Below are 124,438 nucleotides of genomic sequence, written 5' to 3'. Positions count from 1 at the left end.
CAACGGCGTTTTACCCAGACACTCTGTCCTACTGTATGTTCCTTTTAAAATTTATCTTTTCATACTAAATGTATTTGATAGTGGACATGTTGGGTATTGTATACAGAAAAAAAATTTATTATTTATGTTTAAAAACCTTTGATCAGAACTATCTGTGGAAGTGGAAGTCGCCCCTCTAATCCTACGTTTCTATACTAGTGTCTCCTTGCTTTAGATTTCTGGTGAATCCTGTGGTTATAAATACTTGTGTGTGACTTAAAAAAAAAGATACATTTTACACATTTCATCAAATTGTTGTTCACACTGGAATATTATATATAAATACATATATATATATATACATATATATATATTTGAGGCCCAAGGCCTGAAAAATATTAGTATACAACTTGGTATCTTAGACTTACTATGTACTTTTTGAAAGTATTCCTTACAGGAGAAAGAATTTAAAATACCCATTTTATTCATGCCTTTCTTTTTAAAAAAAATTCCCTATCCAGTTATACTGTGTAGTCTTTTTATTGCTGATTTTTTATTCCTGAATTTTTGCTGCTCATGACCAATTTTAATACCACTGTGTTTTCCTTCTCTTAAACCAGAAGAAGTAAAAAGTATAATTGGCAACTCTCAAGCAGGCACCTTTTACCCTTGGTGCTCCAAATCCCATCTAAGAAAGAAATTTTTTCAAGTAGCAAATAAAACATTATTCACACATTCCCTAAAACCATTTACCAACACTATCTGGAACATCAGGATGGAAATGTGAATTTGTCTTAGGTAAATGCAATTCACTTTTGCTCCTTAACACCCAGTAAAGTGTGAGAGGTGAGACCTTAACGAATGGTTTGGAGAAATTAGCAGTCAGTGCCCTGAGAGGCACCTTCCCCATCCTGTCGCTTTCGACCACTGTCTGTCCAGTGGACACATCTCAAAACTACTACCAAATAGCTTACCTGCAGGTATAACGGTGAGAGGTCTGGTCCCCATCTAAAGCTGCTATGGTCTTCAAAGAGGTGAAGGCATTCATAAGAGAACAATTTTAAGAAAGTTGAGAGCCAAGGGTAGGAGAGTTGCCCAAAAGACTTCCCCTTCTCTAGGGTACAGATAACTCAAAGGATCAGCTACAGCTTTATCTAAGTTCTTACTCAATGTTACCTGAGGTGTCCCTGCCCAGCTCCCTGGCACAAGTCCTGTGTGGAGAGTTACCTCTTCTTCCAGGGACTGTGCTGTTAGGAGCTTTGGGCAAGTCACTTACCTCTTCGTGCCTCAATTTCTGTATAATATTTCTAACCTACCTCACTGAGGTGGTGTGAAGATTCACTAATGTATGTAGCGTGTTTGTCAATCCTCCAGTGGAAAGCACTATCTAGATCACATTAGCCAAATGCAGAAAAATGGCCAAATCAGATGTGTGCTGAAGACAATCAGTCACTGGGTCTATATTAAACAGCAACTAGAGAAACAAATGGCAAACAATACCTATTTTTAAGTTTCTTTGCATATTTTTTGGTGCAAAACGATTCATTTATAAACTTTTTTTTCTAACACTAGTGTCTACAGCAGCATTTAAAAATTAATTACCTTTTCCATATTAGGACTTAAAGTCTATTTCTTATTGTATACCTGATTGAAGCTGTTCTTGGAGATGAATGTTTGAAATGTCTATATCCAAAAATAAACATTTTGATGTAACTATGGACTGTTGGGTCTTTTATTTTCAATCTTCTACTTAGAATAGGTTTTTATTCTAAGTGGCTCCATGCACTCTGCGAATAAGCAGCCCCCATACATAGTAAGTAAACTTAGTTTAACGTTACATGAAGTAAGGGATGCTCGATGACAATCCTGTCCTCTGCTATCAACTTGCACTTCTGGCTGAAGACTTCTGGGTAACGAACATTCCACTTAGTATGGCAGACTCGAGCTTTGCCCTGGTGATATGAAATTATACCAGCAGAAGTCCTCTAAAAGATGTTACATAAGAAAGCCTCCCCAGAGTGCACAGTGAAAACTAAAAGATGGCATACTGAGGGACAAAGCTGAAGAGCAACAATCCTTCTAGAGGGACCTTCCTGGGCTCAAGTTATACAATCAATAGCCTCTTTTTAAATAGCCACTGGATTGATACATCCACTGATTACAGTTCAACAAAGCCCCAAACAGTAACATCTAAACTGCTATACATATAAAAATTGAAAAATTAAACACAAAACAGTACACTTTGGTACAAAAATATTTATTAAGCTCTATAATAAATTATGTATACACAGGTTTTAGAAAAGGTGATCTTTTGCAATTAACATATATATTCAGATACCTTAAAAAATTTTAATGGTCTTTTAAGTTATCTTTTCCCCCCCAAAGTAGAGGTTTATAACTTTTATAAAGTAAACCAGAGATGTTTACTGACCCTGTTGTTGTCAAGCATCTCAAATATAAGGAAAAAAGAATTCAAAATGGGCATGTTACAGGTAAAATGACAAATTCAACAAAGTAAGAATAATTTAAAAACTTGATCCCTAGGTTAATTAGTTCCTCTTATTTTTATATTCTCAAAGGATTATATATATATATATATATATATATATACATACATACATACATATATGACAAATATCTTTGAGACTTTTGCTTATTATTGGTAAAATCCTAGAATCTGGACACTCATTCAATGCAGCATGTACTGAAGGTACCTTTAGTTGAGGCATATTCAAGTATTTTGGCAAACAGTAATAACGTATGTATCAATGCCACATTATGTTAAAACGTCACACTTTATTGAGTCTCTTATTTCACCCCTTTTTATCTATCTGCCTTTTATCCAGGAACATCAATCCCCAGGAGATCCAAGTTCCTCTAGTTGTTTTCTTTGTGTTGTTTCTAGTTCTTCTAGTCTTTTACGAAGTAGAGAGAGTTCCCTTTGATGCTGTTCCTCCTTAAAAAATGATGTAGGAAAGCACAGCAGAAGAAACTGTTAGAAAAACTAGGAAAGTCGCTCACTGCTAGGTAGCAGCGTCTGCCTGCCTCTCACACAGGCTTGCAATACCCTGGCCGGGAACGATGTCCATTTTAGCCATCTAAGAAGAGCAGCACAGCAAAACTACTAACTACTGCTTCTCCCGCCCCAGGCCCTAGCCTTCAGCAACACCCACAGTCTGTTCTCTAGGTGTAAATTCACGAGGGAATAAATTAGAAAACAGTAAGGCAGTGTCCAGGTTTATGACAACTTTCAAACAAGACAAGTTGAATAGCAGTTTATTATAAACAAAGCACTTGGTCTGAGATTCACTCAGCAACTAAAATCGTCTACGTTTACAAGACATAATTACTTATTAATTGTCATCTTCCAATCAATTTGATTTCTCCAATATCTTGGGAGCCTGATACAGTAGAAGGAGTCCAAATTTTAGAATTGGAGTAGATTTAAAACTTTTTCTTACCCAGGTTTGGGAGCACACACTTGTAATTTAAGGACTTGGGAGGCTGAGAGGATTGCAGGTTCAAGGCCAGCCTCAGCAACTTAGGCAAGGCCCTCAGCAACTCAGTGAGACGCAGTTTCAAAACAAATAATAAAATAGAGCTGGAGGTATAGCTCAGAGGTAGAACACCCCTGGTTTCAGTTCTTAGAGTCACAGAAACTAAACAAAACCTCCATCATATTAAGCTACAACTCAGGCAAGTCACTTCACCTCTATGACCCAATTTATTCGCCTATAAATTGGAAATAATAAAACCTGTCCTCAAGGCATTTTTTCATTAGTATTAAAATTTTGTATCAAAGATGTATACATTGCATTAGTAAATGCTCAGAGCTGCATGTGAACAAACTACGAACTCTAGATCACTCAAAGGCTCATTCACTAACCGAGTTTCTTATCTACTGGACCACAGAAGATTATACTTCGAGTACTATCAACTAAAGGATAGAATAAATTCAAATCTACTTTACTTTTCAGCAAATTTCTATGGTAAATAAAAGGAAAGAAGTTAAAATTGACTTTAAGTGGGTATGCCATCTTTGTGGCTAAGATCACACTAACAATTTGAGTTTTAGCTCTTATTTTAAACAGTAAAAACTCACAGGCATGTTTGACTTTTTCCCCCTCAAATAAGTTCTCATACCTGCATATGAGGAGGAAATGATAGGTCAATGCCTGGGACCATGACTGATGACTGAAGGCTAACAGGATTGATAGATGCTGCTGGAGGCACGTTAGGGACCAAAATTAGACTTCGAAATTCATTATGTCTTCTCTGTATATCCTTTAGTCTTTTCTGAAGCCTTGTATATTCTTCAAATGGAACATTTTGTCTTACAAAGAGAAAAAGGAAAGTTGTTTCTGTTAATAGTTATACCGCATGGAAGAACAATATGATTCACAATATAATTTTTTTTAGAAGATGATTTCTAAGTTATAAGATTTACCTCTATATAAAAGTCTATTTACCTAGAAAGATGAGAAACATGACATTATATCTTAATCATATGTGATAATTAGCAGTGGAGACTATCAACTCATGTTTTATTTGCCAATTAATCAATTAAAAATCTTTTGATACTTTTACTTTCATTTCCAGTCCCCTCAACCCATGAATCCTAAAATTAAAAGAGCCTCTTTTATGCTTTTATTGATGCATTTTAGTCTCACAGCATAATGTAAATCATGTTGACAGTGACATATATGCACACAGCACTTGGTGCCCCCCCAACTCCCCATTTCCCTCCCTTACAATACCAAGTACCCAGACTGACAATAGTATATTCACATGTACACACATAGTCGATGGTAGTGGTTTCATTAATGAACCTTAGTCTTCCTCCTCCCTTACCCTTCCTCCCTGATTCCACTGAGGTTTCTCCTCCTCTGGTATTCCAAAGACTCCCTTGCTTGTGCATATTAAAGAAAACATATGACTCTTCACTTTCTGTGACTGGCTAATCTCACTAAACATGAATTGAATAGATACTTCACAAAAGAAGAGATCCAATAGATACATGAAAAAATGTTCACCATCATTAGCAACCAGGGAGATACAAATTACACTGAGACACTGAGCTTTCATCTAACCCCAATCAGAATGGCAGTCATAAAGAAGTCAAACAACAATAAAATGTTGGCGAGGATGCAAACTAGTTCAGCTGCTATGGAGATCAGTGCAGAGATTCCTGAGAAAACTAGGAATGGATCCAGCATATGATCCAGCTATACCACTCCTGGGTATCTTTCCAAAGGGGTTGAAACCAGAGAGCTAGAGTAACATATGCACACCCATGTTCATAGCATCACAACTGGCAATCGCCAAAATATGGAACCAACCTAGGTGTCCATCAACAGATGAATGTATTACAAAATTATGGAAATACACACAATGGAATTCTACTTAGCAATAAAGAACAAAAGAAGATGGAAGGACCAGGAGAAAAGGAACCTCTTTAAACAACAAAAGTAGTGCTGTAATCCCAGTACTTGAGTGGCTAAGACAAAAGGATCACATTTTTCAGGCCAGCCTCAGCAGCTCAGCAAGACCCTGAGCAACTTAGGCCTTGTTTCAAACTAAAAAGAGCTGGGGTGTAGCTAGGATGTCCCTGGGTTCAATTTCCAGTACCGAAAACAGCAACAAACAAAAAAACCAACGAACGTGCCTGATCTTATGGAAGACTCAAATAAAAATAGAGAAAAATGCTGAGTTGAACTTTTTAATTTCTAATTTTCAAGGTGAAATATGGTAAAGTAGATTGAATTTCATAGAGTTCAATGTAACTTTTGAAACATAGGTGTGATTCTTCTGTGATAGAACAAACATGCGTATTTAATGTCTGCCCCTGGTTCCTGGCACACAGCTTCTTAAAACCCTTGGGATCCTGGAAGTGAAGAGTTTTTGTATGATAATAAATGACCAGTAGCTAGTGGACCCAGAAAGCTTCAGAATAGAGGTGGGTCATCAGGAAGACCAAGACATAATCAGAAGGCTAGAACTTTCAGCCCCACCTCATCTCCACCTCTGGGAAGGAAAAGGACCTGAAAGCCAAGGTAATCACTAGCAACCAAAATCATAATCAATCACACCTGAATGAAACTGCCACAACCCAAAAAGACAGGGCCTGTGGAGCTACTGAGTTGCTGAACGTGGGGGTCCCTTGGGGGTGGTGCACCCACACAGGCATGGAAGCTCTGTGCCCCCCCCATGCCCCTTCCTTTGCATCTCTCCTATGCTGTTCATTTGTTATCTTTTGTCATATCCTTTATAAGTAAAGCATTTCGAAATCCTGTGAACTGCTTTATCAAATTAATCAAACCCAAGGAGAGAATCATGGGAGCCCCAATCCTCCGTCTGTTAGTCAGAAGCAGAGGTCACAACCTGGGACTTGTGACTGGCGTCTCAAGGGGAGGCAGTGCTGTGGGACTGAGTGCTCGGCCTGTGTTAAATAATGTCAGAATTGAACTTCAGGACGCTCATCTGGTGTGCACTAGAGAACTGATGGTTTGGTGTATGGAAAAAACCTCCACACATCTGATGTCTGCATAAGAATAGGAAAAACACTTCATAAAAACCCATCATATCAGAAGGTAATGACAAAGGTGAAGTCACCTAACTTTAAGAAAAAAAAAAAAATGACAAGGAGAAAAAAAAATCTAACTTTCCAGGTCTTAATAGATCATATTTTGGAAGTAACTTCTGGTCATCAATCAGCAGTAACCAAATATAGTTTCAAAGCCATGCAATGTCCCAGGTAATCTGTACCACAACTACCCAGCTGTGAACTGCTACTATTTCAATATTAATAGTTATGGGAGAAGTTGAATTTGTTTTGGTGGCTTCTTAACGTTGCATGAATTTCACCATCTAAAAGCCTAAGAAAACCTTTTGAATCGTTTTTGTTGTTGTTTTGGTGGTAGAGATTGAACCCAGGGGCTTTCTGCCTGACCTACACCCTGCCCTTTTTATTTTGAAACACATTCTAAGTTGCTAAGGACCTCACTAAATTACCGAGGCTGGCCTCAAACCTGCAATTCTTCTGTCTCAGCCTCTCAAGTGTTGGGATTACAGGTGTGCATCCCCATGCCTGGCTTTGAGTGGTCTTCAAAAAAATACAAGTTCACATTTTGTTAAGAATTACGACCAAAAATATCAGTGCATATCATTATATCATCACTACATGATATTATAGGCAATCTCCATTTCAGAAAAGTCTAACATTTGGTTAAAATTCTGAAGGTACTACTAGTTAGCTGAATTGATAAATAATTTTTATCTTGAATCAAAAGGGCCTGACACGCCACTATCATCAACCTATATGGTGATCTCTGCTCAAAAAATGCTAGTGATCTTGATAATTAGCTATGCTTCAATGTGACTACAAAACCAGAAGCTACAGCTCAGTAATGTTTTCCATACCAACAAATTAGAAACTGACTTTTAATTAAAGGCTGTAGCCACAATTTTCAGAATTATCAAACAGCCACAATGGTTTGTTTCTGTAGCATCAAGAACTCACTCCTAGATACCAAGCCAGTTACTCTGCTAAACCCAGAGACTAGTGTTTTGTCAATCCTAACTATAGCAACCACCTGACACATGACAGGTTTGAAGGAAAAGTCAGTTAGAAAGAAAAATAAAATATAACACACTAATAGCTATTAAACAGCTTTAGAAATATTTTAAAAGAAAACATATATAGCCAAGCATGGTATATGCCTGTAATCTCAATACTTGAGATGCTGAGACAGGACTGTAGGTTAGAGGTTAGCCTCAGCAATTTATCGAGCCCTGCAGCAACTTTGTGAAACCTTTTTTGCAAAATAAAAAATAAAAAAGGCTAGAGTTTAACTCCCATACAAGGAAGGAAGAACGGAGGGCGAAGGGAGGGTGAAAGTAAGTATAAAGTACATTATTATATGCAGAGGCGAAGTTCAAGGACCATAACAACCACGTATGTTATAAACACATTACCTGTTTAGCACCTGGTTTTCTGTTTCCAATTCTTCTTTCTTTGCCTCCAAGACTTCTACTTTTTCCTGTAATCGCTTTAATTTGTTTTCATGAAGAGATTTTCTCTAGGAAAAGAAAAATATTAATATGAATAAGTATGTTAATAAGTACTATTTGAACAAAATGTTATGGGGAATATTTTACATACCCCAATTGTTTTTATTTAGACCCCATGTTTTCAGTTAATATACTAGAAACAAAGATTAGTAGATACGGCTCCTACTGAAAACTGCAAGTTATAAACCACACATCTACCTCATATCCTCAGTGTGACAAATAGGATTAAGAATGCCAAGCCAGAAACTGAAATCAACAACTAAACTGGTAAAAATAAAAATCTAAATAGAAAAGGAGTCAAATTTTACTAAAGAGCCTGCAAAGAGATGAGGTCTTCACTGTCCGAGATGTGGTTAAAGTAACTGAAACAAGATGGAAAACTAAAAACATGTTTGCAATTGGCAAATTATTACCAAAGCAAAAAATTAAAGGATCAGAAAGCTAAGACAGTAAGAGTGCATCTCATTTAACTTTACAACACAAAGGAAATTTTAACTTTACAACACAAAGTGAAAAGTTTCTAAAAGTTAAGACTGTATGATTTCATTAAATATAGAAAAGTCCAAGTATAATGCAAAAAGGAATACATGAACAAAGTAATTTTTTTCAGTTTTTATAAACATTTTTTAGAACAGAAATTTACCTATATAATGCTGGAACTCACTTAGTAGCTGCAAAACTTTAAAATATTTGCTTTCTAACTTTTTTAATTGAAGTACAACAGGTTTATAAAAAACACACATAATGTAAACATAACGCTCAATGAAAAACCACAAAGTAAATGCCGGTGTGCTCACCACAAGGTCAGGAGCAAGGCTGTGACAAAAAGTGCCCCTACCTTAGGCCTTCTAGTCAGCAGCCCTCACCCTATGAAAAGGGAATCAGCTCCTGTACTTCCAAAGCCACAGTTTAACACTGTTTTGCCTGCATTTGAACTTCACAATGGAGTAGAGTCGTGGAATCCAGTCTCCTTCTGATGGCTTTTTTCCTCCATCAACGTCGTCTGTGAGATGTCCTCATGCTATTACTTACAGGCACAGCTCACTCACTGCCACATACGCTGCACTCCACCACATGTGAAAAGTACACAGCCAGGTGTTCACCCAGTCCACCACACTATGGGACGTCTGGGTTATTTCCAGCTGGGATTTTTTAAGTGACACTGCTGTGGGTATTCCTTCTCATTCTTCCCATTGCTTACATCCGCCAGCACCCCAAAAGGCCACCTCATGCTCCTCACATCTTCCCTCGCAAAGAAACCACTCTTTTGATCTTTCACACAAGTGTTTACATGGGTAAGGTTTCCATCGGCATAGAAAAAACAATATGGCATAAATTCTTTCACACCTGCATTTTTTCTCATCATTTAATCTCCATGAATAAGCCATGTTATTGCATGCCACAGCAGCTCTTTGTCATTGTTATGTTGTTAGCCATTATACAAATGCCTTACATTTTATCCATTGTCCTACTGATGAAAATTTGAACGAACGGTTGGGGATATTACAGATAAAGTTTTTATGAACATTCCTGAACATTTTCTTATAATAAATGTACTTGGTTTGAACCTCATAAAATAAGTGGGGAAGCCAGGCATGGTGGCGCACGCTTGTAATCCCAGCATTCGAGAGGCTGAGACAGGAGGATCGCAGTTCGCAGCAGCCTCAGCTACTTAGTAGTGAGGCCCTCTGCAACTCAGTGAGACCCTGTTTCAAAATAAAGAATAAAAAATAAGGCAGAGGGTGTAGCTTGGAGGTTGAATGCCCCCTGGGTTCCATCCGCAGACCCCCCTAAACACACACACACACACACACACACACACAAAAAAAAAATGAGGGTGTTTACCCTACTTTTCTATTATCTAGAAAAGTTTGTGTTAAAAAATTGGTATTATTTCTTCCTTAAGTATCTGGAAGAATTTACCAACAAGGCCAAATGAGGCATATTCTTTGTGGGAGGTTTTTAATTAAGGATTCCATTTCTTTAATAGATGCATATAAGACTCCTTAGATTTCCTAATTCTTCTTGTAATTTTGTTAAGATGTTCTTTAGGGAATGTATTCATCTCATGTAATCTGCATAATTAGCACAACTTTTTATACTTGTACTTTCATGACACATAACATCTCCCTTTTTATTAAAGATACAGTCCATTTGTAATCTTTCTAAACTTTCACTTGTATTTATCTATCTTATGTGTTATTTAAAGAGAATCATTTCTGCTGAGGCTTTATCAATTTCATCAATCTCAAAACCCAACCAGTGGCATTTTCAATTTTTTGCATTTAGTGTCTGACTCAGTGGTTTCTGCTCATATTTGAAGATGCTAATGATGGCAGCTGTTAAATCTGTCCATTGAGGTAATGATTCAGTTACGTGCTTTTAAGTTCTAAACTTGCCCTTGTAACTGTTTTCTAAATTTTCTGGTACAATTCTCAAGTTTTTATTCCTGAGCAAATGGGACATGGTTAAGATCTGTATCTGAATACATCCGTGCCTGCATCTCCTATGGGGGGTGGAGGTCTGTTTATAATGGTTATTTCTCTTGGTTTTATATGCTATTTCCTCATGTGTCTGTCTTTTTATTATTTTTAAAGTTAGTAGACTTTATATCTTTGTTTTTGCAGGTCTGGGGATGAAACTCAGGGGCATTCGACCTCTGAGCTACACCTGCTGCCCTATTTTTTTATTCTTTATTTTGAAGCATGGTCTCACTAAGTTGTAGAGAGCCTCACTAAGTAGCTGAGGCTGTCTGTGAACAGCGATGCTCCGGTCTCAGCCTCCCAAATGCTGGGATTACAAGCGTGCGCCACCACGCCCGGCTTAGACTTTCTTAGGTCAGTTACTGGCTTAAAAGAAAAACAGAAGAGAAAGTAGGAGATTCGCATATATTGCCTCCCCACATAATCTGCACTATTCTTAACACTTTGTGGTACACTTGTTAAAATGATAAACCAATACTGATACATCATTATCATTATCATTATTAACCAAAGTCTATAGTTTGCATTAAAGTTCACTCTTTGTGTTGTACAGTTCTATGGGTTTTGCCAAATGCATGTCATATGTCCAATATTACAGTATCATACAGAATAGTTTCATTGCCCTAAAAATTTCTTGTATTCTACCTATTCATTTTTCCCTCCACTTCCAATCTTTTAATTATCTACATGATTTTGCCATATCCTAAATGTCATATAGTTGAAACTGCAGTATGTATTCTTTTTAGATTAGCCTCTTTTTACTGAATGCATACTGCATAGCCATTTAAGGTGCTGGCATAGAGCTGCTATAGATATTTGTCTGGTGGCCATAACATATAAAAATTGAGGAATAACTTTCCCCTTAAAGACATTTATATTTGTCTCTGGCAGGGCACTAGGGATACTAACAATATGGGTAAACTAAATCTAGTGATAGGAATGAGATTATCTGAAGCTGTGCTTCAGTACTTGTAAGGGCCAGGCTACCTTTAGTCCACCCCTAGTACGGAGGTGACTCCCTCAAGATTCCAACCCAAAGCTCAAATGAATGTACCTGAGTCCTGCTCCGTGGTAGATTTTGAACTGCAGTTTTAATTTCCCAAGCCCTGTGGGCTGCCGCACTCAATTGCCTAGGCTTCTTCTGCCTCAGGATCTTGGCCTCCTGATGCTTCGCTGGCTTGTTACCTCGCTCAGGCTCTTTTGGAGGTATTTAAAAACAAAACAAGCTGGATGTGGCGGTACACGCTTGTAAACCCAGGACGTGGGAGGCTGAGATAACAGGGGTGGGCCAGCCTCAACTACTTAGTGAGGCTCTCCATAACTTAGTGAGACCCTGCTTTAAAATAAAGAATAAAAAAATAGGGCTGGAAGGAGGCAGAATTCTGTCCCTGTCTCTCATGGTTTGGAGTTGGTTCAAGATCAACGTGCTACTGGTGTCTTTTTTTTTTTGAGGGAGCAGCATTGGGGATGAAACCCAAGGGCATTCTACCTTCAAGCCACACTCCCAGCCCTATTTTTTTATTCTTTATTTTGAAATAGGGTCTCACTGAGTTGCAAAAGGCGTAAGTAGTTGAGGCTGTCTGTGAACTGCGATCCTCCAGTCTCAGCCTCCCAAATGCTGGAATTACAAGCGAGCACCATCACACCCGGCTGCTACTGGTGTCTTAATGAGGTTCTGCTGCTTCTTCACATATGCCTTCGTACTGAGTCCTCCGTGGTAAAAGAGCGAGGCAGCTCTCGGGGGCAGTGTGTGTGGTGTGCGTGGGTGTGTTTGAACTCAGGGTGTTCTACCTCTGAACTACATCCCCAGCCCTATTTTTTGTTGTTGTTAAATAGGGCCTCAGTAAGTTGCTGAGGTAGGGTCTCTTTTACTCTTGTATAAGGTCATTACGCCCATTCACATTTTTTCAAACACCCTTATTCCTTGACCCAATCTAATTCTTCAAACTTGCATGAAAAATCAAATCCAGGTAAAACCCAACTTTCCTAAATACTGCACGCTGTACCCATGCAACTGGAGAGAACTGGTAAACACACACATGTACGTACACACACACACACACACACACACACACACACACACACACTGCTGCTGGGATGTCTCTCCTTAAATTAACAGCCACCAATATCAAAAGGTCCTTGGCAATCCTACTAAATTTCCCTAACGGGACCACTCTCCCAAAAAACTCCTGTTATGCTTTAATATCTTCTGTCTCTCTTCAAATAACACCTGAGATAATGACCTTCTTTTGTGCACTAAGAAAATAATATAGCAATAGATTAATTTCCTCACATCTCCACATAACTATCAATTTATCAGAAAGGTATAATCATGTATCGTGTCTTTTTTCCAGGTACAATATGTATAATATTACTTATCTGCTATGGTTTGATTATCTGTATCCCTACAAAATCCACGTTAAAGTCCTAATCCCTATCTGGGCATGGTGGTACACACCTGTAATTCCAGTACTTGGGAGACTGAGACAGGACAAGAGCAGGTTCCAGACCAGCCTTGACAACTTAGCAAGATTCTCAGCAGCCTAGTGGTCACCAGGGATAAGGAGTAATGATGACTTTTATACCACCCTCTCTCCCCCTAGTGTGCAGCACAATGCTGGAACACACATATTCAGTAAGCTCTTCGGCAGCTGGACCCAGTGGCCCATCACTGTGAACTCAAGTATTTGCAAGGCAGAGATGGGAGGATGGCAGAGTTGAAGCATGCCTTAGCAACTTAGCAAAACCCTGTTTCCAAATACTAATTAAAATAGAGCTGGAGGTGTAGCTTAGAGGTAAAATGCTCCTGGGTTCAAGTCCTAACACACACACACACACACACACACACACACACACACACACACTCCTGGGTTTAAGTCATAACACACACACACACACACACTCACTCCTGGGTTCAAGTCCTAACACACACACACACACACACACACACACACACACACACACACACACACTTTTTTGCAACTTCAATTCCTTTTTTAAAACATTCACAACAGTATCCAACCAAGGATTATTTCAAAAAGATATACTTTTTTTTGTGTGGTACTGGGGATGGAACCCAGGGGCATTCCACCTTCAAGCTACACTCCCAGACCCATTTTTTATTCTTTATTTTGAAACAGGGTCTCACTGAGTTGCAAAGAACCTCACTAAGTAGCTGAGGCTGTCCGCCAACCACAATGCTCCAGTCTCAGCCTCCCGAATGCTGGGATTACAAGCGTGCGCCACTATGCCTGGCTCAAAAAGATAGATCTTAAAATAAAAAAGTCATTAATCAAAGAAGAACATTCAGACCCATGATCCCTCCACAAGTTTTCCAAATAAATAAACACAGCAAAGTATCATTTATACCCAAAGATACTACCTAAAAACACTTACCAGAAATGACTGAAGCCTTGTGTTTAGGAGCCTGGAATTCTAAATAAATACATTCAGATGGCATGATCTTATCTACCTGGGGGGGAAATAAAGTTGCTACTTGCAAATTATAAGAACTATTCATAGGAAAGAAGTTCTAGAGGATTATGATTTCTGCTCTAGAGTTCTATTTTGTGATTTAAGTCTTACTGCAAAACAAAACTATGATTTTTAGCATTTAAATAAAACAACCTAAAAATTGTTGCATTGTCATAAGTTATATTTATATAATCTTATACAAAACTGTCAGACAGAGCATTATCTTCAACAAGTAGAAAAACAGTATGAGTTAAATTAATTTGCAGTAATTACTCTGACACAAGGAAGGAACATGGGCCACAGCTATAATAATGAGAAAAGCAGAAGGTGGAAAGTCCAGGAGCAGCAGTGCAGTGAAGGGCGCACTGGAGTGGGAGTAGGCTCTGATCTTACTAACAGGTGATCTTGGGTACCTACAACCTCCATTACTATTTTGTAAAAGCTATATGAAGCTAAGGTCACTTCTAGTCCTAAAAATACATATATTTACCTAGCTCTTAAAAGTATTTCTATGTCACATATAATACTTTCCACTTTAACTGATGTAAAATTGTAAACCCCTAAGGCAGTGTCCCACATGGTATATGATAGTTCTAGGTCACTATTATTCACTAAATTGAACAATTTCTTATGATTTAAATCATAATCCACAGATCATATTTTATTTTATTTTTTTAATTAATTAATTATTTATTTTTATTGGTGCACTGTATTCATACATCATAGTAGGATACATACTTTTGTAGACATACATGCACACTTTTCCCAGTCAGCCCCCACCCAATCCCCACCCCATTCTCTCCCTATCCCTCCCTCCCATGCTTGGCTTAGTAGTTGACATCTAGTATTATGGCAATTTATCTAAAATTAAAAATGATAATCTCACATAACAGTTTCATTTGTCTGATACCAAGCTTTTGATGACTTAAAGAAAACATTTCAATATTTCTTTTTGCTTTCTTTCTTACCAGAGAATATTTTTTTTCTATTTTTTTTAGGTGAAACTATCATATTTATATATTTATTTTTCAGAAAAAAATCTATCCTAATATGGAATATGGACTCTAGGTACCCAAAACGATCTTGAATAAGAACAAAGCTAGAAGATATATATTTTCTGATTTCAAACCATATAAAGCTACAATAATTGAAACAGTGTAGTACTATTCTAACGGCAGATATATAAACCATTGGAGTTAAATAAAAGCCTAGAGCTAAATTCTTCCCTATATTGTCTAGTTATTTTTGACAAGGTTTCCACGAACATTTGGTGGTGGAAATATTAATCTTTTAACTAAATATTGTTAAAAAATAATAATTACATGGAAAAGAATAAAATTGGACCCTTACCTAATCCCATATACAAATATTAACTCAAAATAGATAATAGACCTAAATATAAATCTTAAGACTATAAACTTTTAGGAGAAAATATGGGTCATTAAACCTCACAACATTGAAATTGGCAGTGATTTCTTGGTTATGATTTCAATGGCACAGGCAACAGAGGAGTATACAGACTCCCTAAAAAATAAAAAAAAAATTGTATATCCAAAGACAATGTAAACAGAGTTAACAGTTACTAATAGAATGGGATAAAATATTTCCAAATGCTATATCTGAAGGTATATTAATATTCCAACTAGAAATCCTAGAAATTAACAACAATAAAGGCAAACAATACCCTTTAGAGATAGGTAAAAGACTAACATAAATAATGAATCTCCACAGATAACTAATCTTAGTTGTCTGTTGGATGGAAAATCTTGTTTTCTGGAGTGTGTTACCTATTTCTTCTTTGTAGTTAATCTCTTTAAGTATTTTCTCTAGTGCTGGTTTTGAAGACATAAATTCCTTCAGTTTCTGTTTGTCATGGAAGCTTCTTATTTCTCCATCTAATTTGATAGAAAGTTTTGCTGGGTAGGAAATTTTTGGCAGGAAGTTGTTTTCTTTCAGAGTTTGGAATATGTTACTCCAAGCCCTTCTGGCTCTCATAACTTGGTTTGGGAAGTCTGGAGTGATTCTCATTGGTTTGCCTCTGAATGTCACTTGGCCCTTTGTTTTTGTTGCCTTTAAGATTCTCTGCTTGGCTTCCACATTGGTCATTTTGACAATTATGTGGCGTGGGGATCCTCTTCTCCGATCCTGTCTAAAGGGAGTTCTATAAGTTTCCTGGACCTGTGTATCGACCTCTTGCTCTATGTCTGGAAATTTTCTGCTATTACTTCCTTGAAGAGATTGTTGATCCCTTTGGTATCACTTTCTTTTCCCTCCTCTATTCCAATTATTCTTAGGTTAGCTCTCTTAAAATGGGCCCATATTTCTTCAGTATCAGATTCCTGCTGTCGGATATTTTTTTCTAGATTAGAAACTATGCATTCATTTTTGGATTGCTCATCTTCTAAGAGCGAGATTCTGTTCTCCATGTGTTCTAATCGGTTGTTTGTGCTTTGAATTGAGGCCTTTACTTCATTAATTGCATCCTTTATCTCTTTTTGGCTCTCTCTGAGTTCTTTTCGAAGCACCTCTATTATTTCTACAGTTATTTTCCTGATTTGATCTTCTAGAAATCTCTGATTTTCTGTTTTATCGGGTTCTGATGTTGTGGGGTTGTGGGCATTTATTGCTCCAGTATTATTCCTCTTTCCCATGATTTCGGAAGTTTGTGCCTTCTCTGGGTTCTTCCCTTGGGTCACTATGACTTCCCTTAAGGTGTTCTGGATCTCGAGTCAGTAGTATCTCAGACCCCACTACTCCTTTACTGGGTTTTATCACAGAGTCTCCGACCCAGAGAGTCGATAGAGGCTGCTTTAGACTGTGGGGGGTGCCAGGTTGCACGTTCTCCTATGGTGTGATATCTCTGCCACCGCCCCTCCCCCACTGGGTCAAGTCCCAGGGAGTACAGTACTGGGATTTCTCCTCTGTGGCCCGCAATTTGACTCACTGTTCTTGAGTACGCAGATGTAGCTGTACTGGATTCGGTGAATTCTCTGCTGCTGCCGCCGGTGGCAATATGGCCCTGCTGCTACGCCCTCGGCTGTGGGGCTGTTTTTCTTCTTGGTTTTGATTTCCACTCTGAATCCCTGCAGCGTGTGCTGAGCTCGGCCACTGGGAGCTTTAGATGCTCTCTGCGCGGAGAAATCCCGCCTGGCTGTTCAGCTTGCTGTAGCCGTTCCATGAATTCGCCGGTTCCGCCGGCAGTATGGCGCTGCTGCCGCCTCTGCCGCGTCCTCAGGCGTGAGGCTGGTTATCTCCTCTGTGGCTCTGTTCTCAGTCCACTTTCTCTCTGGAGCGTGGTGATTTTTTGTTTCACTGATGATGGTGTTTTCTGGCTATGAAAGGCGCTGATTTTGTGGTAATGGAGATTGGTTGTTAGCGGTGCTCTTAAGCCCCGCTTTTCTCGGTCGCCATCTTCCCGGAAGTCCCCCAGCTACTCACAGATCATATTTTAAAAAGTGAAACAAATATTTTTTGTGTTCTCACTTATTGTTTGGTAAGCATTTCAGTAGAAAAATAAATCATCTCAAGTCATAATATTGATGAAATGTTACTTTTTTGGTTTTAAATATCTCCTCATGCTGGGTGTGGTGGCGCACGCTTGTAATCCCAGCATTTGGGAGGCTGAGACAGGAGGATCGCAGTTCACGGTCAGCCTCAGCTACTTAGTGAGGCCTTCACAACTCAGTGAGACCCTGTTTCAAAATAATGAATAAAAAATAGGGCTGGGGGTGTAGCTTGGAGGTAGAATGCCCCTGGGTTCCATCCCCAGTACCACACAAAAAAACCCTCCTCCTTCCCTCTTTCTAGTATACCTATGATCTATCTCACTACTGGATGTCACTTTTGCTACAAAAGAAGTCAATCCAAAATAACCTCAGTAATTAGGATCCGACCCTAAGACACACTTACCACTAAAACGTCAACATAAAATGTATCTGCAAAAGGTAAAATCATCTCATCATTCCCAGTGACTTTCAGCTGACCTGGCTTTGGGTGCTCCTAGGCCTCACCATACAAAAAGGCCTAAGTAGGATTTCTGAGGTCATTACAAGTTTTAAAAAATTCAATAAAATCCATATAATACCCATTCACTTTTCAGTACTTACATGGAAAATGGATAAAAAGGATAAAAAGTGATATATTATATTGGAGAAAACAACCATTTGGTTAAATTTGTACATAAAGCCCTGTCAATTCCATGTTATAAACATTCTTTCTCATCTCAATATTATATTATTTTTAGCATTATAAAGAGTATTTCTCAGAAGCTGGGAGAGTGGAGAAACAATGACTTTTAGACTACTCTTAACTTTCAGTCACATGTGGCAATTATATCCAGTAACAACTGATGGCTAGGAAAACAGTGTTCCTGTTTTCAAATTCAGAATATGTATATGATTGAGAATTAATTTCTCTTATGCAAACATGATCAATTAACCTTTTGTGTGTGTGTGTGGTACTAGGAATTAAACCCAGGGAACTTCTACTTCCAGGATACACCCCTAAACCTATTTTTTTATGTTTTATTTGGAAACAGGGTCTCACTAAGTTGCTAAAAGCCTCACTGAGCTGCTGAAGCTGGCCGTGAACCTATGATCCTCATGTCTCAGTCTCTCAAGTACTGGGATTACAAGCATGTGACACCACGCCCAGCTAACAATTAACATTTCTAAAAAGCATACAGGTATTATAATATTGGTGACTGTCTAGGAACATCTTACTCTCATCTCAGTTCTCTCCTCCTCACAACTAATGTCACTAAAAAGGGAACGTATCATAGAGACACATCACACACACACACACACACACACACACACACACACACACACACACACACCATTCTGTTGAGAAGAACTGCTGAATCACTGCCACAGTAAGTCACTGTCATTGATGAGAATTGCTATATTCCTTGGGTTTATAGAAATAGAAAAACACAGTGAAGCACTGACTTAGATGAATCATCTGCCTACAAAATTTCCATGATGCCCTGGATTGTTTCCAAGAAAACAAAGCTTTGAGGTTCTAGAAAAAAGTATTGCCTCTAGAGGTAAAATCTTAAAAGGATCAAGATGGGAACCATTGTGGCTGTTTCAGAAGCCAAGGACAGTCACAGGTCCTACTGTTGAGGCTATGGAGATGCTCCTAATTACTGAGTTAGAAACAAAAAAGGCTTCTAATCATAAAAGCAATATTACAGATATTAAGCATAGTTAAAGTAGGCCTAATCACATCGTGACTTAAGTGAAGAAGAAGTTACACAAAACTTGTACAGGTTGGCCTGGAAACTTTTTATCACTTTGAAAAATACCACTTCTGCTGGGAAATATGCATCAGCTCTAAAAGAAATTTAGTAGTAAACTCATTGTATAGTCTGTATTTTCCCAATTTATCCCTACAAAGTTGACGGCTAAATGTAATTTTAAATATCAAATTAAACATGTCACTAAAAACCCCAGTTTCACTTGCACGTTTTATTCTACTAAAATAGCTAATAGTGTTTCACTCTATGGAAATCATTCAACTAAGAACCACTTGCCTTTTTCTGGGCAATTGCAGCTCGCTGTAGTTTCTCTTTCGCTTGATTGTACTTTTCTTCTCTATCTGTGATACGCTCATGAAGCTTGTGTTTTTCTTCCAACCACTGTATCCGTTTTTCTTCCAATGTCCTGTCAGAGAATATATGCAAAACATGAAGTTAATAAATGCTTAGGATTAAATAGATATTATCACAAGGTTAAGCAAACTACCTAATTGCCCATCTTTTCTAACTCTTATAAGCACAACTGCATGGTCACTACCAATAAGGAGCACTTCTTATGAACCAGGCACTATACTTAGAATAGCATGTGTATTACAATGTCACAAAAGTCCTGATTTAGGTAGTTCTGTCATGTTTTGTTTTTTTGATACTGAGGATTGCATTTTACTTCTGAGCTACACCCCCAGCCCTATTTTACTTTGAAAAAAGGTCTAACCTGCAGAGGGCCTAAGATACTGAGGCTAGCCATGAATCTGCAATCCTCCTGTCTCAGTCACCCAAGTACTAGGATTACAAGCGTGCACCACCATGTGCACACTTGTCATGTCTTTTTTAGGCTTAGAATAGTTAATTGGCATAAGAACACATATCTAGTTGGTGACAGGACAAGACCTTGTTTCAAAAAATAAAATAGGGCTGGGGATGTAGTCGAGAGGTAGAATGCCCTTGGGTTCAATCCCAGTACCACACACAAAAAAAAGTTTTCTTCAAGAGTATTTTAAAAACTGTGCTCAGGCAGAAATTTAGAAGGTCTTTTTTTCTGCATGTCTAATTTTTTTTTAAACAACTCACGGGTTTATAGGCCTCATTTTTAGAGAAATGGAAAGCAAATTACCTAAGGCCACTGTACACCATCACAAGTACATTCAATATTGGAACCATCCTTGAAATAACTATACACTGTACATCAGAAAGAAAACAATAGCTTGTACATAAAACAGAACAAACTCTACTTTTCAACTTCTAGCTGCACTTTTTCAGCTTGGCTTCTTAAATTCCGGCATTCTTGTTTCAATCTCTCCACCATCTCCTTCAGCATTTGGTTAGAATTCAGCAAGTCGTTCTCTGACTGTGTCAGTGAAGTCACCTGGATCTGCAAATTACTGATTTGCTTAAAAGAAAAAGAGAGAAACATGGCTACTAAGCAAATGCATTCAGGTGTGAGAGCAGTAGAGGACACTAAGCACCTCGCCTCACAAACACCCCTCCTGCCGTGAGCCTCCAGGACACCCCTTCAATGAAGTCTCAGCAGCAGCCGCCAGGATCACGTCTTACTATAACCAGACACTACCACTATTCCTCAGTCACGGAATCTCTCCTTTGCTTCCTAAAATAAGCACTGCAGAAGAGGTATTGGGAGTGGGGAGAAGGGCTATCAGGAGGAAATGAAAGAAAGGAATGCAACAACTAGTGAGTCTCCCAGCACTCGAGCCTTCCCCTAGCCTTCTAGGAAGGAACCGATTTTAAAAAACCGATTTTAAAAACAAGTATATAAGCAGAGCAGCTGAAGAAACTTGCTCTATCCTGCACATACCTGATGAATCAGCTACCTTTCTAGGTCTGCTCTACGAGCAAACAGGAATTGTTGAGTATAAATACAGGGAGGGCCGGGCGTGGTGGCGCACGCTTGTAATCCCCACACTTGGGAGGCAGAGACAGGAGGATCGCGCAGGTTCGAAGCCAGCCGCGTGCGCTGGCTTAGGAGACCCTGTTTCCAAATAAAAAAGTATAAAAATAGTTCTGGGAGTGTAGCCCAGAAGTAGAACGGTTTCCAGGAACCCCAATACCACCAAAAAATTAAAAATAAAAAAAAAAATAAAAAAATACAGGGAGGGTCACTCTCACCTTGTGTGTAAAGGGTTTCCAAACCTTCTACATGCCCAGTGTTGGGCAGAAGAAAGGTGCTCCAAGAAATCTAATGAATGCAGGGATTCCTCAGCCTCTAGAGACATATATAAAACCATAATGTCACTCTAGGCCTTGACTCCATTCCTGTTTACCTTCATCTGGGAGTATTTCTAAGTTATATCTAAATAGTCTTTGTATGAGACAGTTATGCCTACCCACAAACCATTTTAACAATTAATGAACAGTAAAAGTTCTCAGCCAGGCATGGTGGCACATGCCTGTAATTTCAGTACTTAGGAGGCTGAGACAGGAGGATCACAGGTTTAACGACAGCCTCAGCAACATAGTAAGACTCTTAGCAACTTACTGAGACCCTACTTTCAAACAAAAAATAAAAAGGGCTGGGGGTGAGCTCACAGGTAGAATGCCCCTGGGTCAATCCCCAGTGCCACAAAAACAGGTTCTCTTTTTTCTTTCTTTTCCATTTATCTCACTCAGCCATTCTCTGAAAGACATGTTGGAACAAAGAGTCAAGAGTGAGGAATAAGAAGAACCATGAGAAACTAAAGTAAGATTCTTTATGCAATAAACTAAATGAAGAATAATCAATTATTTCCTAAAGGCAGCAAAGTCAAATAAGATAGGACTCTGTATGTCCACAGATCAGTGGTTAGCAGAATAAAGTAAAATGGCATGTCTAAGATTTTATTTTTGTGGTTCTGGGGACTGAACCAGGGACCTTCTACCTCTGAGCTACATCTCTAGCCCTTCCTTTTTATTTTTGAAATGGAGTCTTACAAGTTGCCAAGGCTGGTCTCAAACCTTCAAATCTCCTGTTTCGGCCTCCTGGTACTGGGATTACAAGTATATATCACCACACCTGGCTCAGATTTGCATTTTAGAATGAATTTCTTCATGTAGAACTGCTCACTCTATTTTTTAACTGTCGTGGCAGATATTAAACCTATATTATAGTTGCCCGAATAAGCAACCTTCCAAGAGCTCTATACCTCTCTATATCCATGACAGAAACTCAGTGCCAGTGATACTAGATAGCTTCTCTTTCAGATAATCAAACATTATGTCCTCCCTATTAAGACACAGAAAATATAACTGCATATGCAACACAATACCAGCTAACTTGCAAGCATAAATTCTAAAAGTGGAATCCTTACTACTTCAAGATCTACAGAGGGGAAAAAAAAAACAGGATTTAAACAAGGAAGAAGATGGAATTTAGAAAAGACTTTCATATTTTGCTAAACATTATATACATTCTTCCTAAACCCAAATAACTAACTAAAAACACCTATTTCTACTGGGTGTGGTACCACACACCTCTAATCCCAGTACTTGGGAATTTGAGACAGAAGGATCACAGGTTCGAGGACAGCCTCAGCAATGTAGTGAGACTCTCAGCAACCTAACCAGACCCTGTTTCAAAATAGGGAAAAAGGGGGGGGGGGACAGGAGGTATAACCTGCCCCAGTACAAAACAATGTGTGTGTGTGTGTGTGTGTGTGTGTGTGTATATATATATATATATGTATATGTATATGTATATATACTATACATATATAATTTATACACACACATACATATATGCACACATACATTTCTACCCATAAACCACTCCTATCAACTGCTATGATTAGATGTAGAATGCCCCATGAAGAGCTCATATCCGGTCAGGGTTGATGTGATTAAGTCATGAGGGTTGTAATCCCATCACATGTAAACCCACTGTGATGGGTTCACCAGGCAATCAGCAACGGTTGTGGCTGGAGAAGGCGGGCCCCTGGGGGTGCGGCCTTGGGGCCCTGGCTGCTCGCCCTTGCGTCCGACCTCCCTGGCATGAGAACACAGCCTTGCTCCCCACTCTTTCTGCTTCCCACCTCTGTACCCTGAGCTCCCAGCATGGCATGGACTAAAATTCCAAGACCTCCAAAAACTGTGAGCAAATAAACCTTCCTTCCTCTAAAGTGTGTGGTCAGCCACTTGGATTATAGAAGTGAGAATGTGGACTGAGACAACAAAGCAAGAAATGCATCATGTAATATATATAAAGTTACAAGCCAATCACTTAAAACCTGAATAATGCTTCTAATCAATTCTTAGAATTCAGAATTATCAAAATGGTGTCCTTTTAACTATAATTTTGTAAAGTTATTATGAACCAAATATACATATTAAGAAAAATGGTAGCTAGCAAAAGCTTACTAAATTGAAAAGCAAAGCCCAAACATTTTATCTTTCCATATCAACATAAATAAGTTCAGTTATCATAATAATGATATGTTAAATTCCAGTAACTATGGAAAACACAAATTTAAAGAAGCACTTTGCTGGACGTGGTGGCACACGCTTATACTCCAAAGCATTCAGGAAGCTAAAACGAGGATCAAGGTTCTTGGCCAGCTATGAACTCAGCTACTTAATGAGGCCCTTCGCAACTCAGTGAGACCCTGTTTCAACATAAAGAATAAAAAATAAAGCTGGGGGTGTAGCTCAGAGGTAGAATGCCCCTGGGTTCCATCCCCAGTACCACAAAAGATAAAAAGGAAGCACTTTAAAATAAAAGTGAATCATACCTGTTTCAGATCAGAATTTTCATTTTTTTCTTTCTCTGCATTTTCAATATTCATAATTTGTTGTTGAAGTTTTAATCTAAAAACCACAACCAAACAAAAGACATTACAAATCTATAGTTATTTCATTGAATTAGATGATCATTCTATGAAATGCCTGCTTAACACCATGCTAGGCAAAGTGGCAGATCCAATCATTAACATTTAGATTTAAAGCAGCTAAGCTGTGGTTCACATATAAATAAAATATACTACAAATTACTCCTTTTGCAAAAGGAAGCAGTGAACACTGAGAGGATGAGATATCAAGTCTGTCCAGGACTACCAGAGAATATCATGTAAACAAAAACCTTGTACATAAGACTTTAATAAACATAGGAAACGGGCTAAACTACTGGCTTTGCATAAACAGTACTGAGGATGTTACAGCAACAGAAAGTAACTCAGTTTGGAAGCCACGTCACACCCATACAGCTTACAAATTTGTCATTTATTAAATGCTATCAAAGCACACTGAGACTCTCACTCTATAAGGCTACAGATCTACCCCAAGACACTATGCTGTATTCTGTGAAATATCTCTTGAGTTTCTCATCTGAAACAAATGAACATTGAAGAGCACACAGTTTACATTCTCTTCTAAATGAATGATAGGTGTTAAGCCATAAGCTTAAAATGCAGAGTATCTCTGACGCCCAACGCACTAATCTCACAGCGAAGACTCCATGGTAACTGGGTTTGCCAGGACCATCAACCTTCTTTTAAAAGAATTATTCACTTATTTAAAATGTAATTCAGCTGGGCGTGGTGGCGCACACTTGTAATCCCCAGGCTTGGGAGGCTGAGACAGGATGATCCCACAGGTTCGAAGCCAGCCTCTGCTACTGAGTGAGGCTCTCAGCAACTTAGTGAGACCCTGTTTCCAAATAAAATATAAAATAGGTCTGGGAGTATAGCCCAGAAGTAGAAAGCCTCTGGGTTCCACCCCCAATACCACCAAAAAATTAAATAAATAAAGTAAATAAAATGTAATTCATTTGGTGCTTATTTGTAACATGGTATTATCAGCATATCTTATCTGCTCAATCAGGATGTGCTTGTCGGGCCACAACACTTGAAGAAGCCTAAGGCGGCCTGGCTTAAGTGAGGAATACCTGTAATCCCAGTACTTGGGAGGCTAACACAGGAGGATACTAAGTTTGAGGCCAGCCTCAGGAACTTAGTGACACCCTATTTTTTTTGTGTGTGTGTGGTACTGGGGTTCCTGGAAACTCTTCTACCACTGGGCTACACTCCCACACACCTAGTTTTTATATTTTTATTTAGAAACAGGGTCTCTTAAACCAGCAAGGCTGGCTTCCAACCTGCGCGATCCTCCTGCCTTTATCTCCCAAGCAAGGGGATTAGAAGCGTGTGCCACCACACCTGGCAGTGAGACCCTATTTTAAAATAAAAAAGAAAAGCCGGGTGTGGTGGCGTGCGCTTGTAATCCCAGTACTTGGGAGGCTGAGACAGGAGGATTGCACAGTTTTGAAGGCAGCCTCAGCTACTTAGTGAGGCTCTCTGCAACTTAATGAGACCCTGTTTCTAAATAAAATATAAAATATGCCTGGAAGTGTAGCTTAGAGGTAGAAGGCCCCTGGGTTCCATCCCCAGTACCAATAAGTAAGTAAGTAAATAAATAAATAAATAAATAAGGCTGGATATATATAGTTCAGAGGAAGAATACACATGGATTCAATCTCCAGTACCAAAAAACTTCATTTTAAAAATTCTAAGAAATATATAATACAATATATAAATATAATAAAAAGGTGTAGGGTATAGCTCAGAAATAGCGTGGCCCTGGGTTCAATTCCCAGCAACATGAAAATAAATAAACAGAAAACTGGGTGTCTTGGTTCACAACTGTAATCCCAGTACTTGAGAGGCTAAAACAGGAGGATCAGAGGTTCAAAGCCAACCTTGGAAATTTAGTGAGACCTTGTTTCAAAATAAGAAAATCATGTTGGGGTATAACTTAAAGATAGGATGCCTTTGGGTTCCACCTCCAGTACCCAAAAAATAAAATAAATAAATACATAAATACACAGGGTTGGAGATGTAGCTCAGTGGGGTTAAGTGTCCCTGGGTTCAATCCCCAGTACTGCCACCCAAAGGGGGAGGATCACTTTAGTAAGCAAAGGATTGGTATATAATTAATATTTAAAGCAACTGCCAAAACAACAATTAATATCTACTTAACCTAGATATTCTTGCTTGTGAGTACCCTCTTCTTTACATGATTTATACTTTTCATTTCCACACCAACACCATTTTTTCCACATGATAGTCTCTAATCAATCACAAACTCTGAATAAGAAAAGCTACAATTATGATTACTTTACTAAATGATAAAAGTAGACCTGGTTGATAGAGCTGGATATACAATAAGTAACTCAGAACTACCATGGAAAAAACATCACCACAACTGTAGAATATTTTTAAAAATCATACAAATCTTGTGAATTACTCCTTTTGCTAAATTTTATATTGGTTACCATGTCTCTAGTTTAAAATAAGTTGGGGGTCAGAGGCACATTATAAATGATCTGGAGAAAATGAAATGAAATTTAAGAGAAATTATCAAAGTGATTAACTGGGTAGAAAATTATTTAGAGAAAAACTAAAAAAATGAAAGCTGTTTTATACACATTTACATTGAGGAGGTGGCAATGCTGGGGGCTGAACTCAGGGCCCTGCACACTCGACCACATTCCTAGCCTTCATTTTGAGACAGTGGTCTTGCCCAGGCTGGTCTTGAACTTGCAATCCTGTCTCGGCCTTTTGAGAAGCTGGGTTTATAGTCATGTGCCACCAAGCTACTATTCTTTTAATAAAAGCCCCCCACCAAAAAAAAAAAAAAAAAAAGGATCACGTTCATTGTTGTCTTCAAGTAATGATATAATGCTGATTTTTTTTTATCACTATGGCAGCAGAAACCCTAAATAGAAGGAAAAAAAAAAAAAGAATATAACTGGCCAAATTATGGGACCATGATGGGATAAAAGTTTAGAGTAGGGTTCCTGGGGAGGGCAAAGTTTAAAAAAAACTACCTGCCCTGAATAGTGCAATAAAATAGCCACCTAAAAGCAAATGGATGGACAAGACTGAATCACAAAATCCATTACAGATTTATGAATCTAGAATTGTAGCCACTAACAATGTAAATTAATAGTCCATAAAACCCGGCATAAGTAATAAATATCTCTGCTTAAAGTAGTTCTTTTCTAAGTAATGTGGATCAAAAGCTTTATCTCAAAATATAACCTTCAACTTAATGAATCTGATTTTTAAAAGCCACTCAACTTTGATCTACGTAATTAGCAAAGTAACCAAGATTTTAGAATGTGAAAAGCAGATACAGAGAGCTTACAAGTGCTTAACACAAAGTCAAATACTCTATATCCCTGTATTATCTACATATTCTGCAAAAGTAATTCAGAAAAGCAAGGAGAACAAATTTACACAGAACCACACCTTTAGCATAAATGTAAACCGAGAAAAGTCCAAATCTTAAAACAACCAAAAGTGAAAAAAGGAAAAACCCTCAAAATCCTACCAAATGGTCTCTCATATTCTTGTCTGTGGCTGCATGTACATGTACATGTAACTCAACCATTTTGCTTAAAAACCAAGACCAGATTATGAGTAATACAGAAAACACACTTAAGACTGGGCGTGGTGACGCACACTAGTAATCCCAGCATTCACAAGGCTGAGACAGGAGGATCGGGGTTCACAGACAGCTCAGCTACTTAGTGAGGTAGAATCCCCCTGGGTTCCATCCTCAGTACTGCAGAAAGAAAGAAAAAGAAAGAAAGAAAGGGAGGGAGGGAGGGAGGGAGGAGAGAGAGAAAGAGAGAAAGAAAGAGAGGAAGGAAGGAAGGAAGGAAGGAAGGAAGGAAGGAAGAAAGAAAGAAAGAAAGAAAGAAAGAAAGAAAGAAAGAAAGAAAGAAAGAAAGAAAGAAAGAAGAAAAAAACACATTTAAAAATCAAAATAGCCGGGCGTGGTGGCACACGCTTGTAATCCCCGCGCTTGGGAGGCAGAGACAGGAGGATCACGCAGGTTCGAAGCCAGCCGTGCTGGCGTAGGAGACCCTGTTTCCAAAAAAAAAAAAAGTATAAAAATAGGTCTGGGAGTGGAGCCCGGAGGTTGAAGGGTTTCTAGGAACCCCAGTAGCACCAGAAATCAAAAATAATTATTCCATACAGATGGAAAAAGAAAGCAGAACTACTAAAAGAACAGATAACATAGAATTTGAGTAAATTCAATTACATGACAAAAACTTTAATACTGAAAGCCAGTTTACAATCAAAATACAAGTGTTATGACTTTACATATATATGTACATCCCAAATGACACAGAAATTATCTTTATGAAGCAAAAACTATAATAAAAACCATATATAAAAACATGCTAATAAGGAACTTTAATGCTATTAATTCTTTGTACAGAGAGATCAAGTGGACAAAAAAGTGCATAGAAAACCAAAACATTGTAGTTAATAAGATAGATCTTATGGATGAATACACACACAAGCACGCGCGCGCACGCGCACACACACACACACACACACACACACACACACACAGAATTTTACAGATTGTCTCATTAATGGTTTGACTTAGAATATTTCAACTCTACAATGGTGTGAATGCTGTATGCATTCAGTCTCTTCCCAGACTATTGATTATTTAAAGTGATACCAAATTAGCCATGGGATCATTAGGGCAAATAAGAAATAGCCTACAGTGTTATTAAGCTATGAGGATGAGGAGGTTAGCTGTATTAAATGCACTTTCAACTTTGAGGAAGGTAATTGTCAGGATATAACTCTACGCTGTACTATTATACTTGAATACTTTCTTTCTACATGCTATACAACATTCATAAAAATTGATGACAGGATACAGCTCTGAGGCTGGGGCAGGGAAAATAAAGTGCCCAGAGTGCAACATCTGAGACACTTACTCTAAGGTTGTTGTTTCGTGGTGCTGGGGGTTGAATCCTGGGCATTCTCCCTCCTAGCCCTATTTTATTTTTTTAATTTGAAAATGATCTCACTAAATTGCTGAGATTTGAACCTGTAATTCGCCCAAGTACTGGGATAACAGGCATTACCACCACTCCTGGCACTCTGAGGTTGTAAGCCAGATTCCTAGGTCAGAGGCCCAAGTCCAGTGGTCCAAATAAGTCTGGCCACTTTTCCCCCAAACCAAATGAAAAATATAAAGTGAATGCAGGAAAAGAGTTTTAATTAGTGTAACTGCAATGGGAAGACATGGAGACCTGGGTCATTATCCGTTATTTATTATGGGATTATTCTTATTATCCTATTATCTGAGATGATGAGCTGACATGAGCTTCTAGGTTATATATACAAGGGTGACCAGAAATGTGCATAGTTAAGCAGCTGTGGTCAAACTATCGTCTTGTTGATCAGTATTTCAGGATTGAGTCTCAAGGGGGCCCTGTCTGAGATAAGAAACAGCAAGCCTGAGGGGGCAGTCACAAGATGGTTCTGGATCAGACTTCCACTTCCTTTAATCCAGACCAAAGAGACAAATGCAACTTGGAGGCAGGGAGGCCAAGGTTTTGTCCTTTTAGTTAGCCATGTACATTTGAAGGCCCAAGTGAAGTCATGTCTAAGTCTTTGTTCAAAAGTTCCTCCAAGTTCAGCACTGGCACAGAGGAGCAAGCACCTCCTTAAATTTTACACCCTTGATTCTTCATTGGCCTTACCACGACTCTGGCATGGACACAGTAGATCATAAAGAAAACTGCAGAGTGTTCCATACAATGGAACCAATATCAACAACTCTCTGATCACGACGCAATGAAATTAAAAATCAATAAAAAATTTTAAAAAGGCTCTTTTCTACCTGGAAATCCAGACATTAAAGCCTAGAACATTCCAAAGCAGCTACCATGTGAAGAAAATTAGAAAGAGGCTGTGCGTATCTAAGGAAAGGAAAAAGTTCAGAGAACATCTGAGGAGACCCTCAGATTCTACCTCCAGCTTATCCTGGACACAAAGGTTGCCTATTCTAAATTCAAAAGTACAGTTTTCAATTAAAAAAATGAGTCATACAAAGAAAAAGTAAAAAGTATGGCCTATTTAAAGGAAAAAATAAATAGAAATTCTCAAAAGAAGAACCATTGGCAGCTCTACTAGACAAAGACATTAAAACAACTTTTGAAAGATGCTCAAAGGACCAAAAGATGTAGACAACAAGAAAATGATATGAAAAAATGAAAATACAAATAAGAAAAAACAAAGCCTAAAAAAAAAAATCAAAAGAATTTCTGGAGCTGAAAAATATAACAATTAAAACAAAAATTTTACCAGACGGATTCAAAAGCTACTTCGAGCACGCGGAAAGAGGAATAAAATAAAAAGGGTTAAGGATGTATCTTAGTGGTAGAGTGCTTGCCTGGCATGCATGAGGCCCCAGGTTTGATCCCCACAATGGCAAAAATAAAAACAAAATTTTAAAGTCTAGAAGGCAGTTTAAGACATATTTGAAATACAAAACAAAAATTTCAACTCCAAAAGCAGTGTGTGGAAAAATGACTCCTTGAAAGTAAATGATAAAATATTGCAGATAAACAAAAGCTGAGAGAGCTTGTACCAACCAGACCTACAGGACAAGATGTTCAAGGGTATCCTATCCAACAGGGTAAAATGAAAGCCATTAGCAGTAACTCAAATACTTACGAAAAATGCAGAGCTCAATAAAGTAGATATGTGAGCAATTATAAAAGCTGATATTAGCCTGGAATGGTGGTACACGCTTATCATCCCAGCATTTGGGAGGCTGAGAGAGGAGGGTTGTGGTTCAAGGACAGCATCAGCTACTTAGGCCCTTTGCAACTTAGTAGGACACTGTTTCAAAATAAAGAATAAAAAATAGGGCTGGGGGTAAGCTCAGAGGTAGAACACCCCTGGATTCCATCCCCAGTACCTTTAAAAACAAAAAAAAAGCTGATACTATTGTATTGTATGATATGAATATATTAAAAATAATTAGACTGCAAACTTGTATTATTGTAATTTTAGAACTTCACATTTTGTTATATATAACTGAAGAAACTAAGGCATTGAAAAAATGATTTTATATTTTGGGACATACAGTGCATAAAGATGTAATTTTGTGACATCAACAGCAGAAAGGGGTGGAGAAAACAGTGAAAAGTAGTTTTTGTGTGTCTTTCAAATTAACCTGATATAAATTCAAATTAGAGTGTATAATTTCAGGATGTTAAATGCAATCTCCTTGGTAACCACAAGGAAAATAGCTATAAAATATACACAAAAAAATAAGAAAGGAATTTAAGTGTTTCCCTATTTGAAATATATCTATATCTATTTAAAAATTAAACACATAAAAGGCAATAATGAAGAAAACAAGAGATAAAAACTATGTAAACACATAGAAAACAAATAGCAAATGACACAAGTCTCTTCTCATCAGTAATTAAAAATGTATTAAACTGGCAAAAAAAAAAAACAAAAAAAAAAAACAGACTGGCAGAATGGATAAAGAAGCATATGGTCCAACTAGATACTATCTACAAAATACTCACTTTAAATTCAAAGACACAAATAAAAGATGGAAAAAGCCAGGCGTGGTGGCACACACTTAGGAGGATGAGACAGGAGGATCACAGTTTCAAAGCCAGCCCCGGCAACTTAGCAAGGCTCTCAGCAATCTAGTGAGATCCCGTTATCAAATAGGGGGTGGGGGGCTCAAAGTGTAGCTCGGAGGTAAAATGCTCCTGGATCTGATCCCTAGTACCAACAAACAACAACAACAAAAGAAAGATGGAAAAAGATACCCTACACATAGGTTAAGTAATTAAAGGAGAACAGAGGCAGATATACTAATATCAGATAAATAGAATAAACAAGAAAAGGTTATAAGAGACAAGGAAGGACAGATTCCGTAATAATAGCAAGTTCAATACAGCAAGAAGATACTACAAACATTTTCAACAATAGGAGAATACACACCTGTTTACGATTACTAAAGTACTGGTTGTATCACAAAATATTAGAAACTAAATACACAAAGGAGAGTAAATAAACACTGGTACGTACACATAATGGAGTACTATGCAGCTGTAAAAGAATGGGGATAATCTCTATCAATTACCATGAAGTAACTTCCAGGATATGTTGCTAAGAAGAAGCAAAATAAGCTGGGCGTGGCGGCGCATGCTTGTAACCCCAGTACTTGGAAGGCTGAGACAGGAGGGTTCACAGCCAGCCTCAGCTACTTAGTGAGGCCCTCCACAACTCACTGAATACATATACACACACAAACACAAGTATCTATAGAAAAATAAAAATGAATACATATAAATGTGTGTTGTCTGTGTATACAGAAATTTACCTCCTTGCTCTATTCACCGAGAGGGTCTAGCAGCAATGTTTCCTAGTCCCAGTGAGCACTCCGAGAGTGGTGAGGTATTTTTCTATATCATTCCCCAATAAATAAGAACAAAAGCACCTTAGAGAAAGAGCCAATTAATTATAAGGCTGGGGCAAGGAAGGCAAAAGGGACTCCTAGAACATCCTGAAATGCCAGAAAATAAAGACAATCTCAAAAATGGGAATACACCAAAAGGATGTTGGACTCGACTTGAAAGAGCTTCCAATGGCCACACCTGAGATACTGAGAGGAGCAAATTGTAATATTACAACCCAAACAGGAAACTAAGAACCTGTTAGTCCATACAATTATAAATATAGTATTTGGAGAAGGGAAAGCTCTTCCTTACTGAATTTCAGCTAATGTCAGAAGAATGATTAAAATAACTAGGAAGATCATGATCCAGCAAGCATACGAGTAACAACTGTTGTAATGAAGAACTAGCAATGGAGACAAAATGAGTGGAAGAATGTTTGATGAGAATATTTAAATACCCTCAAAGTGTCATACGGGGAGCCTTAAAGATGATATATCACAGAAGGAATGACAGTGAATTTTATAGTGGAAAAAACTGGCAGACACCATGTTAACCAAGTGACGAAGGTTGGTTAGCATAACCAGTTGAGGGAACAATCACGAACTTGAACACTGAGAATACAACACTTTGGGGCTGTTTTTGCTTATAAATGCATAAACTGAATTTATTCATAAAATGTATTATAAACCCAAATCGAGAAATATTCTACAAAATAATTAACCAGCATTCTATCAGTGTTAATATGTTCCACATGAAAGGTCACTATATCACGGCAATGTGTGGACTGGATCTTGGACCAGAAAAAGAATGTAAGTGAAGCAATTGTTAAGTATTGAATGCCAGGCGTTCTGGCGCACGCTTGTAATCCCTGCGCTTGGGAGGCTAAGACAGGAGGACTTCACAGGTTCGAAGCCAGCCTCAGCTACTTAGTGAGGCTCTCAGCAACTTAGTGACAACCTGATTCCAAATAAAGAAAATAGGTCTGGGAGTATAGCCTGGAGGTAAAAAAGTCCCTGGGTTCCACCCACAGTACCACCAAAAAGAAAAAAGAATAAAGTCAGTAGGTTTGATAATATTAATGTTTGATTCATGGATTATACTGTTTCTTAGTCTTGACTATGGTGATACGGGCATAGAAAATGTTAATAGCTGGGGAAGCTGAGTGAAGAAATGGGAATTCTTTGTACTACTTTTATGTCATTTTGTTACTTCTGAAACAATCTCAAAATTAAAAGCATATGTTAATAACTGACCTAGCGCTCTGCAGCTCCCTCCGGGCCGACTCCTCCGAGGCCTGGGCGGCCCGCACCCTCTCTTCACACTGATCCCTTTCAGTCTGCCTCCAGACATCGTGCTCCATTTTCGTTTTCTCTAAATCTGCTAATCTGTTCTCAAGTTCTAACCTAAAACAACAGATGATAATTATGTTACAAGAGCTACAATAAAGATGATTCCACATTAAAATGTTTTCATGTATAAGGAAATTTAATGCAAACTAAGGTAATTAAGTACTTACTTTTCATCTTGTAATACCACAAGTTTCTGATAACCTTCTTCCTTGGCAGCTTGTATTTTACGTATTAATTCACGATCCTTTTCTACTAAGAGCACTTTGTGATGTTCAACAGCCGATTTGAGAATTTCATTGTCTGACTGTAATCCTAGGGTTTTTAAATGGAGAAAAATTTACTATATTCGATATTATTAAGATGAAAACATGACAACAGCAAGCATTCATAAGCAAGTAAGACAATGAAAAGGATGCAGAAAGCTGGATGCAGTGGTGCACACCTGCAATACCAGCACTTGAGAAGCTGAGGCAGGAGGACTGCAGGTTTGAGGCCTGTCTCAGAAACTTAGCAAGACCCCATTACAAAAGTAAAAAACAAAAAGGGCAGGAAGTGTAGCTCAAAGGTAGAATGCCCCTGGGTTCAATACCCAGTATCACAAAAACAATCAAATTTAAGATGTAAAAAGTCTTTCTGGCCGGGCATGGTGGTGCACGCTTATAATCCCAGCGCTTGGGAGGTAGAGACAGGAGGATCGCACAGGTTCGAAGCCACCCTCATTGGCTTAAGAGACCCTGTTTCCAAATAAAATATAAAATAGGTCTGGGAATGTAGCCTGGAGGTAGAAGGGTTCCATCCTCAGTACCACCAAAAAAAAAAAAAAAAAAAAGTCTTTCATGACATATATTCTCAAAGATCCTTAAATCACTGATAAACTTTCTTAAAATAAGAATAAAACAGATTAAAATTCAGAGTTAATTTTTCTGTCATTATTTTATATTTGGCATGTACATACACAAAAGCTTTTAAGAGTTTTTACACATCTACTTATTTTAATCTTGAGAACTGGAAAGATCAACCTATATTATATCCAAAGAGGCCAACTTACTTCACCTCTAAAGAATTCTGCAAACTGAGCCCAAGACAGCAGCATAACAAAACTGCCTGGTACAGAGTGCACAAAACCACCAAATCCTTCAAAACCCAAGATTATAATAGAACCCCTAGGATTCTAGCAGAAATCTAAACAACAAGGAAACTTATAGTTTGTCCAATGAATTCCCAAGTCCTCCTTGTGATGAGATGACAAGTACTTTCCAGATGGAGTAACTAAAGTAAATTCCTATCTAATGCAAAATAAAAACAGAATGCAGCAATAGATCTCAAACTCTATAAAATTTATAAAATTTCTAACAAATTTTACTCCGTAAATCCATAGAAATCCACGAGTCAATATAAGGTAGAAATTAATAATAAAAACAATTACTCAACCTAAGCTCTAACTGAAACTACAAAGGTCAATTGAACTACAGTTCAAGCAGTTACAGCCCAAGGATAGCTTATTTAAGAACTTATCCTTCTTAAAGTTTTTAGGACTTACAATATCCTAGGACTACATAATCTAAAAAGATTTAAATTATTAACCCAAGAGAGGTGAAATTCCACTTTCAAAGTTTCATTTATGTATTAATTTAAAAACAGTTCCATAAACATAAGATTGATATTTTAGACAAACTTAAAACATAGAAAGAACATTCAACATATATGCAAAAAACATTCTATATGTATTCCAAGATTAAAATTCAATTATGCTGACAACTGGAAAATAAAAATTCAGGTTGCTCTACTTTAATAATTTGAGTTTATGAATAAAAAGTATGAGAAATCATGTTACCATCCAGTTCACTTTGAATCTTATTTCTTTCTCTTTCTAGCTCACTCTTAGCTCTTGCTGCCTCCAGTTTGATGTCCGTTATTTCTATTTTGTTTGAATGCTTAAGTTCTTTTACCTGTTGATAATTAGAAATTGAAATTATTTTTGATCATTTTATTACCATTCAGTACTTATCAAAAATATAGGCGGAATTGAGAAAACATTTTGGGTCTATGCCATACCACCCTGAACGCACCCAATCTCATCTGATCTCAGAAGCCGAGCAGGTTCAGGCCTGGTTAGTACTCGGATGGGAGAAAACATTTCGGTAGCAGAGTATAGAGTGTAAATGCCTTCCAGAATAGTATCTGTCATGAGGAGACACCCCATCATTGTCTTCCCTAGTAAAACTAAGACATTCTTTACAAATATCTGGTAGGGTCACCTGAACTTAATTATGCCTTAAAAGATTTAACTACATGCATCTAATATCCAATAGTCAATGAATGGATCATTAGGAAACAAGACGAAACCTTTCTTTTCAAAAAAAGTGTTAGGGACAAAGAGGGTATCTAGGTAGAAGGAACAGCATATAGAATGCTAAACAGAAATGTGCATCACAGGGTCTACTCTTTTTCAAGTTATGCCTTGCAAGAGCAGAATGAGGCATGAAAACGGTAGAGGGGTGCAGATAAACTTTATATGCCGTACAAAAAGGCTGTCTACCCTGTCAGCAATTGATGGTAGAATTAACTTTCTGAAGCAATGTTAAATATGATAAGTGCAAACATGTTGGGTTAAGGAACTAAAGGTAGGCTGGGTGTGTGGCACGCACTCGCAATCCCAGCACTTGGGAGGCTGCAACAGAGGACTGCAGGTTTGCAGCCAGCCTCACCTACTTAGTGAGGCCCTGTTTCAAAATAAAGAATAAAAACTAGGGCTGGGGGTGTAGCTCAGAGACAGAATGCCCCTGGGTTCCATCCTCAGTACTTATTGCAAACAAAAACCAACAAACAAAAAAACCCAAAAAACTGAAGGTAAAGAAACAAGAGGCAATGAATTAATAAAGGGTGTTAAGAACTAAATTTGGTGATTAAATAGCATACACATGTGAGGTAGAGGAACAAGTATCAATCATATAAATCCATTTTTAATGTCAAAGCTTTTTTTTTTTTTTTGGATAGTAGTGAGGTGGGAACCCAGGGGCATTCTACCTCCAAGCTATGCCCTATTTTTTATTCTTTATTTTGAATCAAGGTCTCACTGAGTTGTATAGGGCCTCACTAAGTAGCTGAGGCTGTCCGCAAACAAAGATCCTGTCTCAGCCTCCCAAGTACTGGGATTATAAGCGTGCGCCACCAGGCTGGGCTCAAAGAGTTTTTTTTTTCTTCTTCTTTTTTTTTTTTTGTACGGGGGATTGAACCCAGGGCTCAAGTAATGCTAAGATAGTGCTCTATCTTGCCTAAGGGGATATCCCCACAGGCTATCCATAGCCCCCCAAAACGAATTTTTCTAAAGTCCCATGTAAACATAAATAATTGTCAATCCAACACATTTCAGTTTTCAGTCTTCGCTGAGGTATTCCTTTGGAGATAATTCTTTCATAAGTTGCCTCCTTGCCTTCCCTCTTTCCTTCCTTCCTTCAGTATTTATTGAGTATCTATTACATGTCAGGCATGATTTTAAGTACTGAGGACATAACAGAAAACAAACTTTTGTCTCTCCAATCATTTGCACTAATAACACTTTCTGTATCCTTTACCTTTGGTATGGTACTTCTAAAACTAGGTATAGGCCGGGCGTGGTGGCGCACGATTGTAATCTCTGCACTTGGGAGGCTGAGACAGGAGGATAACACAAGTTCAAAGCCAGCCTCAGCTACTGAGTGAGGCTCTCTGCAACTTAGAGAGACCCTGTTTCCAAATAAAGTATAAAATAGGTCTGGGAGTATAAATAATCCAGAGGTAGAAAAGCCCCTGGGTTCCACCCCCAGTACCACACACACTAAATAAATAAATAAATAAATAAATAAATAAATAAATAATAAAATTAGGTGTAGTAGTAAAGAATGTAACAAATACAGGTAGAAAAATTAGCTAAACTTGTTTCTATCATACTAATGTAAAAACTATGAAATCAAGATAAAATGACAAATACATAAAAATCAAATATATAAAATGTGACTGCCAGGCGTGGTGGTGCACACTTGTAATCCCCATGATTGGGAGGTGGAGACAGGAGGATCGTGCAGGTTCGAAGCCAGCTGTGCTGGCTTAAGAGACCCTGTTTCCAAATAAAATATAAAATAGGTCTGGGAGTGTAGCCTGGAGGTAGAAGGGTTCCATCCCCAGTATCACCAAATAAACAAATAAATAAATAAATAAATAAATAAAAAAAATGTGAGATATTAGGGGAAAAAGGTTAAGAAGAATTTTCTTAAAAGTCCAATAAAACTGTATAACAACTGGAGTTGGGAGTTAAGACAAAAAATCATGGAAAGGTTCTACAGCCAAAGAAGGCAGGATGAAAACCAGAAACATCTTATTAGAAGAAACTCCATTTTAGAGATCCTAAAAATACCACAAGAAACAGGCTTCATGTAAAATCCACACCTAAAAAAGTAAACAAAATACAAGTATTATAGTGCCTTTACACTGCTAATCATAATGACGCGTCCTTTCAAATTAACGTGTACACTTTTAAATGGCACTACATAAAATAGCTACCTTCGCATTTTTAAATCTCCTTTCTGAAGTTTGACAACCACATGAATATAGTAAAGAAGTTCTATTTATTTACGTAGTTAAACCTTATTAAATTAAGTTTTGCCACATTATAATTTCCATGGACTATTTTAATTACAAGTGCTGTAAAAATTAGAAAAAATACAACTACAATGAATATACAACCGGTATGACAAATGTGACTATAATAGGTTAAGAACGACACAGCAATTCATTACAAACCACACTGCAGCTGCCTTTAGTATAAGGTAGAAATTAGAGCCAGCCTATTTCATAGAACACTGATTCGTTTCATAACTTCAAAAAGAACTATAAAACAAAAACTTATTTCTTATAGATTTCACTGTGAGATTTACTCAAGTAAAAAAACCATTATCAACTGATAATACAGTTATTGAAACTGGAAAAAAAAAAAAACCACTGGGCAGAATGTCAAGCAACAGTCTAAGCCCTCTGCACTCAAAATTATATATTTACGGATGTCTCTTTAGTGACGTATTTCTATAGAACTGAAATAATGAATGTACAAACAGAATTGTTAATTTCTAAAATATACAACAGCAATTGTTTATTAAAAATAAATAAACTAAAATCTGTGTGTGGTGGTGCATGCTTGTAATCCCAGTACTTGGGAGGCTGAGGCAGGAGGATCACAGGTTTGTGGCCAGCATCAGCTAGTCAGTGAAGCCCTCTGCAACTTAGTGAGACTGTTTCAAAATAAAGAATACAAAACAGTGCTATAGCTCAGAGATAGAATGCCCTGGGTTCAATCCTCAGTACCATAATAAATAAGTAATTGAGTAAGGAAGGAAGGAAGGAAGGAAATAAATAAATAAATAAGTAAGTAAATAACTTGAGCCGGGAGTGGTGGCACATGTTTGTAATCCCAGTACTTGGGAGGCTGTGACAGGAAAATCGCAGGTTCACAGCCTCAGCTACTTAGTAGGGCTCTCCGCAACTTAGTGAGACCCTGTTTCAAAATAAAGAATAAAAAATAGGGCTGAGGGTGTAGCTTGGAGGTAGAATGCCTGTGGAGTCAATCCCCAGCACTGCAAAATACATAAACAAACAAAAAAACAAACAAATAAAACAACATATAAATAACTCTTGGCCAGGCATGGTAGCACACACTAATAATCCCAGTACTTAGGAGGCTGAGACAGGAGTATAGTGGACTTGAAGCCAGCCTCAAAAACTGTGCAAGACTCAGCAATTTAGCAAGATCCTTTTTCAAAACAAAAAAGGAAAATAGAATAAATCTGGGGGCATAGCTCAGAGGCAGAATGTCTCTGTATTCAACTCCAAGCACCAAGGAATGAATGAATGAAGGAAGGAAGGAAGGAAGGAAGGAAGGAAGGAATGAATATTACCCAGGAATAACAAACTGTAGCTCCTTTTTACTAGTAATCTGAATTAAATCCCACATAACCATTAATAAACTTCCTTTCTGCTTCTAGATCCTTGGTTCTAAATCTTCGTTGTGATTAGGCTCCCCAAATCCTAGAAAAGTAGGAATCTTCTCCTAAATAAAATGCACATGTTAAAATGTTGTATAAAACTTTAAGAGACTGTCTTCTGAAACTCTGCTGCACCAAACCACCCAGCGTTCCAGAGAATGTTTTCCACATAGAGTTTAGTCTTTACATTATAAATGTGTTTTATTATGCTTTTGACACAACAAAAACAACTACTCAGGCATTACTACTGATAAAACATTAATAAATATCAAAAATAGCAACACGAGGTATTTTATAGAGATCTAGATCTGTTGACGTATGCATGCCTACAAAAACAATTAAAAATCTAAGAAAAGAAAATATAGTTGAAAAACCAAAGGCATTATCAAAGAAGTGCTAGATGTACATTCCAAAGAGATGGTTCTTTAAAAAGTTCTGATTTTTTTTTTCAAAGTTCTGAGATAGTATAACTCGTGAACTTGGCTAATAAGCAGGACTCTGTGGGATGGCTTCCTTACAACTGTCTTATTGGAGTTCTAAAGATCAAAAAATCTAATGAGGTTTTGCAAGGCCTCAGAAACTTAGCGAGACCCTGTTTCAAAATAAAAAATGGAGCTGGGCATGGTGGAGCACACTTATAATCCCAGCATTTAGGAGGCTGAGACAGCAGGTTCACAGACAGCCTCAGCTACTTAGTGAGGCCCTTTGCAACTCAGTGAGACCCTGTTTCAAAAGAAGGAATCAAAAATAGGGCTGGAGTGTAGCTCAGAGGTAGAATACCCCTGGGTTCCATCCCCAGTACCGCAAAAAAAAAAAAAGAAAAGAAAAGAAAGAAAGAAAGAAAGAAAGAAAGAAAGAAAGAAAGAAAGAAAGAAGGAGAGAGAGAGAGAGAGAGAGAGAGAGAGAGAGAGAGAGCGAGCGCACGAGAGCGCGCGAGAGCGCGTGCATGCTGAAAGGAGGATTAGGGGTATATAGCTCAAAATGTCCTTGGGGTTCAATCTCCAGTACAACAAGAAGAAAAATTCTAATGAGATAACTAGAAAAATTTAACTTCTTGAATGAAAACTGTCTTTAAGGTCATCATTTTCAGGCTATCTATGATAACACCTTTTAATCTAAAACACTGACACTAACATAACTTTGTTCTGAAACCTAACAAACATGTGCAAATTTGAATAACTTAGACAAACACACTCCAGGTGTTCCTTTGCATTGCAAACAACCATTTGCTAAAAGTGCAAAATGTTGATGAAAATTTCAAGTTGCAAAGAAAACTGTGACAGTCATGTTTGAAATATTATTTTAAAATTTATCCTTCCATGGAATCTTTTTACATATAAAATTTCAAATGAGAGTTGCTACGTGTAAAGTTGAAGGATGTATTTAATATTCCATTTATATGCAAAATAATGCAAGTGTGCCTTTAAAAACAGGCAACTCCTAGCAATATGTGCTAATAAACAAGCATGGAGAAACGAATGCTACTACTATACTAAATTGCCGTTCTTCCTTTGACGCAGAGAAAATGCCTATGTTTAACTTGAAAAAGAAAGAGTAACAGAGAAGAGTATAAGGAAAGAGAAGAGAAGTCAGGGTCAGCACACAAGTGAGCAAAAGAACTTGGGTAAAATGTGCTGCAGGAAAAAATGAGCCCAAAGAGAGCTATTAGAAGCTGCTGCAAAAGCCCAGTGCATACAATGTCCTGTTGTTATATCTGTAGCTTCAGTTATTCCAGCAGTCCAATCTGGCTACTTAGGCCCAAAACAATGTGTTATAAATATGGAGTACTCAATTATAATTTTATAAAATAAAAACAGTTTATATAGGAATTGGAAGAAAAGCTTGAGAGAATTCCTTGTATCCTAAGTTATACTCTGTTTTATTTCATGTGTGTGGCGCCAGGCATGGTGGCACAAGCTTGTAATCCCAGCATTTGGGAGGCTGAGACAGGAGGATCGCGGTTGGCGGACAGCCTGAGCTACTTATGCAACTTCGTGCGACCCTGTTTCCAAATAAAGAATAAAAATACAGCTGGGGGTGTAGCTCAGAGGTAGAATGCCCCTGGGTAACTAAATACACACACACACACACACACACACACACACACACACACACACACACACACATTTCATGTGTGTGTACACTCTATCACTATAGGCGTTCACTTTGTATCTGCTGAATGTATGAGTTGTTACTTAATCAGGAAACAATCAAGTTATCAGCTTATTTCCTAATACACTCTACATTGACACAATCATAGTTGGCTGGAATGATTCTTATGGATCGGCAGACTTCCCCTATGAGGAAAACAGATCCCAACAGTATCAATGGGATCCCAATGATATCAAGTGACTTGCCCAGAGTTACACAAAACATTAGTTATTGGTCAATACATGAGGTAAAAACTTTGTATTCTTTATGTTATTTTCTTATTTAAAAATATCAATAGTATATAATCATTACTGTTATCATTTTAATCACCACTTACATTCATAAAAATCCATAAAAAATAGGTATTATTATCCCCATTCAAAAGTTAAGAAAAAGCCATGTGACACATGCCTGTAATCCCCGTACTTGGGAGGCTGAGACAGGAGAATCACAGGTTCAAGGCTAATCAACTTAGTTTCAAAAATAAAAAATAAAAAGGGCTAGAGCAGAGGTACTCTAAAGTACAAGTTCTTAGAAATGTACCGAGACTGAATAATAGCAGTGACTACTTTAGTAATCATTTGCTAGACCTTATGCTAAGTACTTTGTTTTATCTCATTATTATTTATTATATTATTATTATTATTATTATTATTATTATTTTGGCAGTACTGAGGATTGAACCCAGGGCATTCTACCTCCAAGCTACACCTCCACCCCTATTTTTTCTTCTTTAGTTTGAAACAGATTCTCCTACATAGTGGAGATCCTCACCAAGTAAACAGGGCTGGCTGAAAACTTGACATCTTCCTCTCTCAGCCTCCCACATATTGAGATTACATGCATGCACCACCATGTCCAGATATATCTCCTTTAATTTTGCCACAGAGACTATCTCCTTTAATCTCTGATAGTAGTATCCCATTTTATAAAAAGTGACAGTAATGTTTCAGAGAAAAAAAATCAAATATATCAGGTGGTATTAAGAGCTATAAAGAGACAAAAGGCAGGTTAGGAAGATACAGAAAGCAGAGCAAGAGGGAAGATGTAATTCTTACAAGTAAAGATAAGAAAGGCCTCTCAAATTAGATGATATCTTAAAAAGGCAAGGGGCAAGCTACGCTGATGTGAGGAAAGACCATGCCGGGCACAGGCACAGGGCCTGGCAGTCGGAGTAAGCCTCCTCAACAGGGAGGAGACCAGTGAGGCAGGAAACGGTGAAGAGGAAGATGGATGCTGATGGCTATGCCGAGAGTCCAGACACCAGTCATACGGAGCCCTGAATGGGCAGGACAGAAAGACCACTAGGAAGGTATCAAACATTCAGCCTAGAGAGACCATGGCTTGAACTAGAGTGATCACAGGGAGGAGATAAGGACTGGTCCGATTCTTCATGAATTTGAAAGGTAAAATATGGAATAAAAAAGATTTTAACAAAGCCAGGCGTGGTGGCGCACGCTTGTAATCCCCGTGCTTGGGAGGCGGAGACAGGAGGAGCGTGCAGGTTCGAAATCATCCACGCTGGCTTGAGACCCTGTTTCCAAATAAAAAAAAAATATATATATATATATAAAATAGGTTTGGGAGCACAGCCCGAAGGGAGAAGGGCTTCCAGGAACCCAGTACCACCAAAAAAAAAAAAAAAAAAAAAAAGATTTCAACATGAAAAACTATTACATTTCTCTGCCATTGTGTAGTATTAAGAAAAATAATGTGTATCTTATGTCAATGCATTTGTTTCTTGGAAGGTAGAATGATAATAGAATAAGATTTCAAGCCCAGCATGGTGATTGCAAGCCTATAATCCCAGTATTTAAGAGGCTAAGACAGGAGGATCGCAGGTTCAAGGACAGTCTCAGCAACTCACTGAGATGCTCAGCAACTCAGTAAGACCCTGTTTCAAAATAAAAAAATATAAGAGTCTGGGAGGGGTGGTGCATGCCTGTATCCCAGTACTTCGGAGGCTGAGACATGAGAATTGCAGATTCAAGAGCAGCTACAGCAACTCAGTGAGACACTCACCAAACCAGCAAAGTTCTGCTTCAAAACAAAACATAAAAAGGATTGAGGTTGTAGCTCAGAGGTAGAATCCCTCTCAGTTGAATTCCCAGTACCATAAATGAATGAATAAATGAACATGTAAAGAAATAGGACTGTGGGTGCAGCTCCGAGGTAGAATGCACCCCGGGGGGTTCAATCTCCACTTACCACCCCCCCCAAAAAAAAAAGATTTCAATGTGGAGAACTAAACCATTAAAATTTCTAGCAAGTGGTATAACTATGACTCCAGCTACTTGGAAGGCTGAAGTGAAAAGAATTGCAAATTTAAGAGGAGCCTGAGCAACTTAGTAAGATCCTGTCTCAAAACACACAAGCAAAATGGTCTAGCCAGGCATGGTTGCCACACCTGTATGTAGTATTTGGGAGGTTGAGACAGGAGAATCACAGGTTTGTGGCCAGCCTCAGCAACTCAGTGAGATCCTGTTTCAAAATAAAAAATAAAATAGGGCTGAGGACGTAGCTCAGAGGTAGGATGCCCGAGTTCAATCCTCAGTAACACACACAAGAAAACAAACAAAAAACAAGACCGAGCTGGGCACATAACTCCGCAATGGAGCACGTGCCTGGCATGCACAAGGCCCAGGTTCAACCCCTAGTACCAGGGAAAAAATGAACATTTACAGTATCTGGTATCATCAAGACTGAAACAGAAGGAAAAGACTTACTTTACTGGTCAGTGTATTTACTTCTCGGTCAGCTTTATGCAATTTACTGATCAACACAGTGTTTTGCTCATTGCTTGACTGCAGCTCCTTTTCCAAGCGCTCAGCCTGAAGCTTAGCCGACTGTTTCTCAGCCTTTCATTAAAACAAAATACTTTAAAGTTTGTCCAGAATTTTTATATCATATCAAAGTAAAATAAGTATTAAAAGTCATGTCAACAATACAGAAAAATCATCCAAATCCTAAACAACATTAACATGTGCCAAAGTAACATGAGTTTTTGGAAACAAATTGGCAGATTTCACTTAAAATACATTTACCACAGGAAATATACAACAAAGGTAATCTAGACAAAAGATATATTAACAGCCACTAACAAAATGAAGCTTATATATTTTTTCATTTGATACCTATTTATTTTGAATGCTCACATAATTAAAACAAACATTTTTTTGCAGGGGAGTCCACAGCAGTTATAAAAAAAAGCATAAGAAGATATGAGAGAGCTCACTGACAGGGATAAGACGTGGAAAAAAAAATTAAAACATGGAAGAGAGAGGGTCAAGAATTAAAAATCCTCAGCTAATTTGCACCTTTTGAAGTATGGGCAAAAAAGTTCTTGACCTCATCATATAATTAAGATTCTTAATGAAGTCTGTAAGTTGTCAAAACATTTTTGGTTTGTAATACTCAAAGTACTCTTCCATTACAGAGGAAAAACTAAAATCCTTTTTAAATATTTATATTCAAAATAATTAAAAACATTCTGGCATTTAAAGCATAAATGAGTTTTATAACATCTCATGTCCTATGTATGCTAAATATGATAAGGATTGTTGTAGTCAATAAATAATTCAGAAAAATTATTCAAATACAAGACCATTGGGCGTGGTGATGCACGCTTGTAATCCCAGCACTTGGGAGGCTGAGACAGGAGGATCGCACAGGTTCAAAGCCAGCCTCAGCTACTAAGTGAGGCTCTCTGCAACTTAGCGAGACCCTGTTTCCAAATAAAGTATAAAATAGGTCTGAGAGTATAGCCTGGAGGAAGAAAAACCTCTGGGTTCCAACCCCAGTACCACAACAAACAAACAAACAAACACAAAACAATCCTAGCTGGGCATGACGGCTCATGCTTGAGGAAGATTGCAGGTTCTCGGCCAGCCACAGGCTTTCCATAGCTTAGCAAGATCAACAATGAAAAACAGGGATGGAAGCAGAATGCCTCTAGAGTCAATCTCCAGTAACCCTCCCCCACCCCCCAAGAAAGAAGGCTTAAGAATTTTTTTTTTTTTTTGGGGGTACTGGGGATGGAACCCAGGGGCATTCTATCTCCGAGCTACACCCCCAGCCCTATTTTTATTCTTTAGTTTGAAACAGGGTGTTACTGACTTCATAGGGTTTCACTAAGTAGCTGAGACTGTCTGTGAATCTCGATCCTCCCGTCTCAGCCTCCCAAATGCTGAGATTACAAGCGTGCGCCACCACGCCCGGCTGAGAATTGCAAATTTAAGAGGACAAAATAAATCGAGACATTAAAAAACCTGGTTTACTTGCTGTATGTTAGGCACCTAATACTAGGAGGAGTAAGCATGCCTGAATAAAATGGAAACCAAGTTTTCATAAGGCAACACCTACAAAAGCACTAGCTTGGTTCTGCTAACGCTCTGCTCTAATGAACCTAATGGACTAAGAAAAAATGATTCAGTACAAACTTGTGTTAGTAGACAAGTTAAATTCTATCACTCTGGCAAAAGGCTGTCGTAAGATATATAAGTATGGTATTTCTGTTCCAATAGGACTTAGGATTTTGCAATTTTAAATCCCACTCGAAGGACTTCATGAGCTCAGAAGAAATTATTCTTTCTGACTGGAGATGATGTTTAGTCTTGAGAAACTCAAATAAATTTGGAAAAGTTTCGCATATGCTATTCTGTGGCATCAGAAGGGTTAACTCATTTCAGATAGGTGTCTTTGTCCCCCAGAGAATAAATGTTCCTTTGTAAATGAGGTAGCATAGCTATTGCTTATGAATCAATAGCTTTCTTCTTTACAGAAATACATACTCCTGGGACTCTACAAATGCGTCAGCATTAGATCGGTGAACATACATTTATGCTGTAAAAATCAAAGGCCCGTCAATTGTATTTTTTAAAACTATGCCGGAGTCTACCGGGAAGCAATTAAAACCTTACCTCCAGGGATCTGAGCGTAGCCTGCATCTCAGCCAACTGTCGCACCTGTATTCTTTGGACGTTTTCTACCTGAGCACCAGAATTCTCTTTTTCAGCCCTTAATTCTGCTACTTCAGCCTCTAAGCCTTTTAATTTTTGAGACAAATAGACTTTTTCTCGAGCAAGTTGATCCACTTGTTTGTTGTCTCTGGTGAGACCGACACTAAGCAGCTGGTTATGCAGCTCTTCTTTATCTTTCTGCAGCCTTTCAATCTAATGATAATTTGAAAGAAAGCATGCAAGCTTAAATTATTGAATTTTCAGTCATGAACATGCTTTACAAGTCAGTAAATTAAAATTAAAAACTGCACAATATGAAAGCTCAGGTGGCGAAATGAAGTAAAAAGGAAAAAACTCTAATATGTCACGTTCTTCCTTCTGTTCTCAGCACCACTCAAATTTGAGGGCAAGGCTTTGTCCTATTTTCCTTCTGTCCCCATGGCGTAGAGAACAGGGCTTAATCAACCACTGCCTAAAATTCAAAATTATAAATAATACTATAACAATAATTACTGAAAAATACATCAAGCAGGTTAAAACTCACTGGAAAATAAATGATAGGGGCTTGTGTAAGACCAATATACTGGCTACCCTTAAGATTTTCCTCACATGATTCTAATTCTTGGGCTACATCTATACTAGTAAAATGATTTCAAAGCTACTAATTCACACAAAATCTACTTTCCATGTAAATACTTACAAATATGGTTAAAGTTTTGTAATGATAGCTGAATATTTATATTAAAATCTGAATTGTAATGATGGCCTAATTCACATTCCCAAAGTGGGTGATACTGCCCCTTCCTGGAGAGTGCTGAAACGAAATATAGACACAAAGGAAAGGAAAGTCTGTTTATCTGTTTAAAGGAGGTAGATTTTGGTTTTTATTTTTTTAGTTTCTGAAGTGCGGCCGTGTATGTTTGGGAACCTCTGGTGATTTTCAGTTCTATTAGTCCAGGCTATGTGTTGGAGTCATAGAGAACTTGTAGAGCAGACTCTTGTGGGCCCCAGAATAATTTGGCTTTCAAAGGGCTTCCCAATATCAGGCATTTCAGAGACTCCTCCTTCCTAGGGAGGAGACCAAGCAATCAGGATAGGACAAGAACTTTCCATTTTACTTTTATCTCTCCTGCTATCTGTACCCAACCACCACCAACTCCACCTCTGTTGTTAACCATAAGCTTTTTCGCACCGTTCAAGAATGAACCCAGAGCCTTGCACATACCTTTGCACACTACCTCTGAGCCGTACCGCCAGCCCCATCAGCTTCTCATGTTAAGTTTCTTTTTATATATTGAGTTACCTCATATGAATCAACAGAAGCGGAGAATGCAGCTGTTTAAAAGGGAAATTGGAGGCGGGTGTGGTGGCATACACTTGTAATCCCAGTACTTGGGAGGCTGAGATAGAAGGATGACATCCCCATCAATGTAGTGAGACTCTTGGCAACCTAATGAAACTATGTTTCAAGTTAAAAAATAAAATAGGGCTAGAGGTGTGGCTCAGAGGTAGAACTCCCCTAGGTTTAATCCTAGGACCACAGTCAATCAACAGAAAATTGGAAATGACTGATCTAAGCAAGACCAGGGACTCGTAGCCAGGATGTACTTTGGAGGCTTGCTCTAACCCAAAAGAACACAGAAGAAAAGTGCTTTGAGATTAGAGCAAAAATTGCTCAAGAGAAGTGACTGCTCAGAGATATCAGTAAGTCTAGGAAGTACAAGACGTCCATCTCAAGGAGAGGGTATGTTTCCCTCATCTGCAAAATGAGAGGTTCAACTAAGAACATTTTCAATTTTTACCATGTAGTGACTCCAAGTTTAGTTTAGGACACAGTGAACTAAAAGACATCAAGGGGAACACTCTAGAGATAGCCAACATGCAATTCCCCTCATCCCCCCAGAACAAAACTTATCCGTGAAGGTACCCATAAACACTTGGCGGTAAGCCCTCAAAAGCTCAACTAACAAGTCTTATTTCTCCTCCCATTCCTCACATACAGCCATTATCCTCAAGGGGTTTGATCCTTTACCTTTTCTCCTCCATTTTTTTTTTTCCTTCAGCTCCCTGCGTAACTTTGTACAAGTTACATTTTCACCCTAGCCTCAGTATAAATGAAGAGCTTGGGGTAAATGATCATTACTTTCACATAAGGTAACTGAAACACACATTGTTTTGCTCTGTTGGTACCAGGAATTGATCCCAAGGGTGCTGTACCTCCAAGGTACATCCCCAGCCCTTTTAATTTTTATTTTGAAACAGGGTCTCCCCTGAGGCTGTAACTGAGGCTGGTCTCAAACCTGCAATGCTCCTATCTCAGCCTCCCAGGTACTGGATTATAGATGTGTGCCACCATGCTCAGCATACACAGGGCTTTTGCTGTTGTTGTTTGGGAATTCCAGGGGTTGAGCCCATAGCTTTTGTGCATATTTGGTGAACACTACCACTAAGCTATACCCAGGCCCCCAAATACTGTTCAATACTTCTATCACTAGAAGTGTAGTAATTCATCTAAGGTTAGCAGTCAATGTGTAACTCAGGTGCAGGCAATACTGCTCCCTCAAGTGAATACACCAAGCTAAGTGCTCAACATGTAAAACCAACAGTAACACTAACTTCTCTTGCAGTACGCTTTTTACATACAGGGTCACACAGCTAATGTTCTCAACTAGCATGCTTCCTGTATTACTGCTTTCTCCAGAAGTTTTGAGAGGTATCTGTGAGATACTGAAGAGCTGCAGCTCTAAGACTGGGTGATAACTTGGTCACTGCCTTCTAAATTCTGTGTATGTATTCAGCCACAAAATAAATATTTGTGGGCTACTTGCTATGCAGCTAGCATGGTTTTAGGAAGTAGGGATACAACCCAACAGACAGGCAAACACAAGCCCTCAGCAGTCAAGGAGCCTCTTCTATTAGTCACCGCAGTGCCACCATGGGTCTCATTCGTCTGGGCACAGATCCGAGGCACACCCTTTGCTCTTTCCTCACCCCCACTCTTAATGGGACCCACAAGCCATTTTGCTTGATGTCCTTTATTTGTTTTGCTCTCAGTTTTTTTCTATATTTCTAAAGGGCTTGCTTTTTCTGAACTTATCTTCTATGGCATTTAACCATATCTGCCTGTATTGCAGGTATCTACATTTCCTTTACACTCTTCTACAATAAAAACTTGCTCGACTGGGTAATACAATATATTAACCAATTTTACTTTTCTAAAAGTTGAAGTACAGAAAAGGGACAGAAACAGATCATGGATTAGAAAGAATAGATGATTTCCTTCTCAGAGGTAGATAACACCACTCTAGTTCCCAAAGGCCTACAAAGAGAAGTAGTTCATCTGATTACTGCACCCACCTTTGTTTTTGACTCTTATGACACAGCAGAGGGAAATTAGTGAACATCTGAAATCAAACTGCCTAGCATTTTTTTCTTTTAGTATTTTAAAGATACTACTAAAGTTGTATTTTCTTCTGGCTTGCATTATTTCCAAAAAGAAGTATGTTGTCAATGTTATCTTTGTTCTTCTGCACAAACCACACTCCCATTGCTTTTTTCAAATTGGAATTTGTATTTTCAGATAATAGGTTCACAAAGAATTACTGTAAGGAATAAGAGATCCTGTGTTCAACTGACACTGTCTACCCAGTGGTAACATCTGTCTTTGTAGATTTGATCTTGAATGTCCTTTCAACACTTAGTAGACTTATCTAATAAAGTCATCCTTACTGGGAATTTTGTTTTTTAGACCCTGGGAGTTGAACCCAGGGCCTGGCGCATGCTAGGTAGTTGTGATAGTTTGTGCCTTTTGAGGAACTGATCCAGTTAAACTGCACTGCCAAATTTATACTAGTAGAGTTGTTCACAGGATTTTTTTTAACCCTTTTAATGTCAGCAAGGTCATGAGAGATGTACTGTTTCATTCCTAATTTGTGTCTCTTGTCTTTTTGTTTTATCTTCCTAGAGAATTGTCATTTTATTAATCTTTTTAAAGAATTAGCTTTGTTTCATTGACTTGCTCAGTTGTTTTCGCTTTCAGTTTGACTTTGACCTTATTGTTATTAATTTCTTCTGCTTTGCTTTAGTTTTATTCTGATAGACTTTTTCTTGGTTCTTAAGAACAGATCTTAAATTGACTTAGTGGTTCCCTTTTCTAAGGTAATCATTTAGCTCTATAAATTTCCCTCTCAGCATTGCTTTAGCTGTGTTGAAAAACTATTTATGTTCATTTTAATGTATTTTTGAAATGCATTATCATGAAAAGTTCTGCAGTGAAATTTTCCTTTTGAACTCAAATTATTTAAATGTTAAAAATTTCCCTCTTGCCGGCGTGGTGGCGCACGCTTGTAATCCCCGCGCTTGGGAGGCGGAGACAGGAGGATCGCGCAGGTTCGAAGCCAGCCACGCGTGCTGGCTTAGGAGACCCTGTTTCCAAATAAAAATGTAAAAATAGGTCTGGGAGTGTAGTCCGGAGGTAGAAGGGCTTCCAGAACTCACCCTATATGATTTCAAGTTTTACAAGTTTGCCGAGGTACATTAGAGCCCAGAATATTGTCCATCTTGAGTATATTCAGTGGGCACTTTTAAGAGAACGTGTCTGGGTTAGATTAATTAGATTGCATTGGGTCAGAGCACTGTCAAGTTTTTCTATATCCTTGCTGATTTTCTAGTCGTCCTATAATGTGCTGAGACAGGGTGTGAAGTTACCGACTCTAGTTGTGAAGCTGTCTCTTTTCATAAGTTCTTTCATCTTTGCTTCTCATATTTTGATGCTCTTTTGGTGCATACACATTCCTTTGTCTTGGTCAAGTTTTGTCATTATATATTATTACATAGCAGGAATGAAGAATTCCACAGTAAACTGGATTTACTCTGATATGACTGATATCATAGCTTGAATGAAATGTAGAAATTGTAGATTTAGCTCTTTTTGCTTTTTTTTTTTTTTTTTTGCGGTACTGGAGATGGAACCCAGAGGCATTCTACCTCTGAGAAACACCCCTAGCCCTATTTTTTATTCTTTATTTTGAAACAGAGTCTCACTGAGTTGCAAAGGACCTCACTAAGTAGCTGAGGCTGTCTGCAAACCTCGATCCTCCTGTCTCAGCTCCCAAATGCTGGGATTATAAGCGTGCGTCACCACACCCAGCTTGCCCTTTCTTGATTAGCAAATATAATGACAAATATATTTTCTTTGCTCTGAAATCTACTCTATTCACATAGTTAACTCCTGCTTTCTTTTAATTGATGGCTATTTATATTTGAGGTTTCCTGTAGACAGCATACAGTGGGGCTTTTTTAAAGCTACTCTGTAAATTTCAACTTAGAATTTCTGTACTTAAGCCATTTACATGTACTATAACAATATAAATCAATTTTTCTTTTCTTCTCTGCTTTCTTTTTCTTGCCTTCCTGTTGGTTGCTTAAATATTTTAAAATTTTTATCTAATTAATTACTTATTTGGTACTGGAGATTGAACCCAGGGCATTCTGCCTCCAAGCTACATCCCTAGCCCTATTCTACTTATTTAATTTTGAAACTAAACTCCTGAGGGCCTTGCTAAATTTTTTAAGCTGACCTAGAATCCACAATCCTCCTGTTTATCCCAGCCTCTCAAGTACTGGGATTACAGGTGTGTACCACTGTACCCAGCCTTACTTTATGTTTTGAATGTATCTTCTTATTGATAGCTTGCTTTCTTTCTTTTTTTCTTTCTTTCTTTCTTTCTTTTTCTTTTTTTTTTTTTTTTTTTTTTTTTTTGGTGGTACTAGGGATGGAACCCAGGGGCATTCTACCTCCGAGCTACACCTCCACCCTATTTTTTATTTTTTATTTTGAAAATGGGTCTGAGTTGCAAAGGGCCTCACTAAGTAGCTGAGGCTGTCTTTGAACCCCAATCCTCTGGTCTTAGCCTCTCAAATGCTGGGATTACAAGCGTGCGCCATATATGTATAGATACATACAACTTCTTAGTTATATAGGGACCACTTCATCAATGGAAATGTTATGGGTTTAAAAAAAAGAACACTGCTTTCTATATTTTGTTTCAGTTTTAGTTGGAGCCTTAAAGTAAATCCAGTCCCTATTACTCCAAGCATGGCCAGACTTCTTAGATTTAAACCCTGGGTCTAACATTTGCTAGCTGTGTGGCCTTGGGCTAAAATAAAATGGTAAGGATGATTATCTAAATCCCACAGTTGCTAACAGGATTCAAAGAAGTATATTTTGTTAATCAGCACTATTATTACTGCAGTCGGGCACTAATGGTTGGAATACATTAATGAGTATATACCATGCATCACGAATTATGGCAAACATTTTGCAAATGAAGTTTCAAGTTCTCAATTTTTAGTCTTAAAATCACTAGATTAAGAGCCAGGCGTGGTGGCGCACACTTGTAATCCCCGCGCTTGGGAGGCTGAGACAGGAGGATCGCGCAGGTTCGAAGCCAGCCTCAGCTGCTTAGTGAGGCTCTCAGCAACTTAGTGAGACCCTGTTTCCAAATAAAATATAAAATAGGTCTGAGAGCATAGCCTGGAGGTAAAAAGCCTCTGGGTTTCATGCCCCCCCCCCATACCACAAAAAAAAAAAAAAAAGAAAAGAAAAAGAAAGAAAGGTATGGTGGAGCACACCTGTAATTCCAGTAGTTGGGAGGCTAACACAAGGAGGATCACAGATTTGAGGACAGTCTCAGCAGGCAGTAACACTCTTATCAACCTAGTGAAACCATGTTTACAAATAAAAACATAAAACAGGGCTTGGGATGTGTAGTTCAAAGGGAGAATGCCCCTGGGTTCAATTCCCAGTAACACACACACACACACACACACACACACACACACACACACACACACACCAATAAATCAACTTTTTATATTTCTCCAAAAACAATAACATCAATACTATGATAATGTTCTTCCATTTACCTTTATGCACTATAATTGATTCTTCCTAAATTAATGGTGTGGTATGTTTTATATAAAAATATCTATCATTAATACTGAGATGGTATCATTTAAATTATATAATCAAAGTCCATATTTTAATTTATTTGGGAATAAATAAGTTAACAGTTATTTCTGTCTATTCCTTGGCTTTTCTTAGACATGTATACTTGGGGGAGGGCAGTTCTTAGAGCTGCATACTCGCCCTCAGAATAGTTATAGAAAGATCAAGGGATGACATTATAAAAAACGGTTGGGAATGAGGTGACATTCAGTGTTTTAAAGAATTCTAATCAGATTGAGAAAAATAATGATAATAAGATAAATACCTTACTCAGGCAATAAGAGTTACCCTTGCTAGTAGAGGTAATAAAAGAAAAATAATGGCAACTAATTTAAAAAAGAAAAGGCGGGCCGGGCGTGGTGGCGCACGCTTGTAATCCCTGCGCTTGGGAGGCTGAGACAGGAGGATCGCACAGGGTAAAAGCCAGCCTCAGCTACTTAGCGAGGTTCTCAGCAACTTAGTGAGACCGTGTTTCAAAAAAAAAAAAAAAAGTATAAAACAGGTCTGGGAATATAGCCCAGAGGTAGAAAAGCCCCTGGGTTCCACCCCCAGTACCACAAAAAAAAAAAAAAAAAAAAAAGGGAGAGAAGGAATAAGAGAGGAAAAAAAGAAGGAAAGGAAGGAAGGGTAGAGGGAGGGAGGGAGGGAGGGGAGAAGAGAGCCAGGAAAAGAGAATCAGAAAACGAAGCAATGAAGCAGTGTGAATGGTAGGAGCTAGATGGAGATGGGGCAGGCATGGCCGCATGCCCTGTGGAGACCAGCCCGTCTTTGCTAAGCACTCATCTGAGCACTTTTTAATTTTAATTTGCTAAATCCTCATACCTCTATGAGGTCGGTACTTTTACTGACACCATTTAATAGAAGAGATGGTGCATATGGAAGTCTAGTCAGTTCCCAAGGTTATACTAACTGAATATTTAAAACATTTGAAATTTTTACATGTAAAAAGATTGGGCTTTGAGATCTTCTCAACTTTCTTGCATAAAAATCGTTGAAGAGTAAATTTTCACAAAGCCTTCTAAAAGACTGCCAAAACCAATCCTAGAGAATTCCTACTGTTAGGTAATTTCATTTTAATTTGAGAGACTTCTGTCTAGTTTGATGTGAATCCACAGCAATCTGAGAAATCAGAAAACTTGGGATATTTTAGACAAAGGACCATCTGGTACTAAAGCAGGACTGACAATTAGAACTTCAGAAGCCAGGAGGACAAAATGAAAGTATTTTAACATAATTCATGATGTCTACTGATGTATATATCAGGATAAAGACCAGAACCAGAGCAAATTATCAATTTTGTGCAACCAGTGCTACAAGAAAAAGGAAGGAAGGGAGGAAGAAAAGGAGGTAAACTGGCATCCTCGGGGACCCAGGAAAATTTTTTTTTTTTGCCACAGGAATGCTGGCTTCTCACCTGAGCCATAAGAGTCAAGGAAGATCTCAGTCAATTTTAAAAGCATTATAGAGCCGGATACTGTGGCGCACACCTATAATCAAGTACTTGGGAGGCTGAGACAGGAGGATCACAGGTTCACAGCCAGCCTCGGCAACTTAGTGAGGCCCTCCTCAACTTAGTGAGAGCATTTCCAAATAAAAAATAAAGTTGGTCTGGTGGTGTAGCTTGGAGGTAGAATGGCCCTGGGTTCAATCCCCAGTATCACCATATAAAAATAGCATGATGGAAGAATCTCAGCTCAGCACCTTGTTACAATGCACTGTCACTTTACTGGATTTTCATGCAAAGCAGGGCTCCTACTCCTCTATCTCCTGAGAATTTAATATTTTCCCACTGAATTATTCTTGGTTCTTCAACTCAAACCAGTTTACCAGTTCCTGTACCAACAACTCTGCGTTGCCTTCATTACCACTTTTAGAATAATACTAGAATCCTAATAACGTAACAAACACACACCAGTCTTGAGGCAGTCGTGGACACCACAGGGACAAAGAACAAATGCTCTTCTGGACCTGAAATCATGGCTTGGTAGCTATTCAAAGCACTGTGTGTGCATTTCCCTGTTCTCCCACCTATATCATTAGCTGTTAAGAGCGTGATACTTACCTTTCCCTACCCCCCCACTCACTAATTCTCCAACAGTCTTACTAGTCTCAAAAGCCCAGGTGTATCATTAAGGCCAGGACACCTCGCCATAGCTCTCCCAGGACAAACAACATCAAGGAAAAAACTAGTGAGGAGTCATCAGGACAGCACATTCCCAGGGACTTTACCTTACTGCCTGGCGTGACTTGCATTTTCTTCCACTCCCCACCTATGTATTCTTCTAATAGCTACAGCAATTCATCCTTATCGCAAGACAGAGATGTTTATATAGGAAGCAACAAGGACTGGGGATGTGTAATATTTGGCACCAGGATGATTGGCCAGCTAAAAATGTCTTTGAAATGTACCTTTAGCCAGTTAACATTCCTAAACTCTAGTCTACCCCTACCATCCTTCTTTGTCCTGGGAGCCAGCAGGACGCTCTCTGGTCAGGGCTGTATCTCCTTTCTGCCGAAGCCAAAAAGTTTCAACAGTCTTGTTGCCATCTCAGCTGTGCCTCTGTCCAGTTCTTTCGGCGGAAGGCGCAAGCTGACTCACTTTAGAATAATGATTACACGCAACTTCAGCACCTCATCTGTATGAAGTCTCAACCTTAACACGTTCTTAGAGCCAAATGCATCAAGAAAGCATACTGCTATCTTTTTCATAAAATGAAGATATCTTCTTTCACACCATTAGTTCATGAATTCTTTTTAGTTTAGGATATCATGAGTGACAGGTTTATCTCTGAAATCCTTCTCGAAAAAAATAACTTTAAAAATTTTCTAGAGACCCCTGGAGAAACCAGGCCCAGTAAGACGCTGGGTTCTGGGCGGGGCCGAGCACAGGGCACGCCAGCTGGGGCCCGGGTCGCGGGACTCTGGGCCCCGGCCGAACTGCGCGTAGCACGCCAGACCCCTGGAGAAACCGGACCCAGTAAGACGCTGGGATCTGGGCGGGGGTCGCGGGCTGGGCACGCCAGATGGGGTCCGGGTCGCGGGACTCTGGGCCCCAGGCCGAACTGCGAGTAGCACGCCAGACCCCTGGAGAAACCAGTCCCAGTAAGACGCTGGGTTCTGGGCGGGGGCCCGAGCACAGGGCACGCCAGCAGGGGCCCGGGTCGCGGGACTCTGGGTCCCGGCCGAACTGCGCGTAGCACGCCAGACCCCTGGAGAAACCAGGCCCAGTAAGATGCTGGGTTCTGGGCAGGGGTCGCGCGTGGGTCACGCCAGCTGGGGCCCGGGTCGCAGGACTCTGTGCCCCGGGCCGAACTGCGAGTAGCACGCCAGACCCCTGGAGAAACCGGGCCCAGAACAGAAAAAGATAAAGAAAAATATCTGAGAGGTGGTAAGAAAGCCGTTATGGATGCCAGGACACTGGAGATGCAGACAAAACTTATCTAAATGCACTGGAACTTATGGAAAAATTCGCCGTGAAAGAGGACTGCTATTTCTCTATATTGGTAAGAATCTCAGACATCACATATAAGGAGAGAGTTTAGCGGAGACCAAGGAGAAATGCGGTGTTGAAAGAGTTCTCTGCGATGGTGGTGGAGACTTGTATTCAGGAGAAGCAGAAACCGGATCTTACCAACTTTATTTTTTTGGAGAAATTACACCAAATGTCGAATGCTACCATCACGCATGCTTAGGAACACTGGACAACATTCAGAGTGGAAAAAGAGCCTGGGAAGGATTTGAAACGGTGGAGGCAGTGGCAATGCCAGTGGTCAATATTCGGGGGAGGCAGAGATCTGATACATTACAACTGGAACCTTTGAAATAATAACCACAGAGACAGTGATCGGAACCTGCTGAGGGGTCAGGCGGGCGCCGGGGCCAGTGGCCGACATCGGAGCTTGCTGTGAGGCAAGGCCACTACTGAGGCCTCCGTGGCCAGGATTGGAACCTGCAGAGGGGTTAGACCGATGCTGGGGCCAGCGAGGCCGGCATTGGAGCCTGCCATGATACAAGGCTTGTGCTAGGGCCTCCGAGGTCGGGTCCGGAACTTGCTGAGGGGTTAGGCCGGTGCTGGGGTCAGCGAGGCTGGCATCGGAGCCTGCCGTGAGGCAAGGCCAGTGTTGGGGCCCCCGAGGATGGGACCGGAGCCTGCTGAGGGGTTAGACCGGTGCTGGGGCCAGCGAGGCCGGCATCAGAGCCTGCCATGAGGCAAGGCCGGTACTTGGGCCTCCGAGGCCAGGATAAGAGCCTGCCGAGGGGTTAGGCCGGTGCTGGGGCTGGTGAGGCCGGCATCGGAGCCTGCCTTGAGTCATGACCAGTGCTGGGGCCTCCGAGGCCGGGATCGGAGCCTGCCGAGGGCTTAGGCTAGTGCTGGGGCCAGTGAGGCCGGCATCGGAGCCTGCCGTGAGGCAAGGCCGGTACTGGGGCCTCCGAGGCCAGGATAAGAGCCTGCCGAGGGGTTAGGACGGTGCTGGGGCCAGCGAGGCCGGCATCGGAGCCTGCCTTGAGGCATGACCAGTGCTGGGGCCTCTGAGGCCGGGATCGGAGCCTGCTGAGGGGTTAGGCCTGTGCTGGGGCCAGTGAGGCCGGCATCGGAGCCTGCCGTGAGGCAAGGCCGGTACTGGGGCCTCCGAGGCCAGAATAAGAGCCTGCCGAGGGGTTAGGCCGGTGCTGGGGCCAACGAGGCCGGCATCGGAGCCTGCCTTGAGGCATGACCAGTGCTGGGGCCTCCGAGTCCGGGATTGGAGCCTGCCGAGGGGTTAGGCCGGTGCTGGGGCCAGCGAGGCCGGCATCGGAGCCTGCCGTGAGGCAAGGCCAGTACTGGGGCCTCCGAGGCCAGGACAAGAGCCTGCCGAGGGGTTAGGCCGGTGCTGGGGCCAGCGAGGCCGGCATCGGAGCCTGCCGTGAGGCAAGGCCGGTACTGGGGCCTCCGAGGCCAGGATAAGAGCCTGCCGAGGGGTTAGGCCGGTGCTGGGGTCAGCGAGGCCTGCATCGGAGCCTGCCTTGAGGCAAGGCCGGTACTGGGGCCTCGAGGCCAGGATAAGAGCCTGCCGAGGGGTTAGGCCGGTGCTGGGGCCACAAGGCCGGCATCGGAGCCTGCCGTGAGGCATGACCAGTGCTGCGGCCTCCGAGGCCAGGATCGGAGCCTGCCGAGGGCTTAGGGGGGTGCTGGGGCCAGCGAGGCCGGCATCGGAGCCTGCCGTGAGGCAAGGCCGGTACTGGGGCCTCCGAGGCCAGGACAAGAGCCTGCCGAGGGGTTAGGCCGGTGCTGGGGCCAGCGAGGCCGGCATCGGAGTCTGCCTGAGGCAAGGCCGGTACTGGGGCCTCCGAGGCCAGGATAAGAGCCTGCTGAGGGGTTAGGCCGGTGCTGGGGCCAGCGAGGCCGGCATCGGAGCCTGCCTTGAGGCAAGGTCGGTACTGGGGCCTCTGAGGCCGGGATCGGAGCCTGCTGAGGGGTTAGGCCGCTGCTGGGGCCAGTGAGGCCGGCATCGGAGCCTGCCATGAGGCAAGGCCGGTACTGGGGCCTCCGAGGCCAGGATAAGAGCCTGCCGAGGGGTTAGGCCGGTGCTGGGGCCAGCGAGGCCGGCATCGGAGCCTGCCGTGAGGCAAGGCCGGTACTGGGGCCTCCGAGGCCAGGATAAGAGCCTGCCGAGGGGTTAGGCCGGTGCTGGGGCCAGCGAGGCCAGCATCAGAGCCTGCCTTGAGGCATGACCAGTGCTGGGGCCTCCGAGGCCGGGATCGAGCCTGCCGAGGAGTTAGGCTGGTGCTGGGGCCAGTGAGGCCGGCATCGGAGCCTGCCTTGAGGCAAGGCCGGTACTGGGGCCTCCAAATCCGTGATCGGAGCCTGCCAAGGGGTTAGGCCGGTGCTGGGGCCAGCGAGGCCGGCATCGGAGCCTGCCTGAGGCAAGGCCGGTACTGGGGCCTCCGAGGCCAAGATAAGAGCCTGCTGAGGGGTTAGGCCGGTGCTGGGGCCAGCGAGGCCGGCATCGGAGCCTGCCTTGATGCATGACCAGTGCTGGGGCCTCCAAATCCGGGATCGGATTCTGTCAAGGGGTTAGGCCGGTGCTGGGGCCAGTGAGGCCGGCATCGGAGCCTGCCTTGAGGCAAGGCCGGTACTGGGGCCTCTGAGGCCGGGATCGGAGCCTGCTGAGGGGTTAGGCCGCTGCTGGGGCCAGTGAGGCCGGCATCGGAGCCTGCCGTGAGGCAAGGCCGGTACTGGGGCCTCCAAGGCCAGGATAAGAGCCTGCCGAGGGGTTAGGCCGGTGCTGGGGCCAGCGAGGCCGGCATCGGAGCCTGCCATGAGGCAAGGCCGGTACTGGGGTCTCGAGGCCAGGATAAGAGCCTGCCAAGGGGTTAGGCCGGTGCTGGGGCCAGCGAGGCCGGCATCGGAGCCTGCCGTGAGGCAAGGCCGGTACTGGGGCCTCCGAGGCCAGGATAAGAGCCTGCCGAGGGGTTAGGCCGGTGCTGGGGCCAACGAGGCCGGCATCGGAGCCTGCCTTGAGGCATGACCAGTGCTGGGGCCTCCGAGGCCGGGATCGGAGCATGCCGAGGGGTTAGGCCGGTGCTGGGGCCAGCGAGGCCGGCATCGGAGCCTGCCGTGAGGCAAGGCCGGTACTGGGGCCTCCGAGGCCAGGATAAGAGCCTGCCGAGGGGTTAGGCCGGTGCTGGGGCCAGCGAGGCCAGCATCAGAGCCTGCCTTGAGGCATGACCAGTGCTGGGGCCTCCGAGGCCGGGATCGAGCCTGCCGAGGAGTTAGGCTGGTGCTGGGGCCAGTGAGGCCGGCATCGGAGCCTGCCTTGAGGCAAGGCCGGTACTGGGGCCTCCAAATCCGTGATCGGAGCCTGCCAAGGGGTTAGGCCGGTGCTGGGGCCAGCGAGGCCGGCATCGGAGCCTGTCGTGAGGCAAGGCCGGTACTGGGGCTCTGAGGCCAGGATAAGAGCCTGCTGAGGGGTTAGGCCGGTGCTGGGGCCAGCGAGGCCGGCATCGGAGCCTGCCTTGAGGCATGACCAGTGCTGGGGCCTCCGAGGCCGGGATCGGAGCCTGCCGAGGGGTTAGGCTGGTGCTGGGGCCAAGAGGCCGGCATTGGAGCCTGCCATGAGGCTAGGCCGGTGCTGGGGCCTCCGAGGCCGGGATTGGAATCCTGCCAAGGGGTTAGACCGGTGCAGGGGCCAATGGCCAGCATCGGAGTCTGGCGTGAGGCAAGTTCACTCCTGCGGCCTCCAAGGTCGGGACCAAAGCCAGCTTAGGGGTTAGACCGGTTCAGGGGCCAGCGAGACCAGAACTGGGGCCTCCCATGAGGCAAGGCCGCTGCTTGAGCCAGCGAGATCTGGATCAGTCCACTGAGTAGCCAGGCCACTACTGGGACCATCAAGAGTGGGATTGGTACTTGCAACGCAGCATGCACAGAGAAATATCGCAGAAAATATAAATCAGACTCTTCTCTTAATCAGCAATAACTAGGAGGAAAAGGGCAACAGGAAGAGGTTGAGCTATAGAAAGGGCCCTATAGTGAAGCAACTAATGTGACCAGAGGGTATGTAATACTGGAGGATGGAGCCTCTTTAAAACGCAGGAGGTACATAAACAAATGTATCAAAGTAAATCACCAAAGAAGTGTGGGATGGAGGGAGGGGGAGGGAATGGGATGGGGGCTGGAGGAGGGCTAATTGGATGATGTGTGCTTGTATATCCTCTCAAGTCTTGTACTCCAATGTGATTGATATATGACTACAATGCACCAATTTAAAAAATAAATTAATTAAAAATAAAAAATAAAAAATAAAAAAAAAAAAATTTTCTAGAGGGAAGATTCAAAATGGCGACAGAGGGACACAGCACTTCTCAGTAGTTGAAATAAATAGAGTTCAACTAACAAGAAAGCAGTGTCTCAACCAACAAAATAAATATAGCTCAGAAACCAAAACTGACCCAGGAACCTCGCTGAAAGAAAACCAGGAACCTTGAACTGCAGGAGGGGAAGGAAAAAAAAAAAAAAAAGCCCGCATTTTTGGATCAGCTGCAGCTATAGCTGGGCTGCCGGCAGGCTGCCGATACGCAGGCTACCAGCCCAAACCATAGCCCCGGGACCTGACTTACACCAAGGTGGCAACAAAATCTGAAAGCTCGTCCGGAGACCCAGGAATCACAGAGACCCAGGAGTCACCTCTGCGCCAGACCTACAGCCGCCGGTAAGCTGCCCTGGGGTCCTGAGGCTCGGGCTCTGCTCCTTCCAGAGCCCCCTGGGCTGCTACCATCTCCGGCCCCAGCCCAGCCCAAGCCCAGCCCCAGCCCAGCCAGGGCCCTGCACCAGCCAGCAGCTTCTCAGAGGCTGCAGCACCAGGCTCTAGCACAACCCCCACCCAGCACCAGCAGAGCTCCAGCCCAAACCGCAGCCCCGGGACCTGACTTACACCAACGTGGCAACAAAATCCAAAAGCTCCTTCAGAGACCTAGGAAGCACCGAGACCTAGGAGTCACCTCTGCGTCGGACCTACAGCCTACGGAGAACCAGATATGGAAGAACTACCAGCCCGTCAGAGCTTCTGATTGGGCTGCCAGCTACTCCACCATCAACCAATCCGTACCACTTCAATGGGAAGACAACAGAAGAACAGGCCTGAGAACAGTGAAAATAAGAGAACCAGGAATAGTGGAGAAACGACAGAAGTCACGAATACTGACCTTCTAGAAATGCAAGAAGGGGAGTTCCGAATCTTGATCTACAATATAATGAAAGGATTTAAAACAAGTCTAGTGGAAATGAAAGATGAGATAGAAACACTAAGAAAGAATCAGAAAGAGGTCTGGAATGAAATGAAAGAGTCAATAAGTGAAATGAAGACAGCAATAGAAAGAAATTCTGGAAGATTAGATGAAATGGAAAACAGAATATCACTGTTAGAAGACAGTACATCCAAAACCGAAAACACGGTCAGCGATATACAGAAATCTTTACAGCAACAAAACCTAAACATCCAGCAAATATGGGATAATATGAAGCGCCCTAACTTACGGATAATAGGCATTGAAGAAGGGATAGAGGTACAGACCAAGGGCATCCATAATCTCTTCAAAGAAATAATCTCAGAGAATTTTCCAAGCATGGAAAGAGACTTGGATCTTCATGTCCAGGAGGCATACAGAACTCCATTGAGACAGGACCAAAGAAGGACCACTCCACACCACATAATAACCAAAATGACCAACATAGAGACCAAGGAAGGAATCTTAAAAGCAGTGAGAACAAAAGGACGGGTGACATATAGAGGCAAAACAATAAAAATCACCCCAGACTATACAACCCAGGTCATGAATGCTAGTAGAGATTGGTACGACGTGATTCAGACCCTGGAAGAAAATAACTTCCAACTGAAGATTATTTATCCAGCAAAACTACTATTCAAAATCAATGGGGAAGCCGGGCGTGGTGGCGCACGCTTGTAATCCCCGCGCCTGGGAGGCAGAGACAGGAGGATCACGCAGGTTCGAAGCCAGCCACGCGCGCTGGCTTAGGAGACCCTGTTTCCAAATAAAAATGTAAAAATAGGTCTGGGAGTGTAGCCCAGAGGTAGAAGGGCTTCCAGGAACCCCAGTACCACCAAAAAAAAAAAAAAAAAAAAAATTCAATGGGGAAAAAAAAGTGCTTCAGGATAAATAGAATCTTAAAAAAATTTCATGAATTCAAAGCCTACACTAGAGAAAATTCTTAAAGAAATAAACCATAAAGAAGAAAAAAGAAGCAGACTCCAGAACCAGATAAGAGAGGAAATCAATAAGTGGGCCATTTAAGTAAAGAAGAAAGACCAATCCATCCAATAGTAGACAGAACATAAAATGGCTGAAAACAAAAATCATATTTCAATAAATCTCTTAACGTCAAAGGACTTAACTCACCAATCAAAAGACATAGACTGGCAATGTGGATCAAGAAACATAATCCAAATATATGTTGTCTGCAAGAAACTCACCTTACAGCCAAAGACATTCACAGACTGAAAGTGAAAGGATGGAAAAAGATATATCATGCTACTGGAGACCAAAAAAGAGCAAGGGTAGCAACCCTGATATCCAACAAAACAGACTTTAAACTAAAACACATCAGAAGAGACAAATCAGGGCACCTCCTTTTACTAAAAGGAACAATAAACCAAGAAGATATAATGATAGTAAATATTTAAGCCCCAAACGTGGGTGGGTACAAGCACATTTGTAAAACAAACCCTTCTGAACATCAAATCCCAAATAGACCCAAATACAATAATTCTGGGAGACTTTAATACGCCTCTCACACCACTAGATCGATCTTCAAGGCAAAAGATGAGTAAAGACTCTTTAGAAGTAAAGAAAACCATAAACCAAATGAACCTAATAGACATTTACAGAATATTTCAGCCAGGAATTACAGAATACACATTTTTCTCAGCAGCCCATGAAACCTTCTCCAAAATAGACCACATACTGGGACACAAAGAAAGTGCCAGCAAATTCAAAAGATATAATATAATTCCTTGCATCTTTTCAGACCATAATGGAATAAAAGTAGAAATCAACAACAGGAAACTCAAAAGAAATTATTCAAATACATGGAGATTGAATGATACACTATTGAATGATGAATGGGTAAGAGCAGAAATTAGGGAAGAAATAAAAAAATTTATGGAAACAAATGAAAACAGAGACACAACCTACCAAAATCTATGGGACACTATGACGGCAGTATTAAGAGGAAAGTTTATTGCACTGAGTGCCCACATAAGAAGGACAGAGAACCACCAAGTAAAGAACCTAATGACACAACTCAAGGACCTAGAAAGTCTGCAACAGTCTACTCCCAAAGCCAGCAGAAGGAAAGAAATTATTAAAATTAGAGCAGAAATAAATGAAATAGAGAATAAAAAAACAATTCAAAGAATCAATAAAACAAAAAGTTGGTTCTTTGAGAAGATCAATAGAATTGATAACCCCCTGGCCAACCTAACAAAAGAAAAAGAGAATCAACTCAAATTATCAAAATTAGAAATGAAAAAGGAAATATCACCACAGATAGTGAAGAAATTCAAAAGATTATCAGAAACTACTTTAAAAATTTATACTCCAATAGACTTGAAAACATGGAAGAAACTGATAGATTTCTAAGCACAGTTAACCTACCTACACTCAGCCAAGAGGACATAGCAAGCCTAAACCAACCAATAGCAACTAAAGAAATAGAAACAGCAATAAAAATTCTTTCACCAAAGAAAAGCCCAGGCCCAGATGGGTTTACAGCTGAATTCTACAAAACCTTCAGTGAACAACTAATACCAATACTTCATAACTTGTTCTGGGAAATTGAAAGAGATGGAACTCTCCCAAATTCCTTCTATGAGGCCAGTATCACATTAATCCCCAAACCAAATAAAGATACTTCAAGAAAGGAAAATTACAGACCAATATCCTTAATGAACATTGATGCAAAAATTCTAAACAAAATACTAACTATACACATTCAAAACTACATCAAGAGAATAATGCATCATGACCAAGTTGGGTTCATCACAGAAAAACAAGGCTGGTTCAACATATGCAAATCAATACATGTTATCCACCACATACATAGAACCAAGAACAAAAACCACATCATCATAGCAATAGATGCTGAAAAAGCATTCGACAAAATACAACACCCATTTATGTTAAAAACACTGCAGAAAATTGGGATAGAAGGAAGGTACTTCAACATCATTAAGGCAATATACTGTAAACCCAAAGCCAACATTATATTGAATGGGGAAAAACTGCAAGAATTTCCTCTAAAGTCAGGAACAAGACAAGGATGCCCACTATCACCACTCCTTTTCAATATAGTCCTTGAGACTCTTGCTGCAGCAATAAGACAAGAGAAGGAAATAAAAGGAATTCACATAGGAAGATAAGAATTAAAATTATCCTTACTAGCAGATGACATGATCCTTTATCTGGAAGACCCAAAGAACTCAACCAACAGACTTCTTCTGGAGCTGATTGACAAATTCAGCAGTCTCAGGATACAAAATCAACCTAAAGAAATCAATGGCTTTTCTTTATGCCAACAATGACTCCACAATGAAAGAAACAAAGAAAACAATTCCATTCACTATAACCTCAAAACCAATAAAATATCTAGGAATAAACCTAACCCAAGATGTAAAAGACCTCTACAACAAAAACTATAAAACATTAAAGAAAGAAATTGAAGAAGACCTTGAAAGATGGAAAGACCTCCTGTGCTCATGGATAGGCAGAATAAATATCATCAAAATGGCCATTCTATCAAAACTGATCTATAGATTCAATGCAATTCCCATTAAAATACCAGCGACATTCTTCAGAGACCTAGAAAAATCAATCATGAACTTTATATGGAGAAAGAAAAGATCCAGAATAGCCAAAGCAATTCTCAGCAATAAGAAACATGCAGGAGGCATCACAATCCCAGACTTCAAATTATACTATAGAGCAATAGTAAAAACAGCATGGTACTGGCACAATAACAGATATACTGACCAGTGGATTAGAATAGAAGATACAGAAACAAACCCACACATCTTTAGTCAATTAATCTTTGACAAAGGGGCCAAACTCATATGCTGGAGAAAAAACAGCCTTTTCAACAAATGGTGCTAGGAGAACTGGCTATCCATTTGTAAAAAGATGAATCTAAACCCCTATATCTCACCAAACACAGGAATCAACTCAAGATGAATCAAAGACTTAGAAATTAGACCTGAGACTGTGAAGTTAGTAGAGGAAAGCATAGGTTCAACACTACAAAATATTGGCACAGGCAGTAACTTTCTCAACAAAACCTCCAAAGCTCAGGAAATTAAAGCAAGAATTAACATGTGGAATAACATCAAACTTAAAAGTTTCTTCTCATCAAAGGAAACCATCAACAACTTAAATAAGAAGCCTACAGAATGGGAAAAGATCTTTACCAGCCACCACTCTGATAGGGAACTAATATCCAGAATATACAAAGAGCTCAAAAGACTCTACACTAGCAAAGCAAACAACCCAATCAAGAAATGGGCAAATGAACTAAATAGACACTTCACAAAAGAAGAGATACAAAGGGCCAATAGATACATGAAAAGATGTTCTACATCATTGGTCATCAGGGAGATGCAAATCAAAACTACACTGAGATTCCATCTAATCCCAGTCAGAGTGGCAAGCATAAAGAAATCAAACAACAACAAATGCTGGCGAGGATGTGGGGAAAGAGGAACTCTTTTACACTGTTGGTGGGAATGCAAAGTAGTTCGGCCACTATGGAGATCTGTGTGGAGATTCCTAAGAAAGCTAGGAATAGATCCACCATACAATCTAGCTCTACCACTCCTGGGTATTTTTCCAAAGGGGTTGAAAACAGAGAACTATAGCAACATATGCATACCTATGTTCACAGCAGCACAATTTGTAATAACCAAAATATGGAACCAATCCAGGTCCCCATCAACAGATGAATGGATTGCAAAACTCTGGGAAATACACACAATGGAATTCTACTCAGCCATAAAGAAGAACAAAATCATACCTTTTGCAAGAAGATGGAAAGTCCTGGAGAGCATTATGTTAAGCGAGACCAGCCAAGCACAGAAGGAGAAGGTACATATGTTTCCGCTAATATGCCCAAACTAGGGAATCCAGAGAATACCAGTGGTACTCCAGATAATGGAGGGGAAATACCAGCAAAGCTTGAATGGAAAGATAGAGGAGGAGGAAGGCTGAACTTGATTAATGAGGGTCCACATCTGAATATATGTAAAATTATGAATATGGCATGGTTACCCGGGACAATCATTGTTTTATTGCTGGGAGTGGGGAAGGGAAAACAGGGGCGGGAGGGGGGAGAGGGCATCAAGTATAGTTTAAATGTATACCATTTATGTTCAATAAAAAATTAAAAAAAATTCTAAAGAATTGTGCTAAAAACCAACACACTAAATATTCAGTTACTCTTATTTGTACAAGTAAAAACGTACAAGTACTGTATGAGTTCTTCATTATTACAATAAAGTCAAAATAGAGATAAACCTTGGAAATGGATTTAGTTCCAGAATACTGCAGTAAAGTAAATTATTCTAATAAAGTGAAAGTAATATTTTAGAGCTGAGGTGCTTGTCAAAGTTTTATTTCTATTACATTGCATTATATCAGTAAACAGTAGCATTATATTTAAAAAATGTATATATCTTAATAAAATAAAAAAATAAAAAAAATAAAAATAAAAATAAAAAGGCTAACAATCATCTGAACCTTGAATAAGTCATAATCTTTTCCTGATGGGGCCTTGCCTCAATATTGACGGTTGCTGACCAAGAAGGTTAGAGGCTGTGACAGTTTCATAAAATAAGACAACAATGAAGTTTGCCCCATCAACTGACTCTCCTTTTCACAAAACATTTCTAGGTGGCATATCACCTTGAGCTGTACTTTTAGTTCTAGTTGTCTTGCTGGTTCTACCACATCTGCAGTTACTTCCTCCACTGAAGTCTTGAACCCCCCCCACACACACACACACAAGGGTTGGAGTCAACTTCTCTTAAGACTTGCTAATGCTGGTATTTTAGTCTCTCCCCATGAATCACAAATACTCTTAATGGCACTTACATGGTCAATCCCTTTCCAGAAGGTCTAAATTTACCATGAGAAGCTATCTATTGTAGCTTATGGCCTTAGGAAATTTATTTCTTAGATAATTAGACATAAAAGCCCAAACTGCTCCACCATTTGTGTACCATTCTTATCATTCACAAAAGCAGCACTTTTTATTTCCATCAAGAACATTTCCTTTGCTTTCACAACTTGGCTAAGCATCTGGCACAAAATGCCTCCTAGCTCTAGGCCCTTCTTGGCTTTCAACATGCCTCCCTCACCAAATTTAATCATGTCTAGCTTTTGATTTCACACCAGAGGTGCTTGACTCTTCTTTTCACTTGAACACCTAGCGGACACTGAGGTTATTAGATAATCTAACTTTATTATTAGATTTATTATTAGATTTATTATTAGACCTAAGATGAGATGCAAAGGAGCAGCCAGTTAATGCAGTCAAAACATGCCATTTACCAGTTAAGTTCAGCATCTTATATCGGCATGGCTCATGGCATCCCAAAACAATTATTATAGTAACATCAAAGATCACTGGTCACATCACCATAGCATATATAATAAATAATAATAAAAATATGATATAGTGTGAGAAGCACCAAAACTGATGAGGAAACATAAAGTGAGCATGTGCTACTGATAAAACAGCGCTGTGGATTTGCTCGATGCAGGGCAGCCACAATCCATCAATTTGTAAAAACATGGTAACAGCAAAGTACAGCAAAACAAGGTACTCCTGCATTTTTATTACAAAAATTCATATTTTTACACTAGTTTAAACTGTAAAATAGGCATGAGTAGGCTCTACTTAGAAGTTTTGAAATTGTATTTCCTGTGTATTCTCCATGTGAGGTGGTCGTGGATCATGAAGGTCTTACTGTGTCTGCGTATAGAAACTGGAGTATGAAGATAAGGAATGAGATGAAAGTAAGCAGATTCCTAATTACTGTCATACTGCTCCTCCCTAATCTACTGGAAAGGAGAAGGAAAAAACTAGTGTTTTCAGTCTTACTTCTCTAGACTCTACTAATTATGACTTCAGATTCCTAACACTATCAGAAGACATATCAATTATAAAAACTAATAATCTTTTTTAAAGCTTTTGAATAAAAAATTTAAAAATAATTTAGTCTTTCACAGGTAAAAAAAATAGATTAGCCATCCGATTTCAGATGCAGATTTTACTCTTTAAAAAAGCAACAAAGATGGCGACCAAGAAAAGCGGGGCTTAAGAGCCCCGCTAACAACCAATCTCCATTACCACAAAATCAGCGCCTTTCATAGCCAGAAAACACCATCACCAGAGAAACAAAAAAATCACGAGGCTCCAGAGAGAAAGCAGACTGAGAACAGAGCTCAGAGCCACAGAGGAGATACACCGCCTGACGCCCGAGGACGCGACAGCAGCGCCATACTGCCGGCAGCAGCGGCGAGTTCGCCGTGGGCTACAGCAAGCCGAGGTTAGCCGCTGAGGAACAGCCAGGCAGGATCTTTCCACGCAGGGAGGGAGCATCTAAAGCTCCCAGTGGCTGAGCTCAGCACACGCTGCAGGGACTCAGAGTGGAACTCAAAACCAGAGAAGAAAAAATACGCCAGTCTCACGGCCGAGGGAGTGGCAGCAGCGCCATATTGCCACCGGCGGCAGCAGCAGAGAATTCACCGAGTCCAGTACAACTACATCTGCGTACTCAAGAACAGTGAGTCAAATTGCGGGCCACAGAGGAGAAATCCCAGTACTGTACTCCCTGGGACTTGACCCAGTGGGGGAGTGGCGGTGGCAGAGATATCACACCATAGGAGAACGTGCAACCTGGCACCCCCCATAGTCTAAAGCAGCCTCTATCGACTCCCTGGGTCGGAGACTCTGTGATACAACCCAGTAAAGGAGTAGTGGGGTCAGAGATACTACAGACTCGAGATACAGAGCACCTTAAGCGAAGTCATAGTGACCCAAGGGAAGAACCCAGAGAAGGCACAAACTTCCGAAATCATGGGAAAGAGGAATAACACTGGAGCAATGAATGCCCACAACCCCACAACATCAGAACCCGATAAAACAGAAAATCAGAGATTTCTAGAAGATCAAATCAGGAAAATAAATGTAGAAATAATAGAGGTGCTTCGAAAAGAATTCAGAGAGAGCCAAAAAGAGATAAAGGATGCAATTAATGAAGTAAAGGCCTCAATTCAAAGCACAAACAACCGATTAGAACACATGGAGAACAGAATCTCGCTCTTAGAAGATGATCATTCCAAAAATGAACGCATAGTTTCTAATCTAGAAAAAAATATCCGACAGCAGGAATCTGATATTGAAGAAATATAGGCCCATTTTAAGAGAGCTAACCTAAGAATAATTGGAATAGAGGAGGGAAAAGAAAGTGATACCAAAGTGATCAACAATCTCTTCAAGGAAGTAATAGCAGAAAATTTTCCAAATATAGAGCAAGAGGTTGATACACAGATCCAGGAAACTTATAGAACTCCCTTTAGACAGGATCGGAGAAGAGGATCCCCACGCCATATAATTGTCAAAATGACCAATGTGGAAGCCAAGCAGAGAATCTTAAAGGCAACAAAAACAAAGGGCCAACTGACATTCAGAGGCAAACCAATTAGAATCACTCCAGACTTCCCAAACCAAGTCATGAGAGCCAGAAGGGCTTGGAGTAACATATTCCAAACTCTGAAAGAAAACAACTTCCAGCCAAAAATTTCCTACCCAGCAAATTTTTCTATCAAATTAGATGGAGAAATAAGAAGCTTCCATGACAAACAGAAACTGAAGGAATTTATGTCTTCAAAACCAGCGCTAGAGAAAATACTCAAAGAGATTAACTACAATGAAGAAATAGGTAACACACACCAGAACCAGAGAAACAAGATTTTCTATCCAACAGACAACTAAGATTGGTTATCTGTGGAGATTCATTATTTATGCTAGTCTTTTACCTATCTCTAAATTGTATTGTTTGCCTTTATTGTTGTTAATTTTTAGGATGTCTAGTTGGAATATTAATATACCTTCAGATATAGCATTTGGAAATATTTTATCCCATTTTATTATTAACTTTTAACTCTGTTTACATTGTCTTTGGATATACAATATTTTTTTATTTTTTAGGGAGTCTGTATACTCTTCTGTTGCCTGTGCCATTGAAATCATATCCAAGAAATCACTGCCAATTTCAATGTTGTGAGGTTTTATGACCCAGATTTTCTCCTAAAAGTTTATAGTCTTAAGATTTATATTTAGGTCTTTTATCTATTTTGAGTTAATATTTGTATATGGGATTAGGTAAGGATCCAATTTTATTCTTTTCCATGTAAGTATTATTTTTCAACAATATTTAGTTAAAAGATTATTATTTCTACCACCAAATGTTTGTGGAAACCTTGTCAAAAATAACTTGACAATATAGGGAAGAACAGCCGGGCGTGGTGGCGCACGCTTGTAATCCCCGCGCTTGGGAGGCGAAGACAGGAGGATCGCGCTGGTTCGAAGTCAGCCAGGCTGGCTTAAGAGACCCTGTCTCAAAAAATATATATAAAATAGGTCTGGGAGTGTAGCCCAGAGGTAGAAGGGCTTCCAGAAACCCTAGTACCACAACAACAACAACAAAAAAAATACAGGGAAGAATTTAGCTCTAGGCTTTTATTTAACTCCAATGGTTTATATATCTGTCTTTAGAACAGTATTACACTGTTTCAATTATTGTAGCTTTATATGGTTTGAAATCAGAAAATATATATCTTCTATAGCTTTGTTCTTTTTCAAGATCGTTTTGGGTATCTAGAGTCCATATTCCATATTAGGATAGATTTTTTTTCTGAAAAATAAATATATAAATATATGATAGTTTCACCTAAAAAAAAATAGAAAAAAAATATTCTCTGGTAAGAAAGAAAGCAAAAAGAAATATTGAAATGTTTTCATGTAATTTTAATTTTTCAGCATTATTTAGTTAAAAGATTATTATTTCCCCCACCAAATGTTCGTAGAAACCTTGTCAAATATAACTTGACAATATATGGAAGAATTTAGCTCTAGGCTTTTATTTAGCTCCAATAGTTTATATATCTGCCTTTAGAACAGTACTACACTGTTTCAATTATTGTAGCTTTATATGGTTTGAAATCAGAAAATATACATCTCCTAACTTTGTTCTTTATCGAGATCGTTCTGGGTATCTAGAATCCATATTCCATATTAGGATAGATTTTTTTCTGAAAAATAAATATATAAATATATGATAGTTTCACCTAAAAAAATAAGAAAAAAATATTCTCTGGTAAGAAAGAAAGCAAAAAGAAATATTGAAATGTTATCTTTATGTTATCAAAAGCTTGGTATCAGACAAATGAAACTATTATGTGAGATTATCATTTTTAATTTTGGATAAATTGCTATAATACTAGATGTCAACCACTAAGCCAAGCATGGGAAGGAGGGATGGGGAGGGAATGGGGTGGGGATCGGGTGGGGGTTGACTGCCGATGTGTGCATGTATGTCTAAAACAGTTTTCTTTGTATCCCACTATGATGTATGAATACAGTACACCAATAAAAAAATTAAAAAATTAAAAAATTAAAAAATTAAAAAATTAAATAAAAAAGCAACAAAGCTGAGCTGGGCACAACAGTGCACACTTGTAATGATAGTACTTAGGAAGCTGAGACAAGAGTATCGCAGGTTCATGTCCTCAGCAACTTAGTGAGGCCCTGTTACAAAATTTAAAAAAATAAGACTAGGGGTATAACTCAGAGGCAGAATGCCCCTGGGTTCAATGCCCAGTACAGGGGGGGGAAATAGAAAAAAAAGAAAAAAGCAACAAACTTTAGACACTAGAAAATACAAATAATTATTATATAATTATTAACAGATAAAAATCATTGGTAACTTCAAAGTAAAAACTCAGGGCTAGGAATTGAAATAAAAATATGGGACACCTGAATTCTATTGTTAACCTGGCTATTGACTTTCTGTGAGACTCTGGGTAATTCACTTATCTTATGCCTTAGCAACTTAATTTTATTTATTTATTTATTTATTTATTTATTTATTTATTTATTTACTTATTTAGGTGGTACTGGGGTTCCTGGAAGCCCTTCTACCTCCGGGCTACACTCCCAGACCTATTTTTACATTTTTATTTGGAAACAGGGTCTCCTAAGCCAGCGTGCGCGGCTGTCTTCGAACCTGCACGATCCTCCTGTCTCTGCCTCCCAAGTGCGGGCATTACAAGCGTGCGCCACCACGCCCGGCTAGCAACTTAATTTTAAATGGAGAAAATAAGATGGTCCTCCCTATTATAACAAAAGTGAGATAATATGTGAGAAAAATTTAAAGCTGTGAAAAAATTTTAATGCAAAAGAATTATAAATATTTATAGTTTCTGCTACTGTAATGTTAATGGACTAAAATGATCCAGAGTTCAGTGAGCTTCTTGCATATGGAACAATCATGGTAGAGTTTGCTTACTGATAAAAGTCAGCCTAATATAAACAGCATGGTTTTAATTTTTATTAGATGCCTAGAACACTATAAATAATTAGTAGCTGGTAAAGGAAGGTGAAAATATTTTTGCCTTAATTCCAAATAAATTCAATGCAATAGATATAAAATGCAAATGTGGTTCTACAAAGACTATGTAACACAATTATAGACACCAAGTTATTTTTTTATGAATGTGACAGAATAAAATTGGTTTCTCTCCTTCCATCCTGAAGAATAATCTAAAAGTAATATGAGGAATAAAAAAACCAGAAAACCCATTTTTAGCACAACTAGGAGACAATGACAAAATGAGTAGAAAAGCTTCCAAAAGCAATGGGAGACAGAATCGGAGTGCATGCGGCCGGAAGCAGAGAATTCTGCAGTTACAGGTGTCGGAAAGAACAAAGGCATTTCCTGTGGGGGACAGGCACACGTGAAGGTTTAGACCCCTTGTTTATATCAATGGAAACAAAGTACAAGGGACCACAGCTACAGCTCTCCAGAAAGTGGTCTGAGTGCAAGAAGTAGAGGGGACATTCCTATACACTATGTCACACACACTAGAAATCGTCTCTGTAGCTCTGGGAGACAAGAGACTATCTGATAGAAAGCCCTATTCCATCGGCTGGGGCAAAATAAAGAGAAAATAAATAGAAAAACACAACAGTCAAAATACAACATTCACAAGAAAAATATTGATATAAGGCAAATAAAAGTCATAACATTACAAATACTTCACCCTTAATAAGATATAGTCATGCTATCAACTCTATTTATTTACAACTCTATTTATTTACAAAAATAATCATAAAAGATTATTTTGAATAATCTTTGATATCTTTTGAATATCTTTAATATCTTGGTTAAAAGATATTTTTGAATAAACTAGTATAATCAGTCATTTACCTCTGATTCATATTTTATTTTTTCTTCTTCTGAAATACGTTCAAACTCTTCTTTCTGGTGTTGGAATTCTGACTTGAGAAATGTGTGCTCATAGCGAAGCTTATTATATTCAGCTCTATACTTTTCAACTTCCTAAATTTAATAAGAGATTACAATTAGGAACAAATATGTAAGTAAAATGTACACTCCCCAAAAATCATTTTTACAAATATAAATTTACATTATATTATACTGGTAGTCACTCTAAAAGTAAAAAATGAATTTAAGAGAAATACAAATAGAATTTGGAGAAGTGCCCTAAGTATCCTACATATGAAATTATACATTACTAAGAAGGTACCAATTCAATTAATGTTATTACCATTAATACCATTCAATTAATGTTATTTCTTCGCTGATTTCATTATAATAAAAATGTGAAGCATAACAAAAGTTTTGCCCTACAGGTTTAAAAAATAATGTTTAAGAATGAAGCACACTTTTCAAAATATAGCTAGATTTTTAAAAATATAAGACAGCCAGGCATGACACATGCCTGTAAGTGCAGTACTTGGGAGGCTAAGAAACAAGGATCGCAGGTTATAGAGGCCGCCACATTAACTTAGCGAGACCCTGTTTCAAAATTAAAAATAAAAAAGCCTGGGAATGTAGCCTGGAGGTAGGCTGTCCCTGGGTTCAATTCCCTACCCCACTTTAAAAAAAAGTATAACATACTTCTCTAAAAGAATATGTGAATTCAAAGTAGATAAAAACTGTCCTGAATATTTTGTATAGTAGCTTTAGGTTCAGTCAAATGCTAATTACAGTGATAGTTCAACTCAACACATCAGCCTCAAGAATGTGTGCAGTGACCTCTGTTAACTCACCAGAATTATGTCCAATTCCCTAGGCTGGGCCAATCCTACAAACCTGTGGGTGTTCTAAATACCTAACAAGAAGTTTGGGCAATAACACAGAAAGGTGCCAAAGACATTATTTTAAGTGTCAAGACGCTAAGTAATGAGAAAAATATACCTCCTGAAATATCAGGCTCACTATACATCTTCAGTTGAAGTCTAAGCCAGTTTACAAACCAAGAAAATACTTTAAGATGTTATCAAGGATATACTTTGTTTTAATTTTAAAATTTGCTTTTACTTAACCTTGTCACCTACCTTGAATTTAACTGATTTTATTTCAAAAAGTTATATTCCTCTCAATCACAATACTTTGCCACTAAGGGTATATTTGAAAGATCATCGTATCAAGCCAATAAACCATTATAAGAGAGGATTTCACAATTGTTTTGTGCAATGATAGTATTGCTATACAACAACCTCCTAAAGGGGTCCATTTTTACCAAGATAATAATCATATCTATGGTTAAGGCCTGGTTTAAAAAGGCAACAGCAAGCCAAGTGCAATGGTGCACACCTGTAACCCCAGTATTTAGGAGGCTTAGACAGCCGGATCACAGGTTCAAAGACAGCCTCAGCAGCACAGTGAGACTCTTAGCAACTTAGCAAGATTCTGTTTCAAGACCCCCCCCCCCCAAAAAAAAGGCTGAAGGTACAGCTCAAAGGTAGAATGCCCCTGGGGTCAATTTCTAGAATGCCAAAAAATAAATAAATAAATAAAAGGGAACATATAAATGCCTTTCACAGTACCAAATCTACTTACTACAAGCAGTCTTTTTCCTTTCCCTTCTATTATAGATTTAGTCATATGATACCAATATTTTACAAATGAAGATTAATCTTAAGATGAAATAAAATTAACATTTTTCTTTCTGGAGTTGCATGAAATTCATTTTTTTTTTTTTTAAACAGACTTCACTAAGTTGTGGAAGGCCTCATTAAGTTGCTGAGGCTGGCCACGAACCTGTGATGCTCCTATCTCAGCCTCCTAAGTACTGAGATTACAAGCATGTGCCACCAAGCCCAATGAAATTCATTCTTTTGATGAACAAATATTAACTGAGCAGGAACTATTCTGGAACTTGGAATTTAACAGTAAGCAAAAATAGAAAAAGGTTCCTTGTCTGGTGCAACTTCCATTCTAGAGGAGCTAAAACAGAAAATAAGCAAAGTAAATAAATTAGATAGCATATTAGAAGGTGATATGTAGTAGAGAAAAAATAAAAAACAGAACAAGGTAAAGGGATCCTTACCTTGATCTTGATTTAAGCAGTGATAAGAAAAGCAGGTTGCAGCAATAAATTGAAAAATGCTGGCAAAGGGGAGGGTAGTCAAAGTAACATTATAGGCAAAGATTTGCAAGAGATGAAGTTAGCCAAGACATATCCAGAGGAGGAAGAGTCAAAGGCTTCTGAACTGCATCATTCCTAGAACGCCCAAGCCCAAGAACCACCAGGAGGCCAATGAGGACAGATCAGAGAAGTAAAGGAATCCAGTCCCGTGAGGCCACTGCTCGGCTGCAGAGCTGAGTAAAGAAAGCCTGCTTTCATCATGACTTTCATAATCGCATGCGGACAACTGCATAGTTCATCTACAGAACTGCTTACCTCATCCAGCTTCCGTAGACGCTCTCGTATAGGAGTTTCTAATTCTTGTTGTATTTGGGCTCTTAACAATTCCAGTTTTTGTGGACTTAGTATCTAACATGTAAAGAAATAAATACTTCTAAATTATATTAAAAGAATTCTTTCCTAATTATGACAATGGAATTCAGTTCATATTAGTTTTTAAAAATACAGGTAATTTTACCATAATCACTATATGAATAGAACCATCATTTGAAACAATACGTCGAGAATCTCAAATTCACACTTTCAGAGATGTCAAAATTCCATTAGATTGTTGAGTCCGGGAAGATGGCGACCGAGAAAAGCGGGGCTTAAGAGTCCCACTAACAACCAATCTCCATTACCACAAAAAGAGCGCCTTTCATAGCCAGAAAACACCATCACGAGAAAAACAAAAAAAAAAACCACCAGGCTCCAGAGAGAAAGCAGACTGAGAACAGAGCTCAGGGCCACAGAGGAGACACACGCGCCCGAGGACGCGGCAGCAGCGCCATACTGCCGGCGGCAGTGGCGAACTCAACGGACGGCTACAGCAAGCCAGGTGAGCCGCTGCGGAACAGCCAGGCGGGATCTTTCGGCGCAGACAGCATTTAAAGCTCCCAGTGGCTGAGCTCAGCACACGCTGCAGGGATTCAGAGTGGAAAACGAAACCAGAGAAGAAAAAATACGCCAGCCTCATGGCCGAGGGCGTGGCAGCGGCGCCATATTGCCACCGGCGGGGGAAGCAGCAGTGAATTCACCGAGTCCAGTACAGCTACATCTGCGTACTCAAGAACAGTGAGTCAAATTGCGGGCCACAGAGGAGAAATCGCAGTATTGGGCCTCCTGGGACTTGACCCAGTGAGGGAGTGGTGGTGGCAGAGATATCACACCATAGGAGAACGTGCAACCTGGCACCCCCCATAGTTTAAAGCAGCCTCTATCGACTCCCTGGGTCGGAGACTCTGTGATACAACCCAGTAAAGGAGTAGTGGGGTCTGAGATAATACAGACTCGAGATCCAGAGCACCTTAAGTGAAGTCATAGTGACCCAAGGGAAGAACCCAGAGAAGGCACAAACTTCTGAAATCATGGGAAAGAGGAATAACACTGGAGCAATGAATGCCCACAACTCCACAACATCAGAACCCGATAAAACAGAAAATCAGAGATTTCTAGAAGATCAAATCAGGAAAATAACTGTAGAAATAATAGAGGTGCTTCGAAAAGAACTCAGAGAGAGCCAAAAAGAGATAAAGGATGCAATTAATGAAGTAAAGGCCTCAATTCAAAGCACAAACAACCGATTAGACCACATGGAGAACAGAATCTCGCTCTTAGAAGATGAGCAATCCAAAAATGAATGCATAGTTTCTAATCTAGAAAAAAATATCCAACAGCAGGAATCTGACATTGAACAAATATGGGCCCATCTTAAGAGAGCTAACCTAAGAATAATTGGAATAGAGGAGGGAAAAGAAAGTGATACCAAAGGGATCAACAATCTCTTCAAGGAAGTAATAGCAGAAAATTTTCCAAATATAGAGCAAGAGGTTGATACACAGATCCAGGAAACTTATAGAACTCCCTTTAGACAGGATCCGAGAAGAGGATCCCCACGCCATATAATTGTCAAAATGACCAATGTGGAAGCCAAGCAGAGAATCTTAAAGGCAACAAAAACAAAGGGCCAACTGACATTCAGAGGCAAACCAATTAGAATCACTCCAGACTTCCCAAACCAAGTCATGAGAGCCAGAAGGGCTTGGAGTAACATATTCCAAACTCTGAAAGAAAACAACTTCCAGCCAAAAATTTCCTATCCAGCAAAACTTTCTATCAAATTAGATGGAGAAATAAGAAGCTTCCATGACAAACAGAAACTGAAGGAATTTATGTCTTCAAAACCAGCGCTAGAGAAAATACTCAAAGAGATTAACTACAAAGAAGAAATAGGTAACACTCACCAGAACCAGAGAAACAAGAGTTTCCATCCAACAGACAACTAAGATTGGTTATCTGTGGAGATTCATTATTTATGTTAGTCTTTTACCTATCTCTAAATTGTATTGTTTGCCTTTATTGTTGTTAATTTTTAGGATTTCTAGTTGGAATATTAATATACCTTCAGATATAGCATTTGGAAATATTTTATCCAATTCTATTAGTAACTTTTAACTCTGTTTACATTGTCTTTGGATATACAATATTTTTTTTTATTTTTTAGGGAGTTTGTATATTCTTCTGTTGCCTGTGCCATTGAAATCATATCCAAGAAATCACTGCCAATTTCAATGTTGTGAGGTTTTATGACCCATATTTTCTCCTAAAAGTTTATAGTCTTAAGATTTATATTTAGGTCTTTTATCTATTTTGAGTTAATACTTGTATATGGGATTAGGTAAAGGTCCAATTTTATTCTTTTCCATGTAATTATTATTTTTCAACAATATTTAGTTAAAAGATTATTATTTCCACCACCAAATGTTCGTGGAAACCTTGTCAAAAATAACTTGACAATATAGGGAAGAATTTAGCTCTAGGCTTGTATTTAACTCCAATAGTCTATATATCTGCCTTTAGAACAGTACTACACTGTTTCAATTATTGTAGCTTTATATGGTTTGAAATCAGAAAATATATATCTGCTAGCTTTGTTCTTTTTCAAGATCGTTTTGGGTATCTAGAATTCATATTCCATATTAGGATAGATTTTTTTCTGAAAAATAAATATATAAATATATGATAGTTTCACCTAAAAAAAACAGAAAAAAATATGCTCTAGTAAGAAAGAAAGCAAAAAGAAATATTGAAATGCTATCTTTAAATCATCAAACGCTTGGTATCAGACAAATGAAACTGTTATGTGAGATTATCATTTTTAATTTTGGATAAATTGCTATAATACTAGATGTCAACCACTAAGCCAAGCATGGGAAGGAGGGATGGGGAGAGAATGGGGTGGGGATCGGGTGGGGGCTGACTGGGCGATGTGTGCATGTATGTCTACAAAAGTTTGTATCCCACTATGATGTATGAATACAGTGCACCAATAAAATAAAATTTAAAAAAAAAGAAAAAAAAAAAAAAAAAAAAAAAAAAAAAAAAAAAAAAAAAAAATTCCATTAACATGAAAGAAAATCACTGATTTTATTATGTGGGGGTTGGTTTCAGGATTGAATCTACCAAAGGTACTCTACCTCTGAGCTATATCCCCAGTCCTTTTTACTTCGAAACAAGTCTAAGTTGCTGAGAGCCTCATTACTTTGCTGAAGATGTTCACAAACTGGGATTACAGGTGTGTTCCACCATGCCCGGCTTATTGTTATTCTTAAGAATGACTCAGGCATGGTGGCACACGTCTGTAATTCCAGTGCTAAGGAAGCTGAGATAGAAACCCGCAGGATTAAGGCCAGTGTATTAACTTAGCAAGATCCCGTTTTAAAAAATTAAAATAGCCAGGCGTGGTGGCGCACGCTTGTAATCCCCGCGCTTGGGAGGCAGAGACAGGAAGGTCACGCAGGTTCGAAGCCAGCTGCGTGCGCTGGCTTAGGAGACCCTGTTTCCAAATAAAACATGTAAAAATAGGTCTGGGAGTATAGCCAATGGGAGTGTAGCCCGGAGGTAGAAGGGCTTCCAGGAACCCCAGTACCACCAAAAAAAAAAAAAAAAAAAAAAAAAATTAAAATAGAGCTGGACATGGTGGCACACACTTGTAATCCCAGCATTTGGAAGGCTAAGACAGGAGGATAGTGGTTTGAGGACAGCCTCAGCTACTCAGTAGGGCTCTTTGCAACTTAGTGAGACCCTGTTTCAAAATAGTGAATAAAAATAGAGGGCTAAGTGTATAGCTCAAAGGTAGAATGCCTCTGGGTTCCATCCCCAGTATCGCAAAAATAAATAAATAAATAAATAAATAAATAAATAAATATCCAAATAACTTTCTGAAGGTTATAGAGTCTCACATTTGGTGCATATCTTTCCATAAGAAGTTCAAATTCTGGCATGAAAAATAACTCATAAATACAAATAACTATAAAGTAGGCAAGAGAAGCTTACCAGAAAGGTTAAAGCAAAGAGAAATGCTACTTTGGGATAGAAAGGATGATGCGCCAAAGAAATTGGAAAGCCAGAGATTAAGTACAAAGCAGACCCCAAAATGACAAAACAAATAAAATATTAGTTATCTAGAGGTAGCAAGGACTACCCAAGAGAAAAGTGGTTCTTAAAGGGAAGGCAAAGGCATTTGGGATGGTACATTAAACACTGCAAAAACATTAGAATCCCAGGTCTCTGTGCACTCATGTTGGTAGGGATTTCTGGACACTGTGATGACCAGCAGTATGCTGCCATATTTCTAAATGCCCCCCGGGAGGGCTGCAACCAAGTAGGGAACAAAACAGAAAAGGGGGAAGCCAAAGAGTGCGAGGATCTGAATACTAATCCCAGGCTTTTATAATTTATTCAGGACTCAACAGTATTTACCTTAATATTATTTTATTTAAAATAAATACAATTACATAAATAATTCAAACACCAAAATACAAAATTAAAGATTCTTTTCACTTCAGCCATACAGTTTATGCACCCTTCTTAAAACAATTTAGAGATATATAAGCATGTATGCATGTTCACTGCCTCTAATTTTTACATAAATTCATATACATATTTTTCTGTACAGGCTTTACATTTATGGCTGACACGACCATATCTGCATTTTAGGAAGAAGCAGGATGAAACAAAAGCTTTGGAGGGAGAATAATGGCAGCTGTAGGAAGGAGTGGCAGTGAGCAAGGTTAGAGAAACCAGACACGTGTCATGTCATCAACTGGTTTATGCTATCAATTCTGAGTGACAGTCAGTAGTCCAACTGAGAAGGGCTGGTAGTTGAAAAATATTAATAAAGCTAGTTTGGGTTTTGTTTCAAAGATGCCAGTTCTGAACAAGCAAACAAACAAAACTGTGGAAAAACTTAGAAAATCTGAACAAAGATGAACTATTAAAAGATATTGTGGGACTTCCGGGAAGATGGCGACCGAGAAAAGCGGGGCTTAAGAGTCCCGCTAACAACCAATCTCCATTACCACAAAAAGAGCGCCTTTCATAGCCAGAAAACACCATCACCAGAAAAACAAAAAAAACCACCAGGCTCCAGAGAGAAAGCGGACTGAGAACAGAGCTCAGGGCCACAGAGGAGACACATGCGCCCGAGGACGCGGCAGCAGCGCCATACTGCCGGCGGCAGCGGCGAACTCAACGGACGGCTACAGCAAGCCAGGAGAGCCGCTGCGGAACAGCCAGGCGGGATCTTTCGGCGCAGACAGCATTTAAAGCTCCCAGTGGCTGAGCTCAGCACACGCTGCAGGGATTCAGAGTGGAAATCAAAACCAGAGAAGAAAAAATACGCCAGCCTCATGGCCGAGGGCGTGGCAGAGGCGCCATATTGCCACCGGCGGCGGCAGCAGCAGTGAATTCACCGAGTCCAGTACAGCTACATCTGCGTACTCAAGAACAGTGAGTCAAATTGCGGGCCACAGAGGAGAAATCGCAGTATTGGGCCTCCTGGGACTTGACCCAGTGAGGGAGTGGTGGTGGCAGAGATATCACACCATAGGAGAACGTGCAACCTGGCACCCCCCATAGTTTAAAGCAGCCTCTATCGACTCCCTGGGTCGGAGACTCTGTGATACAACCCAGTAAAGGAGTAGTGGGGTCTGAGATAATACAGACTCGAGATCCAGAGCACCTTAAGTGAAGCCATAGTGACCCAAGGGAAGAACCCAGAGAAGGCACAAACTTCCGAAATCATGGGAAAGAGGAATAACACTGGAGTAATGAATGTGCACAACCCCACAACATCAGAACCTGATAAAACAGAAAATCAGAGATTTCTAGAAGATCAAATCAGGAAAATAACTGTAGAAATAATAGAGGTGCTTCGAAAAGAACTCAGAGAGAGCCAAAAAGAGATAAAGGATGCAATTAATGAAGTAAAGGCCTCAATTCAAAGCACAAACAACCGATTAGACCACATGGGGAACAGAATCTCGCTCTTAGAAGATGAGCAATCCAAAAATGAATGCATAGTTTCTAATCTAGAAAAAAATATCCGACAGCAGGAATCTGACATTGAAGAAATATGGGCCCATCTTAAGAGAGCTAACCTAAGAATAATTGGAATAGAGGAGGGAAAAGAAAGTGATACCAAAGTGATCAACAATCTCTTCAAGGAAGTAATAGCAGAAAATTTTCCAAATATAGAGCAAGAGGTTGATACACAGATCCAGGAAACTTATAGAACTCCCTTTAGACAGGATCGGAGAAGAGGATCCCCACGCCATATAATTGTCAAAATGACCAATGTGGAAGCCAAGCAGAGAATCTTAAAGGCAACAAAAACAAAGGGCCAACTGACATTCAGAGGCAAACCAATTAGAATCACTCCAGACTTCCCAAACCAAGTCATGAGAGCCAGAAGGGCTTGGAGTAACATATTCCAAACTCTGAAAGAAAACAACTTCCAGCCAAAAATTTCCTATCCAGCAAAACTTTCTATCAAATTAGATGGAGAAATAAGAAGCTTCCATGACAAACAGAAACTGAAGGAATTTATGTCTTCAAAACCAGCGCTAGAGAAAATACTCAAAGAGATTAACTACAATGAAGAAATAGGTAACACTCACCAGAACCAGAGAAACAAGAGTTTCCATCCAACAGACAACTAAGATTGGTTATCTGTGGAGATTCATTATTTATGTTAGTCTTTTACCTATCTCTAAGTTGTATTGTTTGCCTTTATTGTTGTTAATTTTTAGGATTTCTAGTTGGAATATTAATATACCTTCAGATATAGCATTTGGAAGTATTTTATCCAATTCTATTAGTAACTTTTAACTCTGTTTACATTGTCTTTGGATATACAATATTTTCTTTTATTTTTTAGGGAGTTTGTATATTCTTCTGTTGCCTGTGCCATTGAAATCATATCCAAGAAATCACTGCCAATTTCAATGTTGTGAGGTTTTATGACCCAGATTTTCTCCTAAAAGTTTATAGTCTTAAGATTTATATTTAGGTCTTTTATCTATTTTGAGTTAATACTTGTATATGGGATTAGGTAAAGGTCCAATTTTATTCTTTTCCATGTAATTATTATTTTTCAACAATATTTAGTTAAAAGATTATTATTTCCACCACCAAATGTTCGTGGAAACCTTGTCAAAAATAACTTGACAATATAGGGAAGAATTTAGCTCTAGGCTTGTATTTAACTCCAATGGTCTATATATCTGCCTTTAGAACAGTACTACACTGTTTCAATTATTGTAGCTTTATATGGTTTGAAATCAGAAAATATATATCTGCTAGCTTTGTTCTTTTTCAAGATCGTTTTGGGTATCTAGAATTCATATTCCATATTAGGATAGATTTTTTTCTGAAAAATAAATATATAAATATATGATAGTTTCACCTAAAAAAACAGAAAAAAATATGCTCTAGTAAGAAAGAAAGCAAAAAGAAATATTGAAATGCTATCTTTAAATCATCAAACGCTTGGTATCAGACAAATGAAACTGTTATGTGAGATTATCATTTTTAATTTTGGATAAATTGCTATAATACTAGATGTCAACCACTAAGCCAAGCATGGGAAGGAGGGATGGGGAGAGAATGGGGTGGGGATCGGGTGGGGGCTGACTGGGCGATGTTGCATGTATGTCTACAAAAGTTTGTATCCGACTATGATGTATGAATACAGTGCACCAATAAAATAAAATTAAAAAAAAAAAAAGATATTGTGGAAACTGGGTGTGTTAATCCCCACAATTGGGAGGCTGAGACTAGAGGATCCAGGTTTGCGGCCCACCTCAGCTATTTAGTGAAGCCCTCCACAACTTAGTGAGACCCTGTTCCAAAATAAAGAACAACAAATTGGGTTGGGGGTGTTGCTCAGAAGTAGAATGCCTGTGGGTTTAATCCCCAGTTACACACACACACACACACACACACACACACACACACACACACACACACGCTATTATGGAATTATATATTTTAGTATTGTGAGGGCAGAGTACTTATGCTTTTAAAAGAGAAGTTGTCTTGGTATGTAATGCAGATATATATTTACTTATTTAGGGTTGAAATAATATACTTTTGTTCAAATTAATCCACAGGGATTAAGAGAAAGGAGAGAGCAGATGAATGAGAAAGGCTCAGAGAGGACTGCTGCTGGTGGTGAGTACTGAGGATGCATCCCTCCACTCTACACTTCTGAACATTTTTTTGTTTGTTGGTACTGGGGATGGAAACCTTCTACCTCTGGGCTACACTCCCAGACCTAATTTATTTTTTATTTGGAAATAGGGTCTCTTAAACCAACGCGGCTAGCTTCGAACCTGTGCGATCCTCCTGTCTCCGCCTCCCAAGCGCTGGGATTACAAGAGTGCGCCACCATGCCCTGTGATACACTTCTGTACATATTTGCAACTTCCACAATTAAAACTTAATTAAAAATAAATGGTTCAACTCCTAGGCAAGATAGAATTAAAGACCAGACATACTCTCTTGCCAGAGACAAAAGAACAGACAAAAATTAAGCAACAGTGTTCAAGGCATTGGACATAAGAAAGCCAGAGATAGATTCCTTAGAGATGGAAAACAACGGCGAGCTCGGGGAGGCTGCAGGACTTGGCACCAGGGCACTCAAGCCGACTCTGGTGAACTCCCTGCCTGTAGGAGACAGACTGACTGAAGAACATCAGAGTGGGTAGGGTTACAAGGCAGGGCAGCAGCGTGTAGGCAGCTTGCACAGAAAGAGAACTATGAAGAACTGCAAGCAGTCTTGACTAATCGAGTATACCTGTACAGTACAGAAAACACCTAAGACCACGAAAAGAGCCACCTGAAAGGATTAGGGGCACAAGTGCTCAGAGCTCACACAAACATGAATAACTCCTGTTCCCAGAACAGAAAAACTGCATAGCTCGGAGGTAGAAAAACCCCTGGGTTGGTCCACCCCTAGTACTACCAAAAAAAAAAAAAAAAAAAAAAAAAAAATTAAAAATATCCAGCACCCCCCAAAAAAAAATCACAATCTCTAGCATCCAAAAAAATTCACCAGACATGCAAAGAAACAGGAAATACTGCCTGTACTAAATGGAGGTGGAGGGTCAGCCTGAAACTGGTCCAGAAGTGATACAGATGCTAAAATAGGAAGAGAATGCCATTAAGTTATTATGAAGTTCTTACAACTGATTCTCATGTTTGAAAAATTGAGCATATTAGTAAGATAGATTGTATGGGGAGGGGACTGGGGATTGCAACCAGGGTGTTGCACCTCTGAGCTACACCCAAGCCCTATTTTTACTTTTTATTTTAAAACAGGATCTTTAAATTACCATGTGCTGGCTGTGATCCTGAAATCCTCCTGTCTCAGCCTTCCAAGGACTGGGATTACAGGCATGTACCACCATGCCCAAAAAGAAAGAAAAAACCTTTCTTTTTTTCTGGACATTGAACTCAGGGGCATTCTACCTCAGAACCACACTGCCAGCTCTTTTTATTTTTTATTTTGAGACAGGGTCTTCCTAAGTTGCTGAGGGTTTCAGTAAGTTACTGAGGGTAGTCTAAAACCTACTATCCTCTTTTCTCATTCTCCCAGCCTTAGGCTTACAGACATGCGCCACCACACTCAACTTAAGAATGATTTTAAAGACCAAAATTTAACCTCTAGAGATGAAAATTACAATAGCTGAGACTAAAAAATATACTACATAGGATTATTTCATATTAGATACTGGAGGAAAAAAGACCAATAAGCATAAAAACACGGCAACAGAAACTACCTAAAATAAAGTAGATAAAAAAATACTGAAAGTTGCCGGGCGTGGTGACGCACACTTGTAATCCGGGAGGCTGAGACAGGAAGATCTCACAGGTTCGAAGCCAGCCTCAGCTACTTAGTGAGGTTCTCAGCAACTTAGTGAGACCCTGTTCCAAAATAAAGTATAAAACAGGTCTGGGGGTATATCCCGGAGGTAGAAAAGCCCCTGGGTTCCACCCCCAGGACCACCAAATGAAAAGAAGAAAAGAAAACTGAAAGTTAATAAACAGAATCTCAGTAAGCTATGGGAGAAATTTAAGTGGCTTAATATTAAGAGTGTAATTGGAATTTTCTAAAGAGATGAAAAGAGGCAGAAAAATAATTTTAGAAAAACACCCCAAATTTTACTAAGTTTGATGAAACTATAAACCCACAGGCCTATTAAGTTCCAAGCACCAGAAATATAAGGAAAATTGCAAAGATATGTCCATCGAGCTGTTCAATACCAACAAAAGGGACAATATTAAAAGCAGCCAAGGACAAAAGAGCACAGTGCACACAGCGAACTGTGGCTGGGAGGACGGCACGGCCGCGTCTGCAAGGCACGGGGGATCTAGGCCACCTCAGAACTCAGTATCCAGTGGGAGTATCACTACGAAACAAAACACCAGATACATAAAAGCTGAAAAACATGTTTCACCAGCAGACCAATACTATAAGATGTGCTGAAGTCCTTAAGATGGAAAATTTTAAGTGTGCCAAATGATGGCTATACAAAGAGAAATAAAGAACACTGAAAATTAATAGCTATGTGGGTGAATAAATATTTTATTATTATTTATATCTATAGAAAATAATGACATCTTAAAAATAAAAATAATTTAGATTAGGGATTATGGCTGGAGTAGGCAGAAATAAATTATATTCTATAAACACTAAAGTAAAAGATGTACATAATAAAACCTAACTCAATGTTTAAGGGAGCTTAATTTGCTGGGCATGGTGGCACACACCTTTAATCCCAGTACTCGGGAGACTGAGATAGACTGAAGGTTTGAGACCAGCCTCAGCAACTTAAGTGAGACCTTGTTTCCAAATAAAAAATAAAATACAGCAGAAGGAAGGAAAGGAGGGAGGGAGAAGTTAATTTGAAAAAAATAAATGATAAATATGTGAGGTAATATACATGTTAATTAGCCTGCTTTAGCCATTCCACAATGAATACATATATCAAAACACATTATACACAATAAACATACAATTTTTATTCATCGGTCTAAAAATAATAAAGAATTCAATTTTGTTCATATGCATTACAACTTAATAATGGTAGAGGTTTCATTATTCAGAACAATGAATTATAGACTAAAAAACAGGATTGTCTAGTTAAGTCTAGTTTAACCCAAAAGTAGAATAAACTATCTGTTGAACATACTGATTACTGAGGTTTTACTAAATATAAAAAACTAAAGAGACTTACAATGATGTCTCAGGATCCTGCTTGCAAGATCAGGCTCTGATGCATTAATTTTAAGCAGCCTACCCCTCTTGACTCTTGAGAGCACCCAGCAGAGTAAGATTTATATTTTATCAGTTGTGTATGAGAAGCTGGGTGTGGGGCGCACGCTTATAATCTCACCATTTAGGAGGTTGAGACAGGAGGATCGCAGTTCGAGGACAGCCTCAGGTACTACTTACTGAGGCCCTTTGCAACTCAATGAGACCCTGTTTCAAATAAAGAATAAAAATAGTGCTGGGGGTGTAGCATGAAGGTAGAATGCCCCTGGATACCATCCCCAGTACTGCAAAAAAAAAAAAAAAAAAAAAATTGTGTATGACTTTTTTTACACTTACTGTTTCTGACCTTTGCAACTGTTATCCTTTTTTTTTTTTAACAGATTAAAGACTACAAATATTAAGACAAAACTAAAAAGATTTGAAGGAGATTACCATCAAGGAACAAGAACTGGCTTGTGGAGGTAAATGATCTGAAAACTTTGCTGACAACCTGCAAAAGGCACAGGGCAAAGCAAGCATAAAAACGGCTGACCCGTGCTCAGCGCGCTGAACAGGGAAGCGCTTGCACAGTACCCACCCAGCTCCTGATCTGTGCTGTTATACCACAGACAGCGCTTGGAAACAGTGCTTTAAATCCTAACCTGGTGTGTAGTGCACAATTGCCCTAGGCCACCTAACAGCAGACGGAGGTTTAGGAGTCTTGATAAATGAGGTCTCTATAAATCTCTAAGATTTAAAAAGTATATTCCTAGCACCATTAAAAATTAACACAGAATACAATCTCTCTTCTGCACAGCCAAGCACATATAAACCAAAGGCAGAATTAAAGGCATTTTCCTACCCCATTTTAGAAGATATTATTCTACATCTTAGATTCCTAGTAGAACATTACCACTACTTTTATCAAACTTAATAGGAACCTATCATACAATATTCCAGGTGTCATTATTTATACAAACAAATCTTTAACAGCACTTCTCATATACGTAACATAAAACGGTTAATCATTTTCAAAAAAAATGTGTAAGAGGGCAAATCTCGCTATGCCAAAATTCCTAATGTACTTATTTATTTATTGCTGAATAAATAATGTATTTATTTATTGATGAATTTTATAATGTATTTATTGCTGATACTAAGTCCCAGTACTTGGGAGGCCAAGACAGGAAGATCACAGGTTGGAGACAAGCAGCAGCAACTTAGCAAAGCCCTCAGCAACTTGCTGAGACCTTGTTTCAAAATTTTAAAAATAACATAAAATAGGGTTGGAGGTGTAACTCAAAAGTAGAACACCAGTGATTCAATTCCTAGTATAATACACACACACACACACACACACACACACACACACACACACACACAAGAAACAAAGTAATAAGCTTTGATATGAGCTTCCAAGGAGCCAAACTAAAATGGCAAGCATACTATGTTATATAGTTTTCATTGTATGGCACAAAAAATAAATAAATAATTTTGACAATTTTTTAGTCTTATCAAAAATAGATCAATGACTTCTCATATATATATATAAAAAAAAGGCTTTGTCCTCAGGACATAACAATATACCAGTTGAGCATCCCTAATTAAAAAAAAAAAAAAAAAAAAAAAAAAAAAACACAACGCAAAGTCTAAAATGTTCTAAGAGCCAAAACTCTAAGAGACCCACACCAATGCCCAAAGGATTTGGGATTTGGGTTTCAAATTTTCAGGAAGGTTCAGGCAGTGAACATTCCAAAATTTGAAAAACTCTAAAACCTAAAAAACCTCTGGTCCAAATACTGCAGATAAGGAGTACGAAAACCAAAACAATACCAACTGGTCACATCAAAGCACAATACTAATACTTTCCATGTGCTCTCATTTCATCTTTACAATTAAACTGTGAGCTGGCACTATTATTCCCACTCACTACTGATGCAGAAATGTTCTTTTATATGTCTTTTATACCTTTCTTTTATAAATGCCAAAGTGATGACATTAATCCTAGATAAAGTATATTTTCAGTTAAACAATACATGTGTATTTAAAGAAAAATTATCTTTCATAAACCATTACTGAAATATCTCTTGGTGGTTACTGTTGACTTATACTTAATTTTCTTAACTCAAAATCTGTAAAATTGCAAACATCCATTAAAGCAAATAGCTAAATTGTGCTTTATGTATGTATAAGCACACATGATGTTTCATTAGTTTATTTTTGTCAAATAAATATCACAGAAACCAGGCATGTTGATCTCTGAAAACAGAAACTTTTTATTTTTCAGCAAACATATGCAAAGCTGCAACATGGAGAAACATCCAGAACTGTACTGAGTGGATCCAAGGAACAGTTTAAGAATGTATGTTCCTATCATAATTTATTATTACAGTACACCAGTAAAAGTATATTTAAAAATAAAGAACAGGGAGGATACAGAGAAAATGAGATTTCATTTCGGTATAAGAGAAAAAATATTTAACATACTCAAATCCATAAATGAAAATGGCGAAGTCAGGAATAGTAGTAAAGAACATCTGTGATTCCAGTAGCTGGGAGGATAAGATAGGAGAAAAGCAGGTTCAAAGTGAGCCTCAGTGATGTAGTGAGGCCCTGCACAACTTAGTGAGACCATGTTTCAAAGCAAAAATAAAAATAGATCTGGGGATACATAGTTCAGACACAGGAACACTCCTGAGTTCAATCCTTAGTACCACACACACACACAAAAAGAAATGGGTTACTTTAAAAATCCTCCAGGTACCCAGGCCTTGTGGGGCACTCCTATAATCCTAGCTACTCAAGTGTCTGAGGCAGGAGGAGCCAGAGTTTAAGGTAAGCTTGGACAACTAAGTAAATCCCAAACAAGAAAGTTCTCTAGCAGTAAAGCAGAGAAAGAAGACTCCTATGTCAAAAATGATGAGGCAGAGTGCTTTAGATAGTGTATTAGTTTTCTAGGGCTGTCATTAAAAAAAAACAACCAATATTTTCTAAAAACAACAGAAAATGTATTGTCTCAGGGTGCAGAGGCCAGAAGTCTGAAATCGCAGTTTGTTAGTAAGGTCATGTGTTCCTTGAAACCTGTACAGGACGACCTTCCTTGCCTGTTCTAATGTCTGGTGGGGTGCCATGCGGCTGCCTCCATCGCCACACAGCATTCCTCTGAACCCTCTGTGTCTCTCTCTGGGTCTCATCTCTTGTTATAAGAACCCCAGTCATACTGATTCAGTCTCACCATATTCCAGTATTACCTTACAAATAACAAATTACATCCATAAAAACTCCATTTCTGAATAAGGTCACATCCTGAAGTATGAGGGGTTAGGACTTTAACATATCCTCTTGAAGGATGCAACAACTCCTAACAGATGTGAACAAACACTAGATGATTATTAACTCTAAGACACTGATGCTCTAGGTATGTATGAGACAAGGAATCTAACACTAACTTATATATGAACAGAACAACAAACTCGATTCATTAATTGTTCATTTATTCCAATCATTCAATCAACAGATACGTATTTGCTAGACACTGTCCTACATTGATGTAGAATAAAAATGTCATCGCAGCTGGGTGTGGTGGCGCACACTTGTAATTCCAGTACTTGAGAAGCCGAGACAGAAGAATTGCAGGGTCACAGCCAGCCTCAGCAACTTAGTGAGATCCTATTTCAAAAAAGAATAAAATACGGCTGAAGGTGTAGCTCAGTGGTAGAATGCTCCTGAGTTCCACGCCCAGTACCACAAAAAAATAAATAAATAAATAAAAATGCCATCATGTCTGAGTATTTACTGTGTGCCAGGTATTAGTAAAAATATACATACCATCTCATTAGTTTTCACAACAGCCAGTTACAAAAGTTTATCCTTTTTATACCAGATAACTAAGAGTGACAGTTACTTGTTGAAGGTTGTCACCATTTTAATGAATTGACCTTTTACACTTATAAAATGCTCTTTTTATATTTAGAGATAGTCTCTGTCTTGAAGTGTACTTCATCTAATATTAATAAACCCACTTCAGCCTTCTTAGGTTTATTCTGTATGGGCTTTGGAACAAATAATCATGTTTACATGTTACTTACTCTAAGGCCAAGAATAATGAAATATGCAATGTCTAAACAGTGTCTCAAATATCTCGGGTTCAGCACCACTTCCATTCATATCCTCTTAATTTTTGTTAAACAAATTAGTTCACTGATTTTACAGGATTAAATTTACATTTCCATCTTCCAATCACATTTCTAAGGATTTTACTTCTTTATTTAAATGTACCAAACATACCTAGGAATGAGAGCATGAGCACACTGGCAGTTCCAGCCCAAGCTTAGAGGTGTCCCAACAAGGGAAGACCCCAGGAAGGCGCTGAATGGCAAAGACCAAAGGCTGCCATCGAGGTCTGTGAGTTAGGGGACATGCCAGAGTAGATGACTTGAAAATGCCTTCTTACCCTATGCACTTATGACTTTAGAATTAATAATATCTTACTATTCTTATTTGCTGGTGTTCTTGATATGTAAATATAGAAAAATGTCATTAATTAATACTAATTTAAACTTCACAGTAAGTTTGACTAGAATTAAAGCTTGGGTTTTTCTCTAAAATTTTCAGGCAAATAAAAAATGAATAATGTGTAAAATATCAAAAAAATTTAGTACATTTATTTACTTATTTTTTTACTTATTTATTTATTTATTTATTTATTTTTGTGGTACTGGGGTTCCTGGAAGCCCTTCTACCTCTGGACTACACTCCCAGACCTATTTTATATTTTTATTTGGAAACAGGGTCTCTTAAGCCAGCGCATCTGCCTTCGAACCTGCGCGATCCTCCTGTCTCTGCCTCCCAAACGCGGACATTACAAGCGTGCACCACCACGCCCGGCTTAATTTAGTACTTTTATATCAATTGTCTTTTGCTTTAGGAATGCATTTATCTTACAATAAATGCGCATATAAATTATGTATACATATTTTACTGTCTCTTTTAAGAAGTTCTTTAAAAATAACTATCAATCTTTTCTAGGGATTTTTACCTAGCATGTACAAGGCCCCTGGATTCAATCCCCAGCACTGAAAAAATAAGAGATACAGACAGAATTTAACATATTTAACAAAAGCACTTCAGCTAACTATCTGAGCACTTGTATACAAACTGAAATGTATTTTTCTTACCTGTAGTTTCATTTCTTCTAAGACTTTAGTCTTCTCCACTAGTTCCCCTCTGACCTCTTCAAGCAATAGCTGAAATTTTTTCTGGTCAGCTTCCTTTTCATTTGACACACGTGTGAGTTCATTTTCTAACTTTGAGTAATCATGCAGTAACCTGATTTTTTTAAAAAAATAAAATTTTAAGTGTATCTTTTGTTTCTTAACTGTATTGCTTAATGTAGAGCCAACCAACACTATAGAAAAATAAGATTGATATCAGATATTCCATTAACTTTGCAAGTATCTTTTAAGAGTTCTATTTAATTATTAACACTGTAGTTTCTGAATGCAATTTCCTTTAATAGAAAAAAAATGACATTTAGCCACTTGGATAATATTACGTCTCGCTACTTCCAAAATAAGACTTTAAGCTGGACATGGTGGCACACAACTATAAGTCCAAAATTTGGAAGGCTGAGAAAGAAGGATCACAGGTTTGAGGTCAGCCTTAGCAACTCAGCAAAATCCTCAACAACTAAGTAATACTTTGTTTCAAAACAAAAAATAAAAAGGGATGGGAATGCAGTTCTAAGGCAGAATTCTACTGAGTTCAATCCCCAGATCCACAAAATAAGGTTTTATAAACTCACAACTCAATTTGCTATCATACGTTTGAACAAAGTAACTTATTTATTTATTTTTCTTTTCTTTAGTACTAGGGATTTGAATCCAGGGCATCCCACCTCTGATATCCTGCTCCGGCACTATTTTATTTTGAAACAGGGTCTAAGTTGCTGAGGGCCTTGCTAAGTTGCTGAAGCCAGCCAGCAAACATGCTACCCTCCTGCCTGAGCCTCCCAAATACTTGGATTATATTTATGTGCCACCATGATGAGCTCTAACCAAAGCTTGTGCGTGCGTGTGTGTGTGTGGGGGGGGTGCTGGGGATTAAAACCAGAGGCATTCTGACTCTGAGCTACACCCCAGTTCTATTATAATTTTTATTTTTTTTATTACAATTTTTAAACACAGTCTCACTAAGTTGATGAGAGTCTCACTATTTGCTGAGGCTATCCTCAACCCTGTAATCCTCTTGTCTCAGTCTTCAAAGTACTGGGATTACAGGCATGCGCCACCACCCCTACCTCTGAATGAAGTAATTTTTTTTTTTTTTTTTTTTTGGTGGTACTGGGGTTCCTGGAAGTCCTTCTACCTCCAGGCTACACTCTCAGACCTATTTTTTATATTTTTATTTGGAAACAGGATGTCTTAAGCCAGCACAGCTGGCTTCGAACTTGCACGATCCTCCTGTCTCCGCCTCCCAAGTGCGGGGATTACACGCGTGCGCCACCACGCCTGGCTGAATGAAGTAAATTTAAAGCAAGAATTTTACTGAATCAAAAATGTTAAATGAGCTGGGCGTGGGGGTGCTCACTTGTAATCTCAGTACCTGGGAGGCTAAGACAGAAGGATCACAGGTTCACAGCCAGCCTCAGCTACTTAGGGAGGCTCTATGCAAATTAGTGAGACCCTGTTTCAAAATAAAGAACAAAAAATAGGGCTGGGGGTGTAGCTTGGAGGTAGAATGCCTCTGGGTTCCATCCCCAGCACCGCAAAAAATTAAAAATTAAAAAAAGTGTTAAAGATGTTAAATGAATACATTGCAAAGTAATAAAATTATACTTTATGTGCCAGAGCAAACATTCGGCCATGACAGTTCCAGTAACTTGTTAACCACCCACCCCTCTGGACCCCACCACTAAATTTAAGTGACTTACTTCGTGTGTTGAGCTTTCAAAGACTGATAATTAGTTTTATGATGTTCACATCGCATCCTTTCATCAATTAACAATTTCTGGAGCTCAGACTCGGGACCCAACCCACCATCTCCACCAGATGAGACAATGCTGGGGAAAGTTTCCATATTGGTAAGTATGTTGACAACCATGTAAAAATAAGCTGTGGCTTTCTTATCGTTTTAGTCTTTTTTCCAAGAGACTTTCCCACTTCTTTTGCGTTTAAGCAGAATCTCCGGAGGCCAAATTACACCTGAACAGAGAAATACATTTAATCAGTGATCAGTAAACTCCAGCTGCCTTTAGTTTTACATTACTTTTCATCATTTATTATTCTCCTTATCAATTTTATAACAAAACTCAGGTTTCAGATTTTTCAATTGTTGATAAAATCAGATGCAAAAATCAAGATGAATCATAACCTTCAATTTTTTTCTTTACCTCTAACACAAAGATTGTGTGACCATCAAGGTCAAGTCTTTAGGTATTAACCTAACTCCATCAGAAGTACAGATTTCTCCAGCCTAGGTACTCCTGGATTCACAAACCAGCCCTGTTGGCTGAAGCTACTGCTCCAAGGGTGGACAAAACGCATACTCCTAATTCAGGGGAAAACCATCTGGAACTTGGTAAGTAGCCAAGGAAGACCACAGTGTTCACAAAGATGACCTTCAGCAAGTAGCTCTATCTGTGATTAATGATGTGAGGGTCTTCTATTTGACACATGGCAAACTACACTACACTCAGGCTACAAGATTAAGATGAGAAATCAATCATACATAAATATTGATCACCTAATATGTTACACTTTATAAGAACAGGAAATTAAATCACTTCCCCTATCCCCAAAGCACTGACCCTAGTAAGATAATGGTAACTAAATGAAAAAGTATTCTTATAAATAGGAACAAAATTTTTAATTAAAATAGTTCTATACCCTTTAATATTATTCTTTCTCTAGTTTATATATACATATATAAGAATATCTCATTATTCTGAATTATATATACATAATATATAGCATTCTTCCTTAGTCATTGAGTATCATAAATTAATTTTTCTTACTACAAGATCTCAGGCCTACAAACTACCATTAAGTTCTTAGTTTTGCATATATCATCTCTGATAAATTAATGTCTGCTTATCACATAAGACCTTTAAACTAAAATTGGTTTTAGGCCGGGCGTGGTGGCGCACGCTTGTAATCCCCGCGCTTGGGAGGCTGAGACAGGAGGATCGCACAGGTTCGAAGCCAGCCTCAACTACTTAGTGAGGCTCTCAGCAACTTAGTGAGACCCTGTTTCCAAATAAAATATAAGTCTGGGAGTATAGCCTGGAGGTAGAAAGCCTCTAGGTTCCACCCCCAGTACCACAAATAAATAAATAAATAAATAAATAAATAAATAAAATTGGGTTTAGTTTCCTATGAAATTATATAGAAGTGTCCTTCAAGGACACTTTGCTCATTATTCTTATTTTAAACATGCTCTAGGACTCATCATTAGTAAATCAAGTACAAAATTATTCTATCAAGAAAATTAAGGCGGGCGTGGGGGCGCACACTTGTAATTCCAGCATTCAGGAGGCTGAGACTGAAGGATCACAGTTTGTGGACAGCCTCAGCTACTTAGTGAGGCCCTCCACAACTCAGTGAGACCATTTCAAGATAAAGAATAAAAAACAGGGCAGGGGGTATAGCTCAGAGATCGAATGCCCCTGAGTTCCATCCTCAGAACGCCCCCCTTCCAAAAAAAAAAAAGAAAAGAAAATATATTTAGCTGACATGGTGGCACACACCTGTAATCCCAGTATTTGGAAGGCTGAAACAGGAGGATCTCAGGTTCACAGCAAGCCCCAGCAACTTAGCAAGGCCCTCCACAATTTAATGAAACCCTGTTTCAAAATAAAAAAATAAAATGGGGCTAGGTATAGCTCAGAGATAAAATGCCTCTGGGTTAAAATACACACACACACACACACACACACACACACACACACACGCTAAGAATTAAGAACTGAATCATAAAACTGGCAAATTTTTTTTTGTACCAGGGATTTAACCAAGAAGTATGCTACCTCTGAGCTATAACCTTTTTTTTTTCCTGCAGGTGTGGGGATGGAACCCAGGGGCATTTGACCTCCAAGCTACACCCCCGGCCCTATTTTTTATTCTTTATTTTGAAACCGGGTCTCACTGAGTTGCAGAGGGCCTCACTAAGTAGCTGAGGCTGTCCGCGAACCGCGATCCTCCGGTCTCAGCCTCCATTCTGAATGCTGGGATTGCAAGCGTGCGCCACCATGCCCGGCTTTTTTTTTTTTTTTTTTTTTAAAACAGAGTCACACTAAGTTGCTGAGGCTATCTCTCAAACCTGTGATCCTCCTGTCTCAGCCTCCCAAGAACTGGGATTACAGGTGTGTACCACCACACCTGGCTGGTGGGGACAGGGAGAGTACTGGGGATGGAACCCGGGGAATTCTACCTCTGAGTTATACCCTCAGACTAATTTTTGTTGTTGTTGTTGTTGTTTTTTATTTGAAGCCGGGTCTTGCTAAATCGCTGAGGGCCTTGAAGCTGCAGAGACTGACTTTGATCCTGTGATTCTCCTGTCTCAGCCTCCTACATACTGGGATTACAGGTGTGTGCCATCACGCCTGGCTTGACATGTACTTTTTTTTGTGTGTGTGTGGGTCTGGGGATGGAATCCCGGGGCATTCTACCTCCAAGCTACACCTCCAGCCCTAGTCTTTAGTATTTTTATTTTTGAAACAGGGTCTCACTAAATTGCGAAGGGCCTAAGTAGCTGAGGCTGTCCACCCACCATGATCCTCCGGTCTTGGCCTCCCCAATGCTGGGATTACAAGCATGCGCCACCACATCCAGTTTGACATGTTTTTTTTTTTTTTTTTTTTTTTTTTTTGGTGGGTCTGGGGATGGAATCCAGGGGCATTCTACCTCCAAGCTACACCCCCACCCTATTTTTTATTCTTTATTTTGAAACAGGGTCTCACTAAATTGTGGAGGGTCTAAGTAGCTGAGGCTGTCTGCAAACTGTGATCCTCCGGTCTCAGCCTACTGAATGCTGGGATTACAAGTGTGCGCCACCACACGTCCAGCTTGCTGACATGCACTTTTGATTCTGCTCTCCAACCCAAATTAACTTCTAAGAAATAGAAATATTTGATAAACATATTTTATCCTTTTTTTTTTTTTTGCAGTACTGGGTATGAAACCCAGTGGCATTCTACCTCTGAGCTACACCCCCAGCCCTATTTTTTATTCTTTACTTTGAGACAGGGTCTCATTGAGTTGCAAAGGGCTTCACTAAGGTAGCTGAGGCTGTCCGCGAACCTGTCATCTTCTGTCTCAGCCTCCCAAATGCTAGGGTTACACCATCACGCCCGGCTATTTTATACTTTTAACTATACCAATAAAAAAGTATTACAGAGTTTTAGTTTTAATTAGCTAGAGGCCTAACATACATTAGGAAAGTTAAAAAAAAAAACCTACCCTTTAATTTCACTATTAATAAAAGAAAGATATCAGAAATAAAGTTATTATTTTTCATTTTATTCCAGTTAAGTATATAGTAAAATAAATTTTCCCACTGACTTCCACTTTAAAATGAGAATTAAGTTTATACAGAAACAGAATTCACAAAGAATTAAAATTTTTTGGAAAAAAATTAAAAGTATTTATCTCCTCCCTATTTGACCCTAAAACCTACTAAAAATAATTTTCAGGATGTTACCAATTGTCAAGATATCTCTTAATCACCAAAGCTCATTTCTGTTGTTCCTATGAAACATATGTGTAAAGTCCTTGCTTTGGACTAAATGTTTGGTCCTCGCAACTCCAAATTCGAACGTTAAAGCCCTAATTTCCAACATGACAGTACCAGAAGCCAGAGTCTTTGCAACATAATTATATTTAGATGAGTCTTGAGGGTGGAGCCTCCAATATAGAATTAGAGACTTTACTAGAAGAACGGGTAGCTAGAGCTTGCTCTCTCAGCCACAGGAGGACACAAGATAGCTGTCTGAAAACCAGGAAGTGGTGTCTCGCCAAACTTCAAATCTGTGGTTGCCATGATCTTGGACCTCATAGCTTTCAGAGCTATGAGAAACAAATTTCCATTCTTTAAGGTACCTGGTTATAGTCTCCCAAATAGATCTTACATGTTTAGACAATAACTAAAAATTTGCTACTTTTTTCTATGCCGATTTTAATGACTAATACAGCTAGAATACATCACACATTGCTAGCAGGTTCCATACAGACATGTACTTTCTTTAAAAAAAAAACAAAAAAAAAACAGCTGGGTGTGGTGGCACACACTTGTAATCCCAGTACTTGGGAGGCTGAGACCAGAGAAACCTCAATAAGTAGTTAGACTCTCATCAACCTAGTGAGACCCTGTCTCCCAATAAGAATAAAATAGGTCTGAAGACCTAGCATGAAGGTAGAATGTCCCTGGGCTCAATCCCCAGTACCACACACAAATAATAATCACATTGTTCATTTGCACACATGCACATGAACCAAGCTACCATGCACCGTCTTCAAACCTGCAATCATCCCGTCTCAGCCTCCCAAATATAGTATTACAGGCATGTGCCACTGCACCCAGCTTGAGAGCTTTTAATAATCGTTTCCTTCTATATTTTTTCTTGATCAGCCCACAAAATACTGCTAGATTAATATTCAAAAATTTTATTTGCCTTTCCATTCTCACTCAAAAGCACCTACATAAAACAAAGTCGGAACACTCTATACCTATCAAAGCCCTAAACAATCAGCCCCAATCTACCTTGTTAAGTCTCATTTCCTACCAACTGCCAAGAATAGTCAGGTAAAAGGGCCTCCTCACTTCTCCCTGAACAAATATGCACACCACACCTCTGCTGATGCAGAGTCTATCTGGATCTGTGAATCCTACACTCTTAACAGCCCATACTCTGGACAAGCATTAACTGTCCTTTATTCTAGGATAACTAAATATGAATGGGCTTAAATATAACACTTATATTAAATATAGGGAAAAATTCCTAACTCAAAGTTATTAACCCCTGGACTGCATTTGCCAATAGCCTTTTTCTAAATTTTCTCCCCTATTGATATTTAGGAATCAGAGAAAATTTAATTCCCTATTTGTGAAGTCTTACCAAGGTTGGAATGAATTTTGTGCCCTTTAAATATTATGCACAATAAATTACATATTCATATACAATAATTATAAGGAAGTTTTCAACTGAAGACAGAAAATCTTAATTATCTTAAACACTATGGAAAATGTAGTATCTATCTCTTATACCAAGAAATCCAGAGATAATCTACTTCCAACAAGAAAGCATTAGATAATTTGGAGCAAATCTGCTGAGGACAAGAAAAGCTGGATACAAATACCTGTTTGAAGGGCTTGTAAAACTAACAAGAGATTAAATATTTACTCAGATGGGATCTGGCAAGGACGAAGATGCAGACATACCAGGCTGGTATTCGGGCCACGTTTTTCTCCTGGAAGAGCCTGCTAGAGCCAGAGTAGATCGCTGTGAGGTACTGAGACTGAGTGCCCTCTTAGAGCCTTCAAACACAAAGAAACACCACCTGGAATGGCAAAGTAAAGTCGCTGGTGAACACCCCTCATTTTGGGTAGAGATTTTAAGGACTGTTATGGAGTAAGAGCAATTTGGAAGACAGACACCAGAACAGGCTTCAAATTGCACTTAGAAACAATCCAGAATCTGTTGTTCCAGTACTTTTTGTTGCAGCCATCACCTGTGGTGATTATGTCCGGATCACTCTGTCTCTGAGGTGTCCTCAAGTACCAGCACCCATCTCGGCCCTTTTCGACCATGTCCAACACCTCCTGGGCCTGAATGACCTAGCAGGCCATAGCTTTGGAGACCTGGATGGCATGATGCCATTTCTCTGACATCGTCTCTATACCTTGGTGATAAAATCAACTCCAGCACTACCCTGGAGATACAGGTGTCCTCCTGTGAAGCCTTTTTTTTTTTTTTTTTTTTTTTTGCTCTACACCCAGCCCTATTTTTTATTCTTTATTTTGAAACAGGGTCTCCTGAGTTGCAAAGGGCCTCACTAAGTAGCTGAGGCTGGCTGTGAACCTTGATCCTCCTGTCTCAGCCTCCCAGGCCTTTTGAGGAAGCAGCCAGAGCTATGATGCACTCCTGCTAGCTCGCATCCCTTTCACGGCATCTCAATGCACAGCGACCTCTATGCTGCTAGTCAGAGGAAAGGGCACAACACACATCCTTAATCGAACTCTCAGCAGAGATCTGCCTTCAATGTACTTGCGCGAGGCTAGAGGTTAACTGCATGCACAGAAAAATCAACAACTTTCCTTGAACCCAAAAGAGATGAGGTCACAAACAAACCAGTCCACCCCAGGCTGGAAAGACTGAAAGTTGAATATAGAGGGAACAATATACCAAAGTACTGATCTACAAGAAATCTTTCCTAGTGGGGGGAGGAAAACCTGAACAGTAACTGACCAACTGCTGAAAGCTTGGTGCTGCCAACTCTCAAGAACTAAAAACTACAACACAGATCCGACACGGACAGTGTAGGGCCCCTACACTCTCATGAGTTTCATCTCCTGGAGCTAGCCGGGTTGTCACATGGAATACCAGAGAAAACCCTCCTTTTGAAAACTAAAGCACTCTGATCTTAAAAATCTTCTCTCAGGAAAACTAACTCTTAGAACCAGATCTACTGGGTTTTATCAGAGCCTGAACTGGGGGAAAGGAAATATGTAAATGTGGCACCTCTAGTGATACTCTCCTACTTAAGGGAGAGTAGAGGGGTCTAAAAGCCACAGATGAAGTTCATAGTTCCAGAAGCACAGGCTCACCAAAACACTTGAGACCTAATCACACAATTTACAGAACACTTCCTCTCCCTCCACATCTTATAAAATAACTACTTTATGCCAACAAAATAATCCTAATTGCTCCCTCCTTTCCCTTATATCATTATTGTGATTTGCTACACTACAGAAATACCTTGTAACAAAATAATACTAATTTCTCCGGTCCCTTTTATTATTGTTGCAGTTCATTGTATTTACATTTCAACATATATAATGTACACATGTACAACATGTACACATATGTATACACGTAAAGGGATAAAAATAGCAACACAGTAAAAAGGCAACAACTAAAAAACAGTAGCAACTATACTAGCTAAAAGCAGTAGTAAATATGTAATCCCAAATACTAAGATTACAAGCATGCACCACTATACCCAGCTCAGCCTAGGCAATTTAGCCTGCCTCAAAAATCAAATATAAACTTGAATATGGTGGTACACATCTGTAATCCAGTAAGCTAAGACAGGAAGATCATAGGTTCAAAGCCAGCGTCAGCAATTTAGCCAGACTCAGCAATTTAGTAATACCTTGTTTCAAAAATAAAATAAAAATGATGTGGGTGTAGTTCAGAGGTAGAACATCCCCGAGTTCACTCTCCATTATGCCAAAAAGTAAAATAAAATAAATATATAGATAAAACACAGAAAGGGCTGGAGATGTAGTCAGTGGGGGATTACTTGCCTATATGTGCACAAGACTCCAGGTTAAATTCCTAGCGCTACAAAAACAAACAAAATATGGCAATTTTGAACAGCATATATTTTGGATCAAGGGTCAGGGATGAGAGGGGCATCATATAACAAAGAAGAGTGCCGTTCTCCAAGACATAGCAACTCACAGCATGCATGTCCTAATAACAGAGCATCCAGAAGCAAGAGCAGAACTCCAAGAACAAATAGGTGAGCCACTACTAAAGTCAGAGACAGCAACACCCATGAGAAATGAAGAGATCCGCCAAGCATGTCATCTGCAAGCACACAGCTGAACTCAACAGTGCCTGTACACTGGACGGAGTGGATAGGTATAGACTACGTCACCCAACAGCAACAGAATACATACACTTCTCAAGCTTACACGGAATAGTCAATAAAAGAGACCATATTCTAGGCCTTAAAACACAAGTTAACAAACTTAAAGGAATAGTACCCATACCATGTCTATTCCTAGATCACAATGGAATTACACAAATAATCAACAACAAAAGATAGTTGGAAAATGTGAATGCACTTGGTGATTACAAAAGATACTTCTATCTTTTGTTTTTATTTCATTTTGTTTTTGGTACTGGTGATTAATCCAGGGTGCTCTACCTCAAGCTACATCCCTATCCTTTTTTTTTTTTTTTTTTTTTTTTTGTGATACTGGGGTTCCTGGAAGCCCTTCTACCTCTGGACTACACTCCAGGACCTATTTTATATATTTTTTAAAATTTGGAAACAGGGTCTCTTAAGCCAGTGAGGCTGGCTTCGAACCTGAGTGGTCCTCCTGTCTCCGCCTCCACAAGCGCGCGGATTACAAGCGTGCGCCACCACGCCTGGCCCTATCCCTTTTTATTTGAAACAGAATCTTACTAAATTGCTATGGCTGGACTTGAACCTGTGACTCTCCTGTCTCAGCCTTCTAAGTACTGGGATTACACATGTGCCATCATACCCAGCTGCAACACACTTCTAAGTAAGATAAGTAAGAAAGTCACATGATAATTTACATATATACATATATATCTTTTCTTTTTTGTGTGGTATTGGGGATGGAACCCTGGAGCACTTTACCTTTGAACTACACCCCCAACCCTATTTTTTAGTTTTTATTTTGAAGCAGGGTCTCATTGAATTGTAAAGGGCCTCATTAAGTAGCTGAGGCTGGCTGCAAACTGCAATCCTTCTGTCTCAGCCTCTCAAATGTTGGGATTGCAAGCATGCGCCACCACGCCCGGCTTTTTAAAAATATTTTTAACTAAATGAAAATGAGAACAATTTATCAAATTTTGTAGGATGCAGTAAAAACAGTGTGTAAAAGAAAACGTTAAGTTTTAAATGCATTAGGATAAAAGGAATATTCAGATCAACCATCTAAACTTTCATTTAGGAAGTTAGAAAAAGAAAAGCAAATTAAATCCAAAAGCTGAAGAAAATGATAAAAATTAGAGCAAAGAAACTGAAAAATATGGAGATCAATAGAAGAATTGAATGAAACATAAAGCTGGTCTTTTAAAACAACAAAACTAGCCGGGTGTGGCGGCGCACGCTTGTAATCCCCGCGCTTGGGAGGCAGAGACAGGAGGATCGCGCAGGTTCGAAGCCACCACGGGCGCTGGCTTAGGAGACCCTGTTTCCAAAATAAATAAAAAAATGCAAAAATAGGTCTGGGAGTGTAGCCCGGAGGTAGAAGGGCTTCCAGGAACCCCAGTACCACCAAAAAAATAAAAAAATAAAACAACAAAACTACCACGCTTGGGAGGCCGAGACAAGAGGATCACATAGGTTGGAAGCCAACCTCAGCTACTTAGTGAGGCTCTCAGCAACTTAGTGAGACCCTGTTTCCAAATAAAAATATAAAATAGGTCTGGGAGTATAAGAAAGCCCCTGGGTCCCAACCCCAGTACCACCAAAAAAAAAAAAAAAAAAACTAAACTAAAGCTGGGCATGGTGGCTCACGCTTGTAATCCCAGCATTCAGGAGGCTGAGACAGAAATTTAGTGATCTACTACTTAGTGAGGCCCTCTGCAACTCAGTGAGACCCTATTTCAAAATAAAGAATAAAATATAGGAGTAGGGAGTGCAGCTCTGAGGTAGAATGCCCCTAGGTTCCATCCCCAGTACCGCAAAAAATAGAATAAAATAACAAAACTAATAAGCAATTAGCCTCACTAAAAAGGAAAGCCGTCATTACTAATATCAGAAGAAGAGACACCACTACAGATCTCACAGAATTTTTGTGGGAAGAGGGGTGTTGCTGAGGACTGAACCCTGCAGGAGGCAGCACATCTCAGCAGCTGGAACAAATAAGGTTCAACTACGGAGAAGGTAGCATCTTGACAAGATAAACAAAGCAGTGGAAGATACCCAGGAATCAAAACACAAACGGGAACCACGGGGGAAGGAAATCCAGTACTCTGAACATGAGATCCACTGCAAAAAGCCCAAGCAAGCAAAAGACCTGTGGTGGTGGTGACTGGCACCATCTCAGGACGCCAGCCCGAACTGCCGTTGCCAGCTCTAGCACTGCCGCTCTGGGGCTGCCTCCCTAAAAAACACCACCTCGGGGCAGGAGAGGAAGAAGGTTGAGGTTAATTAACTGGAAGATCTACATTTGAATATAAGTATAAGTGTGAATCCTGGACACTCATTGTTCTGAGGGGGAGAGGGGAAGCGCGGTGGGGGAGGCACCAAGCACTGTGTGAATGTATGCCGTTTTCAATATGGCCCACATAAAAATAAAAATAAAAAATAAAAAGGTAGGAGGTGATGGTAACTTGAACACTTGGAATCTGGCCTTCCCCTCCTCCTTTCTTTCTCTTTTCTCTTGAATTAATGTGAATTCATAATGTAAAAATAATTAAAAATAAATAAGTAAAAATAATTTTAAAATATATTTAAATAAATCAAGAAATACTACGAATAACCCTGCTTTAGTAGCTTTTTCATAGATGTTACCAAAATACCTGACATGCATGATTTGGAGAAAGAAGGGTTTATTTAGGGCTCACTGCTTCATATGTCAGTCCATCAGCAGACAGCTCAAAGACAGGAACCAAAATGTAAGCCCTTCAGGGCATGGTGGAGGAAAAGGTGCCCTCATGCCATGGGCACCAGGAACAGAGGGAAGGGGAAGGGGCCTAAAGCCCCAAGGTCACATGCACACTGACCCACCTTCCCCAGCCAAGCCCCAACCACAAACCTAGCTGTGTTCTTACATGAGCTTCTTTAGGAGACATTTTACATCCAAAACGACAAAAAAATTCTATGCCCAGGAATTAACATTTGAATGTTATCAATTATTTGAGACACAATATGGAAAAGAATCACATAAGAAAAATAGACAAACCAAATAGGCATATATCTATGAATTAATAATAACCATCTAAAACAGAAAGGACCAGACCCAGTGAATTCTACCAAATGTCTTTTTTTGGTTGCTGTTGTTTTGTTTTGTACTGGGGATTGAATCCAGGTGCATGCTAGCTCCAAGCTATTTTTATTTTTTGAAATAGGGTCCCACTCAGTCTCTCTAAGGTCTCACCTAGAACCTCTGATCCTCTGGTCTCAGGCTTCAGAGTACTGGGATTATAGGTGTGCATCACTACACTCAGTTCTACCAACATTTAAGGAAGAAATTAAATCAAGTTCTGTAAGACATGATGACAGCACCTGTAATTCCAGTACTTGGGAGGGGGAGACAGAAGGATCATAGGTTCCAGGCCAGAGTCAACTTCCTGAGACAGTTTCAAAATGAAAAATAAGAAGGATTAAATGTGTGGCTCAGAAGTGGAATTTCCTTGGGTTCATTCTTTGTAATGCCAAAAGAAAAACAAAAAGAAAGAAATTATGTCAATTCCCTATCTTCTTTTTCAAAAGATAAAAGAATGCTTTATAAATCTTTCTATGAGGGCAAAATCTCCCTGATAGCAAAATTAGACAAAAATACTACAAGAAAATAAAGTTACAAACTAATGTTTCTAAAAAACACAAATGCAAAAATCTTTAACAAAATATTAACAAATAAAATCTAACAATATTTTAAAAAGAAAAAAGAGTTATATACCACCATTGAAAGGGATGGGCACTCAGGACATGCCACGCAAACACCAGGATTGGGAAGGAAAAAGTTTCACTGTCAGGGGGAGGGGACCTTACAGGCTACCTCCAGAAGGAGAGAACAGCAGCCCAGTCCTTAGGTGATACAGGTCTTATAGGGCCCTAGAGCACGGAAACAAGGAGTGGGGGACCCACTGGGAGGGTGACATTTATAGAGCTATTTTCTGCTTCCTCATGGTCACCTGACCTCTGAGAAGCTGACATGGCTGAAGAAATGGTTGTGCTTATGCCATTAACACACACGTGAGATTTATCCCAGGTATGCAAATCTGGCTCAACACCTGAAAATTAATGCAACCCATCAATAACTCACATGCTCATATCAGACAAAACCCATTACCCCCAGATGATAAAAAGTCTCAATAAACTAGAGGAACTCCTTCAACATGACAAAGAACATTGTTTTAGTCAGCTTTTCTGATACCTCTTAGTTACAACACCAAAGGCACAATTCTATGAGAGGAGGTATTGATACACTAGGCTTTATTAGAGTGAAAAACGTCATATCCAAAGACGTAAATACATAGAGATAGAAAATAGATTGATGATGAAGGGGCCAAGGGGAAGGGGAAATAGATCTAAATGTGAAAAGCAACAAGACAAGGCTACTGGATCTGGAGCCAGCATCTCTCAAGAGTCCAGCAGGAAAAGCATAGCCAAAGGCTAAGGCAGTTAATTCCCTGCTAAATGATGAGATTGAACAGCTTTTTTGTTTTTACTGGCAATTTCAATACATTTTGGAAATGTCTAAATCTTTTGCTCAATTCTTTTCTACTGATTTGTCTTTTTACTTACTAATGTGTAGACATTTTTTATAAAACTAAAACCACAATGAGAAAACAAAAAGACTGATAATAAAATATTTGAGGAGGACAAGAAGCAACAGATTGCAAATTAACATATCTACTTGGGAGAGGCTGCTGCTAGCATTATCAACTAAGTTTAAAAAATGCAGGTAACCAGGCATAGTGGCACACATTTGTAACCCCAGCACTGGGGAGGCTGAGACAGGAGGATCATTGTTCATGGCCAGCCTCAGCTACTTAGTGATGCCCTTTGCAACTCAGTGAGACCCTGTTTCAAAATAAAAAATAAAAAAAAAATAGGACTGGGAGTATACTCAGAGGTAGAATGTCCCTGAATTCAATCTCTAGTACCACACACACAAAAAAAAAAAAATTATACTAAAAGCCAGACATGGTGGAGCTTGCTATAATCCCAGTTCTTGGGATACTGAAACAGTATTGCAGGTTTGAGGCTAGCCTCCACAAAATGAAAAGAGCTACAGGTATAGCTTGAAGGTAAAATGTCCCTGGATTCAATCCTCAGTACCACAACACACACACACACACACACACACACACACACACACACACACACACACACAAAGCTAGGCAGAATGGCAAAGGACTTGGAAGGCTGGAACAAAGAGGTTACAGGTTGGAGGCCAGGGCATGGAAATTTGGCAAGACTGTTTCAAAATTTAAAAGTACAAGGGTGTAGCTTAGTGGAGTTGAGCTCAGGGAATTCCCTGAGTTCAAGTCCTTGTACCACCAAAAAAAAAAAAAAAAGAAAAGAAAAAAATATGGTTGCACCATTTTTCATTCCAACCAACAACATATGAGCATTCTATCTGCTTTATGAGTCTGATCTTAGCCATTTTAGGGGTATAATATGGTATCTCACTGGAGTTTTAAATCTGTGTTCTCCTTAAGTACTTCTTCATTTATTCAACAGCCAATCATAGATCTTCTTAGGATCTTTGCTTTAAAAACTATACAGTAAAGAGTATCTACTTTGTAAAATAAGAGATTTTTTTTATGTATTAGGAAAAAAGGTGAAAATTTCTCAGCAAACAAGGGGTAGCTAGCTACATTTGCTGTTTTCCACTGTGTTCCTTTACAAATGCTAATTTCATTGCCTACAAGGCTTTTCTATCCTTCCATTCTCTGATCTAGTGGATTCCTTTCAGTCTTCAAAACACTACTTAATCCCAGTGAGTCCTTTGGACTTCTAATTTCAGCACTTCAGAGATCACCTGAGTCCAGAACTTCTAGAGTGGCCTGGGCCACATGAGCCCCTCTCTCAAAACAAAACAGAACACTGCTTAATAATGCATTACTTTGAGCTGGGTGTGGTCGCACCAGTACTTGGGAGGCTGAAACAGGAGGATCACAGGTTTGCGGCCAGCATCAGCTATTTAGTGAAGCCTTCCCAACTTAGTGAGACCCTGTTTCGAAATAAAATATAGGAGTGAAAGTGTATCCCAGAGGTAGAATACACCTGGGTTTAATCCTAGTTCTGAAAAAAAATTGCATTATTTCCTCCATGACATACTCTTCTTTATAATCCCAATACCTAAAAAATAAGCACATATTAAGAGCTCAAAAATAGCCACTAACAAATATGCTAACTGTTCCAAGCAATTTTAGCATCAACTCATTTTTTTCACCCACATTCAGAAACCAAGACTTCTAGACTACAGTGAGCTACATACTAGCTCCCCCCCCAAAGCTATGTCACTCCAAATCTTTGGATGTTATGAACATTACTTATTATAGTAAAAGATGTGATTAAGGATTCTAAAAGAAGTAGTTTACATTAGATTACATAAGTGGGCCCCAAATGTAATCATACGTAAACTTGTTTGAGAGAAGGAGAAGTTTTGAGACTAAAAAGGAGAAAACAGATTGGGAAGATGTAGATATGAACCAAGAAATTCCTGGAGAGCCTTTGGAGGGTATATAGGCCTGCCCTCAACTTGATTTCAGACTTGTAATCTCTAAAACTGCAAGAGCATTAAATTTGCAAAATGTGTTTGTGTTTTGGTGTAAGGGGGTGCTGGAAACGGGAATCCAGTGTTTCCACCTCTAATCTACAACCTCAGCCCTTATTTATTTATTTTGAAACAGGGTCTCTCTAGATTGATGAGTCTCATCTCTTGCTGAGGCTAGGCTGTCCTCGAACCTGCCATCCTTCTGTCTCAGCCTCCCAAGTACTGGGATTACAAGCATGCACCACCATACCTGGATCAAATTTGGAGTATTTTAATATGCTAACTTGTGTGAAAATATAATTAAATCTTTTTTTAATCAAAGGAATAGGTTGATTTGGGGCTCAATTTTGTAAAACTGTCATCTTGTAACCTTATGTGTGCTTTTATTTTCGTAGAGATAGCATTTCCTGGAAATCCTGTCAATTCCCCTGCCCCCACATCCTCTTCATCCAATGGTGTAAAGATTGTGAGGCTCTGTTCCCACCAATAGGCGCATAGCACAGAACCCCCCCCCCTTCACCCCCCGTTGAAAATAAAACACAGAGCAAGTTTCCTCCACATTGTTCTTAAACATTTGACTTTACGGGTGCAAAAAGTGAAATTCACCTTGCCAAGCTGCTTTTAAATCCGTGTCTTTTTCCCAATGTGACAGAAACTTATTTCTGACACTTGTTACAGCAGCCACATTACCAATATATTTTCTGTTTTATTTATTCATATTAATGTTACCCAAACTCAACATTTATACCACATTTATTTATTTGTTTGTTTGTTTATTTTGCAGTACTGGGGATTCAACCCAGGGACATTTTACCTCTGAGCTACACCTCCAGCCCTATGTTTTATTCTTTATTTTGAAACAGAGTCTTGCTATGTTGCAAAGGGCCTCACTAAGTAGCTGGGGTTGGCCAAAACCTGCGGCCCTTCTGTCTCAGCCTCCCAGGTGCTGGAATCACAAGTGTGACCCACCAGATCTGGCTGAGGCCACAATTTTATTTTTTGTGGTACTGGGGATGAAACCCAGGGGCATTCTATTTCTGGAGCTATACCCCCAGCCCTATTTTATTTTTTATTTGGAAACAGGGTCTCACTGAATTGCAGAGGGCCTCATTAAGTTGCTGAGGCTAGCTCCAAACCTGCAATCCTCCTGTCTCAGCCTACCAAGTACTAGGATTATAAGCATGGACCACCCTGCCCAGCTATACCACAATTTTAAATTACTACCAGTCAAACTTAGGGCTCTAATTTCAATTACTCAATATACAACTCTCAGTTACAAGACACTTAAATATGTATTAGACACTTGAAATACGCACCAAAAAATTCCTATTGCACAAAATTCACCAAATAAATTTAAAATGCAGATTTTTTTTAAAGTACACAATTCAAACCATAATGAAAGAGAAAAAAAATTATCTTAGCAGCCCCTTAATCTAATTGAGCACTTATTGGGGTAATCTCTGAAAGGCAACTTTAAAAAGACTAGCACAACTCTCATCCAAATTCTTCTTTCTTGCCTTCTCTGCAGCTATTACAGTCGCGTAATCACACCCACCTGCCCTTCCTACCACCTGCTTTGATTGGTTCCAGCTCTACAGACACACATATGACATTTTCTTCTGCACAGGCAGAGTTTCTTGAACAGTGAGTGGTATGATATCTGCCCCAAAGTATGGTAATTCCAAATATTCAAAAAGCACAGCTGCTGATGCTCATGGAAAGCTTCCAAAACACATTTCATTAAAAAGCACATGCTATGCCTTTGAACATTTCAAAACAATGCCTTAAATACTACATGCCCCCAAACGAATGTTGTTTTTTGAAAACATCAAAAGTCTAGAGATAACCTACATCAGGCACTTATAAACAAAACATTAGATATAAATTTCTTCAAAATCCAGACAGAATCCTACAACAGTCATCCAACAGGCCTTTGGATGGCCATCCCAGGATGTCTTGTGTACAAAAATTGTCACATTTGACAGCCTGCCAGAACCTGAAGTGCAGCTGGGAGCAAACCCTCCAAAGCCCTGGTAAGGTGCCAGGCCCCAGAACTGTGATTTAGAAAGAAACAGGGAAGGCAAGGAAGCAAGGAGGGAGGAAAGTAGGGTGATGGAATTACAGTGGTTAGCACTCTGGATTAAAATGGTATTCAATTATGATCTTATTGTCTGCTTCTGCATAGCTTAATTTTCACAAAAGAATTCTTTTTTTGTTTGTTTGTTTTTTGTTTTTCCAGTATTGGGGATCAAACCCAGTGGCATTCTACCTCCAACTACATTCCCAGCCCTATTTTTTATTATTTATTTTGAAACAGCGTCTCACTAAGTTGCAGCGGGCATCATTAAGTAGCTGAGGCTAGCCACAAACCTGCTGTCCCAGCATCCCAAGTACAAGTACTGGGATTTTAAGAGTGTGCCACTACATCCAGCCTTCATAAAAGAATTCTAAAAAATAGGACACAGTAACTAGTAACCTCAAATGCCTAGTTGTAATAAACTATCAAAGTCTCTGAAAAGTTGTGATCTATACAGCGAAAGATGATTCTTACCCAAAACCATATTTAAAATATATGTTGATGCTTCTTAGTGTAGAGTCTATGACATAGTACCTTTGTGAGTCTGTTTTGCTCACAGTCCCATCTTTCTCCTGAAATATCAAAGATGACCTAACATATGTCTCCTAACACACAGAAGATTACTGCCAGCAAAGTGGTACACACCTGTAATCCCAATACATGGGAGGCTGAAACAAGAGGATCACAAGTTTAAGGACAGCCTCAGCAACTCAGCAAAGCCACTGGCAACTTAGTGAGATCCTGTTTCAAAATAAAGATAGCCAGGTATATTGGTGCATGCTTGTAATCACAGTACTTGAAAAGCTGAGACAGAAGGATCACAGGTTCGAAGCCAGCCTCCGCAACCTAGTGCAGCTCTTAGTAACTTAGTGAGACCTTGTTTCCAAATAAAAATATAAAATAGGTCTGGAGGTATAGCCCAGAGGTAAAAGGCCACTGAGTTCCAGTCCCAGTACTACAAAAACATAAAAATAAGTAAAATAGGGCTGAGTAGCTCAAGCAAAATACTCCTGGGTTCAATCCTCTGTGTTTAAAAAAAAAAAAAATACTGATCCAATAACATGTCCTGAAAATCATTTGTTTTTAAAATAAACCCCAATTTAATCTGTTTCCATGAGATATATGACTGAGTCTAAAAATTGCATGTTTTTACTGCAGTTAACACAATCATTCTCTTTTTCATCTTTTAGAGTCTGTTAGAAAGAAACTATAAAATCGTTCATAACCAGAAATGAGAGATAAATGTCATCCTCAAGACATACAGATCAATTACAGGTGAGTATGCAGGGCAGGATGAGGATGGTAGGGGGTACTAAGGACTGAAACCAGGGAGTATTATACCTCTGAGCTACTCTCCCAGCTCTTTTGATTTTTCGTTTTGAAAGGTGGTGGTTTTGCTGAGTTGATAAGGGTCTCTTAGTTGCTGAGGCTAACTTAAACCTTCAATTCTGCTGTCTTAGTCTCACAGGTACAGGGATTACCAGTATGCACCATCAAACCTGGTTCATACAGGTTAAACTTAAAACCATTTATCTTTTTTAAAAGGCAACTAAATAGCCAGTACTTACTGAGTGACTGCTATACCATATTTACAGAGTGATCTACTTTTATAAGAAGAGACCCTTTAAGGGTAATTAGAGAAATCCAGACTATCATATCAAGCAGACTTCTTGCAAGGAAAAGCATGCCCTTGTTTACAGTACAACAGATATTTTGTAAGTGCCTAGTATTTGCCAGACACATTGTTGAGTACAGGGACACAGGTATAAATAAAAGAAAATCTTTGCCTCAAGGAGCTCCCAGTAGTAGAACATACATGTTGCAATAGTTTAAACCTAGAATGCCTCCCAAAGGACTGTGCATTGAAGCCTTGCTCCAAAGGGGGACACTATTGGGAGGTGCAGTGGGTCTCTGAAGAGGGGCCTTGTGAAAGCCTTTAGGTCACTGGGGGCATGCCCTCAAGGGGAACTGGGGGTCCTGCCTCTTCTCTCTCTTTTGCTTCCTGGCCATGAGGTGAGCAGTTGGCTACACCATCTGCCATGCCCAGCAGAGGCCCCCAAAGCAATAGGCCTGTCCAATCTTGGATTCAGAATCTCCAAAACTATAAACCAAAATAACCCCTTTCTCTTTATAATTATCTCGGGTGTTTCCTTACAATGATGGAAAGCTAATAAACATTAAACAACAACTGCTGACTAAACAAGGATAAGAGAAAATATACTATCTACTAAATTACTTTGGGACTATTAAAAAAAACTTTACCATTTGCATATGTTATCTTTCCAGGATGATAATTTAGAAAGATTTAAAATAAATACTGTAATGTATTTATAGGTAGTATGGGGGCAGATAGAAGAGCGCCCTACTTCTGTTAGAAAAAGTTGGCAGGGAAGTCAGGTGTGGTGACACAGGCCTGTGATCCCAGGATTTGGGAGGCAGAGACAGGAGGATTGCAGATTCAAGATCAACCCCAGGAACTTACAGAGACTCTCAGCAAACTAGCAAGACCCTGTTTCAAAATAAAAAATAAGGGCTGGGGGTATACCTTGGAGGTAGAATGCCCCTCAGTACCCCCACACACACACACAGTCAGGAAGCCTTCACAAAAGTAACCCTAAGCCAAAACTAAGAAGGAGATGTACAGAAGAAACATCAAGTACAAAGGAACAGATATGAAGAAGAAGAACATCATTAAGAGTGGAGCCAAGGCGTTGAAGGCCATGCGTAGAAGACCATAGAGGTTATTTTTTGGTACTAGAGAGCCAAAGAAATATGTCAAGCTTGTGGACAGATGGGGGACAGTACAGGATCAGATCATATTTGTAGTTCAGAAAAATAACTAGGTTATCCAAGATGCAGAGAACAGGTTTAAGGGGAAGGGTGGGAAGAAGAGAGAGTAAGAAAAAAAAAGATCAAATGTCCAGGAAAACAATGATGAGATCCTGAGCCAAGACTGGCAACAAGCAGTCAAGAAGAAATAGTCTTGACACTGGAGGCAGAAGGAAGGAGTCCACTGACAGCCCTCTCTCCACAAAAACAAAAAACGATTTTAATGTCACTAGTTAACTGCCAACCAGGAAACCAGGACAGTAAATACACACATGGCAAGGAAGAGCATTTTAACACAAAATCTAGTTAAAGTGGAAGAAAGGTTGTCTTAAAAATTATAATTATGGCACTAAACCTCCATAAGAATGAAAAATCAAGCACAGCAACTTTGCAAAAACATCACAGTAAATTATAAATGTCACTACAGTAAAATACCAGAATGTCCACCTTTCTTCCATAGCAACTTTATTAGCAGAGAGGTAAACGAAAGCTGGCTCTGTCAGAACAAAGATATAAAATAAGGATTTTGTTCCATAAATGTCCACCTGCTGCTACTCCTCCTCATCCTTTCCTTCAAACAAACCATCTCTATAGCAACACACACTTAAGAAATTTGTGGGTGGAAAGCATATGTTTGTGCAAAAAACATGTGAACTCAAGAACATGAGCTACTTTATCTTTCCCTTTAATGAAAATGAGACAATATAAAGAGAAGACTAGAAAATATGAAAAATATGAAACAAAAGAATATTCAGAAACAAAGAAATATAAATATTGTACAACTGAGGCTGCACATATTTGTATAAAAATTCGTTTGATAGGTTACAATGACACCTTGTGGTAAGACTTTTCGAATTATACAAATTATCTTGAAAAATATTGTTACAGCAGATATAAGAAAATTGGTTTAGGAGGCCGGGCGTGGTGGCGCACGCTTGTAATCCCCGTGCTTGGGAGGCAGAGACAGGAGGATCACACAAGTTTGAAGCCACCCTCGCTGGCTTAAGAGACCCTGTTTCCAATTAAAATATAAAAATGGGTCTGGGGAGTATAGCCTGAAGGTAGAAGGGTTTCCAGGAACCCCAATACCACCAAAAAAAAAAAAAGAAAGAAAGAAAATTGGTTTAGGAAGTAGAAAAGACCAAACTACAATATTGGGGTGATATGATGTCCGTGTATAATAATCCATTTGGAAACTAAACAGCAAAAAAAAAATCAAACTTTAAAAAATGTCACAATTCTTCCTAAAGTACCGTATGAACTATTTTCATACTTTTGTTGGTGCAGTACAATAATACATCTAGTGAGGTTCACAGTGATATACACGTGCACACGGGACTTGGTGTTTCCCGACTCCCACGCCTTCTCCGTAATACTTAATGAGAGCGGTAGTGATACTTCACATGTGGGCATAGCATTATGTGAACTGTTTCCTTCGTCCATTCTCTCGCCCTCCTCTTCTCCTTCCTCTATCCACTTCCTTTATTCTACTCGCCCCTTTGCTCAATTATCTGAAGTCCTTTTGTTTCTTATTTTCTTTCTGGCTTTCTGTGACAGGTGAATCTCACTTAGCATAATATTCTCTAGTTCCATCCATATTTCTCCAAATGACATTTTGTTTGTTATATCCCAATCAAAAACTGAACTGAGCAGAGACATATCAAAGGAAGAAATACAAATGGCCAAGAAATATATGAAAAACTATTTAACAGCATTAGCAATCAAGGGATACAAATCAAAATTACACTAGATTCCCTCTAACTCCAGTTAAAATGATTACTACCATGTGTCAACTGAAAAATATTTTCTTTACCAGGAGTGGTGAGGCACACTTGTAATCCCAGTACTTGAGAGACTGAGACAAGAGGATCACAGGTTTGGAAGCAGCCTCAGCTACTTAGTGAGGCCCTCCACAATTTTGCAAAACCCTCTTTCAGAATAAAAAATAAGGCTGTGGGCATAGCTCGGAGGTAGAATGCTCCTGAGTTGAATTCCCAGTACTGAAAAAAAAAAATTCTGAAATGCTTCAGAAAATGAAAGTTGCACGGCATCGATATAATGAGATACAATTCATATGGTAAATTGACTTTTCTTAAATAGAAATTCAATTAAGTAAGGAAACTCTCTTTTTTTTTTTTTTTTTTTTTTTGGTGGTACTGGGGTTGCTGGAAGCCCTTCTACCTCTGGGCTACACTCCCAGATCTATTTTATATTTTTGAAACAGGGTCTCTTACGCCAGGGCAGCTGGCTTCGAACCTGCGTGATCCTCCTGTCTCCGCCTCCCAAGCGCGGGGATTACAAGCGTGCGCCACCACGCCTGGCAGGCATTTTTAACAAATGGTCCAAGAACAAGTCCCTTTGCCAAATGCAAAAAAAAAAAAAAAAAAAAAAACTTCAAGCCCTACATTATACTATACACAACAAATTGACTCAAAATAATTCATAATATAAATTGGATTAGGTAAAGATTTCTCCCAGCATTTGGGAAGCTGAAACCACAAGATGGCGGTTCGCAGCCAGCCTCAGCTACTTGTGAGACCCTCCACACAGTGACACCATTTCAAAAATAAAGAATAAAAAATAGGGCTGGAGGTGTAGCTTGGAGGTAGAATATCCTTGGGTTCCATTCCCAGTACCACCAAAAAAAAAAAAAAAAAAAAAGAAAAGAAAAAACCTTAATGTAGTTAATGTAGTCCTACATTTAACACTGGACTTCATTAAAGAATTCCTACTCTTTAAAAGAAACTGGTACAAACAAGAAAACAACTCAAACTAGGGACATCGGTGTGTACCAGCAGTACCAGCTACCTGGGACACTGAGACTCTGAGGAGAGGAAGACACCTGTCTCGGAGATGACGGCCAGGCCGGCCTAGGCAGCACAGCAAGCCAGTGTCAAGGAGGAAAAAAGAAAAACAACCCAGTTTCTTAAATAGGCAGAGAAAAATGAACAAACAATTCACCAAAGATGACAGACAAGTGGTTAAATAAACACTTGAAAGATGTTAAATACCATTAGAGAAATGCAAATTAAAACATCACTAAGGAGCAGGGCATGGTGCCACAGGCTTGTAAACCTAGCATTTGGGAGGCTGAGACTGGAGGATCACGGTTCAAGGACAGCCTCAGCTACTTAGTGGGCCCTCTGCAACTCAGTGAGACCTTGTTTCAAAATAAAGAATAAAAAATAGGGCTGGGGGTGTAGCTCAGAGGTAGAATGCCTGTAGGTTTCATCCTCAGTACCATGAAAAACAGACAAAAAACACTAAGGAGGCTGCAGATGTAGCTCTGTGGCAGAGCATTTGCCTTAGTAGTCACAAGGCCCTAGGTTCAATCTTCACCACCAAAATAAGTAAATGAATAAGTACACACATACACACTCAGATATCACTGTACACATTAGGATGGCTAAAATTTAAAAGGCTGGTCATACCAAGTATTGGTCTAGAACGCAGAGCTGGAATTCTTAAAAGAATATTCATGGGAAAGATCCAGGTGTGGTGGCACACGCTTGTAATCCAATCCCAGCATTTGGGAGGCTGAGATAGGAGGGCCACGCTTCACAGACAGCCTCAGCTACTTAGTGAGGTCCTTTGCAACTCAATGAGACCATGTTTCAAAATAAAGAAAAAAAGAGAGCTAGGGGTGTCACTTGGAAGTAGAAAGCCTCTGGGTTTTATCCCCAGTACCACAAAATAAATAAATAAATATATATATATATATTTGTGGGAATGTAAAATGCACAATGATTTGGGAAGACACTTTCATAGTTTCTTCAAAATTAACCAGAGCCAGGTATGGTGGCACATGCATGTAATCCCAGTACTTGGAAGGTTGAGAAGGAGGACCCCAAGTTCACATGTTCCAAGCCAGGCTTGGCAACTCAGCAAGACCTTCAGTAGCTTAGCAAGAACCCCGTTTCAAAATAAAAAATAAAAAGGGTTGGGGATAAAACTCAGGGGTAGAATGTCCCTAGAGTCAATCCTCAGTCAAAAAAGAAAATGGTTAACCATATTATTTACTATAAAACCTGGCCATTTTATTTTTCTGTATTGTTATTTTTTATACAAATTTTTATTAGTGCATTGTAGTCATACATCTCAATGGGATAAAAAGCTTGTGGAGATATACATGCACACATCACCCAATCAGCCCCTACGCAATCTCCTTCCCTCCCCCTCCCTCCTACCCAAGCTTGGCTTCCTGATTGATATGTTTAAATTATGATAAGTACATCAAGTGCTTTAAAGAGTTTCCTTACCCTCCCTCTTATCCCCTCAGATATGTCACCTTCATTGCTCCTCTATAGGGTCCCTTCTTCATCTAGAGTGGCCATTTTTATAGGTATTTGCCCAAGAGAAAAGAAAGCATATGTCCACACACAAAGACCTGTACACAAATGTTCACAACAGCTATTTGTGACACTCAGACACGTGCCATCCAAAGGTGAGTGAATAAACTGTAAGACATCTACATGATAAAATATTACTCAATAAAAAAGAATGCATTTGCATGAATGTCTAGTTATGCAGAGTAAGACATTCCAGATAAGAATGAGTACAGAAAGTTATATGACTGCATTTGTATAAGACTTCTAAAGATGCAAACCTTTTATCATTTGATGCTTGAGGAAATTCTAATTCCACAAGTATGTTTTAAATGATTAACAAATGTCTAACATTGTGTAAATAGTTATAATTTAAAAGATATAAGAACTTATAAAAGAATAAGTGTTCTCCTCCAGAAAGAATTTCTTGCATAAGCCAAAGAACAGACTTGTGCCTTCGGCATGATAGAATGAAGTGACAACTCCTCTCCAAAAAAACAACCAGCCCCTTGCTCTGCAACTCAACCAAAGGCTGCAACAAACTGAAAATTGTGTATTCGTGGCAACAACTGAACTCTGGGTAGGAATAACAAGAGTCTACAGCATTCTTACCTTTCTGTCAGTAGAGGAGAGTTCAGCAAGAGAAACTGAAAAGAGCAGCCTTACACTGTTTGAGGGTGATCTGCTGGGCTGATTCAGGGTCACTTGAAGTAGATCTCTGAGGCAAACTAACAAGGAGGGTCTGTGGTTCCTTTAGCCTGAGACTGCAGGTCTCTTTAGGGCCAGCTATAAACTGGTAGAAGAGTGGGGGATTTTACAGAATCCCAGGAAGGGCGCCTTGGAGGGCTTGTTAAATGGCCCACTAGCCAAAGTTGAACAAACACTGTCATCAAGTACACCAGAGACCAGATCTGGCAAAGGACACTTGCTCATATCCACAGAACCACACACACGCACAGAGGAGACACAAGAGGCTACCGGAAAGCAAAGGCCAGGACTGACCTGAAAATGACCTGTGTTTAAATGTACTCCCTAGCTATTGCACAGATCCATCTGCAGAAAGTGCAAAATGTCCAAGCAGTTTAAATCCGAGTTCTGGAGGGGCCGGGATGTAGCTCAAGTAGCTTGGAGGTAGAATGCCTCTGGGTTCCATCCCCAGTACAAAAGAAGCAGACAAACAAACAAACATAAAAAATAAACCTCATGAACACAGATGCAGTTGTGTGTGTGTGTGTGTGTGTGTGTGTGTGTGTGTGTGTGTGTGTGTGTGTGTGGTACTGGCTACCTCCGGGCTATACTCCCAGACCTATTTTATATTTTAATTGGAAACAGGGTCTCTTAAGCAAGTGAGGCTGGCTTCAAACCTGCGCAATCCTCCTGTCTCCGCCTCCCAAATGCAGGGATTACAAGCGTGCACCACCACTCCTGGCTGCAAATATTTTAACAAAATATACATGCACTATATTCAACAACAAAGAAATTAGAATTAGATAGCATGGCCAAATGAGATTTTTTATTTTTGCAGATCTGGGGATGGAACCCAGGGGCAATCGACCTCTGAGCTATACCCCCTGCCCTATTTTTTATTCATTTTGAAACAGGGTCTCACTAAGTTGCAGAGGGCCTCGCTAAGTAGCTGAGGCTGTCCGCGAACCGCGATCCTCCGGTCTCAGCCTCCCGAATGCTGGGATTACAAGCGTGCACCACCATGCCTGGCCCAAATGAGATTTATCCCCCAGAATAATGGTTAAACCTCAAAAAGTCGAGCCAGGTGCTTGGGAGACAGAGAAAGGAGGATCGCGCAGGTTCGAAGCCAGCCGTGCGCGCTGGCTTAGGAGACCCTGTTTCCAAATAAAAATGTAAAAATAGGTCTGGGAGTGTACCCCGAAGGTAGAAGGGCTTCCAGGAACCCCAGTACCACCCAAAAAAAAAAAAAAACTCAAAAAGTCAAATAATGTACCATATAATAAAGAATAAAAACCACATGATTGTATAATCAGATGCAGGGGGGTTATCTGACAAAATCTAACACCCATTCATGATTAGACACTCTCAAGAAACTGGGACCTTCTCACAACCCAATAAAGGGCATCTATGGGAACTACAGTTAACAACATATTTAATGGTGAAAATTTGGGTGCCTCCCCCTAAGACCAAGAACAGTGTACTTTCAACACTACTGTGCAACATCTTACTGGAAAGTTGAGGCCATGAATTAGGGCAAAAATGAAATAAATAAAGAACAATAAGACTGTGAAGAATAAATATAATTTCTTTACCCTGAGAGACAGTTATCTATGTAGGAACAATATGCAAAAGTTGAACGCATTTCTACATCCCAGCAATGAACAATCTGAAAATCATTATGAAAACTCTACTCCCAAGAACATCAACAAGTATAAAATTTGTTAGAATAAAGTAAGAAAAGTGTATGATTTGTACACTGGAAACTAAAAACCACTGTTGGAAGAAATTAAAAACCTAAATAAATATAGAGACATGATATGTTCTTGGACTAGAAGATTAAATTTTGTTAAATTAGTCATTCTTCCCACCTTGATGTGTAAGTTCAATATAAATTCTATCCAATCCCAGAAGATGCATAGCATGGCAGCACACATCTGTAGTCCCAGTACTTGGAAGGCTGAGACTGGAGGATTGCAGGTTCAAGACTTGCCCCAGCAACTTAGTGAAGCCCTCAGTAACCTAGTGAGACCCTGTTTCAAGATATATAAAATAGGGCTGGGAGTATAGCTCAGAAGCAGAATGCCCCTGGTACCAAAGAAAAAAAGTACCAAAGCCAATCCCTGGTACCAAAGAAGAAAAGAACTCTAGATTATTATTAATTATTTATTATTATTATTATTATTATTATTATTATTATTATTATTATTATTATTTTGAAACAGGGTCTCACTAAGTTGCAGAGGGCCTAAGTAGCTGAGGCTGTCTGCGAACTGTGATCCTCCGGTCTCAGCCTCCTGAATGGTAGGATTATAAGCGTGACCCACCATGCCCAGCTCAATTTTTTTTTAATGGAAATTGACAAGCTGATCCTAAATTCCCTATAAAGGTGGAAGGACTTATATATGTTTTTATAAAAGGAAAAAGTGACAGGTATAGGGTACATGCCTATAATTCCAGGGACATCTGCAATCCCAACCTAGACAATAATGAGACCCTTTCTCAATATAAAAAAATGGAAAAGACTAGGGATGTAGCTCAGTGATAGAGTCCCACTGAATTAATGCTCAGTGTGGGGAGGAGTAAGTTGAAGAATTTACATAACCATTTTAAAACTCATTGGAAAACTGTAATAATCAAGACACTATGGTATTAGAGCAAAAATAGGCATACATATGGAACAGAATTAAAAGACCAGAAATCAACCTTCACATTGCTCTATAGTCAGCTGATTAATTTACTTATCTTACAAATATGCTAACACAATTCAAGGGGGAAAGAAGTCTTTTTTTATTTTTATTTTTTTGGTGGTACTGGGGATGAACCCAGGGGCATTCTACCTCCAAGCTACACCCCCAGCCTTATTTTCTATTCTTTTTTTTTTTGAAACATGGTCTCACTGCGTTGCAAAGGGCCTCGCTAAGTAGCTGAGGCTGGCTGCAAACCGTGATCCTCCTGTCTAAGCCTCCCAAATGCCAGGATTATAATCTTGTGCCACCAGACTTGGCTTGAAAGCTTTAAAAAAAAAAAAAAACTTTCATCCAGACACCAGGCGTGGTGTTGTACACTTGTAATCCCTGTGCTTGGGAGGCAGAAACAGGAGGATCACACAGGTTCAAAGCCAGCCTCTCTGGCTTAAAAGACCCTGTTTTCAAATTAAAAAAAAAAAATAAAAAAACTTTCATTCAGAAAGGTAAAGAATTCTTACAACACAATATATACTAAGATCAAAAAGCCCTACCCCGAGAGACTTCCGGGAAGATGGCAACGGAAAAAAGCGGCACTTACGAGTCCCACTAACAATTGATCTTTATTACCACAAAACCAGCGCCTTTCAGAGCCAGAAAACACCATCAGCAAAGAAATAAAAACTGTAAATACAAGGGCCAGAGAAAAAGAGGACTGGAAAAAAAAACGAGACACCAGAAAGAAACCAGCCCGGAGTGCTGCGGCCACCGCAGCGGCACAAAGCAATCAGAGCCGCGGCGTGGAGCACCCAGATGGCCAGAGCAGCACGGAGTGGCCGGAACCGCAGCGTGGGCTACATCTTTCCTCGCAGCACCAGGCTCCAGAGAGGAGGGAGACAAAGAACGGAGCTCAAATCCAAAGAGGAAGTACGCCGGCCTCACGGCCTAGGACGCAGCAGCAGCGCCTTACTGCCGGCGGCGGCAGCGAATTCACCAGACAGCTCCAGACCAACGCACTCAACCAGCCACCAGGCGCCAGAGAGGAGGGGTGGACAGCGAGCCGAGGTGAGCAGCTGCTGAAAAGCCGGGCGGCAGCCAGCAGTTTTTTCGGCGTAAGGAGCGTCTAAAGCTCCCAAGGGCCAGGATCAGCACACCCCACAGGGACTCAGCAGAGCTCAAAACCAGAGAAGAACTACGCCAACCTCATGACCGAGGACACGGCAGCAGCGCCTTACTGCTGGCAGCAGCGGTGAGTTCACGGGACGGCTCAAGACCAACAAACTCAACCAGCCACCAGGCTCCAGAGAGGAGGGGTGGACAGAGAGCCAAGATGAGCAGTTGCTGAACAACCAGGCAACAGTCAGCAGTTTTTTCGGTGCAGGGAACATCTTAAGTTCCCAAGGGCCGGGCTCAGCACACCCTGCAGGGACTCAGGGCGGAGCTCAAAACCAGAGAAGAAATACACCAGCCTCATGGCCGAGGGCGTGGCAGTGGTGCCATATTGCCAGCGGCGACAGCCACGAATTCACCGAGTCCACTACAGCTCCATCAGTGCACTC

At 39.6% G+C, this 124,438-nt stretch overlaps 1 protein-coding gene across 1 annotated transcript; it reads right to left on the bottom strand.

Moving 5' to 3' along the window:
- Window positions 1-2,830: 2,830 nt before the first annotated feature.
- On the bottom strand, window positions 2,831-95,943 carry CEP83 (centrosomal protein 83; the record flags this gene model as incomplete). Its single annotated transcript, XM_080706245.1, has 15 exons — window positions 2,831-2,935; window positions 4,123-4,312; window positions 7,954-8,057; window positions 19,543-19,672; window positions 20,499-20,656; window positions 23,985-24,060; window positions 33,751-33,900; window positions 34,014-34,158; window positions 35,681-35,795; window positions 44,738-44,869; window positions 46,931-47,182; window positions 75,017-75,148; window positions 77,520-77,612; window positions 94,020-94,170; window positions 95,774-95,943. The coding sequence occupies 15 exons, from the start codon at window positions 95,941-95,943 to the stop codon at window positions 2,831-2,833; spliced, it is 2,103 nt and encodes a 700-aa protein (XP_080562371.1).
- Window positions 95,944-124,438: the final 28,495 nt, after the last annotated feature.

The sequence above is a fragment of the Muscardinus avellanarius genome (assembly GCF_963383645.1).
Source record: "Muscardinus avellanarius genome assembly, chromosome: 11".
NCBI lineage: Eukaryota > Metazoa > Chordata > Mammalia > Rodentia > Gliridae > Muscardinus > Muscardinus avellanarius.
Note: the sequence above shows the minus strand (reverse complement) of the source record. Positions and strands in the feature narration are given on the sequence as shown.